The 144,179-nt window shown below is 40.6% G+C and overlaps 1 protein-coding gene across 2 annotated transcripts; it reads right to left on the bottom strand.

Moving 5' to 3' along the window:
- Window positions 82,704-143,772, bottom strand: SAMD5 (sterile alpha motif domain containing 5). Of its 2 annotated transcripts, XM_018053326.1 has the most exons (3): window positions 143,228-143,772; window positions 94,380-94,437; window positions 84,640-84,693 (listed from the first exon to the last, which is right to left on the bottom strand). In XM_018053326.1, exons 1-2 carry the CDS (start codon window positions 143,690-143,692, stop codon window positions 94,414-94,416), a joined length of 489 nt encoding a protein of 162 aa, XP_017908815.1. In that variant the 5' UTR covers window positions 143,693-143,772; the 3' UTR covers window positions 84,640-84,693; window positions 94,380-94,413. The 2 variants fall into 2 exon arrangements, with proteins under 2 accessions (XP_017908814.1, XP_017908815.1); XM_018053325.1 differs by lacking the exon at window positions 94,380-94,437 and having other exon boundaries at window positions 82,704-84,693.

The raw sequence follows: 144,179 nt of genomic DNA, 5'->3' as shown, positions 1-144,179 counted from the left end.
CTTAAGCACCAAACACCTCAATCTTTTAAGATGAAAGGTAAGAAGTAACTATGCACATGTCCATATATCAAAAAAGTATCAGAATAGACAGCATGAAACAGATATGAAAGAGCTAAGTGTTCCTCACTAAAACAATGAATAAAATTATTATATCATAAGTTTATTGACTAAATTTGTTGTATGTGGGGAAGTAATAATTATCTCCACAGAGTGAGAAAACCCTAAGTGGTTTGTGTTTTCTGTTTCTTTTCAGTGACTTTATTCTGGCGTGATAATGGTACAGATGACAACCAACTAACCAATAGGGCCAACCTCATTCACATTCGCCCTGAGCCCTGCACCCAGATAAGCAAGAGGGCAGCCAGGACAGTGGGAAGACTTAGACTGTAGGAATATGCTATAGAATTGGCTTTGAGGTTTTGCAACCTTGGTTTGGGATTATTTATAGTAAACCTAGGGTCCCATAGCTATTAGAAAATTTTTAAAAGTCAGTTTATTTGCTATTACACTGATGTTTTAATAAAACATTGTTTTGCTTACCTTATCTGTAAAATGAAAAGGTTGGCTACATGACTGCTAGCACTAAATGCTGGCAGATGTCTCTGAGGACATCTTCTGGGGAACATGCAAAAGAGGACCTTGCAGCTAGAATGTAAAGGTCACATTTCAAAAAGGCAGTGCATGAGCAGAGTAATTAAGTCACTGTAATGACTTATTAACCTTGATTGCTGCCATGATTACAGTGTCATCTGAACTGGGGCATCAACTTCTGAATACACTTTTCAAGTGCACATGGAACAGTCTCCAGGATAGAGTGCATGCTAGGAAACATAACAAGTCTCAATAAATTTAAGATAGCTGAAATCATGTTGAGAGTCTTTTCCAAAAACAACAGCATGAGACAAGAAGTCAAGTAGAAGAAAAAAACTATAAAAAATATAAACACCTGGAGGTTAACAGTACGCTACTATATAACCAGTGGGTCACTGAAGAAATCAAAAAGGAAATTAAAAAACACGTGGAGAAAAATGAAAATGGAAACATAAGGATTAAAATATTATGGGACCCAGTAAAAACAGTTCTAAGATGAAAGTCTATAGTGATACAAGCCTACCATAGGAAAAAAAATCTCGAATAACCAACCTCACCTTACACTTACATCAGCTAAAGAGGGAAGAACAAACAAAACCCAAAGTTAGTAGGAGGAAAGAATTCATAAGGATCAGAGCAGAAATAAATGAAATAGAGACTTAAAATAACAGCAGAAAAATCAATGAAACTAAGCTGGTTCATTGAAAAGATAAACAACGTTAATAAACTTTTAGTCAAACTCATCAGAAAAAAAAAAAGAGTGAGAGGGCTCAAATCAATGAAATCAGAAATAAAAGAAGTTACAGCTTCTAAAATACAAAAGATCATAAGAGATTACTGCAAATAATTATATGCCAATAAAATGGACAACCTAAATAAATGAATAAATTTCCCAGAAACATACAATCTTTCCAGACTGAAACAGGAATATAGAACATGAGCAGACCAGTAACCAATAATGAAACTGAATCAGTAATAAACAAAACTCTCAACAAAAATTCTAGGACCAGATGGCTTCATAGGTAAAGTCTACCAAACATTTAAAGAAGAGTTAACACCTATGCTTCTCAAACTATTCCAAAGAGAAAGGAATGTTTCTAAACTCATTCCATGTATCATCATCCCGACACAAAACAAAGACCACAAAAAAAAAAAGAAAAGAAAATTACAGGCCAATATCCCTAGTGAACATAGAAGAAAATCTCCTCAACAACATATTATCAAAGAAAAATCAACAGTGAAATGATCAGTCACCAAGATCAAGTGGACTTTATTCCAGGAATGCAAAATGGTTTAATATCCACAAGTCAATCAATGTGATACATCACATTAACAAACTAAATAAAACCATATAGTTATCTTGTTGAATGCATAAAAAGCTTTTAACAAAATTCAATATTCATTTATCATAAAAAATTCAACAAAGTGGGTATAGAGGCCCTATAATTCAACATAACACAGCACGTCCCCTACATGCGAACCTTCTGGTTGTGAACTTTCAAAGATCGCAGACATGTGCTTGCATGTCCAACCGTGTAAGTTACTTCATGTCTGGCATACATTGTCACATGTGTGCATCGTCTACAAGTGGTTGTGCTTTTGTGTACATCACCGTTCAGTACTGCATACAGTGCAAGACAGTATCTTTATTTCAAGCTCAGGATGTCCAGAAGCAAAAGCGGAGACAGAATCGAATCCAGCAAGGAATCAGAACCTGTGCCATCAGTGTCAGGCATGAGTGAAATCACAACTTGCCCTCCATCTCCTACTGCAGAGGACCCTTAGTTCTACTATCTCCCACCTCCTACCCCTCCTCCAGGCAGTAACTCTTCTTGCCTGTTCACTTGATCCCAGCCCCAGTATGCCAGCTGTTGTACTATACAACTGTACTTTATTCAAGGTACTGTATGGTAAGATTAAAAATATTTATTTTTTATGTTTGTTTTCTTATGTATTATTTGTGCTATGTATTATTACTGTAGTGCAATAGGTTTATAATACTTTTCACACAAGTCACTTTTTATGTACTATTTGTATGAAAAGTATTATAAACCTATTACACTACAGTACTATATAGCTGAGAAAGAAGAATACCACAATATCTCATGTCAATGGGGAATCTAAAAGACAAAACATTCAAACAAGACAAACTGAAAACAGATTCAGATACAGAGAATAAAGGGATGGCTGCGAGAAGGGAGGTGAGTAAGGAAGTAGGTAAAATAGATAAACGAGATTAAGAAATAAAAGCCTCAGTCAGTAGAATTGAGTCGCTCAGTTGTCTGACTCTGCAATCCCATGGACTGCAGCACGCCAGGCTTCCCTGTCCTTCACCAACTTCTGGAGCTTGCTCAAACTCATGCCCATCGAGCCGGTGATGCCATCCAACCATCTCATCTTCTGTATTCCCCCTCTCCTCCTGCCTTCAATCTTTCCCAGCATCAGGGTCTTATACAAGGAGTCAATTATTCACATCAGTTGATCAAAGTATTGGAGTTTCAGCATCAGCATCAGTCCTTCCAGTGAATATTCAGGACTGATCTCCTTTAGAATGGACTGGTTGGATCTCCTTGCTGTCCAAGCGACTCTCAATTTTTCTCCAACACCACAGTTCAAAGGCATCAATTCTTTGGTGCTCAGCTTTCTTTACAGTCCAAGTCTTACATCCACACATGACTACTGTAAAAACCATAGCTTTGACTAGATGGACTTCTGTCGACAAAGTAATGTCTCTGCTTTTTAATATGCTGTCTAGGTTGGTCATAGCTTTTCTTCCAAGAAGTAAGCGTCTTTTAATTTCATGGCTGCAGTCACCATCTGCAGTGATTTTGAAGCCCAAGAAAATAAAGTCTGCCACTGTTTCCATTGTTTCCCCCTCTATTTGCCATGAAATGATCGGACCAGATGCCATGATCTTAAGTTTTTTGAATGTTGAGTTTTAAATCAGCTTTTTCAAGCTGGCTGATCCATTTGTATAAGCTTCAGTTATACAATAGATAAGACATGGGGATGTACTCGATAGAAATATGGTCAATAATATTATAATAACTTTCTAAGGGGTAATACAGATATTACACTTACCATGTTGATCATTTCCTAACATATGCAAATGTCAACTTATTATGTCAATGTCAATTTACAAATAATAAAGAAATAAACTGGAGCTTCAAAAGATTTCTGGGATCATCTAGGGTACATCTTGAGAGTCCCCTGGACTGCAAGGAGATCCAACCAGTCCATTCTAAAGGAGATCAGTCCTGGATGTTCATCGGAAGGACTGATGTTGAAGCTGAAACTCCAATACTTTGGCCACCTGATGTGAAGAGCTGATTTATTTGAAAAGACCCTGATGCTGGGAAAGATTGAGGGCAGGAGGAGAAGGGGATGACAGAGGATGAGATGGCTGGATGGCATCACCGACTAGATGGACGTGAGTTTGGGTAAACTCCAGGAGTTGGTGATGGATGGGGAGGCCTGGTGTGCTGATGTTCATGAGGTTGCAAAGAGTTGGATATGACTGAGCGACTAAACTGAACTGAGGGTATACCTCCTATTTTATAGATAAGGAAGCTGAGGTCCAGAGAGCTGACATTTCTACCAATAAGGATATTATTTAGGGCTTTTTTCATAGCCTGTGATACATGAAATTAAATGCACCACCAACAACAATGAATAAAAATGAGAAAAGCTGGAAGCTGAAAACTTTTATCAAATCTTTAAAGCAAGAAAGTTTAGAAGAAAATGGATTCTTTAAACTAAGAAATAATTACAAGTGCCACATACATTTTTGCAGTAAGCTACAATCTAGCTTGTTATTTTCCTACAAAGAAAAAGAAAACACATTGTGTGATGTGTGTATAATAACCTCGTTCTTCACTTTACAGGAAACAAAAGAGAAAGTTTTAACAAAAGGTGTAATTCATTATTTCCAGACTCTAGGAATTAAAATAGAACAATCAAACAGGACAGCAAATCAAATATCTTTATGTTCTACTGTCATTGCTATAACAAAAAAAAAAAAAACAAGTATTCCAAGAATATGATTTTTCTTCTAAGCATCTTATAACTGAATTAAGAGTCATTTACTTTAGTAAATACATCATGAATCCCAACTCCAGTGAAACAAGCAAGAATTTTACTGCAAAACTCTAAAAGCTAAATTTTCTCAAGTTTATAGGTAAAATGAATAGATTCTATACTGCTTGCCTCTCATCAAACACTATAAATGTAACCACACAAGTCTTGCAGTGGCATGTAGGGCAGAATACCAAAGAAAGCTTACAGCAGAGTCTGAGGCAGCTGAATGTTAATCACGTACAAAGCTCTTAAAAATTTAGGATCTGGCTCATTTAAAAACACACATTCTTTATAGACATTTTGAAATTTTATGATGAGAGTCTCGTCATCCAATCATTAAATTTTTGAGCCAAAAATTTCAAAAAGACAGAGAGAGGAAGAGAGTCAGAGTAGCATAAGGTGATAACCAAGTTGGAGAGACCAGCCTGACCTGCAGAAGCTCTGAAAGGTACCCTTCCTTCTGCCTCTTTCCTGAACACTGCCCTTTGTACTTGGTCACTTCAGTCGCGTCCAACCCTTTGCGACCCTATGGACTGTAGCTCACCAGGCTCCTCTGTCCATGGGATTCTCCAGGCAAAATTACTAGAGTGGGTTGCCAATTTTGCCCTTTACCATGTTTAAAAGGTCCATCTTCCCAATGGGGTTGATTTGCTCCATCAAACCCACTGTGAAGAGAGCTTCACAGTGGGTAGCCAACTTTGACTTCACTGTAGCCAACGAATCGGCTCGCATCTAAGTAGAACCTCCCCCAGCAAATGGGCAGAGAACTGACTGCATCATGTGCTGCTGATGCCTGTTTTAATGGAAGGACATGGGAAAAGAAATTCTTGAAGGAAATCTTCCAATCTTGGATCTCCAACTTTGAATCAAATATCTCCAATGCAATGTGGATGGACCTAAAGATTGTGATGGTAATTGAAGTAAGGGAGACAGAGAAGAAATATCATATGACATCCCTTATATGCGGAATCTAAAAAGAAATGAGACAAATAAACTTATTTACAAAACAGAAACAGACTTAAAGAAACAACTTATGGTTGCCAGGGGGAATGTTAGGGGAAGGGATAGTTAAGGAGTTTGTGACTGACATGTACACATTGCTAGATTTAAAATAGATAACCAACAAGGAACTGGGGGCTTTTCCGGTGCCTCAGACAATAAAGAATCTGCCTGCAATGCAGGAGACCTGGGTTTGATCCCTGAGTCGGGAAGATCGCCTGGAGAAGGGAATGATAACCCACTCTGGTATTCTTGCCTGGTGAATTCCATGGACAGAGAAGCGTGGCGGGCTACAGTTCATGGGGTAGCAAAGAGTCAGACATGACTAAGTGACTAACACTTTCACTTTCAACAAAGAACTACTGCATAGCACAGGGAACTCTGCTCAATGTTATGTGGCAGCCTGGATGGGAGGGGAGTTTTGGGGGAGAATGGATACATATATATACGTATGGTTGAGTCCCTCTGCTGCCCACCTGAAACTATCCTAACATTTTTAATCAGCTATACTCCAATATAAAGTTAAAAGTTTTTAAAACAACAACAACAAATATTTCAGCTGCAAGAGCTGAGTGCTGAAGGGGTTATTATAGGTAGAAGAATTCAGCAATCAGGTTAAAAATCTGGATTTCTCAGATCCTGTATCCCGCCCCAGTCTCAAAGCAATTCCCATCTATCATTGTCTAACTATTAGTAATGTCTCTCAGATGTTAAAGCAGGTTTACAGAGGATTAAGGAGCCTAAAGTTACTATTATGCAATTTTAAAGTTTCTACAAGAGTTCAATGAATCTTCAAAGGGATATTTGAGTTGAGGAGGCAGAACAAGGGAAGCTAACATTAAATTAAAAAATGCTTAACTGCTTAGCAACGAGATAAGCATCTGAGTGATCTTGAAGAAAGTCCTCAGGTCTAACTAACTTTGGAGGTCATGGCTTTGAAGCAAAAATCTGACAAAGCCAGTGACCATTTGACTTGGCAACTTTTCTAGATGCTTTTCCATTTTGCCATTAAGGAAAAGGCCTCATAACATCCTACTTCTTTTAATAAGGAAACTTCACATGGAACCTGTTTTAAATGGGATGAACAAAGCAATCCTGGTTTACTGGGCTACTATGAAGTTTGAAAATGTAACTTTCTTCAAGTCATGAGAACATTTTAGAATTTTAACCATTTTTTAGGATTCCTCCTTGGAACTTGGCTAGATTTTGCAGAGCTCTGCTGAATTTTACATTTATCCTCTCTTACCTCTAATCCGTTTAACTGCAATGTGTACAGTCTTAGCCTCAAATAGTAATTATTCTTCTCCCCCATCTTGACCCTCATAAAAAACTCTGAAATATCCTTGCCCTTTACAATTGGCAGCAGCAACCTTTCCTAGTAAAAATAAATCCATCAATAACTTCCTTGATTAAAAGTTGTCCTTGTTTCCATATGGTTATCAGAAATTACCTATGCTGAAGTTTTTAGGGAATGGGCAGCCAATTAAAACAGAGTGGATGTTCACATTGATGAATCTGAGTAACTATTATCTCCTGATTTTCTAAGAGTGAACATATGAAAATCCTTCCAAAAAAGAAGCAAAGGAAACATGTATAAGCATGTTTTTCAATCCTTCTTAGTTAGAAAGGCAGCACCTATGAGGGAATGGAAACCTATTCTCTTCTCTCTATTCCTCCAGGCCTTCTTGCTAACAAAAGACAACTTTGTTGGCAGGGGGCTGTAGCACCCACACTTCGGTAATGGAGCCCGCTGAGATGATGAGCCATCACTCCTCAGGGGGAGCCCAGAAAAGCAGCTCCATCCTTCCTAAGCAGGCTGAGCAGAGGTCTGAGCTATGCATGAAGATTAGCAACATCTCATATTGAAAATATCATTCCTTAATTTAAAAAAAAGAAAATATTGTTCACACTCTTAAATATATACATTAGCTACACAGAATAAAACCTGAATATCCTTACCTTGAGTATACCTTGAATATACATATATTTTCACAGATCAAATACTGAATAATGTTTAGCATTTTTAATATTACAAATCTCATTAACTGTGCTTTTGTATTTTGCTACTAATTCATATAAATAGAGTGTTATACTTAGATCAGAACTGAAACCACATCAAAGTTAGAAACTCTGGCATACTGGCATGGATGCCAAGACTAAAAATTTCACAAAAGGTTAGAAACTGAATAACTTTCACTTGCCAAGTTTTTGAAATTTTCATCTTAAATAATTGACTTTATCCTCTACATTTTTAAAACCAGAATACACAGCACAATGCCTGTGCACAACATACCCAGGTCAAAGGATGTCTAGCTCTGTGCCCTAACTATTCTTTCTTACTGGGAAAAATCAGCCAGTATTTAGTCTGAAACAAATTAATCAACATATATGAAAACACAAGTCTACTAAATCATTAGCTAGTAAATGAATAGATTAATTAAATTTGAATCAAAATACATATACAGGTGACACAAATACACTTAACAGCATTGTCCCTGACTTAGAGAAGGTTACCATCTAAAACAAAATTTTGAACTTGACAGACTCATGAAGAATAAATTCTGCATTTAATTTATTCCAAATTAAGCCATAAAAGTACTGGCATCAAGGTTTGAGGAGCCCCACACTAGTTACCCACATGTGTTGGCCGTGGCACAGGCAAGGTTACTCAGGCCACAGTTCTCAAAATGATGTCATCCAATGCGGGGCAGGCCCTGCCGGACAGAGCTGCATTTCAAACCTGGCTCAGGAGACTGATGAACATCAATACATTCTAGTCAGTCGCATCTTACATTCCTAATCAGGCTTTTCAAAGGAATTCCCAAGGTAGCTGTGATTCACAGAATGGACAGAGAAAATGTAATTACGCTACTTTAAAACAAAATCAAAATGTCAAAGTATATATCTTGGCAGAAAAAAATATCTTTATGTAATTCCTCTGAAGCCTTTGGTGAGTAAAAGAAAAATTTTCAGTCGTGTAGATAAATGGACTAATATTCCTAACTGACAAATAACAAGTAGGTTACACGTGCTATAACCATCCTGTTTCTTATCAAGAGCAAAGCATTTTCAGAAATAAATGTATTTTAAAATAACATCCAAATTGGCTTTTCCTTTGCTTAATGCTATATTTTTTCTAAATATTTGGTTGAAAGACAGAGAGAGAGATTGAGAGACAGCACAGGAGCAAGCAGGAATCAATGGTAATGCTTTTCTCTGTGGTCCCACTACCATTACTAAATGTAATTGAATGTATTAGCAGGTCTCTGTAGGGATGTGATATGCTAACACACTCTAATTTTCATTAGTTTCTCAAAACTGTCAGGTGAGGAATTTAAAATATGTACATGATAGAAATTAATAATGGCTGGTACTGAACAAAAGTATTAAACTGGTTTAAATGAATTTAAAAAAGCAGAAATTGCCTACGAAAAGGACGATGGTTAAATCACACACAGGAACGCACTCAGATGACAGTCCCCTATCCATTTTCCTGAAGCAGCTGCTGTGCCAAAGAGTAAGAATGAACACATAAGTCCTCATGTCCCCATCATGGTGAACAGCCTTGGATCCCACAGTGGGGTGCTTAGAGAAGCTAAAACTGTTGACGAGATGGAGGGTTCCTTTTTCTTTTTCTAAAATGAAAAGCCATACAAGTGTCAGCTAAGACTTTTCAGTTAAACTGCACATTTTCAAGAGAACACTGCTGATTGAAAAAATAAAAAAGCCAGCTGAGATGTTCATACCTGGACATATCTGGGGAGGTATCAACAATGGCAAAAGAGCTTTCAAGGGCATGCTTTACATTCAATAGGCACATGAGGGTTTCAGTTCAGTTCAGTTCAGTTCAGTCGCTCAGTAGTGTCCAACTCTTTGTGACCCCATGAATCGCAGCATGCCAGGCCTCCCTGTCCATCACCATCTCCTGGAGTTCACTCAAATTCACGTTCATCGAGTCAGTGATGCCATCCAGCCATCTCATCCTCGGTCGTCCCCTTCTCCTCCTGCCCCCAATCCCTCCCAGCAGCAGAGTCTTTTCCAATGAGTCAACTCTTCGCATGAGGTGGCCAAAGTACTGGAGTTTCAGCTTTAGCATCATTCCTTACAAAGAATATCCAGGGCTGATCTCCTTTAAAATGGACTGGTTGGATCTCTTTGCAGTCCACGGGACTCTCAGGAGTCTTCTCCAACACCACAGTTCAAAAGCATCAATCCTTCGGTGGCTTAGCTTTCTTCACAGTCCAACTCTCACATCCATACATGACCACTGGAAAAACCATAGCCTTGACTAGACGGACCTTTTTTGTCAAAGTAATGTCTCTGCTTTTGAATATGCTCTCTAGGTTGGTCATAGCTTTTCTTCCAAGGAGTAAGCGTCTTTTAATTTCATGGCTTGCAGTCACCATCTGCAGTGATTTTGGAGCCCCCAAAAATAAAGTCTGACACTGTTTCCACTGTTTCCTGATCTATTTCCCATGAAGTGATGGGACCGGATGCCATGATCTTTGTTTTCTGAATGTTGAGCTTTAAGCCAACTTTGTCACTCTCCATTTTCACTTTCATCAAGAGACTTTTGAATTCCTCTTCACTTTCTGCCATAAGGGTGGTGTCATCTGTGTATCTGAGGTGACTGATATTTCTCCCAGCAATCTTGATTCCAGCTTGTGCTTCTTCCAGCCCAGCATTTCTCCTGATATACTCTGCATAGAAGTTAAATAAGCAGGGTAACAACATACAGCCTTGACATACTCCTTTTCCTATTTGGAACCAGTCTGTTGTTCCATGTCCAGTTCTAACTCTTGCTTCCTGACCTGCATATAGGTTTCTCAAGAGGCAGGTCAAGTGGTCTGGTATTCCCATCTCTTGAAGAATTTTCCAGTTTATTGTGATCCACACAGTCAAAGGCTTTGGCATAGTCAATAAAGCAGAAATAGATGTTCTTCTGGAACTCTCTTGCTTTTTCCATGATCCAGCGAATGTTGGCAATTTGATCTCTGGTTCCTCTGCTTTTCTAAAACCAGCTTGAACATCTGGAAGTTCATGGTTCATGTATTGCTGAAGCCTGGCTTGGAGAATTTTGAACATTACTTTAGTAGTGTGTGAGATGAGTACAATTGTGCAGTAGTTTGAGCATTCTTTGGCATTGCCTTTCTTTGGGCTTGGAATGAAAACTGACCTTTTCCAGTCCTGTGGCCACTGCTGAGTTTTCCAACTTTGCTGGCATATTGAGTGCAGCACTTTCACAGCATCATCTTTCAGGATTTGAAATAGCTCAACTGGAATTCCATCACCTCCACTAGCTTTGTTCATAGTGATGTTTTCTGAGGCCCACTTGACTTCACATTCCAGGATGTCTGGCTCTAGGTGAGTGATCACACCATCGTGATTATCTCGGTCATGAAGATCTTTTTTGTACAGTTCTTCTGTGTTTTCTTGCCACCTCTTCTTAATATCTTCTGCTTCTGTTAGGTCCATACCATTTCTGTCCTTTATTAAGCCCATCTTTGCATGAAATGTTCCCTTGGTATCTCTAATATTCTTGAAGAGATCTCTAGTCTTCCCCATTCTGTTGTTTTCCTCTATTTCTTTGCATTGATTGCTGAGGAAGGCTTTCTTATCTCTTCTTGCTATTATTTGGAACTCTGCATTCAGATGCTTATATCTTTCCTTTTCTCTTTTGCTTTTCGCTTCTCTTCTTTTCACAGCTATTTGTAAGTCCTCCCCAGACAGCCATTTTGCTTTTGTGCATTTCTTTTCCATGGGGACGGTCTTGATCCCTGTCTCCTGTACAATGTCACAAACCTCAGTCCATAGCTCATCACATGAGGGTTTCATTTCAAGTCCATGTAAATGCAGTATTTCATTCCAACCTTGAAATAACCCAAAGGACAATAGGTAGGTAATATTTTCTCCATTTTTCAGAGAGGAAGAGCTGTGGTTCAGAGAACTAAAGACATACTTGCCCATGAAGACATACATTCACCAGGGATCTGGAACTGAAATGAGTTTACTCCTTCAATGCAAGGTTGACGGAGACCCTTAGGTGCTGAGCTGACTATGGGAGGCACTCTTCATCCAACTTAGACTCCCCCTGTTGTGGTGGAATCTCCACTCTCTTAATATAATGAGGGCTTAGATGAAGTCGTGCTGCCTGGAGTATCTCAGCAGGTCCCAGAGAATGGAGGCTGGCCAGTGTCTGGGCTTGTCTGTGCCAGGTGAGTGGTCCTCCATGGGCTTTCCAACACCCAGATTTCAGCCTACTCCTGGCTCCTGCCACTTCTCTCTCTGCTGTCCTCACGTGGCTGGGGGATCACTTCCTGGGATGAGTGATTCTCACACACATTCTTCTATTCACCCAAGTCAACATCTTTTCTAAAAAAAATTTCCCTAAATCTTTTTTTTGCATCTGAATTAAATATAGATTTAAAATTTGTCTGTTGAGCATGTCAGAATATTAGGCAGCAGCAGTGGACTCATGTGTCTTGGGAGCTGTTCATCAAGGGTTTACATCATACTATGAATAATAGTATTTAACATCTGATAATTTTCTGCCACATGACTGACCCTTTATGAAGATTACTTGGTGCAGAAAGGCTGGACCTTCACCCAGGTTTATCTGGCCCCAGCGTCTAAATGCTTAACCACTGGGCAACATCATGCCAGGCAATGGCCACAGGAAAAAAAATTGGTAAGAAGTGACAGATGTAGGAATCCAATGACAGGTATCTTCTTTTTATGATCCAGGCCAAGTGACATAAAAAGAACAGAATGAGATTTCATATTTCATCCCTACGGTTTCACACAAGTACCTCAATCATATGTTGATACAAATGAACACTTGGGAGATATCTCAATTTCTCAATTTTTACTGATAGCTTTCTAATTTCTAGAATTTTGGTGAGCATGTCATCTCTGTTTACTAAAAACATGACAACCAAACCTCACGAATGTGTACTTTTCTTAGTGTTCAGCAGAGTTTAATTCTCTTAGTTCTTACATACATTACTTTGTATTCTCATAGTCCCCCAGCCTTTCTGGATTATTCCAATCAGTCATAATATCCTCTTCTTGGAAATTCTAGAGCATAGACTTAGCTACTTGCTTGGGCACTGACAGGCACTTTATCCTGTCTTCTAATAATGTTATGGACACATCATCTTTCCTGACTTTTCAAAGACAAGACAATAAAGACTTTACTGGATGCATCTTTATAAGCCCAACACATGCTACCGTGACTGACACAAGGTAGACAAACAAATCCGCCTTCGTTAAATCAATTACTAACTGATGAAACAAATAAATACTGTTATAATACTCAATACTGCCACAGTAAGTCAGTGTACCTAGCCGTCTCACCCTGGTTGTTTGCAACGCCAAGCATTTAGTCTCTCACTCTTAGATTTGCATAGTTAAGCTGATCCGGGTGGGTTTCAGGTTGAGGGTTAGCTGGAGGTGATGCCAGACAGGTCTGCTCAGGTCTGCTCCATACATATTCATTTTTGGCCCTAGTCTTGAAGGGTCAGAGGCTATTTGGGCATTCTCTTTTTGTGGTGGATGTATGGTGCATGAAAGTTCAAAGAGTGCATGCACATTTAACGCCTCTGCTTAGGTCATGTCCCTTAACGTTCCATTGGCTGAAGCCAGTCACATGAGCCCCAATTAATGGAATGAGAAGCGCATGCCACCTGCAGGGAGAGCAGGAGGGATGTGAACATTTACTGACAAGTACCCATAACTATGAAATTATTAGTTATTATACCATAACTATGAAATCATCACCAAGTCAAAAAGGGACTGAAACAGAAATTAGACTAAAAGGTTAGGAGCTGCAACTAGAAATTACTTTAAAATAGGCATGGATATCAGAGTCCCTCAAATCTAGTTAAAAATCCAACCTCACTTTTCTCATATGTATTAATAAAACTGAGGATATTAATAGGTCCTACCTCACAGAACTGTTAGGAAAACTAATAAAATGATCCATGTAAAATATTTTAGCCTAGCATCCTAAACACCAAGCAATGGTCATTTTCAATATATTTAAATATGCATTCGATAAGCATGATACTGCAGCTGAAGGTGGTGGTGGTAACAGGGGTGACATGAGGGCGATGTCAATGATGGCAGCGGTGATGACAGTGACAAGTCACAAAAAATTTCAATTATTCATGAACAACTTCATGATATCTACAAAACTAAACAAACAAAGCAAAGCAAAATTTTGGCAGTTGTCCCTGCCCGTAAGCTGTGACGAACATTCTAAAATTTTGGCTCAACTCAAACTGCTCCTATGTGTCTACATGTGTCTCTAATTGGCTACTCCCACTCTTTGAGTCCTCTTTCCAAATCCCTCTGTGCCCCTCTAAGGAGTTTTGCCCCTCTTCTTTATATTATTATAATTTTTTTTTTAATTTCTTACTCATTCAATCTACAACGTCGAATAATTTCTCTCATGGTCCCTTTTATATCATTCCTTCACAACCTTCACTTTGTCAAAACTAAAAGAACAAACTCATTTCTTCCACATCTACTTCTATAGCATCAGTTCAACACTACTGAATTTGTACTGTGTTCACAACCAAGATAATCACGATGGTGTGCTCATTCACCTAGAGCCAGACATCCTGGAATGTGAAGTCAAGTGGGCCTTAGAAAGCATCACTACAAACAAAGCTAGTGGAAAGCTAGTGGAGGTGATGGCATTCCAGTGGAGCTATTTCAAATCCTGAAAGATGATGCTGTGAAAGTGCTGCACTCAATATGCCAGCAAAGTTGGAAAACTCAGCAGTGGCCACGGGACTGGAAAAGGTCAGTTTTCATTCCAAGCCCAAAGAAAGGCAATGCCAAAGAATGCTCAAACTACTGCACAATTGTACTCATCTCACACACTACTAAAGTAATGTTCAAAATTCTCCAAGCCAGGCTTCAGCAATACATGAACCGTGAACTTCCAGATGTTCAAGCTGGTTTTAGAAAAGCAGAGGAACCAGAGATCAAATTGCCAACATTCGCTGGATCATGGAAAAAGCAAGAGAGTTCCAGAAGAACATCTATTTCTGCTTTATTGACTATGCCAAAGCCTTTGACTGTGTGGATCACAATAAACTGGAAAATTCTTCAAGAGATGGGAATACCAGACCACTTGACCTGCCTCTTGAGAAACCTATATGCAGGTCAGGAAGCAAGAGTTAGAACTGGACATGGAACAACAGACTGGTTCCAAATAGGAAAAGGAGTCCATCAAGGCTGTATACTGTCACCCTGCATATTTAACTTCTATGCAGAGTACATCATGAGAAATACTGGGCTGGAAGAAGCACAAGCTGGAATCAAGATTGCCGGGAGAAATACCAGTCACCTCAGATATGGAGATGACACCACCCTTATGGCAGAAAGTGAAGAGGAGAGTGACAAAGTTGGCTTAAAGCTCAACATTCAGAAAACAAAGATCATGGCATCCAGTCCCATTACTTCATGGGAAATAGATGGGGAAACAGTGGAAACGGTGGCAGACTTTATATTTTTGGGCTCCAAAATCACTGCAGATGGTGACTGCAAGCCATGAAATTAAAAGACGCTTACTCCTTGGAAGGAACATTATGACCAACCTAGAGAGCATATTCAAAAGCAGAGACATTACTTTGCCAACAAAGGTCCGTCTAGTCAAGGCTATGGTTTTTCCAGTGGTCACCTACAGACGTGAAAGTTGAACTGTGAAGAAAGCTGAGTGCCAAAGAATTGATGCTTTTGAACTGTGGTGTTGGGAGAAGACTCTTGAGAGTCCCTTGAACTTTAAGGAGATCCAACCAGTCCATTCTAAAGGAGATCAGTCCTGGGTGTTCTTTGGAAGGACTGATGCTAAAGCTGAAACTCCAATACTTTGGCCACCTCATGAGAAGTGCTGGTTCACTGGAAAAGACTCTGATGTTGGTAGAGATTGGGGGCAGGTGTAGAAGGGGAAGACAGAGGATGAAATGGCTGGATGGCACCACTGACTCGATGGACGTGAGTTTTGGTGAACTCCAGGAGTTGGTGATGGACAAGGAGGCCTGGCGTGCTGCGATTCATGGGGTCACAAAGAGTCGAACACGACTGAGTGACTGAACTGAACTGAACTGGCAGGTGTTCTGTTGTATGCTGGAGAACACATAAGCCTCATAGGAGAAGAATCTGTCCTCTTAAAGTACTTGTAATCTAATAAACTGACTCCGTGGATGCGAGTCTGAGTGAACTCCGGGAGTTGGTGATGGACAGGGAGGCCTGGCATGCTGCGATTCATGGGGTCGCAAAGAGTCAGACACGACTGGGCGACTGAAATGAACTGAACTGAACTGAGCTGAACTGAATCTAATACATGAGCCAAATCTTTGATGTCTCAAGAAGATGAGAGAATGGGAAAAGGGTAAGCTCTATGCAGTGGAATATCAGTCAGCCATTAAAAAGGAATGAAGCATTGACACATGCTTCAGTGTGAATGGACCTTGTAAACATTTTGAATAAAGATGCCCATTATAAAAGACCATTTATTAGACCATCTAAAAGACCAGATAAATGACTCCACTTATATTAAATTTCTAGAACAGAAAAACCTCTAGAGAGAAAAAGCAGATTAGCAGCTGCTGAGGGTTGGTGGTAGATGGGAGCCGAGAATAAATAAGGCGTGACTACCAACACATACAGGATTAATTTTTTAGGTGGTAAAAGTATTCTAAAATTGGCTAAGTTATGGTTACAAAATTCTGTGAATATACCAAAAAGCACTGAATTGTATACTTTAAATGAGTGAATGGTATGTGGATTGTATAGTATGTGGATGACATCTCAATAATACTATTTTTAAATAAAGGGGGGAAACACAGTTTGCACCAATAATTTTAAGCTTCTCAAAATGAAGCAAAGGAAAGGGAAAAGAATAAGAAGAAGGAGAAGCAGCAGTACCATAACTTTTTGGAACGCTGTCAAAAAATTATCTGGAATGTTCAAATTATATGCAAATTACCATATCAAGTTAAATGCTTTGCATAAAAGCTGTTGTGCATTGGCCTCTAGAGAAAACTATTTCCATACAAATATCAGAACTTCAGTTGGGAAAGTAGCAGTTGTCAGCTCATGGGGGTCTCCACAAAAGGCTAGACTCGTGAAAGCAGATGACGTCTCCCGTCACTCCCTACCCACTCAGCAACCGGCAAAGCTAATGCTGTCATTGGCCACTTCCCCCCGGTGACAGAAGGAATAAGAAATTGTGGCCTGAGGGTCAGGAAACCTCATAAAGAGAAGTCGGAGCAGGAGGTGCCAGCTGGAAATTTCCATATTCTCAAAGGAAAAAGAGTATAACCCTGATGAGAGTTTATCTGCAATAATTACTACAGTTTTAAAATAAAGAACTAGGCACTTTGCCCCCCAAATGCTGTATTTGGTGCATTTTGGAAGAAACTTCATTGAGCCTTAGGCATGGAGTAAGATGGTCTCTTTTAAGAAAGTAACCAAAAACTAAAACTGCCTTCTATCTGTCGTTTCATTCAACTGTCTGCTGCTTCGATGGGTTACACCTGAACACTGATTCACTGACCACGCTTTGTTCTTTTTGTTTTCTAGAACCTGTGGCATAGAAATGCTTAATATGTGTTGAAGGAAGGAAGGAGGTTAAGACAGTGGCAAGGGAAGGATGTAAAAAAGAGAAAGGAAGAATTAATATAAATGAAAGATTTTAATTAGAATAACCTGTTAAAAATTTAAGTTATGAGGCGTAAATGGTGGAACTGATCTAATGTCCTCCATAGCCTGAACTAGGAAAGAGTATTATTTTTAAGGCTTATTATGTTTAAATGAGCATTAGCCATTGACAAATGCTTTCAAATTTTATGACTCAGGGCTGGATTAGAAGTGAGCAGTCAAGAGCAGTCTGTTGTCACAGGACCCATATCAAGCCTATAGTCTGAGTCATCCCTGATCCTTTGATTTCTTCTTCTTTAGAACAGGGGAAACTATGCCAACTTTGTCTTAAGAAAATCAAAGGATCAGGACTCACTGAAAACTCTTCAGTGGACGGGAGTAGGTCTTGGATCTTTCAGGGCAACCACTGCTGGTGACTAGGATGGCACCCAGGATATCCCCTCCATACCCGCTCTGGGCTGTGAGAAGAGGGGACAGGAGATTCCCGATGCACCCACACAAGAACAATTCATAGGGTCAGAAAGCCAGGGATAACAGTTCACGTGAAGTAAAAGTAAGTCTGACACAGAGCAAGCATTTAACAACCATTATGACCACACTGAACCCCACAATTCAGATTGGTTCTGACAATCAGTATGGGATCACTGTGCTGTCCATTTTTAGACATTATTATTTTACTACTTTTGACTAGTAGTCATTTTAAAATGGACTGAAACCCCCAAACCTCTTCACACTTCACTGCTAAATTACATCCTGTGTCTTGTAGGCATGTGACTGGCGTTAATAACCTAAATGCGGGGCTTTTCCTCTATTCCACCGAATTTCATTCTATTGGACTGCCTGTCACTCTACACCTTGAGAGTTGTTTACAGTCTGATTTTGTCATCCAATATATTAATATTTTCCCTAGCATCATATTCAGGGATTTGATCATCACAAATACCTTTATCCATCCAAGAAAATTAGAAAATGGGGAGCATGAGAAACAGACGCTGAATCTCTGTGATGTTCCACTACAGGAGGTATTCCAGAATGGCCTCAGGATAGCAATGGGCACTACTTGGATATGGTCATTCAACCAATTAGAACCCAACCAGAGATGGTAGGCCAGTGGTTTCCCATCTATCCTCTGCAGAGTATTAGGAGTTCCAGGGACTGCAGGAGAGAAGGGAGCAAAGGGTGGGAACTCTCTCATCTCCCTAAGCCAACTCTTTTTCATTTATTTTCTTTCTTTTTTTTTTTCACATTGTATTTCCTCATGATGCTTTGTTAGGAAAAAAAAAATCATTTGTGTTCAAATAAATCTTTGAAAACCACTGATTTAGACCAAATTTCTCTATTTTCTATGAGTGCATTATGAGATCCTTTTGACAAATATCTTTTGAAATTCAGATAGCCTGTTCTGACCTCCCCTCACCAGCACTCCCTAATCCTACCATCAAAGCAAATCATCTTCCCAAGTTCAGTTGGTTCCTGGTGATCGGCTTCTTTTTCTCTTTTTAATTCCCCAAATATGTTTGTTTAAGGAACCCTCTTACTGGAATGAGCATTAAGTTTATTATTTTTACAATTTGGGGACACACTTGCCAAGCCATAGAATTTTAGAAATTATTAATACTATTTCAAATACTATACAATACTATTTCAATACTATACAATACTATACTATTTCAATACTATACAAATTCTTAAAAATGGTCAGTAATGGTGTAAAAATGCAATTTTCAAGTTATTTCAGTATGTTAGATTGCAAATCATTCCTACCAAAGGGTGAAACTCATTTAAAGGAGTCAGGAGCTCTCGTATAATCTCCTTGTATTTGGAGCCGCATTCCTCTACCTAAGACTTGTAATGAGATTAAAGAAACTTCATCAACATTCAGGAATCAAACAACAAGCACATCTATCAGCATTATCAAATGGCCTACGATAATAATAATTTAATTCATGAGGAATTATACATCTTCATAGACTAAAAATATTTACTAGGCTTTCCTTCAATATTCCATAACTATTCTGAACAAATCCCAGGCACTGGGCGAAGGAGGCTGACATTATCAACCTTTCTGCACATATCAAAAATGTAGAACAATAATCGAGTGATAGAGAATATCTGTACAAAAAAAAAAGGAAATGAAACATCAGTGAAATGTGAACAGTGTCTTTAAAACCCTAGTAAAATTTCATTTTTTGCCAATGAAAATGGCAAAATAGCTTACAAGAAATAGCTTGATTTCTTTTGAGCCAAATTTCATGTAAGTATAAGACTGACAATACTTTCGGCTGCCATCCAAATACAAAGAAATGTTCACTACAGATTTACTAGATAGCACTGCAAAATCTAGACTGGGCATCATAAAGAACACAGGAAAAAGGAAGGATAATTATGTAAAGCCAACATTTGAATGCATTGTGTGTGGCTGGCAGACTTCTCCTGACTCACATTAATATTCACATCGGGCACTGTTTAATGATGCCATTCAGAATGGGGATATGAGCAGGAAGAGGTATAGAGGCAATCAAAAAATAATTTATTGCAAGAGAAATATTCCTCCCTTTGAAGCATCATTTTAAAAAGAGGCACTTTTTTTACCCCCTGTACCTAATTTTACTAAATAGATTCTCTTCCCTGTCAAAACCCCAAGGGTACTTTATGAGAAATATAAATTGGTATGATAAAAAAAATCCTACACAAAATGTATATCACTCAGGTGACACACCACATGGATCCTTTAAAAAAAATCAAACTGTGTTAAACATAAGCAGGGGCCTTCAGTTAGCAATAAGGTGCTTTTGTAAATTTTTCCAGTTTACCCAGGTAACTTTCAAAACCTGAAAGAAATGCTTCCGTTGCTGTCATTATACTCCAAATCTGTCCAGTATCAAAAACCCAAATTAAAATTACATCAGGAATGAGAAACCATCAGGCTTTTTCCAACACTGAATTTAAAGGTTCAAGTTTCTCCTCCTTATGTAAGTACTTCCTAAGTAGTTCTAAAGCCATTTGTACTATTAGTGAAGTGGTACAGTTCTATATTTAACTTAAAATGTTTATTTTTTGTGGAAGACCTAGAGAAAGAAAGAGGAGGAAGAGGAAGAGAAACTGAAGAATTATAACAATAAAACAACAGCAACAATACACACATATTTGAGCAGTAAATATGTGCCAGAGTAACGTCAAGTCGCTCAGTCGTGTCCAACTCTTTGCAACCCCATGGACTGTAGCCTATCAGACTCCTCCGTCCATGGGATTTTCTAGGCAAGCGTGCTGGAGTGGCTTGCCATTTCCTTCTCCAGGAGATCTTCCTGACCCAGGAATCGAACCCAGGTCTCCCGCATTGCAGGCAGACACTTTACCATCTGAGCCACCAGGGAAGCCCTAATTATGTGCCAGACACTTTGCTAAATGTTTTATATGTATTAATTTTTAAGCCCCAAAGGACCTTATAATGTAGGTACTATTATTTTTCCCATTTTAGAAATCTGGAAACTGAAAGGATAAGTAATTTTCCAAGGTTGTGGAGTTTATTTAAAATGCATAAGTTAATACAAATTACAAAGGCTAAACCTGTATCTTGGGTTTCCCTGTGGCTCAGCAGGTATAGAATCTGTTTGCAATGAGGGAGACCTGGGTTCGATCCCTGAGTTTGGAAGATCCCCTGGAGAAGGGAAAGGCTACCCACTCCAGTATTCTGGCCTGGAGAATTACACCGACTGTATGGTCCATGGGGTCACTAAGAGTAGGACATGACTGAGCAACTTTCACTTCAGTTTTGCCAGGACGAGATGGCCGAGCGGTTAAGGCGATGGACTGCTGCTAATCCACTGTGCTCTGCACACGTGGCTTTGTATCCCATCCTTGTCGGCTTGCAGCTTCCACTTCCTGCCTTCAGCTTGGGCTTCCCACATGGTGCTGGTGGTTTTTAAGAAAAAAGAAAAAAAAAAAAAAAACAACCTTCTCTTGCCAATGCAGGAGACACAGGTTCCATCAGGAAGATCCCCTGAAGGAGGGTATGGCAACCTACTCTAGTATTCTCGCCTGGAGAATTAATTTCCCTCAGCAAAGGCAACTACTTTGGGGCTTCCCCCATAGCTCAGTTGTTAAAACATCTGTCTGCAATGCAGGAGACACTGGTTCGATTCCTGGGTCGGGAAGATCCCCTGGAGAAGGGATAGGCTACCCACTCCAGTATTCTTGGGCTTTCCTGTTGGTTCAGATAGTAAAGAATCTACCTGCTAATGCAGGAGACTTAAGAGACCCAGGTTGGATTTCTGCGTTGGGAAGATCCCCCGGAGGAGGGCATGGAAACCTATTCCAGTATTCTTGCCTGAAGAATCCCATGGACAGAGGAGGCTGGCAGGTCAGTCCATGGGGTCACAAAGAGTCAGACAGGACTGGGTGACTAAGCACACAGCAGAGAGAGGAGCCAAAGATGACCTTGCATGGGGCAGAGCTGGGACATGAACTCTGCAGTCTGGTTCTGAGTCTGTGCTCTTAACCACTAGACCATCATGTCAACAGAGGAGTTGACATGGAGAATTGCCTGGAGAAGTAATTTCCCTCAGCAAAGGCAACTACTTTTGGGCTTCCCCCGTAGCTCAGTTGTTAAAGCATCTGCCTGCAATGCAAGAGACACTGGTTCGATCCTTGGGTTGGGAAGATCTCCTGGAGAAGGGAAAGGATACCCACTCCAGTATACTGGCCTGGAGAATTCCATGGACCTTATCATCCATGGGGTCACAAAAAGTTGGACATGACTGAGTGACTTTCACTTCAACTTCAAACCTGTATCAGTGTTAAGTAATAAGGAAGTCGGGCAATCATGGATAAAAACAGAGGCTAAGAAATGTCCAATAACTCTTGATTGACCAGAAACCATTTCCTTTGGGAAAAAAAAAAACTGGAAACAATTGAAATTTTTCAGTCTGGATAGTGCCCTTATCAGTAGGAAGATACTTGATAACAGATAAAACAATTTCAGTGCCTTAAATAAACATAGATTTAATTTCCTTACACATAGCAAGATATCTTGAGATAGGTGGTTGCTGCTCTTAGTTTTATAATGTTAAGGCCAATGACCCTGCAAACCTTGTGGCCATTTCCTCACTGTAACAAGAGAGCTGCTGCAACACCAGCCATCATATCACATTCAAAGACATGAACCAGGTGTTGTCAAATTAATACACCAGAAAAGCAAAAGCTTTCCTCAAAAGACTCCCAGTCCCCCAAGCCAAAGATTTCCACTTAGAGCTCAAAAGACAGAACTAAGTTACACGTCTATTTTTAACAACAAAACAGGCTGAGAAATATGAACAGAATTATCATGACTGACTGGATGATTTGTGACAAGTTGTCTGGAGCTGCACACCCTGCTGCCTGGAATTAAACTGGGGTTTTGTTAGCAAGGCTGAGATTGGATCTGGAGTTACACAGTTGGACATCTGCCTTCAGGGTCTTTATTCATATAAAGAAACCGAGAGTAAATATTTCAGACTTTGAGGGCCACGTATGATCTTTGACATATATTCCTCTTTGTTTTTGTTTGACATATATTCCTCTTTGTTTTGTTTTTGTTTTCATGATCCCTACACAACTCAGCAACTAAACAACAACAAACAAAATATTCTTAGTTCCTGAGCTATCTAAAAATCAGGTATAAGTGGGACTGTACTTTGCCTGAGGTTTCAGATAAGGATCCAGATATAAAATACAAAATTGAAGAAATTCAATTAAGTTAAGACTGTTTAGAAGCATTAACATATCCCTATATCTAAACTTTTATTTTCTCAAAAGGAATAAGACTGTAAGTTAGGAAAACCAAATTCCTAGCCTAATAAATTTATTAATGAATTAACTAATAACTGAGAGACTTAATAGCTAAATTATTTCAGTAACTCACCTAATAATCTTAACTCTTTCAACCAGACCATATTCTGCAGAGTAAGAGACCAAAAAAGTCACAAGTCCCTGCCAGCTCCAATCCTGAGTGATTCTAACCCTACGAAAGCATAAAAGATAAAAGCAGCAGCATTTATCATGATGACTAAAAGCCCAAACTGTGGGACCATACATCCATATTAACCAGAAAATATTATCAGATTGATTCTACAATCCTTGGGAGACCCTGAGCCCTTCACGGACATGGAATATTCATACGGATATTCCCTGGTATTCACACAGACTCTCCACATATGCCCCCTCCCCCATAAAATCCACACCAATGGAATATTTGGTCTGAAATAATTAACCCATTTCTTTCAGTCTCCTAACTTGAATCTCATTCCAACTCTCCACTTCCCTACAACTCCCAGCACCACAATGTCCAACCAAGGGAGGGGTGCCCTAAACAGACAATTTTTAATTTTAAAAAAGTTTAATTAAAAAAAAAAACACAAAAATCAAGAGCTTCTTGTATTCACTCTATAATGTATCCCTGTTTTCTTTTTTTAATTTTTTAATTCAAGAAAAATGGCTTTACAGAATTTTGTTGGTTTCTACCCAACATCAACATGAATCAGCCATAGGTATACATATGTCCCCTCTCTCTTGAACCACCCTCCCCATCCCATCCTTCTAGGTTGTTACAGAGGCCCTGTTTGAGTTCCCTGAGTCATACTACAATTTCCCCTTGGCTATCTATTTTACACATAACGTATCCCTTTAACATAAAAATGTTTTTCATGACTTCATATTAAGTAAAACCAGTGCCCCAGGCAGATAAGCCCTGGTTCCCAAGGCCCCACCAAAGGACCCTGTTATTAGCATCTCCGGATCCTCAAGGACGAGGCGGAGGATGCATGCACCAAGCTAGGATCCACGTTCAGGTTCCTTGCAAGCCTAATTGGGGGTTTTTAGATTCTTCCCTCTCCTTTGATTTCAGTGCTACAAAAATTCAGAAAATAAATTTAGCCAGGAAATAAACACAATAAAAAACAAATGTACATGCCCTCTGTTAAACTTCAGTCTAATTGAAATTGGCAGCTACCATTTACTGATCCTTCATTTCTCTAATGTGAGCAATCTTACTTAAGTTTAATGGCCCTTTGAGATCATAAGTCTTCAGATACACTAGGCATAATGCGGTCAGAGTTATGACGAGCAAATGCTTATTTTTCCACAACGTACACTGTTTTTAGGAAGAATTGTTACAAGGATCAGCTGAGTTATATTGTTTTTTTTTTTTCCGATGAAAATGTTCTCACAGGAAAACAAATCATGGAAACAGCAAAGATAATATCACATTACTCCGTCTACCCTATCCCTTCCTGTATTATCTTCAGTGGGAAAGGAGCCAGTCACCGCTTACAAAGCTAATGTACTATTCTTACCGCTCAAAAGCATAGCATATATCCTAAAATATGGGCATACCATTTTTATGTCCAAGTCCTCTGGAATCAGAACAATGATTTTAACATTAAAATGGTTTGCCATAGGCGGCAAAGCTTCGCCATTAAGAATCCTATTGGGTGTGAGGGGTTATTGAAAACTAATAACCAAGTAAACAGTGAGCATATAAGAACAGTACACCTATTCTGGGAGTATGGGCAGCTCACAAGGACCCCTCCTGTTTGCCCCCGGCCCCCTCTCCCCAATATCCACACACACATACAGCTGCCCTCCTTGTAAACTGTGGTCTTACCATCCTGGGCAGTGAATTACACCAAGCCAGACCGTCTGCCCAAGAATGCAAGATTGCAGTCAAGCAACTATATTCCTTTGGGTTGGTCTCTGGAGAAGAGAGACAGGAAAAGTTTCCTGGTGCCTTTGACAATGAAGGATTCAGCTCAGTCGCTCAGCTGCATCTGACTCTTTGCTACCCCATGGACTGCAGCACACCAGGCTTCTCTGTCCATCACCAACTCCCAGAGCTTACTCAAACTCATGTCCATTGAGTCGGTGATGAGATCCAACCATCTCATCCTTTGTTGTCCCCTTCTCCTCCTGCCTTCAATCTTTCTCAGCATCAGGGTCTTTTCAAATGAATCAGTTCTTTGCATCAGGTGGCCCAAGTATTGGAGTTTCAGCTTCAGCATCAGTCCCTTCAATGAACACTCAGGACTGATCTTTAGGATGGACTGGTTGGATCTCCTTGCAGTCCAAGGGACTCTCAAGCATCTTCTCCAACACCACAGTTCAAAAGCATCAATTCTTTGGCACTCAGCTTTCTTCACAGTCCAACTCTCACATCCATATATGACTAGTGGAAAAGCCATAGCTTTGACTACATGGACCTTTGTTATCAAAGTCATGTCTCTGCTTTTAAATATGTTGTTTAGGTTGGTCATAGCTTTTCTTCCAAGGAGCAAGCATCTTTTAATTTCATGGCTGCGGCCACCATCTGCAATGACTTTGGAGCCCCCCAAAATAAAGTCTGTCACTGTTTCTATTATTTCCCCACCTGTTTGCCATGAAATGATGGGACCAGATGCCATGATCTTAGTTTTCTGAATGTTAAGTTTTAAGCCAGCTTTTTCACTCTCCTCTTTCACTTTCATCAAGAGGCTCTTTAGTTCTTCTTTGCCTTCTGCATAAGGGTAGTGTCATCTACATACCTGAGGTTATTGATAGTTCTCCCGGCAATCTTAATTCCAGCTTGTGCTTCATTCAGCCCAGCATCCTGCAGGGTGTACTCTGCATATAAGTTAAATAAGCAGGGTGACAGCAGAAAGCTTTGTTGTACTCCTTTCCCAATTTGGAACCAGTCTATTGTTCCATGTCCATTTCTAACTGTTGCTTCTTGACCTGCATATAGGTTTCTCAGGGGCAAGTCAGGTGGTCCGGTATTCCCATCTCCACGAATTTCCCATAATTTGTTGTGATCCACACTGTCAAAGGCTTTTGCGTAGTCAATAAAGCAGAAGTAGATGTTTTTCTGGAACTCTGGTTCTTTTTCGGTGATCCAGCTGACGTTGGCAATTCAACCCTACCTTATTCCTTATATACAAAACTTCAAAACCTCCCCCAAGGACTTCTCCAGCCCATCTTCCTTTCTACCCCAAGAAATACATAAGTATCTAAGAAGCTTCGCTCTGATTATCACTCTCCACAGGCATAAACTTCACCAACAACCCGGACTTCAAAGTAAAATTCAAGCTCAGGACCCTGGAGTGTCAGAAAGCCCTGCATGATGGCGCACTGATCCATCTTTTTAGCCTCATTGACTATTGCTACGCACACAAAAACCCAGCCATATCCACAAAGATAAAAACACAGACGAGTCTCTACTGCCTCCCTCCAACCTCGCCTCCCTTGGAACTCTCCCTCAGACCCACAATCCCGACGTCCAAATCTAACTCCTCTAAAAAAATAAAAATAAAAAGTTCCTACCATTTTCCCATCAGGATACACGCAGGAAAATATAACTCTGTACAGTCCACGGAGGAAAACTGGTCTACCTCCGGGCGTTCTAGTGGGCTGAGCACAAGAGATGAGCTCACCTGTATCCTATTTCCAGCAACCAGGGGAAGAATGCTCTCTGCTTTAGGAACACGGTTTCCTTCAGGAAGTTTCTCTGGGTCTTTCTGCAAGTGTTTCGCCTTCTGTAATGTACACGCACGTGGGGCATGCGATTTACATGCTCTTGCGGCCTCGAACCCGCATTAGTTATACCTGTATGTTATCTCCCCCATGGTGAACGCCCACCAGGCTCTGCCCACGATGCCTGCTCAGGTTACAGGAATGAACGTGCAAAGCAAGCACTGTGCTCTGTGGTCTTGGTTCCGAGAGCAGAGCTGAGTAGGAAGTGGGCAAAATCTGTGGTTGAGGGGTCCGCCAGGAGGAAGGCTAAGGCTGGAATCTGTGAGGAGAAGAAGAGGAGGGAGTCCTGAGAAGAAAAGGGGCAGGTTAGCCACGCAGGCTGAGCTCCAAGTTGAAGGGGAACAGACAGCAGGCTGGATAGAGGCAGGGCAGTTAGTGAAAAGGAAGGGATGAGACCCACAGGGTGGCCTGGGGCCAAGGAAGAGCACGGCGCCTTGGCTCTTTCCCGCCAGGAGTACATGTGGCTTAAAGGAGGAAACACCAACACTCAATTGATTTGATGAAATAACATTATACTTCCTACAGAATCCACAACAACTGAAACGGTGATCACGTATCACCTGTCCATTAACCAGCAAAGAACTGCATGGAAGCTTCCCTAGTCTACTAGGACTCCACCAGACCTCTCCAGGGGGCATAAGCCTGCAGGGGCTCCTGGAACCCTAACGCCGGGGTGTCAGTCTTTTGGGTAATCACCACAAGAGGGCGCCCTCCTTTGCTAGGCAGCTTAGCTGAGACGCGAGTGGCCTCTAGACTGAGGATAGCGGTGACTATGATCCAAACACGCCTGCAGCCAACCGCACTTAAACAGATGTCTCTAGTCACTGATACTGAAAACAGCTCCCCTGTCTGCTCTGTTCCTCAAGAATTTCTAAAGGAGGCTATTCTCCCTCATTCTTAGAAAACACAATGAAACACAACTGGTCCGATTTCCCCTCCAATTCATTTATTTAGAGACAAAAACCAGGCATCTCGTCTTGTATTAATTTGTGACTTTAGGAGTAACAAGGAGTATCTTTTCTTGAAAGTATCCTCAAGAGTAGCATACCCGCCATGCTTGTAGAGAAAATGCTTACAGAGAACTCGGGAAAGTTTCTCTCCAGATCAGGGGTTATGCTTCTTTTCTGTCAGGTTATAGGAACTAAAGGATCCAGAGCATTTGCCTTTATACTTTGGCTTCTAGAAAGTTCCGTGATAAATGCAATGTTCAATTAAGTATTTAATTCATTTCAAGCACATGATGACTTTCTATTATTTTTATTTTAATTTTCCAATCTCATATATTTCTCTCAAATAAGAATGGGGAAGATGTTATTTTTGAATGGTTTGAAAGCATAGCTCCCATTTAACTATGTTTTTGCAAAGAATTCCAGTTTTCTAGTTAGAGGCACAATCTTCTTAAAAGATGAAGTAACTTAAGAAACATTGTCAAGCCAGGGGAATGTACCAAAGGAATACAATACTTGAAAGAGACGAATCCTATAGGCAGACTTAATGTTGCTCAAATGGCTTAAACTGAAAAATGAGAAGCTCAGAAGAACAAGCTTGGACATCCAGGTACCCTGAGGGACACATCCCACATTGGCAAAGTAAGTCATTGGTTCCAAGCTTCCTCAGAAACCGAAGCTCTCCAGGCTCCCTAGAAAATGGGTTCCCCATTACGGTCTAGGCAGAGGGTCCTCTCTGTCTCTTCATATATGGCTTTGGGAGTGGACAGTCCCCCCGAGTTTCTGACCTTACCTTGCTCTGTCTGTTTAGTTCTTGATAAAATGTAAAGCTCACTTTATTTTGACTTCTGATAGTTTAACCACTGGCTTCAAAGTCCAGCTGCCTGGTGTATGCTCCAGGCTCCCTTTAGTCCAAGCATTCTCCCAAGCCCTTGGAACTCCCCTTCCCCATCGTTTGGTCCAAAATGCTTCCAGGTGTCCCTCCATGGAGCTCCTCGAGGACCAAGCCAGTTCTCCATCTTCAGGCCCATCAGTTTTCCTATTCTTGTTTTCCCCACAACTAGGCTTTAATGTTCTCATACTTCAGGCTGTATCTTATTGACCTGTGTGTTCCTACCACCCAGCACAGTGCAAGCACTCAAAAAACGCTGCTTTTATTTATATTTAAAGCACTTTTTAAAGTGCTTTAGATTTAAAGCACTCAGCAAATGCTGATCAAATCATTTTACCTCTGTGCCTCAGCTATATCAGTTTTCTCACTTATAAAACAGAGATTATAGGGCTATTGTGAGGATTAAGTGAGCTAAAACATAAAAAATATAATGTTTTAGCATATTCTAAGCATTCAATAAAAGTTAACCATTTTTATTTAGCACTCAATAAATAACCAAATTATTAGGCATTTGATAAAGGTTTATTGAATAAATGACTGTGAATATAATGACAAAGGAATATAATGAATATAATGTCATTATCGTCCCTGGGATTGGAAGATCCCCTGGAGATGGGAAAGGCTACCCATTCCAGTATTCTGACCTGTAGAATTCCATGAACTGTATAGTCCATGGGGTCTCAGAGAGTCAGACAACGACTGAGTGGCTTTCACTTTCACTTTATAATGACAAAATCAATATTAAGAAGCACAAGACACACATGCCCAGTAGGCTTTGCCTTTTATACAATCTGTGTCAACAAATCTGTGTGGCAATCATGGGAAGTGCATGCATGCATGCTAAGTCGCTTCAGTCATGTCTGACTCTTTGCAATCCCTTGGACTATAACCTGCCAGGTTCCTCTGTCCATGGAATTCTCCAGGCAAGAATACTGGAGTGGGGAGCCATTCTCTTCTCCAAGGGATCTTCCCGACCTAGGGATCGAACCTGGGTCTCCTGCATTGCAGGCACATTCTTTACCATCTGAGCCATCAGGGAAGCCCCATGATGAGAAGTAGGTATTATTATTGTATGAGGCACGGGGCTGGAATGCCACCAGAAGTATGCATTGTATGGAAGGCAGAAGCCAAATTCCCTTTCTCCAAGGCCTGTGTGCTTTCCTAGAATCCAGGCCAGTTTGACAAGTTTTACATGTGACAGTGGAGAAAGTGACCCCCATAAGCTAATGTATCCCAGCATTTGTTTCCAGCATCTGCCGGAGCAATTTCAATTAGCTTCCAGAATAGACACTACCATGCGGCTGACGCAGCAATTTCCACTGAAAGCACTATGGAGCAATTTCATTTCATAAAGCAGTCCCCGCAGCTTAGATTTGAGAGCATGCCGCATTTGCGAAGATGGAAATGACATAATTATGTTCTAAGTTGAGTTTATAAGTCACAAACCAATTCCAAGGGCCAATGAATCTGAAAAGTTGCTTTTCCCAGGTATCTTTTTCAGTCCTGTGGGGCCTCGTGGCATGGCAGCCAGTGCTGTGCACTCAGCCTACACAGGAGATGCTGCTTCAACTGAGGTTCCTGTGTTTCTCGCTTCCTTTTCAAGACATACTATTAATTTTTCTTAATATGTTTTTGGGTCACCATAGCCTATGCAAATCTACTCTACAGGGAACAGCATCTTTACACCAGGTAAGAGTCGCTCAGAAAAAGACTGTCCACAGTATCCCTCAGATGATGAAGAGAGAAAGCCACATGACCCCAATTATTCAAATTCACAGATGAGAAACTTGAATCCCACAGCTTCAACTTGCTAGGTCCCTCCCACTTGAATGTATTTATTAACACTGAAAACAAGGGAGAAAAACTATCTGAACCAAAGATCACTCACTCTCTTCTTACTAATATATATTCTAGAATTACCATATGGCACTTGAACAGAACTGTTAAAAGCTACTGTAGTAGTAGAGTTAGTCACTCAGTCATGTCCGACTCTTTGCGACCCTGTGGACTGTAGTCTGCCAGGCTCCTCTGTCCATGGGACTCTCTAGGCAAGAATACTGGAGTGGTAGCCAGTAGCTGTTCCCTTCTCCAGGGAATCTTCCTGACCTGGGCATCAAACCCAGGTCTCCGGGATTGCAGGCAGATTCTTTACCATCCGAGCTACAGGGAAGCCCCCAAAGCTACTGTACGTATAGCTAATAGAGGGATCACAGTGGCCGTGGAATTCCTGGAAAAGCAGGAATGGAGGAGTGGAGAGAAGCATTCACTGAGCACCTATCATATGCCAGACCCTGTGTTTATAGCTTGTCATGCATTCGCATCTCACGAGGTTACACATGGAGGAAGGTACTAGGAGCTGGGATTCCATTTCTCAGTAAGTCATTTAAGCAACACGTGTCTACCCAGGGATTCATCTCTTCAAATACGAATCCCTGTTTTTCCATGGTACATTTCCATGGCTCAACAATGAGGTTTTCTTTTTTTTTCTTTTTCAGCCACAAGGCATGTGAGATCTTAGTTCCCCAACCAGGGAGTGAACCCAGGGCCCCTGCCCTGGAAGCACAGAATCTTAACCACTGTACTGTAGGGAAGTCCCTCGCCAATGTTTTTTAAATTACTTCATCCTTCAAGGACATTGGGGCTTCCCTGATGGCACAGCAAGTAAGGAACCCACCCACCAATGCAGGAGATGTAAAGAGATGCAGGCTCGATCCCTGGATTGGGAAGATCCCCTGGAGGAGGGCATGGCAACCCATTCCAGTATTCTTGCTGGGAAAATCCCATGGACAGAGGTGTCTGGTGGGCTACAGTCTATAAGGGTCGTGAAGAGTCAGACAAGAATGAAGCAACAAGCACACAAGGGACGTTGAAACTTTTTGTAAAAACACAGTTAAATGGGAGATGTGCTTTCAAATCATTCACAAGTAACTTCTTCCTCATTCGTATTTTAAAGAAATATACAAAATTGGGAATCTAAATAAAAAAAATAAATAGAAACTCACCATATACTTGGAATGAATTATGTACTTAAGTGAACATGCATTTATATCTGAACTTCCTAATAGCCAAGGGAAAGGGGAAATGCATCGGGTTATTTAGTCCCCTGGGACCTTTACAGCATTTTCTCTTACCAACATAGAAGTCAAGATTAAAGTCATGACCTCGGTCTAGAGCCGCAGAGTTCCAGTGAAGAAACTGTTTATGTCTTTGGTATATTTCAAACTGTGCCTACTATAATTTATTTATTAAAAAAATACTTATGTATACACTTTCAGTTCACAAAAAATATGAAACTTTCCAGCCAATATTTTCACATCACTATGTTAAGGAAAGTATGTTTATACTGACACACACCCCAGGCATATTTCAAAGAACTAAACATTTATTAATATTTGGATTTTGCTAGTAGAGCATGCACAGCAAATTCCTCAACTATTTCTGCAGGGCATTTATAAAAACAAGTTCACAGTCATGAATGAAATAATGGATACTTTGCTCCTCAAATAAATAAAAATAACAATTTTTTTCAATTTTACTAGTTGTTGATATAAATAAAAATGAGTACTTTTCCCCAAGTCGTAAAAAACAGGTGCCCAAATGGCATGAGACAAACATTACCAGTGATCTATTTTTAAGTTGATAAATATTTAAAGGTACTCGTTTATTAAATCTAACCTTCAAATCAGAACTATAATGTATTTGCATGGCACTAATGCAGCTTAATTTTAAATTTCAACAAGCTTCAAAAAACCAGAAATATACATTTTAAAATCAGGGTTAGTTGTCTAATAGACTTTTTGTTGGTATTTTAAATGTACAATTCTACATGTAAACTTTCTTCTACTTAGTATTTTTTAATTGCAGTATATTTCAGTTACAATGAAAAGCAAAAACCTTACATGTGCAGAATGATGAATTTTTACATACGTATGTTCCCATTTCCTCACTATCCAAATCAACACATAGCAAATTTACAACATCACAGAAAGTTTTTTAGTACTCCTTGTCCCATGGAATATTACCCTCAATTCCAGGTAATCACTTTACAGCTTCTAAAATCAGAGATTAGTTTTGCCTGTTCTTCACCTTTATAAAGGGCTTTCCAGGTGGCCCAGTGGGTAAAAAATCCCCCTTCAATGAGTGACACACAGAAGACACCTGGGTTGGGAAGATTCCCTGGAGGAGGGCATGGCAATCCACTCTAGTATTCTTGCCTGGAGAATCCCATGGACAGAGGAGTCTGGCAGGCTACATACAGTCCATACGGTCACCAAGAGTCAGACATAACTAAAGCGACCGAGCAGGCATGCATCCGTATAAAATGGGGTCATAAGAATGCCTCTTTCGTGTCTGGCTTTGACTCAAACAGTGTTTCCGAGATTCTGAGACCACGGGGTTGTATGTAACAGTAGTTCCTGCGTTTGTATCAGCTCATCTATTTGCCCAGTAGCAAAGAATTTACCTGCCAATGCAGGAGTGCAAGAGATGGGGGTTTGATCTCTGGGTCGGGGAGATTCCTCTGGAGTCATTAATGGCAACCTACCCCAGTATTTCTTGCCTGGAACATTCCATGGTCACAAAGAGTTGGACATGACTAAGCACACACAAACACACACACACACATCTTTTTGCAGGCTGGACTCAACTCAGATGCCTCCGTTTTTGCCTAACGCAGCCTGCTGATCTTGCTGGGCTCACCCAGGGTCATCTCCTTCATCGAGCACTTCTCCATCTCCGCAGACATTAGCAGCTCCTTTTCTGATCATGTCTTTTTAAAACATATTTTAATCTGCTTCTGGGGCTGGGGCTTGATGCTCCCATTCTGTAGAGCAATTGCCCGGAGAAGTAAAGGAGGGAAGACCAGATGGATAGTCACTTAGTGGATAAATATGAACGGGCGGTACAGCTGTGGAGCGCTGATTGAGAAAAATGTGTAATTTAGGCAAAGATCTAGTCTCACAATTTTCCTTCTCTCCTGCCTCTTCCGCCACCTTCCTTTCCTCTGGCCTCTCCTCCTCTCCCTCTTTTTTACTCTTTCCCTCCCCTTCTTCCTTACCACTTCCATCTCCCCCTGTGTCTCTTAATTTTCTTTACTTTCTTTGCATTCAATTTTTTTTTCTTTTCTTGTGTTAGTTAATTCACTTGAAAAACATTTAATGGAGTATCAGGCTACTGAGCCCAGACAATAGGTCACATGACTAGTGGTCACTGAACAGGGTATCACGAGGAGAAAATGAGTTACTCAAGTATGCCCATGGAAGAGGAGAGCTGTTAGGAGTACAGAATAATCCCTGCGTGCGTAACCAGGGAAGCGCCCAAATATCTAACTGGCCAGGAAGGTGTTAGACCGTGACTGTGGGTTAGACTGGTCTCCCAGCGCATGGGGTTAAAAGAAGGCATTTAATAAGAGGCTCAGGGCACTCAACAGGGAAGAAAAGCTACAGGTTCACAGGGCTCCCCTGCACTGCACAGCAGCTAGAGGGAGTGCAGGAGTGAGGGGGCAGGTTATAGAGCAAGTGACTCTATAAAATATCATCACAATGAACTTTCAACAAAAGCTGAGATTTCAAATGCAGTGACATCAGAAAATAAAAAGAGAGATAAGACTGAGTTCAGGCACTGGTTCAGCCCTCCACGGGTTATAAGAGGAAGAAAGAAACTTAGATAACATGATGTACTTTAGTATATTTTGTAAATGAGACAATGGCCCAGAGATGACTAGTAACTTATCCAATATCACACAGCAGTTTCCTCTGTTCTCCAGTATTGTTGCTTTTTTTTTTTTTAAGAGGCCAATGCTAGCATTGTGCCTACCACATTTCTTAAAAAAAGAGGCTCAGGAGTACAATTATTAGGGAAATAAATTTTACAGCAATTCAAGATATGAGGGACGGTCAGAATAGACTAGTTATGGAAGGGGAGGTGAGGAAAGTAGTCTGAGGTCAGATTACTAAGAATTTGCACTCCAAGTAAGAAAGTGCAAACTTGATCCTTGGGAAACAGTAATGAAAATACGGATTTTTTAATGAGAGGAGATTCAAATAAAAACAATGTTTGGGGAATGCATTAGTCCAGCACTGACGCACACTGTGACTGATGGTGCTGCTTCTGTTTGGGTGGCTGGGTCACAGGATGGTACAACCTACAGCCCCTGTCACAGGCACCACACAGGTGACCACCTCATTACAGCCAGAGATGGGTCCTTGACCCAAGATCAGCCCACCTTCGTGCTGGACAGCAACTAGGTGATAGTCAAGCCAACTAAACCAACACCACCCCTGCTTTGTGGGAGTATGAACTTGAGACCTATGATGATAGATCAGTAATTGGTGGGGGCAATGGAAGCCAAGACAGATAAAGGAAAACAGAATCAGAGAGAGACTTGAACTGCATCAATGGCGCCCCATTTGTTTTTTCATTATTTTCAGTTCAGTTCAGTCACTCAGTTGTGTCCAACTCTTTGCAACCCCATGGACTGTGGCACACCAGGCTTCCCTGTCCATCACCAAATCCCAGAACCTGCTCAAACTCCTGTCCATTGACTTGGTAATGATATCCAACCATCTTATCCTCTGTCGTCCCCTTCTCCTCTCTTCAATCTTTACAGGGTCTTTTCCAGTGAGTCAATTCTTCGCATGAGGTGGCCAAAGTATTGGAGTTTCAGCTTCAGCATCAGTCCTTCCAGTGAATATTCAAGACTGATTTCCTTGAGGATTGACAGGTTGGATCTCCTTGCAGTCCAAGGGACTCTCAAGAGTCTTGTCCAGCACCACAGTTCAAAAGCATCCATTCTTCAGCACTCAGCTTTCCTTATACTCCAACTCTCACATCCCTACATGATTACTGGAAAAACCATACCTTTGACTAGATGGACCTTTGTTGGCAAAGTAATGTCTCTGCTTTTTAATATGCTTTCCATGTTGATCATAGCTTTTCTTACAAGGAGCAAGCGTCTTTTAATTTCATGGCTGTAGTCACTATCTGCAGTGATTTTAGAGCCCCCCAAAATAAAGACACTCACTGTTTCCATTGTTTTCCCATCTATTTGCAAGAAGTGATGGGACTGGATGCCATGATCTTCGTTTTCTGAATGTTGAGTCTTAAGCCAACTTTTTCACTCTCCTCTTTGACCTTCATCAAGAGGCTCTTTAGTTCTTCTTTGCCTTCTGCCATAAGGGTGGTGTCATCTGCATATCTGAGGTTATTGATATTTCTCCTGGCAATCTTGATCCCAGCTTGTGCTTCCTCCAGCCCAGTATCTCACATGATATACTCAGCATATAAGTTAAATAAGCAGGGTGACAGCAGACAGCCCTGTTGTATTCCTTTCTCGACTTGGAACCGGTCTGTTGTTCCATGTCCAGTTCTAACTGTTGCTTCCTGACCTGCATATAGATTTCTCAGGAGGCAGGTAAGGTGGTCTGGTATTCCCATCTCTTGAAGAATTTTCCACAGTTTGTGGTGATCTACACAGTCATCTGGTCCCATATTGTCATGGGAAATAGGTGGGGAAACAGTGGAAACAGTGGCAGACTTTATTTAGGGGGGCTCCAAAATCACTGCAGATGGTGACTGCAGCCATGAAATTAAAAGACGCTTACTCCTTAGAAGATAAGTTATGATGAACCTAGATAGCATATTCAAAAGCAGAGACGTTACTTTGCCGACTAAGCTCCGTCTAGTCAAGGCTATGGTTTTTCCAGTGGTCACGTATGGATGTGAGAGTTGGACTGTAAAGAAAGCTGAGCGCCAAAGAATTGATGCTTTTGAACTGTGGTGTTGGAGAAGACTCTTGAGAGTCCCTTGGACTGCAAGGAGATCCAACCAATCCATCCTAAAGGAGATCAGCCCCGGGTGTTCTTTGGAAGGAATGAGGCTAAAGCTGAAACTCCAATACTTTGGCCACCTCATGCGAAGAGCTGACTCATTGGAAAAGACTCTGATGCTGGGAGGGATTGGGGGCAGGAGGAGAAGGGGACGACCGAGGATGAGATGGCTGGATGGCATCACTGACTCGATGGACATGAGTCTGAGTGAACTCCAGGAGATGGTGATGGACAGGGAGGCCTGACGTGCTGCAATTCATGGGGTCACAAAGAGTCAGACACGACTGAGCGACTGAACTGAACTGAACTGACACAGTCAAAGGCTTTGGCATTATCAATAAAGTAGAAGTAGATATTTTTCTGGAACTCTCTTGCTTTTTCAATGATCCAGTGGATGTTGGCAATTTGATCTCTGGATCCTCTGCCTTTTCTAAACCCAGCTTGAATATCTGGAAATTCGCAGTTCATGAACTGTTGAAGCCTGGCTTGGAGAATTTTGAGCATTACTTGCTAGCATGTGAGACGAGTACAATTGTGTGGTAGTTTGAACATTCTCTAGCATTGCCTTTCTTTGGGATTGGAATGACAACTGACCTTTTCCAGTCCTGTGACACTGCTGAGGTTTCCAAATTTGCTGGCATATTGAGGGCAGCACTTACACAGCATCATCTTTTAGGATTTGAAATAACTCAACTGGAATTCCATCACCTCCACTTACTTTGTTCGTAGTGATGCTTCCTAAGGCCCACTTGACTTTGCATTCCAGGATTTATTAAATAAGAAAACTTACTTATTCAATAAGAACTTGAACAGGAGAGAAAATAGACATTTATTTAAAGTCTGGTGAGCTGGGGAGGCGGGAAAAGAATCAGAAATCCCAGCTGCCTTAGAGCCCTGATGACAACCATCCTTTTCCCAAATGACATTTGTATGACTGTTCCCAGAGCTCTAGGCAACTGAAGTGAGATTCCTGTCCCAGAGCCTTATAATGAGACTGTACTATTCCAGGTGACTTCAGGGAGTCTCTGTTCCTCCTAAATAAATAATTTAAGCAGCAGAAAAGCTGAGGACTGCCTGGCTCCATTCTAGTCTTCAGAGAAGTCCATCCCTATCGTGGAACACCTCACTGAGGTCAGGGTGATTGCCCCTCACTCTCTCTGGGTGGATTTCCCTGGTCGTTCAGTGGTGAAGAATCCCCCTGCCAAGCAGGAGGCACGGGTTTGATCCTGGGTTGGGAAGATCCCCTGGAGGCAGAAATGCCAACCCACTCCGGTATTCTTCCCTGGGAAACTCCATGGACAGAGAAGCCTGTCCAGAGGCAGGCTACAGTCCATGCGGTCACAAAGAATCAGGCATGCCCGCTGCCTGGGTACGTCTAACCAGCTTCCACTTAATCAGTCCTCAATCTCTTCTCTCACCTTCTTCACTTGCACTTTCCATCTGAGAATATCTGGTCACTCCAGAGCCAGGTCTAATTTCCTATGAAGACCTCTGACTTTTACAGACCCCCCGGTTCTTTCTTCCTTGTCTCCCCTCGGTAGAACACCCATCCCAGGTCATGCTCCTGGGCCTAGCCCCAAATCCTGATCAAATCTTTGTGGCATGGAGGAAAATGAAGGTCAGACCCTCCTCCAAATGACTGGTTCAGGGACTTAAGGCCATATCATAAGACTGCGACTCCAGGACAGTGTGCAAAGGTCTGATTTAAAGGACTAGTAGGTGATCTGAATTTCAAAGATCATCTGGTGTTACTTTGACATGTCCAGCGGGAGTCTCACTCATAGTAAAATACTGGTAATAAGACAAATTTCAGTTCCATGCTTGAATACAATTTTGTGGGCGATTCATTGCACAACAGATGGTGTCGGGGGTGGGGGGGACTGCTGGAGAATCACATCCCCCGGGCACTGCTTACACACAACATCGCCCGGCTTGACAACTGCTCCCAGGAGTGCAGTCACGGCACGAGACCCAGCCATGTCCTGAATAAAGTCTCTGCTGAAAAGGGACATTTTTCTCCTGTTTTTACTCTGATGGGGCAGATCAGCTAGGAATAATAGAAGTTGCAAAGGACTAAATGCTTCAGGTAAATTACTTCCTTCCCTCCACTGTGTGTTTATCAGCCAGCCCAAATACTGTTCACATATAAACGTAAATGGAAACCTGAACACGGACAGTGTCAGATGTGTGACAAGAGGTGTGTGCCCGGCATGGAAAGTATCTCATAAGTGCGAAAATTATGTGCCTCGTTTACAGAACACAGCACAGAGTATAATGTGGGATCTTCACGCTTTGCTGGTGGCTCTTTTCCCAACTGTTTAATGAAAGCGACAAAAGTCGCAACGAGTTGTGTTAACGTAAACGGGACTGTGAGAAAAATTAAAGCCAGGTGTATCTGAGGAAAATAAATATTTCATATGAAGCAACTGTTTTCTCTTATCTACCAAATACGTTCTCCCGTTAGGGACCTGGTAGAGATGTAAAGTAATGTCTTTTAGGGAGTGCACTACTTTGTTAGCACAAATAGCTAGCACAAGTAGCACAAACTCAATGGCTTAAACAACAGAGATTTAGTGTCTGATGATTCTGGAGGCTCGAAGTCCAAGACCAAGGTGTTCACAGGATGGATTCCTTCTGTGGCCAGTGAGGAAAGGACCCATTCCAGCTTTTTCTCCTTGGCTTGTAAATGTCCGTCTCCACGTTCACCTGGTGTCCTCCCTGTACATGTGTCTCTATCTGGATTTCTCTTTTCATTAGGACTCCAGTCATTTTGGATCAGCGCCCACCATAATGAGCTCCTGCCAGTGCCAGAGCCACGAGAGATGTGGGTTTGATCCCTGGGTTGGGGAGATCCCCTGGAAGAGGAAATAGCAACCCACTCTAGTACTCTTGCCTGGAGAATCCCATGGACAGAGGAGTCTAGCAGGCTCCTGTCCAAGGGGTTGCAAAGAGTCAGACACTGAGCACGCACTGTTGTATTGTATTTGTATCTAATGAGCTCATTTTAACTTGATTACCTCTATAAAGACCGTATCTCAAGGAAGACCACATTTAGAGGTATTAGGAGTTAAGACTTCATCAAATGAACTTTAGGGGAGACACAGTCAAGCCCATATCAGGGGATTTAAAAATAACAGCTTTTCAAGGTGGTTCTCACCTACCTAATAGAGGAAAGTAAGCAGCTTTTAAAATGTAATTGGAATTTTAAACTCCACCAGAGTTTATAAAAACAATTCTAAACACTAAAATGGAGTAGAAACATGAGCTCCTCTTGCCACACATACAATGTATAGGATAGGGGTCCCCAACATCCAGGATCTACTGCCTGATCATCTGAGGTGGAGCTGATGGAGTTATAATAGAAATAAAGTGCACAATAAATGTAACGTGCTTGAATCATTCCAAAACCATCCCCCACTGGCCCCCCTCACCCCGGCTCATGGAAAAACCATCTTCTACAAAACCAGACCCTGGCGCCGAAAATGCTGGGGACTGCTGGAGAGAAGATCCAGTGAAGGCCACCCAGGCCTGCCTCATCTCATGCATGGCTTTTTCATTTTGTTTTGTTCTGTTTCAATAAATCCAAAGGCACTGGTATAAAACCTCAACATTTGCCAAAACAGAATGAGGAAATTGAGCAGGAAGCCAAGAAAAACAAACAAACACAGAAGATCACTTTACAGCATGTCAGAATCAAAAGAAAAAAGAAAAAGCCAACAAACTCCCCTGACCCCATCTTCCGTGCACTTCTTGAATCCTCTCCATGGCAACCACAGCAAAGGGCCGTGCAGATTGTACTACTCAGCAAACTCACCCAGAGGATGCTGGTCCCTCTTTATACAGTTGGAAGTTCTCCCTTTTATTGAGTAGACAGGATCCTAACTCTATCTATGGAACAAACCTATCTAATTCCTTTCACATGACAGTCCCCAAGCATTATGAAGACAGGTTTTCACGCGTTCAACAAATATTTGCTGTGTACGTACTATATGGCAACACATTTCTACTCCAACTAGAGTCTAGTCTATGGTAAACAGTCTTGTGCCCCAAACATCCTTTATGGGAAATAGTTCTTTTCCCTTTACCATTCTAGCTTTTCTGTTTAAAAGAGGAATTTTTCTCCTTGTAAAGTATATTGCCCATAACCAGATAGAATCTTTATGGTTAATTTATCTTTCAGTCCTAACAGTTAATTTATTTATCATTTTGGTTCAGCTCATCACTCCATCTTGAATTACTGCATGGTAAACTTGCAAAATGTTGTGATCTAATTAGTGTAAATTCTGTTGAAGGAAACATAACAGAGTAAACGATTGCTTTTTATGGAATTTCAATAATTTTTTTAATGTGTCAATCTGCTTTAGAAATTTCCCTTCTATCCTTCACATTTTTTTTCACATTTTTTGTAGGTTATTTTGTTTTAAAAAAAAACTGGAAAAATATTTAAATTTATTTCAAATATCCTACATAATTCTTTGGTTTCCAGAATAAGACTAAAGCCACAGAGATTACTCAATTCTTCACCATCCATTCCTACCAACACGTTTTATAAAATTAAAAATTAAAAGCAGCAACACGAGCACATTGACCTGGCACTGAATGTGACACAGATAGCGTCAGAGAAACCCTGGATGCGAAAACGCAACCAGACCATATTTTAGTGGTCAGAGCTCTGATTGTCCGCCACAAGATACAAATCAGTGGCCACAGTTCCGAGCTTCAGAAGTTCTCACAGTAAAAATTTTTGTTCTCCACTTTTAAAAATAATGATCTTACTCTCTTCACTCCAGTTATCCAATGAGGCACAGCCTAGCGTTTTCCTAACAACAGCATGTGCGGAAAGAAGGTGTTGTAGAAGACGTACTTGGGAAGCTGTCGGTAAGGCAATCACACCCGACGGGAATTCATTTGGTAAATTTGCCAGCCTTGGTTCACAAATTCCATGATGCTGAAGCTTCATTAAGTCAATGTGTCAGAGGATCAAAAGAATTCTTCCCACCAAGCTGAGCAAAGGATGCATGGTACTTCAAGGAAAGATAAGCCAATGCTAGTTCCCTCCTCAAAACCTAGAATTGAAACTGAACTCCCATCTAACACTGCTGGCACATGCTTATGTGTTTCAAAACTCCCCAAACCTGACAACTGACCTCACCCCCCTACCTTGAAAATGACTTTGCAATTACATAGCACTTAATCTGACAAGGAATCTATCTCCTGGCTCCAATCTACCTGGTTGGAGGGAAAAGGATATAATTTCCTCACAATCTCATACCAACTGCAGAACACGTGTGCTGTCTTTTCAAACTATATCTATCAAGAACTTCCAGGTCTTTATAGTAGGAAAAATTAAGAGTAGTATTAAAAATGAGATTTTTACCTATTACTGATCCATGTTGACCTATGGTAGAAACCAACACAATATTGTAACTATCCTTAAATTTAAACTAAATAAATTTATTAAAAATGAGATTTTTTCACAATCTTGTCATAGCTCACTTTTGATGGTTTCATTAAATCTAAAATTCTCCAGCTGTTGGTCTTCATGTTAGAAATGAAACATTGCTTTCTACTAATATTAAGTCTATATCCTAAGTTAAAAAAAATATTAAATTTAAAATTGTGTATTTTTAATCTAGCCTCTGTGGAAAATTAAGGCCTGAAACTATACACACGCCCTCATAAACTAACACAAAATTTCTTTTAGAAAAATTCCTAGAGGATATTTCCAATGAAAGTTAGACGCACACAGGAACTAAGTCTGTCATGCCTAGTTTTCAATTACTGCACAAATATGGAAAAATCTAAAAAAACCCTCTATCTCCCAGAAAAGGTAGATTTTTTTGTGTATCAAATGACTTTGCTCCATTCACTGATCTGCTAAAATGTTAATGTACCTGAAATCTTTGTGTAACAACTTAATGGAAAACTAATGGTCAGGAAATTGGGAAACCACTATTCCAGACCTGACTCCACAGAGAACTAGCTCTGTAACATAGCAAGTCACCCTCCCTCAATGGACACTGAAAAAGCTAAAGAGCTGACATCAGTGAACGCGCAGGTCCTGGGGTTCTGAGAGAGGGTACCAAACGCTCATCACTCCCCTAACTCAATCTACTTATTATTGTCAGTTTCTAACTGGAGCAAATCTGAAATACTGATTCTCTAAACTTTTTCCTTTTTTCTTTGGAGTCAGAATATTTAACATGAGACCTACCCTTTCAACAATTCTTTTAAGAGCACAGTGAAGTATTAACTCTAGTTACAATGTTGTGCAGCAATCTCTAGAATTCATGCATCCTGCATAACTGAAATTTTCTATCCCTTGATCAGCAACTGCCATTTCCCCCTCCCTCCAGCTCCAGAGTCAGCATCACGGACTCAATGGACATGAGTCTGAGCAAACTCCAGGAGATGGTGGAGGACAGGGAAGCCTGTCATGCTGCAGTCCATGGGGTCACAAAGAGTTGGGCACAACTTAGTGACTGAACAACACCAGCCCCAGAACCACCATTCTACTCGCTGCTTCTATGAGCTGGACTATTTCCTGTAAGTGAAATCATGCAGTGTTTGTCTCTCTGTGGCTGGCTTATCTCATTTAGCTTCATATCCTCCAAGTTCATCTAAGTCATCACGTTTTATAGGAGGTCTTTCTTCCTTAAGGTTGAACAATATTCCGTTTTAAATATAAACCTTATTTTTGTTTATCCATTCAACTGCCAATGGACATTTAAGTTGCTTCCACATCCTGGCTGTTATAAATAATGCTGCAATGAGTAGGGGAGTGCAAATATTGCTTTGAGATCTTGATTTTGATTCCTGTAGCTTGAAAGTAAGGAGTGCCTTCAACTAGGAATCCAATAAACAGTATCTCTCCTTTTGTCAACATAAACCCACATTAATGTCTACATAGGCCTCCACACACAAAATTATTGCACAAAGCACTAAAAACATCACACTTCCCTGGGTAATATTATATCAGTTGGCCTAAAATTATGCTGACAACAGAGTCTGTTTTATTGATACTTGGGATCTTTTCCTCCCTAATATTCAATTTAATTTCTGCTGTAATCACCTATAAATAACTTCAGTTAACATACCTGATGCAATTCCTTAGGAAGAAACATAAAATCAGTTTCTTTTTAAAAGAATGTGAATCTTGAACTTAAAGTCTTATCTTTTCATCTTTATCTTCACATGGCTTTAAAATTACAGCATGTTAATCTGCTTCATACATAGACAATGAATTTCCATTACATCCATTCTAATAGGGGCTCATCAATTTCAAATAATGTAGCTGTTTTGACATGAGTTCTAGTGAACTGTGTGCTTTCAGGGTCCCCATATTTCTCATCCTACACCCTTTTGCTTCAGTATTCTTGACCCAATATTTTCCTATGCTATTTTTAATTACCTAACAATTTTCCTTATTCTGGAACTATACTTGTACTACTGGGGTGAGAAACTCTTGTGACTATGTTTCCACAATGATCCCTTCAAACAGAGTAAAGACACATTCTGAAATACAATCTAATATACTACTCCCATATGTAATTTTAAAAATAGATTAGTAAAGAAAAAAACTGCAGAATTTATGACACTGATTCAGCCCCACCATTCTTTTTAATCCAGAAGTTCTGTTCTGAATTCAAAATGTTATGCTGAAAATGATGAACTTTCACCACCCAAAAAAAAAAAAAAAAAAAGAATGTGAGGTTTTCAGCCTGTCCAACCTCAAAGGGGAATGAAAGATGATTCATAAGTGAGAGATTTTACCAATTTTCAGGCTGTTACAGAGCTCTCAATCTGTGCTAAGACATTTCAAAAGTGTAAAATACATTTGTTTCTTTTACAAACTATGACAGCACAAATGAAACGAGTTGCTGCAATTCGGTGTGAGCAAATTCAGGCAGCTGCTGCTGCGCTAAGGAGATTGGGGGTTATCTCACCAGCTCTGCTGAGCCTTCAGCCCCTTCCTTAAGGATAATTGAGTGCTAATTCAAGGGAAGGAGGCAATGGACCAAGATAGTTTTCATAAAATATGAACACTCCCCAGCACACATTCCTTCTGGCAGCTGCTTCTTCATGAAAATTCTGAAATGCATAATCGCATTCACAGTGAATGTGGTTAGCTCTATCAGTTCTATAGGTCAGCCAACATACCATGATTAACCTTTTTGTACCATATGAGATGAGAATCACAGTAATATAAGACAAAAATAATGCTTTAACTGAACTATTTTTTATATCTTCGTAAGTTTTCTGACATGACTAGGATTTGGGATTGTAAGCTAAGGTCCATTTATGTTCACACAATGCGGATATGTGTTCATTCTGTGAAGGTTTGTGAAGAAAGTGTCCTCAAGATGCACCGAGGTTTCAAGTCTCTAAAACAATATTAAGCAGACACATGTACAGTGGTATTTTTAAAAAATAATAAATCACAAGTTATAGTTAAATACAAGTCTTGAACTAAAATAAACTCTTACATGAATTAGAGAAGTTGTTCCAGATATAAAAGTAACCTGATTAAACATCTGAATGAAATAGTTGCATGCAGATCAGCAGAAAAGATCTAACTGGTGGTGTTCGGTGTGTATACAATATTATTAACTCATAATCTATAAATTTTTGTGGCAGAATCCTGATGGATTTCATGATTTGCTTATTTTTGTATGCTCGTTTCCTAATGAACCACTGCCAACTTGCCTGGTATGCTGCACTGATTCAGAGTAAGAGACAGACCTCATGCAAGAAGTCCCACTAGAGAAGCAAATAAACTCGGTGTCTCTCAGAGTCAGCTTGTGAGTTCCACATGAACTCTATGGAATATGAATCAACCTGATAGTCTTTCGTATTATGTATGTTACACAATCATCACAGTCCAGTCCCGAACACTACAAGAAAAATCTACACCTATTTTTGAAGAGTCTGTTCATGTGGTTAGGTCGTTCTAAGCTTTAGCAGTCATCCCCATTGCTTGATGAACTAGTCACACAGTCAGGAACAGAACTGCTCTCGAGCTGTTTGATTTCCTTAAGGAATTCTGATTTGGCATCTCCTCACCTCACCTCTGCCCTCATCCACAAGAATCCATAATTTGTTCTCACATTTCCCACTTTCTCCAAGTCTCCTGAAGGTGTCCTATTACCATCAGACAGAACATAGGGACCCTGTGATCGAGTCTTGACAAGCTTCATCTCATTAGTGCCTTTTTTAATCATCCAGGGTGACAACCCATGATAAATTATGTCAAAACATAGGGTTCTAAATGAGGAGAGGGAAAGTGAGGGAAAGGAACGTACTCCAAGAATAGATGTGTTTATTCATCTAATTTTGAAATTGAAGAGAAAGAAAGATAAACCCGAGAGGGCCAGGGAGCACTTTGAGCTAGACTGGGGTTGGGGGTTGGGAGGAGAAGTGAGGAAGAAGAATTGCAAATGAAACTCCCCCAAAGGGAAAAGATGGGGAAGCTAGCCATTTCTCAGTTCTGTTTAGTGACCTCTTTTACCTATCAAGGGATAAAGAATGTATCTGAATCCAAGAAGGAAGGAAACAAAGAAGGGAAGGAGGAGGGAAGGAAGCAAGAAAGGAAGGAAAGCAGGGAGGGAAGAAAAAAAAGTTTGGCATCTCAAACTGAGACACTTGGTTAGTTCCTTTGCAGGAATACATTGACTCCTCTGTGAATTCCCTGAAGCAGCGCAGGAGTGAAAGCAGACTTAGCCAGAAGAGGCAGGACCAGGGAGAATCAATCCAAGAATCATTACCATCCCCTGCTACACAGAGCATCTAAAAGGGGTCCTTCCCCTACGCTCTCCTGCCCTAAAGGAGCTTCTCAAGGACCCAGAGGCTGAATAAGCAGCAGTTCTGACCACACTGCAGAGAGAGTCCTTGTCACTTTGCTTCCTCTCTCTGTTAATAGTGTGACTCTCCCTCCTAAAAATAAGAATCCAGGGGAAGACAAAAAGTGGAGGGAAAATGGGGAGAACCCTGAGCCCAGCAAAACTTTTGAGTTTAGCAGCTATTGCTCACAGGTCAGCTGCTAAACTGACCTGGGCTTTTTTGCTGGTCTCAGGGTGACCTGACCTCACAAGTCAGGCTCATCCAATAAAAATCTATGTAATGATTGAAAGAAAGGGCCCAGGATCAGTTTGATACAGCAGGATCTTTAGTTTAACCAAGCAGTCAGGCAAAGATGTTCTCTTTTCTACAAATCTCCTATGACAAGGAACTGATTGAAATATGACCTGACAAGGGGTCTGGTTCTCATTGCTTCTAATTCCAACTCAGGAAGGAAACATCTGAGCTGAACACTGACGCGTCAAAGATGTTCATGGGAAACTGTTTAGATTGGGTCTTTTTCCCCCAAAGTATTTCACGAGTCAAAATATCAGGTTTAATCTGGAAAAACTGAACAAAAAATTTAAAGTAAATGGATTTCCCCTCCAACTCTGACAAATGCAATAAATGTGTTAGGTTAGAATTTATACCTTACTTCAATCATTAAAATGGAGGTGACAGATTAATTTCCATTTTCATAATTATAGAAACCTTAGTTCATTGCAAATTTTACACTTTTTTGGCAAGAAAAACTGTCTGGAACATATCACAACATGCTCAGTCTCCTTCATTGAAAAAACAAACCTGTCTTAACTCTCCTTGACTCTTTTATTGCCTTCTTTCCTACAAAGCCATGCTTCTTTCAAGAAATTTATATTTCCACCTTCGTATCCACCTCCAAACTATGACAGTTTGGCATCCGTTGCCATGACTCCATCAAGGCCACCAACGTCTTGGTCTTGCCTAATCCAAGAGACACTGAGAATTCAAAACGTGTCCCACTGCCCACTGGCTCCTTGGAACTCTCTCCTTGTCCTCTGTGACACCACCCGCTGAAGCTTTCATCCCCCTTCCTGGCTCTCCTCCCAGGCCACTGATCATACCTCCTCAGTTTTCATTACCGACCCTTCTTCTGCTCTCCTTGTAAATGTCTCCATTCCCCAAAGGTCAATCAACAGTCTTTTTTTTTTTTAATTTCCACACATTCCTGCTGGTGAGTTCAAATGTCCACAACCTCAACTACTTCCCATGGCATATTCTTCCCTCTGGTCCTCTTCCACACCCTTATGCACCTGGGACACATCTTCAAGACATAACTCAACACAGTGTTGGACGCAGTGGGTGCACACTAAGTACCCACTGAAGACTGAATGAATGAATGCATGCGCTTGATTTACAGAACATTCTTAACTCTGCCAGGGAAACCAACAGCTGAATTTCCAAAGAGGAGCCTGGATTACATTCAATCTCGCAATAGCTCAAAGCTACCCTTGTAAAGTCACCATCATCATCACTACCCTCTGTTTAATGTATGTAGACAATGGATATTCATTGGAAGGATTGATGCTGAAGCTGAAGCTTTAATGCTCTGGCCACCTGATGTAAAGAGCTGACTCATTATTGGAAAAGACCCTGATGCTGGGAAAGATTGAAGGCAGGAGGAGAAGGGGGAGAGAGAGGATGAGATGGTTGGATGGCATCACCGACTCAATGGATATGAGTTTGAGCAGGCTCCAGGGGCTAATGAAGGACAGGAAAGCCTGGCGTGCTGCAGTCCATGGGGTCTCAGAGTCGGACACGCCTGAGTGACTAAACTAGACAACAGATGGATGAATGCCCAAATCCAAGTCTTTCTGGTTCTAAAACTCATGTTATGTTTTGCTAGTTTAGATGTTCCCACAAAAAGAGGGGAGAACCATCCTTTCCCGCCTTAAAAAGAATACTCGGAAGCTTTGTCACCTCGCGGACTCCACTGCACCAGTGGCTTGGGAAGGCTGCACTACAGAGACTGGCGTCACCCAGCCAAAGTAATATAACTCCAGGAAGGAGACAGCTACGCAGCAGGACTGGCCAAGCAGAACTGAGGTGCTGGGAGGCCTGCAGGGGAGAGAGGTGGCCCTATTTTAGCAGCAGACAAGTAAACAGAGGGCACAGTAATTCAGCCATGCCCAGAGGAGGAAGTCATTCCTTTACGTACTAGACAGTGACTCTCTGGGGAGTCCCAGGTATTGCCCCAGAAAGGCTATTCTAGGAACCTGGAGTCAGTCATGGGTTTGGAGTTAAGACTCAGGGAAACACAGTTTGCCATGAAAAGTTTTACCTTGGAAAACAGTAGCTCTCAAAGAAGTCATGAAATTTATATGACTAGAAATATCGGTATAATTTTCTTGCTTTATTGAAATAAATAAATCATGTTTTAGAATGTGATGACTCTCCTCTTTTCAGCAGGAATGTTTAATTTTGTAAGTACACTTTCCCGTGAGGTGAGAGGAAATATATCTGAAAAGCTATTAAGATTTTATCAAATGTTATCAATTCATGACACCAAAGTATGTCTCATATGAGAGTGAGAAGGATATCCTAAAATAATTACAAATAGATTTTTGCTCACAGCAAACCCACAACAAGCTCTGTTATAAATAGTCGCCTTTTACCATAAAGTTGAGTAAGTGAAAGGGATTAATTCATGGTCTGAACACACATCCCAGCAGTGCTCAGGGGACAGTATCTCAACAGACATCTGGACAAGCCACTGATTAATTAATAGATTAATTAATCAGACAGCCGTACTCTTAGGAGAGAATTTAATTGTTTGGATTAATAACCCCACTAATTAATCCTAACAATCAACAACCTTACAGTTGAGAAACTGCTGATTGTCTAAAGTCCCATCTGTATGATAAATATCCTTCTCAAGCACTTACTGGCTAACTGGACAATAGCTACCAGGATGCTCAGTGCCATGAAGGCTATTTTTCAGCTGGGTCAACATCCTTCCTCCCTCACCCCCACCATCATAACCCCACAAGTCTTTATGGCATGAAGGGGAAGTTCTCAGATGGTGTTTATTTGAAACTTGAAGCACGTGACACCAAAATAAGGCATGCGTTTCCTAGAAAGAAGGCTCTGAATAAATTTAAAGAAAGATTGCCACGAGCTAGTATGATTGGTCCATATGACATTTTTCAAGATGAAATAGAAACATCCAGAACCTTATTCCATATCACCTATCTAACAGATAAAGCAGGCATGTACAAATGTTAATAAATGGGCATATTTGTCAAGTTAGGAGGAAAAATGGTTTTGGATAGCAGTTTATTAATAACTGGGGACAGAGAAACACTTGAGCATTTGATAACTCATTATTCAAATAGAATTTTTTTCAAGTGACATTCTTAGAGCAAAAGATAACTTCATTTTGCTGGAAAATGTATGTTTAGAGAATTGACGTTAGTCTCCAATTTTCAAGTACACATACACAGAATCAAAAATTTTGCCAAAGTAGCATTTATGGCCACAATGAAACACCAGTAGTTTAATAAACAGGCAGTCAGAAATATACTTTTAATCAATTTTTGCAAATCACATTAAGTTTCACAACTTGAGAATACTGTATAAGAAAGTTCATGGTAATGACTGTGCTGAGATAAAGACAGTCATGGACCAGTAAGTCCATCTACATCATGACATATTCTTTGACAAAAGTAGAGGAGGTATTAAAAAAAAAAAAAACCAACAGAGAAAAAAAAGACAAGTACATATCCTGGCAAAGAAGAAAATATTAATGAAGATAAAAGAAATAGTGAAATAATGTGATTTTCTAGAGAAATTTTAGTTACTTTTACATGGCCTTAAGTACCTTACCTAACTGGGAACCTGGCAAACACAGCGGGGGTTCCAGCTAAATACATCATGTAAACAGGATGTATTCCAAATATATCTTCCTTAGATACCCATGCCAGCAAAATCTATGCTGCATAAGTCTATATCACATTCATCTGTGTCATAAAGATAAAATAATAATACTGAGTTGTATAAAGGACTCCTGTTATCATTTCGGAGAAGGCAATGGCACCCCACTCCAGTACTCTTGCCTGGAAAATCCCATGGATGGAGGAGCCTGGTAGGCTGCAGTCCATGGGGTCGCTAAGAGTCGGGCACAACTGAGAGACTTCACTTTCACTTTTCACTTTCATGCATTGGAGAAGGAAATGGCAACCCGCTCCAGTGTTCTTGCCTGGAGAATCTCAGGGATGGAGAACCTGGTGGGCTACTGTCTATGGGGCTACACAGAGTTGGACACGACTGAAGCGACTTTGCAGTAGCAGTAGCAGTTATCATTATTTTCCAGATAAGAACTCAGAGGCATGAAGGGTATGGATGAAATGCCTACAAATTAAAATTTAGATAAATGTTGAAAAGGGTGTGGAGAAAAAGGTTCCTTCTTACGCTGTTGGTGGGAATGTAAACTGGTGCAGCCACTTTGGAGAAGAGTATGGAGATTTCTCCAAAAACTAAAAATAGAGTTACCATATGATCCAGTGATCCCACTCCTGGGCATACATCAAGAGAAACACATATAACTTGAAAAGATACACGCAGTCCAATACTCATTGGCTATTTACAATAGACAAGACATGGAAGCAACCTAAATGTCCATCAATAGATGAATGAATAAAGAAGATTAGTATATATACAGAATGGAATATTACTCAGCCATAAAAAAGAATGAAATAATGCCATTTTCAGCAACAAGGGTGGACCTAGAGATTATCACACTAAGTGAAGTAAGTCAGACAAAGTAAAATATCATATGATATCACTTACATGTGAAATCTAAAAAAGGATACGAATAAACTTATTCAAAACACAAACAGATTTACAGACTGAGAAAATAAACTTATGGCTACCAAAGGGAAAAGAAAGGAAAGGGATTAATTACACAGGAGTTTGGGATTAAAATATATACATTATATAAAATACATAACCAAAAAGGACCCACTGTACAATACAGGGAACTACTACACACATATATATATTCTTTCTTAGATTCTTCTACATATAGATTATTACAAGATACTCAGTATGGTTCCCTGTGATCCATCTACGTGACCACTTACCTAGAGCCAGACATCCTGGAATGTGAAGTCAAGTGGGCCTTAGAAAGCATCACTATGAACAAAGTTAGTGGAGGTGATGGAATTCCAGTTGAGCTATTTCAAATCCTAAAAGATGATGCTGTGAAAGTGCTGCCCTCAATATGCCAGCAAATTGGGAAAACTCAGCAGTGGCCACAGGACTGGAAAAGGTCAGTTTTCATTCTAATCCCAAAGAAAGTCAATGCCAAAGAATGTCCAAACTACCACACAATTGCACTCATCTCACACGCTAGCAAAGTAATGTTCAAAATTCTGCAATTCAGGCTTCAACAGTATGTGAATCATGAACTTCCAGATGTTCAAGCTGGATTTAGAAAAGGCAGAGGAACCAGAGATCAAATTGCCAACATCTGAGGTGTCATTGAAAAAGCAAGAGAGTCCAGAAAAACATCTACTTCGGCTTTATTGACTACACTAAAGCCTTTGACTGTGTGGATCACCACAAACGGTGGAAAATTCTTCAAGAGATGGGAATACCAGACTACCTTTCCTGCCTCCTGAGAAATCTGTATTCAGGTCAAGAAGCAACAGTTAGAACTGGGCATGGAACAATAGACTAGTTCCAAACTGGGAAAGGAGTACGTCAAGGCTATATATTGTCACCCTGCTTATTTAACTTATATGCAGAGTACATCATGAGAGATGCCGGGTTGGGTGAGGCACAAGCGGGAATCAAGATTGCCAGGATGAATACCAGATGACACCACTCTTATGGCAGAAAGTGAAGAAGGAGGGTAAAAAAAGCTGGCATAAAGCTCAACATTCAGAAAACGAAGATCATGGCATTTGGTCCCATCACTTCATGGCAAATAGATGGGGAAACAATGAAAACAGTGGCAGACTTTATTTTCTTGGGCTCCAAAATCACTGCAGATGCTGACTGCAGCCATGAAATTAAAAGATACTTGCTCCTTGAAAGAAAAGCTATTGTCAACCTAGACAGCATACTAAAAAGCAGAGACATTACTTTGCCAACAAAAGTCCACCTAGTCAAAGCTATGGTTTTTCCAGTGGTCATGTATGGATGTGAGAGTTGGACTATAAGGAAAGTTGAGTGCCAAAGAATTGATGCTTTTTAACTGTGTTGTTGGAGAAGACGCTTGAGAGTCCCTTGGACTGCAAGGAGATCCAACCAGCCCATCCTAAAGGAAATCAGTCCTGAATATTCATTGGAAGGACTGATGTTGAAGCTGAAACTTCAATACTTTGGCCACCTGATGTGAAGAACTGACTCATTTGAAAAGACCCTGATGCTGGGAAAGATTGAAGGCAGGAGGAGAAGGGGACGCCAGAGGATGAGATGGTTGGATGGCATCACCAACTTCATGGACATGAGTTTGAGTAAGCTCCGGTGTTTGGTGATGGACAGGAAAGCCTGGCGTGCTGCAGTCCATAGGGTCGCATAGAGTTGGACACAACTGAGCGACTGAACTGAACTGAAAATTAATGCAACATTGTAAATCAGTACTTAAAAAACCAATAACTTTTTTTTAAAAAGCAATAAAAAGCAAGAATTTTCTTTGAAAAAATTCAATATTGCAATCACTGTGAGATGCGGTGGGAAGTCGGGGGGCAAGTAGCCCAGAACATCTTCACGACCAGGGAGGACAAAACACAAGCACATAAGGGCTGCGCTAGAGACCTGAGTTAGAATCTGAACTCTACCGACTAGCTCTTGGGAAAGTTATTCTAAGCTGCAGTACTAATTGGGAAAAATAATAGCCTCAATCTCAGAAGGCTGATGTGAGCATTAAGTTATTGAATGTGTATAAAGCTTTTTGCACCATGTTAAAACAGTAATACTTATTGTCTTCAGTATGAAAAAAAAAAAAGATTTCACGGTCTGTGTAAGCATTCCACACATAATGGGGAGTTTTGAGGGGGCTGCTCAAGGTGCAGCGGGTCTCAGAGCAGGGTCAGTTTTCAGAGTGGCATACTATGTGGTGGTAACATGTTGAGGAAGTTCTAAGGCAGCTGATGAAAAGTTTTCTACCATATAAAATGAAATTAATAGCTTTACCAAGGTTTTCTTTGTAGCTTTAGAGAAGCTACATTCTGTCCTCCATTTGCGCCTGAAGGAGGGACGTTCAACTGAGTAAATATAAGAGAACTGTCACATTTTAAGGTACACACATCGACTTCTAAGGAAAGCGCGGAAGTGTCAGTCCCTCAGTCATGACCCACTCTTTGTGACACCGTGGACTGTAGCCCACCAGGCTCCTCTGTTCACGGAATTCTCCTGGCAAGAATACTGGAGTGGGGTGGGTTGTCATTTCTTCTTCAGAGGAAAACATACACACATATTACACACACATTTTAAAATCACATCAAAGTTACTTCAGTTTTTCTGTAAGTCTTTGAAGATGCTTCAAGCTCTTGAATTACCCAAGGACCAATCATGTTGAACCTCAATTTTCCTCTAATGGCCAGAATTCACAGACATGCAAGTTGGTGACAATTTCTGATTAACCGACTATTAGTAAAGACCGATCAGTTTCCTTTCCAGTAATATGTCTCAAGTGTGGATGAGCTCTGAACGCCCACCTCCTTGCTCCATACTCCTGCCTAGTATCTTTCTCCTTTCACTACTGAAGAGGATCAGCCATCATAATAACTCTCTGAAATCCGTTTAATTATATACCTTAAAGTGGAAACAGCTATTTACCAATACCCATCTTTGTCACATAATGGATTAGATGAAAACTTGTAAAAATCCACTCAGTTTCAATTACCTCTGCTGCTCAGAACTTGGTATAATTAAAGTCAGTGGCATTATCTGTAAACTTCATTATAATCTCATTTTACCTTCAATCTTCCCTGCCACCAAAACCTTTTACAAGAGCTGTTAATAAAAAGGAGAAGAGACAATTACATTCTCCTCTTTCTGCTCTTACCTAACCTCTGATCAAGTCTTAACAAGCAAAGAAATGAGAGAAAGAAGAACAAGGGAGGGGCGCAAAGAAGATCAAAGTGCTCAGATAATACCAAAGGACTAATTAAGGCTGTGAAATGGAAGTGCTCGTGCTTGTACTTTTCTCTTTGGCTTCTGGTGCTTTGTATTTTACCTTCACAGGAAAGAGTTTGCAGAAAGGCTAAGTCGACCTCCTACAATGGATGTGTCTGCTAAGCCTCAGGACATAGAGGCGGAAAGTAAGTACAAGAGATGATCTGGGAGAAGAAAGCACAATGGAGTCTGACGTCAATGAATGAATTACTGAATCAATGCAGTTTTAATTCTTCTGAAGTTCATGCTCAAGTCATGCCAGTATCTAGGACAACCTTTCAGATACAGACAGCCTGAAAAGTACTGCATTCAGCCAACTGCGGAGAAGGAAATGGCAACCCACTACAGTATTCTTGCCTGGAGAATCCCAGGGACAGAGGAGCCTGGGGGGCAGCTGTCTGTGGGGTCACACAGAGTCCGACACAACTGAAGCAACTTAGCATGCATGCATGCATGCATTGGAGAAGGAAATGGCAACCCTCTCCAGTATTCTTGCCCGGAGAATCCCAGGGACAGAGGAGGCTGGTGGGCTGCCATCTATGGGATCGCACAGAGTCGGACACGACTGACGCGACTTAGCAGCAGCAGCAGCCAACTCCAAATGCCTGGTACCCAACGCCACTATACAAAGCTTGGGCATTAGCTACAATTCCAAACACATTAACTATAAGGAATCCACCAGAAGTACTAACCAATCATTCTGTAGTACTAATAACAGGTCTATTAAATTGGCAACTTTTTGTACGGAAGGCCTTTCTTGTTTCCTCAGTCTAAAGGAGGTCACCTACCCCTCCTCCTAGTCTCCTGTACTTTGGTTTTAGTACACTGATCATATATTTATTTGAATATTTATTCATATCAGTATGTTGTCTGCCTCTCCCCTAGATGGTAAGCTCTGTTAGGACAGGGAAGCAAGTCTATTTTGTTTGCCATTATAAATTCATATATTTTCCAGGGTGACAGAGGAGGCTGTCAATATTCAATAAAATGAATGAAAGAATGAATGAGTAGGCAAATACATAGGTGCTAGAATTCAGCCCTGGCCACGAACTTCTGATGTGACCTCGTGAAGTCACTCCCCTTCACCACAATTTCTCTTCCCTCTGTTGTTGTCACTAAGTTGTGTCTGACTCTTTTGTGACCTCATGGACTAGCCCACCAGGCTCCTCTGTCTGTGGGATTTCCCAGGCAAGAATACTGGAGTAGGTTGCCATCTCCTTTTCCAGGCATCAAACCCACGTCTCCTGCACTGGCAGGCAGATTCATTACCGCTGAGCCACCTGGGAAGCCCTCTTCCCTCTACACAGAATGTGTACGTTAATTACCTCTGCAATATCCCAGGACATGACTTCATAATTTAAAAAAAAAAAATCATCATAAGCTGATCACAAAGAAAAGTTCAAAACTTTTCATTTAAATGTCACTCAGTGAGGTCAAGCCAACTTCTAACTACTGAAGTTTGTTCCTGGTAAACAGGAAATGGGAAGGGAAAAAAAAAAAAGACCATGAAATCAAGTAGTGGCTGCCCCCCTCATGTGGGGTGTGACCCCCTTGCCTTCAGCAAATGCTCACTAGTTTCTGATATGTACAGGACCCGTGCCAGGCACGTGAGGGATACGGAATACTTCATTCACTGTAGGAACTTGTATTCCGTAGGAGTTATACCTTCTTTGAGGAATTCTAAAGAAAAATAATTTCTCCCGGTTCCTATGTGAAAATAGCTATGGGCCATTTAAGAGATAAATACAATCTTTCTCTCCTGGAAAAACCAAAAGAAATATTTGGGAGCATTAAACCATCACAATTCTGGCTCTGACTTCAAATAAACAGGACCAATAAACCCTCCCTTCTCTGCATTTCTAATTTAGCAAGGCCTTTATATACCCTCTAAGAGCAAGTGAATTTCATATTTGCATCTTATTCAAAATTTGTTGGCATTTTGCTAGATTTTTTAACTGTAGTTGGCAGCACTGAACCATCTACTTGGGAATATAGAGCAATATCTGCTCAGAACTCTTATTCTGGGCCCATATACACACATACACGTGAATGTACATATTTAGAATATCTATGATGCATGTTTTTTTGATGGAATTAGGGAGGGAGAAAAACCAGAGACACATCAGGTTAGTGTCCAGTAATATCACTAGATCTCATTTACTGAGTGCTGACTATGTGTTAGGTACATGCATTTATATCATATTTAATTCTCTCAGAGCACTATAAACAATTATTATCACATACCTAGTACTGGTGCTCAGGCAGTAAAGACACCACTTGCAATGCAGGAGACCGGGGTTCAATCCCTGGGTCAGGAAGATCCCCTGGAGAAGGAAATGGTAACTATTCCAGTATTCTTGCCTGGAGAATTCCATGGACAGAGGAGCCTCACAGGCTACATTTCATGGAGTCGCAAAGAGTCAGACACGACTGAGCAATTAACACGTTTCCTGTTCCATGAGCCAGGTTCTATTTTAAGAGCCTGTAAATATGTCATCTTATTTAAGGCTCTCGTAGTCTGATGTTATGGCAGAGTGCTCAGGCAGTTGGGCCTGTAACTACCTCTCCATGAAATGCTGCTGTAATCCCACGTGCAAATGAAGGCTGTGGCTTGGCAGGCTGGCTGGCTGGCCCAAGGTCACATACCCTGCAAATGGCCAAGCTGGGCTCTCAAACTAAGTCATCTGTCTCCAGCTCCCAGTCCTTTATGTCCTAGTGGTATGATGGCCACGCTAGATTTGTCTCTGTGGCATATATGAGGAAGAAAAGCTTGATGTTTGAGAAGCAGATTTAGAGAAAAGAGGGACATGTTTAGAGTATGAAGAAATTGTTCTAAAAGGCCTTATAGACTGACTAACCACAAAAGTTACTGTCCAAACTTTTGAAAGTGAAATGGGTACTGTTAATAATAATCCCTGGACAACAGGCATAAACTAAGAGGTGTGATTTCCCAAAAGAACTCTGATGCAATTCACCTTATTAGTTGAAGTGAGTAAAAAGATGCATAGTAAAAATAACCCACATACCACTTTTTCTAGGCTAGGTGATACTTACAAGCAACAAAAGTATAAATCATGTTGACAAACAGATGATTTTTTTTTTTAGTAGTCCTCTAAAATGTATTTCAAAATCATATCACAGGGTAAGAAAATGAATTTTATTCAGGGAACTGAAATAATTGCCTGAAACCGGGTAATATCATTCACATGATATATTTGTCTAAAATACTTGAAAACAAATTAGATGTTTCAGACTCCTAGGAAAACTTGTTAATTAGCATAAAAATGATTCTCAAGAATAAATGAGATAAATTGAAAGCAACTTTACCCTGGTCTTTGCTTCTCATCTTCCTATTGACTCACTTTATTGCTTGTTTCACCTTAATTTCTTGGCTTCCATTTTTAAAATCCTATAGTAGCAATATCTACCACTGTAAGAAATCAATAGAATTTTAAAAGTGGAAACAGGTCTTCATTCATTTTGAAAAATGCAAAGCTTCAAACATTGAAAGTTTCCAGGTTGTAGACTATTTTTCCGGCAAATGAGTCCTCACAGTCCAACTTTATTTGTTATTATAAACTCAGAAATGGAACAGAGGAGAGGAGCTAAGGTCTAGGAGACTAAACAACAAAAATAAGTCATTGCTCTGGCATGCTGAGAGGGGCAAAGCATGTTAGACAGTGGAAGGGAAAACATAGAAGAGGAGAAGTCCCATCAAGTCTGGAAAAAGCTGCAATAGAAAAAATAATCACACAGTCAATTCCAGGGCCTACAGGTGCATCCCTGCTGGTGTATTAGTAAATTCACTATGACATGAGTGGAGAATATCTCTTAACCATCTATATTCATTTATTTTACAAGATTTTAGATTTATTATACTTGATGATACTTTTACAGAACAGCATGTCTTCAAGAGTCATTAAAAAATATACCTTTAGCAAGAATTATAGTTGTTGAAGGAATGATGCTGAGGCTGAATCTCCAGTACTTTGGCCACCTGATGAGAAGAGCTGACTCATTAGAAAGGACCCTGATGCTGGGAAAGATTGAAAGCAAAAGGAAGAGAGGGTGGCAGAGGATGAGATGGTTAAATGGCACCTCCAACTCAATGGACATGAACTTAAGCAAACTTCGGGAGATAGTGAGGGACAGGGAGACCTGGCGTGCTCCAGTCCAGGGGGTCACAAAGAGTTGGGCATGACTTTGAGACTGAACAATAACAACATAGTTGTTGCAGGTGACGGGACTAGAATGGTGAAAAAGTTACAGGCCTTATCTCTAAAAGCTTATAATCTAGCAGAGAAGACAAGAATTAAACAAGTGCACACACAAATACTGTCAAACTCCCTAACTAAATCTAACAGGAAAATAACATTCATCTTATTGGCATTCATGTTACAATCAACGTCACAGGAAAACAGCTATTTTCTTCAAAGCTTAAAATAACATATAAATCCATAGACGAGGTGCAGTGGAATACATTATTTTTGTGCTAATAACTGTTTATTATTTCTCACAATTTTTTTTCTTTCAACCTATTAGAGAAAGACAGGTGAGGAGCAAAAAAAAAAAAAAAAAGGAAGAATGCTAATTTTTTTTTCATTTTGACTTTTATTAATTGGCCTTTATTTTATTTTTGCTGTCAAGGCCCTTTTCCATTCTTTCTGTATCTTTATATTTATCTTTATATCACTTACATCTTTATATTATTGCAATATGAATTATAATGGCTAATACTTTAACCCCTGATATTTTCACAGAGTATGGAGGAAATGATAAAAAGAAAAATCTAGGCAGTGTGGACTTATTTAGAGAAAGACCATGGTATTACTGATTAGTTTAAATGTGGGGGGATATTCAGGCAGAAATATTCTAGACTCTCCACTCAGCAATCTCTCTGTAAATACCCAAAGAGCTATTAATATTAACATTAATACAGATATCCCTCCTTTAGTTTGTTTCCCTTGTGAAAGGCAGAAGCATTTTTATTAAATATTTATATGAGTGAAATTTCAGAAGATTGGGTGTTTTCAAATATATGTACACAAGGATTTTTCCCCACCCTTTAAAAAATAAGTCAAATACTTCTGTTTCCAAAGCTTTCTAAATACACTCAGCCTAACAAATTGGTGTGTGATGATATGAAACTAGGCAGTTTGCCCATAATTGAAGACATTTTGCCAACAAGTCCCAGGCTGCCAAGAGAAGCAGTGACAACACTCTGAATATGAGCGTATGATCCCTATGTAAATATCTAGGCATCCTGCCCTTATGAAGCCATGATACAGGCCCATATGACTGGCAGATTCCTTAATTAATCATGGCGCCCTGTGATGGCCATCCTTAAGGATGACTGCTACCTCAGCTCCAAGCTAATATTCACTTCCCACCCCATTCTCTGATCTGACCCATTTCTTTTTGTCATGACCACATTGTTCAGAAATGAGGCACCAAGAAACTTTCACTTAAACTACAACTCTTATCTTTGTGTGGTCCTTACCACTAAAAGAACTTTGATTTTCTTAACACGTAATTTTCACTTTTCACTAGCTGTTTTCTGCAATCATGGTGTGAATATATGTATATATTTCCTCCCTCAAACTGAGATGGTATTAGGACTTTTGAAAATCAGTTCTTTACAAATCCATAATTTAAGACCAAAAATAAGAATCCTTTAAATGACACCAAAAAATGGCAGGTTCTTCATACTGTATATAGGGCTTGTTCCTCCTGAAAAGAAGGAAGTAAATTGCTACTCCATTGGAACACTTTTTCAAGCTATGAAGGAGTAATTTCTTATGCTAGAGTAGTAATTTATTAAATGAATTCCTAGTGACCTGAAGACTTCATGCACCTACTAACAGAAGCACGTTGCTGCCTTCTCATTAACAGTTCTTGCCCATTACATAAAGTTCATAAGAGGCAGGAGCAAGCCCATCGCTGCTCTTAAGAGCAACATCTTACTCTCTTTGGTGAGATTAATTATTGACTTTGGGGGCATGTTTTCTTACTTAACAATCACTGAGGGAAGGGTTCATGCTATAACTCCATCCAGCCTCATCTTTTCCCTCTGATAATATTTACAGCAGCATTTGGAGTTATCTCTGTAGCTTTTTATTTGAAACTGTCAATGTTTAAAAATCCTCCACAGGCCTCCTGTGCTTAGTCACTCAGTCGTGTCTGACTCTTTTCAACCCCATGGACTGTAGCCCACCAGGCTTCTCTGTCCATGGGGATTCTCCAGGCAAGAATACTAGAGTAGGTTGCCATGCCCTCCTCCAGGGGATTTTCCCAACCCAGGGATCGAACCCAGGTCTCCCATATTGCAGGCGGATTCTTTACCATCTGAGCCACCAGGGAACCACTGGTCTCCATCCCTCTCCATAATAGATCCTCATCTAGTTGCCACGACATTCTCCAGATTCTTGTATCACTATCAGTGGTTCTCAACCTTTTGTCTGCACCATATACACCTCCTATAAATAAGAGACACTCATTCAAGGGCTGGGGCATTGGTGGTTGGGAATAAAACTTAAAGAGTCAGTGTGTTGGTAATGCAGGTTGCTCAGTCGTATCTGACTCCTTGAGACCCCATGGACTATAGCCCATCAGGCTCCTCTGTCCATGGGATTCTCCAGGCAACAATACTGGAGTGGGTAGCCATTCCCTTCCCCAGGAGATCTTCCTGACCCAGGGATTGAACCTGGGTCTCCTGTACTGCAGGCAGATTCTTTACCATCTGAGCCACCAGGAGTCAATGTGGATGGGTGCAATTTTTAGAACCCCGCCCCCAAATACGGTTAACATAGCTATACATTGATATATCCTTGATAATATTAAGAACCATTTGTTTATTATAGCTATTTCTACCAGCAAGCTACCTTTGAAAACTCAACGATTTTCTCTCATGCTCTTTTCTTCCTGTCACATTTCCTATTAAGGGTTTTATAGTTGATAGCACATTTGCCAAAGATAACACACAAGTTACATTCTGCCAGGCACTCACAGAGCTAATCTAATTAGTGGCTTGAAACCCTTTAACGATAAGTATGTGTCCTCATTTACTTATTCTAAGAAGGTATATTACACTAACAAAATAAGTATATAATTGGAATTTATATAATAATTCATCAGTGGTAAGACATTGTGTAGAATCAGGGAAGCAAATGTCACCCAAAGCCATGTTCCCACGCTGCCTGGCATAGTCACTGGGCTTCATTATCCAGTAATAAGCAGAGGGGTGTGGGCCAGGAATTGGCCAGCGCAGCAGCTGTGAGTACAGAGCTACACTGGCTGGGCTAGAAAAGCAAGTGGAAGGCGTAGGCTCTGGGCAGCTTCAGGCTAAGTAAGCCCTGCCCAGAACGAGCACTGGGTCTCTGGTATCTTAGGATAAGGAATATGAGTGGCAAAGAGTTAAAGAAGCAGTGGATCACACTATAGAGATTAAAGAATTCCTTTATAAATATGATATAATGAAAAGACAAATGACAGTTCTTTGAAAAACAAAAGAAAGTCCTTAGTCAAGAGCATCTGTATGGTCTCCATGAACTGTCCACAAAAATGTATGAAATGGGTTGGTTTGTTTGTTTTTGATGGGCTGTCTTTTAGTAATCGTGGAAGCAGTACATGCTCAGAGCTAATATTCATTAATAAAGGAAAAATCATAACAATGCCTATAAATCCAACCAATCAAAGATAAAAATTGTTACATACTGCCTGGTATTTTTCCTACATGGCTAGGCTGTATAAATTTTTACTGAAATCCTATATGCTCTGAAGTAGGTTAAAGTATTTTAAACTTGGTAATATAACTGAACATTTTATGTATATACATCTTAGAATAATATTCCAGAGATGTAGCTTTATTTGAAAAAAAAAAAATGAACTAGTGTTTTTTTTCTAACAAGTTTCTTCCAGGTAAATTGCCAATTTTTGCAGACTTTTTTTAATTCCACATAATTATCAGGTAACTCATTCCAGAGCAACGGAATCCTTCCATAAATTTCCCTTGCTCTTCATTTTACCACTCTTTGAGCAGAATGGCAAGAGGTTATGGACTACTTTATGAGCAGTTTTTCATTTCAGTATAAGGCTGATGGTTCCTGCATAAAAATTACCTGTAACCTTCTGGATCTTTCAAGTAGTTATGCATATGATTTAATATGCTGGCCCAGGCAGACTAGAGTCAGCTAAATATATGGATTGTATGTGTCAGCTCTTTCTCATAAATAATAATGTTGTACTTTCTCTCTCAAAACAATTGGCTGCCACAATAACTGATTGTAGGAAAAACAAAGAGGGTTTCTTGTGATGGATCCTTAATAGGTTTTAAATAATAAAAATTAGAACATGATAAGCTGAACAGCATAGCGATTACATTTCCCTTGTTTAGAATGTAATCCAAATTCTTGCATTAATTCCGTTTTGTGTGTTTATACTTCGGTTCACTGAGGCTTACTGATTAGACCAGATACATCTTGTAGCATTTCTTTCAATATCCAGCTCACTGTGGTATTGGATTGAGCAACTATTCCCTCCAGAGCGCTGATCTGGCATCTGGAGAAACAGCTGCTCTGTTTCATATTGGAAAAATATTCACATAATGAAATGTTTATGCTTAAGACTGGATATGGATTTTATACATCCTGTTTTTATGTAATGAAAGGGGTATGTTATTTTAAGAAATCATTAAGTATTCTAATGTTTAGTCAGATTTTCATTTCGTGTAACAAGATTTTCCCAGAAGCTGATGCCACACAGACCCCAACCCACCCCATCCGCCTAAAGCAACTGTGTTTTCTAGCACCTGCAAAACAATGAAGGTTTCAGCTGTGCACCAGGGCAGGCAGGCAGGCAGGCACCACAGAACCCCAGCTCACACAAGCAGGTGCAGCTAACACCAGGCCTCTGGATGCAGTACTGGTACAATCCAAAGTCTTGCTCACAGCTTTCGGGGCTCTGCACCTGAGAGACTCAAACTTGGGTTTCCCGGTGGCTCAGTGGTAAAGAATCCACCTGAAACTGCAGGAGACTCAGGAGACCTGGGTTTGATCCTTGGGTAAGGAAGATCCCCTGGAGGAGGAAATGGCAACCCACTCCAGTATTCTTGCCTGAAAAATTCCATGGAGAAAGGAGCCTGGTGGGATATAGTCCACAGGGTCACAAAAAGTCAGGCATGACTGAGCACACGTGCATACTATGGTATGGTACAACTTAGAAACTCAGGGGTGTATTTTCACAGAGTTTTTAAAATTAGAACCACACATTTGCAATACAAAGTGCAGAGAGGAGAAGCCAAAACAGTTACTATGCTCATTTTCTGCTTTTAACATACTCAAGGGGGATACCTAGAGCTCCCCTTGATTTTAGAGGCTGCATACTGCCTGCTGCCAAGAAGTCCTTCTGCAGAGGACAGCAGGCCAGGCCCTTTCCTAAAGCCCTGGACCAACTTTGGGAGCACAGCTTATTCCGATGGGGACTCTTTTGATGAGCATATTACTATTTCTATTAGGTCAAATATAAAGGTCACTTTAGGGATACAGAGAATCTCAGACATAAAATGAGCTTTGGCAAAACCAGCACTCAGGATTTTCTCACTATGTACTAGCCTATTAACTTACCACACTGGTCCTTTCTATCTTAGATGGAAAGACACCCTCCTCTCCCTGCCTAAGGTTGCTGTCTCCCCCTCTACCTGTTTCTGCACCCTTCTTAGGAGCCCCTCTCTGGATGATCTGCTCACTCTATTCCCATATCTCACCTTTAACCCCTCTCTACAGACCCCTCAACCATCGCTAACCTACCTGTAGAACTAAACAAAACCAAATCCAAACACCTCTCCAGCCATCTCCCTTCCCCCAGCTCCTGCCCCTTCACAGCCACACTTATTCTCAGTGGACCCCTCTTGCCGTCCTTGTTGTCTCACCTTCCATCCATCTGTCAAAGCTATGTCACCCTTTTTCATTGGAGTCTCTACCTTCCATGTCATGGGGCTTCATCTACTGGCTACTTTTCTGTCCTTCCTCACCTAGACCTTTCACAACACATGATATTGTCAAAAGTTCTTTCTCTTGGAATTGTCTCTCTTTTTGTCTTTGGTGACTGTCTTCTCTTGGGTGTTTCCTCCTACCTTGGTCAAAGCTCCTATGCTTCACGGGTTCATGTGAATACTGATATTTAGGGCTATGTGCTGTCTCTGGGCCTTTCCTTCTCTCACTCTCCACACTATGCCTGAGCCACCCTATCTTCCCTGTGGTTTTAATTAGCATATGCCAATGACCCCCCAGACATTTATCTCCAGCACAGATCACTCTCCAGAGATGCAGACATACATTCTCCATCCAACTGCAATCTCACCCCAAAGACCTCAAACTCAACGCATCCAAAACGGAGTTCACCATATCCCTAGCCCTGCTAACAGATTCCTTATCTTGCGCATCCTTCACAAATGAATGACATCATTCATGGAGATACCTGTCAGGTCATATATGACCCCTCCCTCTCCTTCACCTCCCATCCCCCAACCACCAGGAGCCAGTAAAGAGGAATCATATCACTTTTCAGAGTACCTTTTTGTCTCAACAGTACTATCTCTTCTCTTTTGCGACTCTTACCTTGAGGAAGCCTGTTTAAAAAGAGAGGAAGAAAAAAATACTGTTCTTTTCCTTGGTGAGAGACTGGCAAGAGGTAGATTAAAATAAAAAGCCACAACAAAGCTGTACCCCCCACATGGCATTTTTTCCTGCCTGCTGCTGTGGCTGGAAGGCCATGTGTAGACAAACAGTAAGAGGTAATGTCACTTTCCTGCTCCTAGATCTAGGTGAGAATTTTCATTAAAAAAAAAAATATCAGAGATTGGCTGCAAAAAAGGAATTCCAGATACGTGAAAACTAGAAAAATCAAATGTAAGAATTTGCCAGAAATATGACTGTCAACCAAACAGAATGTGGACTTGGATAGTTTTTATGAACATCTACTTCTATACTGTCTAACATGTTACTGCTAGCCACCTAAGACTATTTAAATGTGAGTTAGTTAAATTTAAAAAATTAAATTAAATATTAAAATGTTTCAGCCTCAGCAGCATGAGCCATACTCCAAACACTCAGGAGTCATGTATGGCTAGTGGCTATTGTATTGAATGAGGCAGAATAAAATATGCCCATCATTGCACAGAGTGCTACCTGACAGGGCTGGTCCAGACAATATAATTACTGAGAATGGGAAATAAAATAGAGAGAGCTAAGACTGAATGAGAGGAAAAGGCCAGTGGTAGATTGGCACTGACAAGAGCTGTGCCTTTGGCCTTCATGGTATAAAGGTGGTGAAGACCAAATAAGAAGGAGGAAGTCTCAGGGGAAAACCAGGGAAAGGCTGTCATGAATTCTCAGAATAATGGTGCTCACGGGAAGACTAGCATTTTTTTTTTTTTTTCTTGGCCACACAGCACAGCATGCAAGATCTTAGTTCCTGGACCAGGAATCAAATCTGTGTGCCCTGCAGTGGAGGCACAGAGGCTTAACCCCTGGGCCACCAGGGAAATCAAGACTAGCCTTAATATTAGCATCCTCTGGTTTCTTCTCAGATGACATCACTTCCCTCCTCAAAGACCTGAGAAGCAGTTGTCAGTGCTGGGAGCCAGACACTCGGAAGAGCTGGTGTGGATTTTCAGTGTACCAGTAATCTGCTGACAAGAATATTTAAAGCGGCAGTTTGTGCATAATTGGTGATTTTATGCACTAGGCTCTTCCTATCATAACCAGATTATCATGGATTTGCATTCTAATACAGCACTAAATGACCCACACCTATATTTCTTCAGAAGATCACTCTGCATGATGGCAGGATTATGTCTCATTTTCCCTAGCACTTAAAACAGTGCCTGGCATGAGTAAGGAATCAATACACATTTGTCATACGTGAAAACATGTTGGGCATGTGAATGCCGACAGCCATACACCTTGAGAAACAAGAGTTTGAAAATAACCAGCCTACAAAATAAAGTAGGTCCTCTCAGTATATTAATAATATATAGGAATCAAAGACCACTTTCCAAGCCAACACACATATCTTCCCTTTATTCACCTATTCGTCCTATATGCCTAGGCTCCAGAGCCACTGGCCAACATCCCTTCTTCCACAAACACCACACACTTTCATCGCTTTAGGGCTCTGCTCAAGCAGCTCCGCTATTGGAGAATCCCTTCCCCCTCACTCCTCTTTCACCCTCCCAAAAATCAAAATCCTACCCAGCTTTTAAGACTGTTCATCTAAATCAGACACATCCTGCAACAGGAATTTACTTGGCACAGCAAGATCAAGCCAGTCCATCCTAAAGGAAATCAGTCCCGAATATTCATTGGAAGGACTGATGCTGAAGCTGAAACTCCAGTACTTTGGCCACCTGATGCGAAGAACTGACTCATTAGAAAAGACCCTGATGCTGGGAAAGATTGAGGGCAGGTGGAGAAGGGGACGACAGAGGATGAGATGGTTGGATGGCATCATCAACTCAATGGACATGAGTCTGAGGAAATTCCGGGAGATAGTAATAGACAGGAAAGCCTGGTGTGCTGAAGTCTATGGGGTTGCAAAGAGTCAGACAGGACTCAGCGACTGAACAACAAGCAGTGCCATTTTGTTTTGATGGAATTTGAATCCTCTGTATCCCCACCTCCTTCCTATACACAGTAAATACTTTATTCATTTTTCCTTGTGGTCCCTCCAGAGCCCACTGTGGTACCTGCAGGAATACTGCTCAATAAACTCTCCTTAAATAGCAACATTTAGAAATTGGGCCTTCGTTCATCACACAATCTTAACAGCAAAGTTGTCCAATGTGAAAATGAATTCTGATGGCAACTGCTAACATTTATTGGGCACTTACTATATGCCCCAGTTCAGTTCAGTCGCTCAGTCGTGTCTGACTCTTTGCGACCCCATGAATCGCAGCACGTCAGGCCTCCCTGTACATCACCAACTCCCAGAGTTCACCCAAACTGATGTCGATTGAGTCAGTGACGCCATCCAGCCATCTCATCCTCTGTCGTCCCCTTCTTCTCCTGCCCCCAATCCCTCCCAGCATCAGAGTCTTTTCCAATGAGTCAACTCTTCACATGAGGTGGCCAAAGTACTGGAGTTTCAGCTTTAACATCAGTCCTTCCAAAGAAAACACCCAGGACTGATCTCCTTTAGGATGGACTGGTTGGATCTCCTTGCAGTTCAAGGGACTCTCAAGAGTCTTCTCCAACACCACAGTTCAAAAGCATCAATTCTTTGGCGCTCAGCTTTCTTCACAGTCCAATTCTCACATCCATACATGACCACTGGAAAAACCATAGCCTTGACTAGACGGACCTTTGTTGGCAAAGTTGAATATGCTATCTAGGTTGGTCACAACTTTCCTTCCAAGAAGTAAGTGTCTTTTAATTTCATGGCTGCAATCATCATCTGCAGTGATTTTGGAGCCCCCAAAAATAAAGTCTGACACTGTTTCCACTGTTTCCCCATCTATTTCCCAGGACATGATAGGCCCAGATGCCATGATCTTCGTTTTCTGAATGTTGAGCTTTAAGCCAACTTTTTCACTCTCTTCTTTCACTTTCATCAAGAGGCTTTTTAGTTCTTTCTTCACTTTCTGCCATAAGGGTGGTATCATCTGCATATCTGAGCACAGAACTACATAAACAGTTCATATAATCCTGACATAGGTGAGATAACTCACCCAAGGCCACACGGATTTAGGTGGCAGAAAGGAAGTCAAATCCACGTGTAACTCTTTTCTTTCCACTGACATTTGAGTTTTCTTTTCTTTGCACTGTGTTTTAAGATCTGTAATAAGTGTGGATCAGCTTAATTTTTTCACTTTGAATATATGACTCTATAAAATACGAATGATTGTTACCCACAGACAACTCTCAACCTCTGCTGTATGTTTTTCCTGTGGATGTTAATTCCAAAATGTTTGAAAGCATTTTTTACTACAGGATATGGATTATAACCTATTAATATTTATCATGCTCTATGTCTACTGTAACCAAGTTTACCATCAAGGGGGAAATTTTGCTTAATTTTTTTCTATAACTAGATAATGCCTTAGAATTGTTTTTGAATCATGCAAAAAATAAACTCATCCTTTATTGTGAAGACATACTTATACTCATGCAATTTTTTCAATAATTAGAAGCTCCCTTGGGATCCCCAAAGTGAGCAGAGAAGTGTACTGGGTAGTGCAAATTACTCTCCTAATTGGAAGTCACTCTTCTTTTGGGAGGTGGGAATGAAAATGGGCATACCATTTTATTTGCTCAAGATTATTTGCTATTTGTGAAACAAGGTTAATTTATACATAAGTAGACCCCAAACATGGGGCTTCCCAGGTGGCGCTAGAGGTAAAGAACACACCTGCCAATGCAGGAGGCATAAGAGACTGGAGTTCAATCCCTAGGTCACGAAGATCCTCTGGAGGAGGGCGTGGCAATCCACTCCAGTATTCCTGCCTGGAGAATTCCATGGATAGAGGAGCCTTGTGGGCTACAGTCCATAGGGCTGCAAAGAGTTGAACATAACTGAAGCGACTTAGCAGGCACACAGACCCCAAACATCCTACTAACACCACAGCTAAGCAGTACAGCATCAAAATGACTAAACCTTAAGCAACTATTAATTGAGTAAAAAAAATCTAAAGGCAAGATTCAAAAAACTTATAAAGCAGAAGGGCAATAAACTTCTGATGGCAGTAAGCTTAATTTACAGCACTTTCTTGTCCTTATTCTGTCAGCTGTATGTAACTCCATGAAGTAGGCTCTGTAAATGTGTTCCAACTTCTCCCCATTGAATGATACAGTCAGAGGCCTTGCCTTATTCCTATTATTGCATTTAGCAGACCTATTATTTTGATATATCAGACTTTTTAAATAGTATACTCGATGTTAGAATATCACCTTCATCAGTTTATTCTTTTCAATTATTGGTTGAGATTTATACTATGGTTTGTGTTTTTAAAACACTAAACACTAGATTTATGTAAAGCGTTTGTCTACAATGCAGGAGACCAGGGTTTGATCCCTGGGTTGGGAAGATCTCCTGGAGAAGGAAATGGCAGCCCACTCCAGTATTCTTGCCTGGAAAATCCCATGGATGGCGGAGCCTGGTAGGCTACCATCCATGGGGTCGCAAAGAGTCGGACACGACTGAGCGACTTCACTTCACTTAGTTGCTACATGCTTTTTAAAAAACTAATTTCTCTAAATCACATACAACTGGCTGTTTTCCATACTACAAACACTATTTTGGTTTATATCAATGATGTCTGGAGATTTTAAATCTAAGTAGAGATTTAATTTTTCATTCAAAAGTCACTTCTTTGCCAACCCTTTCCTCACACCTCTAAAATCTAGGAAATGTGCCAAGATTTTCATAAAACATATTTACTTATTCTTTGAATGTTCTTGGAGGGAGATTAAAGCATAGGAAAATAAAAGCAGATGAATAGGACTTGTGGGCTAAAAGAGATATATTTGATTCATTTTGTTGTCAGTTACAAGAAGGAAAGAGAGAAAAAGAAAGAAGGAAAGAAGACAGGCTCAAAAATTTGAGGCAATGAGCGCACTGTTTCCTAAAACTATGCTTTAGTCAATTATATCTAACTAACTCTTCAATGAACTCTTTGTCTTAACATGTACATAAATATTACCCTGTTTTGTATTTCATGGGGGGGGCAATAAAGTAATTTTCTAAAAATAATATTTCTAATGCTAATATTGGGATGTTATCAAGATGAGATCTATTGGAAGTTATAGTTTGTTATACGTCTAACTGAATGATCATTGGTTCATTCAAAGTACAGAAGGTACTACGTTTTCTCCCCAAAGGCCCAATTAAAAAAAATATTTGGTCACCAAATTTCTTCAGTTCAGGCATCATGGAGAATATTCACAGACATTTGGAAATGTTTGGATCTTGGTACAAAGCTGCCCACTGGGTTATATAAGTAAAAAAAAAATTTTTTTTGACATGTACACACTGCTATACTGAAAATGTATAACCAACAAGGGCCTACTATATAGCACAGGGAACTCTGCCAAATATTATGAAAAACCTAAATGCAAAGAGAGTTTGAAAAAAGAATATATACATGTATATGTAGAACTGAATCACTCTGCTATACAATTGAAACTAACACAATGTTGTTAATCAATTATAATCCAATATAAAAAATGATTTAAAGAGGTTATCAATTAATTAAGACAAAATGAGAAGAATCAATATGTGTAAGAGAAAATGATTTGGGGGAGGGTCAAAAATTCCAAAATGTTTATTTTCTTCTCAGAATGTATAAAGTGATTTCAAATGGCAAATTATTATACCTTAGGGGGCACACATGGAGGAGGAAAAAGTAATTAAAAACCAGTGTAATAAAATTAGTTTCCATTTCAAGCACCTGATATATACAGTGTGTTTTCAGGATATGGCTAGTACTCACAAGCATACCTTTTATAAATCTAAGGACACCTAAAATGAAAGAGGTGAAATGAATTTTCTAAGATACTTCAAAAGTCTCTGTGTCTTAGTTTCCTTACCTATAAAATGGAGCAGCTACAGCAACTACTTTATTGGGTTATTATAGAATTAAATGGAATTTGTATACCTTGCTCTGACCAGTGAAAGCACTGGGTATTTCTTCACCAAGGCCAATCAGTAGGGAGCTGGGGTTCCTTTCTCCCAATGCCCCAGCCTCTTTCTGCTACACTACCCATCCTCTGAGCATAAGGAATGGAAGCCCAATAGCTCCTGAGGACATTTAGAAACTTCAAATATTTTAACAGGGTCCTAATATTTAAAGGTCAAGTAGTAAATTATGAGCTGCCACTTGGAATTCTAATTATAATATAGAGTATTTCTTGCCCTGAAGCATTAGTGAGAACAAACTCCTGCTTTCAGCAGTGGCTGGGGACACTGGTTCTATGATGGTTTACTCTATAATAAAGCATCATCATTAAAGGACTCAGGCTTCCCTGATAGCCCAGTTGGTAAAGAATCCATCTGCAATGCAGGAGACCCTGGTTCGATTCCTGGGTTGGGACGATCCCCTGGAGAAGGGATAGACTACCCACTAGTATTCTTGGGCTTCCTTGGTGGCTCAGCTGGTAAAGAATCTGCCTGCAATGAGGGAGACCTGGGTTTGATCCCTGGGTTGGGAAGATACCCTGGTGAAGGAAAAGGCTACCCACTCCAGTAATCTGGCCTGGAGAATTCCATGGACTGTATGGTCCATATGGTTGCAAAGAGTTGGACACGACTGAATGACTTTCATACACCATTAAAGGACTCAAGTGAAAAATTACCATTCCATAGCAGAAGGTGCTAAATTTTATAAAATATAATATTTAAATCATCATTTAAAGACACTCCATGAACCAGAGAGCCCCATGAAATACAGAATACAGTAAACCAAATTTACCAGTATGTATTGTGTGTGTATGTATGTGTGTGTTAGTTGCTCAGTCCTATCTGACTCTTTGCAATGCTATGGACTATAGCCAACCAAGCTTCTCTGTCCATGGGATTCTCCAGGCAAGAACACTGGAGTGGGTAGCCATTCTCTTCTCCAGGTTATCTTCCAAACCCAGGGATCAAACCTGGGTGTGTCTCCTGCATTACAGGCAGATTCCTTACCACCTGAGCCAACAGGGAAGCTCATGTATGCCATGACTGTAGGGTAAATCAGATCAGAAGCCCACAGAATAATATTAACACAGACTCAACTACAAATAAGGTCAAAAGAAATTCTTACGGAGTCTAAGGTAGTTACAGACAAAATTACTAATATAGAATTATCAAAACTTACTAATATATAATATATAGAGGAACAGAAAGTAAAATGAGATGGGTGGTCTAGTTTTCCTCATAATTTTACAGACAAGTGTATTTTGTGGATTTGAAAGCACACTTTGTCCCGTTTCGATGACATCAGGACAGAGAACAATGGAAGGGAAGCTACAGCTGAGGACACAGGGCTAGTGACACAATTGCTATGAGGTGTGCATATGCAAACTCGGATGCCATTCCTGGTAGGACAATTGCAGAGACTCTAGCCTACATTTCCGCTAACAAACCATTTAATCACCATTTGAAGAAAGAATGAGACACTGTCTGGAAACCTTCTGCAGACAAGTAAGATCAAGATAGTACAACCATCTAAACTCACATTAATAGAAGGGCTTGGATGAAATCCAGAGATGACAGAGGCTCTCAGACAGGCTCCGTCAGCCATCCTCCTGCTGACCAGGACAGTGTGAAGACAGACCTGAGTCCAAACGTGACTCAGAAGAGTCCGCCTAGAAAAACACTGAAGGATGACCTCATCCTTTGCTTTACTTTTACAGCTGTGTGTGTCTGAGTGATAAAGCATAAATATCTATGTATTAAGAAGTCTAAGATAGCTCTGCCAATAAGCTAAACAGAAAAATCTTAATGAAAAAGCTGTATGGTATACTAGTTGAACATTTCTTCTCTTTCAGTGGCACTTACTAGCGGCCTTACCCTCTACAGCACCTTAGACTTGCAGTATATTTCACCCCTTCTTCACCTTGTCTCCTGACCCCTCTAACACGCCGTCTTTTAAGATAAACTTTCTCTCATCCATCTGCCCTCTCCTGCTTCTTAATGTAAGGCCCTTATAACAGAGGAGCCTGGCAGGCTACAGTCTATGGGGTCACAAGAATCAGACACAACTGAACGGCTAAGCACACGTTTGGTCTCATAATAATTTAAGCCTATACAACGTAAATAAAGGTTAAGGAGCTCAGTCATGCCTGACTCTCTGCGGCCCCATGGACCACAGCCTGCTGGGCTCCTGTGTCCATGGAATTGTTCAGGCCAGAATACTGGAGTGAGTATTACTCTCTCCGTTTCCTCTTCCAGGGGATCGTCTCAACCCAGGGATGGAACCTGTGCCTCTTGCATCTCCTGCACTGGCAGCCAGGTTCTTAACCACTGTGCCACCCGGGAAGCCCCACTGTTTGTGTAGGACAGGTTATCAAAGCATCTTTGCATCTTCTCTAGTAACACAGCATACACTAGCATTCACGCGACAAGTACATTCATCAGAGTTTGATTAACTTTAATGGCAAGAATAGATTTATATTTTATTAACTTTAATTGCAGGAATAGGTGATATCCTTCTCACAATTGATGTTAGGAAAATATAACCAAAGGAAAATCATAATTCCAACAGTGTGGCAATTTGGTACTTTCAGATGCCTTCACAAATTATATTTGATATATTTCCACAGAAGAAAACTTAAATGAGCATGTAAATTTTTATTTTATAAAATATTTGCATTTATAGTTTTATACAAAAGGAAACAGGAAACTCAGAGGACTTGAACAATAAACCCCCAGCTCAAGGTGAACTTCTGATAAGGAGAAATTTGGTTTCTTGGGTCCTGGAGTGAAAGGCATGTATGCGTGCAACTGCTCATTCGTGTCTGACTCTCTGTGACCCCATGGACTATAGCTCTCAAGACTCCTCTGCCCATGGGATTCTCCAAGCAAGAATACTGGAGTGGGTAGCCATTTCCTTCTCCAGGGGATCTTTCTGACTCAGGGACTGAAACTGGGTCTCCTGATACAATCTGTGCTACTAGGGAAGCCCCAGTGAAAGGCATGCTCTCCTTCAAACACAACGGCCATCAAGTTCCTGCAAGTTCCCTGAGACCAGAAATGGCCTGGTAGAACCAACTGACACAACTTGAGTTCAGTTTCCTTATGCCTGTGAGCAAGTTCACTTGGCTCTTCATTCATTCAACAATATTACTGAACACCTACAATGTACTAGAAATGCACCAGAACTACATAAGGATCAGTCATAAGCAGGGAACAACTCTAGTGGGGGTGAACCAGATGTGCTCACAGCCTTGGGAAGGTCACAGTCAAAAAACAGACCACGCTGCTCGGTGACTTTCTTCTAAAAGACATGATGTTATGCACAGATACCATCTGTTTCCCAGACCTTTCACAGGGTGTGTTTAGGCAACGCTGTCCAGTGGACAAGTTTGGAGACCTGAGAGCAGCAAAGGGGTGAAAGGAAATGGTTAGACAGCTACTCACCAGAAAAACCAAGACTAGACTGCAATCAGGGCTTCTGATTTACAGGTCAGGATTTAGAAAAAAGACTAAATGTATATTCTTCACTCAAAAAGGCTATTTTTACAAATGCTAGTATGTAGATTCATTAATTTCCAAAATGAAGTTGAAGTTGAATTGATGGAGCTCGGCAGATATACAAGAATGCACACTGAATATATACAATCCATGATTGGTGTTCATTACTCAACCAAAAGACAGATGAGATTCCACAGATATCCTGTTAATGGTACGTGGATGTAATAAAGTGGAGAAAGTGGGCCAAAAAAGTGTCCATAATTATATGAAGGCACTCTGTCAGAGTAACTCTAGGGTCAGGGAGGGAGGGAAGTAAGCTTTTCACTAAAATTGTTCAAGATTCCTCTTTTAAATTAGGAAATCCTCAATGGGACAGCATATGACCTGCAATGAAACTAAAAGGTATTCATTTTCCGGATTCAGTTGACAGACTTTAAAGGCTGCCTTAGGCGAAGTGATTTTACTAATAACATAAACCATCTTATTTTCTATTAAATCCTCCTTACTTGGGATCACTACTGCATGCTCGTAGGGGAAACATTTTTTTAAAAATACATTTTGCAGCTGCTCACCAACATTATTGACTTTTCTAAATAATGCTCAACAGATCAAGGAAGATTTGAAGCATGAGATTTTAAAGCTGAAAGATTAGGTTTTCATACCATAATGCTGGCCCCCACAGAACCCAGGGGCTGGTTGGAGCTTTAGTTTATGAACAAAAGCATGTCTTGAAAACCTTTGAAACTAAGTTGAAATTAAAGCCAGTCTACAAAGATAGATCTTTTTTTTTTAAGATGCCACAGATCCCTGTAGGTATCTTTCTAGGACCTGACATCAGACAAAAAGCCAGGATTAGAGGATCTGGGAAAACCTCAACTGTCTATCGCCAGTCCAGTGTCATGGTGGGCTTTTCACACACTCCAGGCTCCAGTGTGTCTTAACTACACAATTTCTGAATCTGTTTAGGTCTTCCTCAGGTCCTTTTTCATTTTTAAAAATCAGAAATCTGCATATTTATTCCACATCTTCCCGGTTTTAAATTTACTTTCCTCTCATCTTGTGTTCAGTGTGAATAAAAACAGCTATTCATTATCATCAAAACATACCACATGATACCATATATAGAGAACCCAAAACACTATTTCAAAACTTCTTTGAATTAATGTTGGGGGATGCTTATCATGTGCTAATTAGTGTGCTAAGCATTTACAATAATTATTCCATTTGTTCAAAGGTCCTGAAGGCAGAAAGTGGTAAGGCTGGAATTTAAATGTTTAGGTCTCGTGACCCCCAAGATGCTGATTATTTATAGTTGAATCACATCAACCTGTGCGTGATGGAGTTTCAGGGACTCTGGGAGCCACAGCAGGATCCATGGGAGGAACTCCACAAATGACACCCCACTGACCCCCTAATATATCCCAGCACTCTCCCTCCCACTCTGGGGGCCACAATAACTGGAAAAGAATTGCATGCTATTTATCATCCTCAAAAGTACTTTTTTAATCAGAAGAGAGGTAGGGAGAGAAGGGAGAAGCCACAACACACATATACATAACCATCACACAAAAGCCTCCAAGCAAACATCATTAAGGATTTATTTGAATTTTGCATGCAGTGTGGGGAGCCAGGCTTTCTCCTTTCTTCTGTGTTAGCACTCTGATTTCCCATGCTAACCATAATGCTCCAGTATCGTAAACATTTATATATCATCCATTTAAATAACGCACATACAAGGTCCCATTCATTGAAATGTAAATGATCACAAAAGAGCCAAGGCGGGAATCGCAGTGAAAGCTGTAACATTTATTGAACAGAGGACATATGTTTGCAGATCACAGCGTTGCATGAGCATACATTCCAGGATTCATAGCATGGTTCCAGTTCAGCTTTCTCACACAGTCCCTTTTTCAAACGGTAACTGAAAGGAAAAAGGTGTCAACTGCAATTACATACACAAAACCACAGGGCAACTTTCATTTAGACTGCATCTCTGCTCTACTACCTAGATGGACACAAGGTGCTTTTTCAGGCCCGTGCACACATTTTTGTATGATTAGAACTTTTCAAAGAACAATGCTTTCATAACCCACAGGGTATCCGAGAATACTGTCCACCCTATCAAGCTGAGCAACAACTTCAATGAACAGCAGAATTTCTAACATTCGTCTTAATCAATATCCCACTTTGCCTTCAAGATACTCAATACAGCATCTCAATTTTTGGAATAACAAAGGAAAATTCATCTGACAAAGGGCATGGTACAGAATATATCTATAAAAGGTATTTCTCATCAACATTAAATAGCCAACTTCTTTCCTTTTGTTCTAGTGGAAGAAATTCTGGCCAAATTGTAAAAAAAAAAAAAAAAACACCCACCAAGCTCTTGAAGTAGTCTTTAACCTGCATAACCTGCAATTTCCCTCTAAACATTATCTTTAAATAATAACAATAAAAAATAAAGTTTAATTTCTAGGAATTTAAACAATTTAAAAGAAAATCTCTATTTTGATCAGTTAAAAAAAGATTGTTCATTTTTCTAAACTACTGTTCTTTTTTCTTTCCTTTTATGGAAATATCTAAAATAGTGATCATGAAATAGAAAATGATTATATTTTATCTCCTTAAGAGATTAATAACAGAAAGCTGAAGAGGATTTTTGAATCAAAGAATCTGATAGTGTAAAACATCTGATATAGGAATGCTTCATTGATTACCACTCGGACTATTAATAAGAATAAAATTAGGAAATCTAAAAGAGAAAGCCTAGCTGATTCACTTTGCTCTGAACAACTAATTTTGTTTAATTTAATACAGCATCTATGATCTATGATGGCTTTCTTCTAAGCACAAGTTGTCAGCTGATCTAAGAATTCCCTATTACTCCATCTTTGGTCTGAATGGAGATCTGGCCATTTTTAAGGTGAAGCTCTTGCTTATGTCTTGCATATGTCTCTGGATATAATCTTCTTCTTTATTTTGAAATTCAGAAATCCTCTGCCTGTATGAATGTGATATTTTAACACATAATTAAATATTACATGTAAATATTAATCATTTTGTCCAAGAACTAAATTTTCTTTGACCTTCTTTTTGTTACTGCTCAGTGCTCATGCAAAGACCTTTTTATAACACCCAGACTCTGCACTGAGAACAAATCAGACAGGGTCATCTGTTTGCTGGCAGGTGCATCCCAGGCATACCACATCTGGTTTCTCTTCATCTAGAAAAGAGTTTGCTGATCCACCATCATCTGCTTCATGTCTTGGCTGGATTCATCTCAGAAAAGGCCATGGGGGAATGCCCACGTGCACTCCTAATTTGTAAATCACAGTGATAAAATGAGAGGAAAATGCACATTTGCCCTCACTAATTTACAGAGCAAATTTATAAATCTAGAGCTGTTTTAAAAAGAGGTAAATTAAAGAGTTCCTTTATATGTGACTATTTCCCCAGACTTGAAAAACGCTGACCTTAGTCATTGGTTCATTGTTTTTGAAAATCACAGTCTTTTCATTCTATTAATAAATGCTTCTTCAACCCTACTATGAGCAGGTACTGAAACCCTGTTTTATCCTTCCTAAAAGAAAGAAAGGATTTCCTAGGTGCCACAGTGGTAAAAAAAAAATCTGCCTGCAATGCAAGAGATGCAAGAGATGTGGGTTAAATCCCTGGGTGGGGAAGACCATCTGGAGAAAGAAATGCCAACCCACTCCAGTATTCTTGGCAGAGAAATCCCATGGACAGAGGAGCCTGGTGGGCTACCAGCCATGGGGCTGCAAAGAGTCAGACAAGACTGAGCAACTAAGCACACACACAAACACACACACAAAAGAAAGCAAAGGGCCTTATTCAGTGGGTTGACAGCCACAAGGACATGTCAATATATGCTTGAGTGGTCTAGCTAGTTTTAAGGTAATCTCTTCTATATAAGAGGAAAAAAAAGAAGGCAAGAGAGTGAGGCACTGTGCACCTACTATATGTCAAACACCGTGAACTGTGTGGGTTTGTTTCAGAACTCTTAAGCCTCCTAAGAACTAAGAAAGGGTATTTATTCTTCCTATTTTATGGACAAGGATAAAAAGTCTCTGATGAGTTCAGTAATTGTTCAAGATCATTTCCCATGCTACAGTCTCAGCTTGTCTTCTTTTTAAAAAAATTTTTATTGCACTGTTTGCAGATGACATGATCCTCTACATACAAAACCCTAAAGACTCCACCAGAAAATTACTAGAGCTAATCAATGAATATAGTAAAGTTACAGGATATAAAATCAACACAGAGAAATCCCTTGCATTCCTATACACTAATAATGAGAAAATAGAAAGAGAAATTAAGGAAACAATTCCATTCACCATTGCAATGAAAAGAATAAAATACTTAGGAATATATCTGCTTAAGGAAACTAAAGACCTATATATAGAAAACTATAAAGCACTGGTGAAAGAAATCAAAGAGGACACTAACAGACAGAGAAATATACCGTATTCATGGATTGGAAGAATCAGTATAGTGAAAATGAGTATACTACCCAAAGCAATCTACAGATTCAATACAATCCCTATCAAGCTACCAGCGGTATTTTTCACACAGCTAGAACAAATAATTTCACAATTTGTATGGAAATACAAAAAACCTCGAATAAGGCAATCTTGAGAAAGAAGAATGGATGTGGAGGAATCAACTTGCATGACTTCAGGCTCTACTACAAAGCCACAGGCATCAAGACAGTATGGTACTGGCACAAAGACAGAAATATAGATCAATGGAACAAAATAGAAAGCCCAGAGATAAATCCACACACCTATGGACACCTTATCTTTGACAAAGGAGGCAAGAATATACAATGGAGAAAAGACAATCTCTTTAACAAGTGGTGCTGGGAAAACTGGTCAACCACTTGTAAAAGAATGAAACTAGAACACTTTCTAACACCATTCACAAAAATAAACTCAAAACAAATTAAAGATCTAAATGTAAGACCAGAAACTATAAAACTCCTAGAGGAGAACATAGGCAAAACACTCTCTGACATAAATCACAGCAGGATCCTCTATGACCCACCGCCCAGAATTCTGGAAATAAAAGCAAAAATAAACAAATGGGATTTAATTAAAATTAAAAGCTTCTGCACAACAAAGGAAACTCTAAGCAAGGTGAAAAGACAGCCTTCAGAATGGGAGAAAATAATAGCAAATGAAGCAACTGACAAAGAATTAATCTCAAAAATATACAAGCAACTTCTGCAGCTCAATTCCAGAAAAATAAACGACCCAATCAAAAAATGGGCCAAAGAACTAAATAGACATTTCTCCAAAGAAGACATACAGATGGCTAACAAACACATGAAAAGATGCTCAACATCACTCATTATCAGAGAAATGCAAATCAAAACCACAATGAGGTACCATTTCACGCCAGTCAGAACAGCTGCTATCCAAAAGTCTACAAGCAATAAATGCTGGAGAGGATGTGGAGAAAAGGGAACCCTCTTATACTGTTGGTGGGAATGAAAACTAGTACAGCCACTATGGAGAACAGTAGGGAGATTCCTTAAAAAACTGGAAATAGAACTGCCTTATGACTCAGCAATCCCACTGCTGGGCATCCACACTGAGGAAACCAGAAGTGAAAGGGACATGTGTACTCAATGTTCATTGCAGCACTGTTTATAATAGCCAGGACATGGAAGCAACCTAGATGTCCATCAGCAGATGAATGGATAAGAAAGCTGTGGTACATATACACAATGGAGTATTACTCAGCCATTATAAAGAATACATTTGAATCAGTTCTAATGAGGTGGGTGAAACTGGAGCCTATTATACAGAGTGTAGTAAGCCAGAAAGAAAAACATCAATAAAGTATACTAACGCACATATATGGAATTTAGAAAGATGGTAATGATAACCTTATATGCAAAACAGCAAAAAAGACACAGATGTTTAGAACAGTCTTTTGGACTCTGTGGGAGAGGGAGAAGGTGGGATGATTTGGGAGAATGGCACTGAAACATGTATGATATCATATATGATATGAATCGCCAGTCCAGGTTTGATGCATGATACAGGATGCTTGGGGCTGGTGCACTGGGATGACCCAGAGGGATGGTATGGGGAGGGAGGTGGGAAGGCGGTGCAGGATGGGGAACACGTGCACACCCATGGCAGATTCATGTTGATGTATGGCAAAACCAATACAATACGGTAAAGTAATTAGCCTCCAATTAAAATAAATAAATTTATATTAAGAAAATAAAATAAAGTAAGATAAAATTCTTATTGAAGTATCATTGATTTACAATGTTGGGTCAGTTTCATGTGTACAGTACAGTGAATCAGTTATACACTTGCATATATCCAGTCTTTTTTCTAGATTCTTTGCCCATATAGGTCATTACAGAGTATTCAATAGAGTTCCCTGTGCTATATAATAAGTAGGTCCTTATTAATTATCTATTTTTATATATAATAGTTAGCTTATGTTCATAACACAATCACTACAGGAAAAAGCTATCAACATGATTCTAGAATTTAAACTCAGATCTGAGGAACTCCAAAACGAAAACTCAATGCTTATTGTTTCTGTTATTAATTTCACAACATCAAGATGGTATAAATTTCTCTAGACAGAAAAAAAATGCCTGAATAACAGCTATTCTAAATTGATATAAATTCCTTTGTGAGGAAAGAACTCTTAAAATTATGCATTCACTCTGCCACGAATATGTGAGTTAAATCTCTATCTCAAAAATTTTAGATCAAATAAAGAAAATTTTGCTATAATCCTCCCAATTCCTCAATATTATGAAGTCTGTAATTAACCTCTCTCTATGGTCTAGGAAATACAAATAAAGATAATCCTCTAGTTTTGTTAAGATATTTATTTATCCCTCCATTATTTCCTTCTCCTTAAAAAATTAAGGGTACCATGAATGTTAGTTAAAAGAGAAAAACACTGTGAAAAATTACTCTTCTTAAGCATTATTATCTTCAGATACAGTTCATGGTAAGATTATTTCCTTTCTCATATCTATAGTCTAGCTCTTAACTCATCTTCATTTAATGCAAAGGAATTAATGGGCTTCCTTCAATACTTTTCTGCTTATTTTAAAGCTTTCTTCCTCTACTTTCAGGTAAGAAATCTTTAAACTCCACAGGCTATTTCACTGTTCTAGATTGTGCCTTTTAATTTAGATTGCTGTTGTTGTTCAGTTGCTAAGTCATGTAATTCTGCCATTTTGTTGACTGCAGAACACCACAGCTCCTCTGTCCTCCATTCTCTCCCAGTTTGCTCAGATTCACATCTATTGAGTAGATGTTGTTATCTAACCATCTTACCCTCTGCTGTCCCCTTCTTCTCTCGCCTTCAGTCTTTCCCAGCATCAGGATCTTTTCCTATGAGTAGGGTCTTTTCCAGTGAGTCAGCTCTTTGCACAGCTGGCCAAAGTATTGGAGCTTCAGCTTCAGCATCAGTCCTTTCAATGAATTGTCAGGACTGATTTCCTTTAGGATTGACTGGTTTGATCTCCTTACAGTCCAAGGGACTCTCAAGAGTCTTCTCCAACACCACAGTTCAAAAGCATCAATTAGGCACTCAGTCCTCTTTATGGTCCAACTCTCACATCCATACATGACTACTGGAAAAAAACCATAGCTTTGACTATATGGACCTTTGTCGGTAAAGTGATGCCTCTGCTTTTTAATAGGCTGTCTAGGTTTAGCATAGTTTTTCTTCCAAGAAGCAAGCGTCTTTTAATTTCATGGCTGCACTCACCATCTGCAGTCATTTTGGAGTCCAAGAAAATAGTCTGTCACTGTTTCCATTGTTTCCCCATCTATTTGCCATGAAGTTATGGGACTGAAGGCCATGATCTTCGTTTTTCGAATGTTGAGTTTCAATCCAGCTTTTCACTCTCCTCTTTCACCCTCATCAAGAGTCTCTTTAGTTCCTCTTCACATTCTGCCATTTTGCCAGAGTGGTATCATCTGCATACCTGAGGTTGTTGATATTTCTCTTGGCAATGTAGGTAGAGGATTATCATTTTCAAATTTCAAGAGCAAACCCCAACAGAAGATTTAAACTTCGCAAAATAATTGAAGTTACACATTATACAAATAGAAAATCAAACTTGAAATGACTGAAGAATTTTCTAGTTCCTGTAGATTACATCATAATGCCCAGGATGAAAATAATAGATTTTTCAGAAATCAGGTCCTCTCCAGCAACAATTCAACAAATGCATGAAAATGCACATCTGTGAAATAAATCTGCCACAGATGCTGCACCTGGAAATGAGGTCTAGAACAGGAAGCCATTTATTATCACAATAAATCATATCTATAATCTATAGAGATCCCTACTCCATGAACAAAAAAAAAAAAACCTAATTTGGAAATTTTAAAGACTCTAGTTCACTTAAAAAAAATAATGATGAAAGATTGATTGGAATATAACTCTTACAGAGCTGCAAGCTACAGCATGTTGTTTAAAAGACATGGTATACATACTTTCGGAGCTTAATTTCCTTGCATTTGTACTCAAGAATGAGACTGAATTTACCTAGTCTAAATTAATCTTTCGAAGTGACCAAACTATGTAAACCTGATATTTTTTAAGTGATTAAAATGGCCCTTGGAGACCTTAACTGCCTACCCATTCAAGTATGCACCAGGAAAAAATGAAGGTAGATTTCTTTTTTTTTCTGAGAGTTTCCTACTCTTGAGTATTGTGTGATGTAAACTTTTATCTCTTACATACATCTAAGCAGTGCAGAGAAGATTTTGGAATACAGTACTGCCTAGCTGCTCTTAGAAGCTGTTTGACAATGGGGCTGGCTGTGTTTCTAGATCTTTCTGATGGTCTCCTTTCAACTAAGTTTTTCGTCTTCTCAACATGGTTGCATTTTCTAAGCAGAAAAGAAAACTGCCAACCTCCAAAGGCAAGAACATCAGGAAGCAGAAAAATTCAAAATTCATCTTCATTTCCTCCTCCCACCTCCTTCTACTCTCCTTTTAGGCTCTGGTTATAAAGGGCTCTTAATATCTACTCCCACTGCTCACCCCCACCGCCAAAGGCCTGAAATCAGAGTCTGGGGAGGCAATCTGGGGCATAGCAGCGTCCAGAGCTGAGGAAAACCAGCCATCAAGCCACATAGCTGGACCTTGCTCAGCATATGTCAGAGTAAGACACTCTTACAGTTCCCAACACTCAAGTTCAGTCAGGTGAAATTTAAAAACAGAAGTTAGAAAAAAGTTTCTTTCTTTGCTTTTCTTTCCTTACAAGTAGATCTTGTAAGGAACATAAATCTGTCACTTTTATCATTCTACCTATATCTGAAATAACCATATAAAGCACCTTAAGAAAAGAGCTCCTTCACCAAACTATTCTATATAGAATTATGTAAAATATCTCAAACTATGAAAACACAATCTTATATGAAGTGGAAAAAAAATGTTTAAATACAAAATTAAAATGACTATTCTCAAGTTAAAGGCTAATTTAGAAATGATATAATGTCTAGCTATTGCCAGAAACTTTTTTGTCTTGTATTACACACTTAAAGTTAGTCAGATTAACCAAAAGTTTTAGCCAGTCTCATTTGTTTTCATCAAGAATGTATAGTATGGAGGGCAGAACCCCCAAACACGCAGAAGACCGTTTCTAACAATGGTATGTTTTTTAAAAAATGAAGTCAGTACTTCCTTATGTGTGATATTTCACTGCCTTTTGTCTAGCTATTATGAATGTGTTACCCAGTATACTAAGTTGATAATTCCAGAATTTTTCCAAGCAAAAAGTTAGGCTGATGAGTATTTCCAGGGTCATCATCCATTTCCCTTTTTGAAAGAAGGTTCTAAATATGCCCTTTTCCAGTCTTCAGGCACCTTATCAGTCCTCCGCGAGTTTTCAAAAATGATATCTAGCGGTTCTGTGATGACTTCGGCCAATTCATTAAGAACTCTAGGATGCCAGCCATTGGGACCTGTGGATTTGAACATATCGGGGTTATTGAAGTTCTCCTTTACCCGTTCTTCCCCTAGTCCATCACGGATTTCTGCTCCATTTTTTAAGTCATACTTGTCCCTTTCTGGTTACCATATGGACTTTTGAAAACTAACTTTAAGACTCTGTCATTTATCAATTTTCTCTTTAAAGCTAATAATAAGAAAACGTACTTTATTCTTCTCAAGTCTATATTTGTTTTTTTAAAAAGGTCTACTTCTCTTTCCTTTAATGTTTCTTATGAGAACAGGAAAGTAAAAAAAAAATTAAATAAAAATATATCTTGTAATAAGTTTGCCTTCCTAAATCATATCGCTCAATTCTACACTTTGGTAGCCTTAGTCATAGAATATCAGTCAACATACTGCAAAATATTTCAAATGCTACCTAGCTCATGCTCAAGAGGTATGTATCTATCCAGCTTGTCTGTGTAAAGGCTAATTCAAAATGCACCTTCCTAAATAAAAGATTCACAATCATCTTTAATCATAATCATTTGTGTGCACAAATAGTAACTTTTCCACACAGGCATTTAAAAGCGTATTTGTGCATAAGCTGGAAAGAGATGAATCAGGATTTCTTACAAAGAAGTAACCTAGCAGAATTCATCTGCTATTGTGTGGTCATCTGCACCAGTGTTCTGGGATTGATATTACACTAATTATCTCCAAGCTCTGATTGGTGGTGACAGTTTTAACCCCTTCGTGGTCACCATGATTCCTCCACAAATGAAAGGCAGCAACAGATTACAGTTTCCTGCCCATCTGTCACCGTTGTGCCCTGGGCCAAGAGTCCCTTGACAGATCAGAATGGACAAAGGAGAAGGAAAAAAAAAAAAAAGAGTGCAAAGGAAGAATGAGGATGCCTGGGTCTCTCCCATGATTTTTGATACGACAGGCAGACGGTGCTGCTTGGATTCAACCATTTACGTGTTTTTTGGTGTGTTTGCTTTTATTGTTGTTTAACTGAAAAAGCTTTTTGAAAAGGTTGAATCACTTTTGCTCTCTTTCATTTTTGTTTTTCTAGTCTACAACTTTTCAGTGTTACCCCTAGTTTTATCTCTTACAAAAAAAAATTGTACCGCAGGCATTATTGAAAGACTTTAAAAAATTATTCTGCACATTTCTCTAGGGTACAATAATTTGTTTTAGCACATGCTATGTTCACCCCTGCTCAAACAGCCACCTGCTGATAGCAATATGTTAACTAATATGTCACTATTAATTACTTTGGGTAAAATCATCCAACAATTGCATCTAAATGGATAGAAAGTATTACTAGCCATGCTCAGAAAGTTTCTTTCCCCAGAGAATCAGGCTGTTTTGAGATCTTTTTGTCCCTGTAATACCAAGTAATAATATCTTAGTACTCACTAATATATTCAAATAGTCACTCAGATAAACCCATCTCCAAGCCAATCCATTTTTCTACAAAAATCAAGCTCCTATTATAAATTATGTAAAAGTAATGTCTGATCTAACTTGACAAACCAAGTTATTTGGTTTTTTTGTTTTCTTTTTTTGAGGGGAGGAGTGAGGGAAATTTAGCTTAACATGAAGGCAAAACTGTTTCATTTTTAATGCTCTAATAAATGAATAAATGAAAAAGTGCTGCAACAAAAACGTATTTGCTTTAGAGTGTAAGTTAACTTGCTATTTCTACCTGAAAAACCAGAAGGAACCTCTGGTTACAACATTAGGGCAACCAAGAGCCGACTCATTAGAAAAGACTTTCATGTTGGGAAAGACTGAAGGCAGGAGAAGGGGATGACAGAGGATGAGATGGTTGGATGGCATCACCAACTCAAAGGACATGAGTCTGAGCAAGCTCCGGGAGATAGTGAAGCCTGGAGTGCTGCAGTCCTTGGGGTCGCAAAGAGTCGGACACAACTGAGCAACTGAACAACTGAACAACAAAAGACCTCAGGAAGACTACAGCTGAATTTTGACAAAGTCACCAAGGAAGGAGATACCATCCTGAGAAGACTCTTGTTAAAACAAAAGATTCTCAGATGTTGCACCATGCCTGATACAGCTCTGCCTGAAGTCAGCAAGATACCCCCGCCAACCATTAAAGGTCACTGTGTTAAAGATCATTGTCTTCCAGGAACCTATGGAAATAAAGAAAATGCCCTGGACAGGCTATCATCTAGTAAATGCAGGTACCCTCCACATTAAACTCAGCTAAAGATGTGCACCACGAAGTCATTCACAAATATAGTATCAAGCTAACAGCCCCAACTGAAACCTCTTGCGTCTTAGGTTCAGCAAAAACCAATTGCATTGATTAAACAAGCCCAGCCTTGCCATTTGCTAGTTTTCATTCTTTGGGGGAAAGGGTGGGAGGCAGACAAACAGGATTTCCGCAGTTAGGTCATGGAGAGTTTCAAGATGTGAAAGCAGTCTCAGAGAACAGTAATTAGCGGAGCACATGTTGCTTCATGATCAGAGGAGACATTAGTAATTTCCCTGCTAGGAAGGCTCCTTGGCGCTCTGGCACCTGGCATGCACTGTGACATCCTGGATCCTGCTCCTTATAGATCCCACTCTTCAAGCAGAAGAGAAATGAACAGATGTTTACAACTCTGATCAGCATTAAGGAGATAACTGCTAAAAAGATGTCTTATGGGCAAACAGGCGATGTCAGTCCAGTCTCACTTCACAGAGCTGCTCCTATCAGCTCACATTTTTTCCATTTTATTTTCTCCCTAAATTGTCCAGCATATTCCTACAGAGAGAGAGAAAAAAAAAAAAAAGCCCTTTCTTCATTCCTTCAAGGAAAATAAAAATCTGTTTTATATAAGTTTGGGCTTTCCAGGTGACACTAATGGTAAAGAATCCGCCTGCCAATGCAGGAGACACAAGAGACGTGTATTCAGTCCCTAGGTCAGGAAGATCCCCTGGAAGAGGAAATGGCAACCCTCTCTAATATTCTTGCCTGGGAAATCCCATGGACAGAGAAGCCTGCCAGGTTATAGTCCAGGGGGTCACAAACGGTCATACATGACTGAGAACACACACATACACACACCTTATAAGCATTTACAGCCTTCTTCGAATATAGGACTAGGTTGACTTAAAAAAAAAAAATCATGAAAAAAATTGCCTCAAATCTGGTCCTTTCTCAAAACTCGCAAAAATCCATCTCTGGACCAATAAATGAGTGAGTGAGTGAGTGAGTGAAAATAGCTCAGTCGTGTCCAACTCTTTTCAACCCCATTGATTATACAGTCCATGGAATTCTCCAGGCCAGAATACTGAAGTGGGTAGCCTTTCCCTTCTCCAGGGGATCTTCCCGACCCAGGAATCGAACCTTGTCTCCTGCATTGCAGGCGGATTCTTTACTAACTGAGCTATGAGGGAAATCACAGGACCAATAAATGGTAAATTATATTTTTGGTTTTACTAATGTTCTTGAAGCTTTACTGTTTTAAAAGACAGAGTTTATAAAATTGAATGCCAGCAGTCTGTAATGTGCCAAATTATTATCTATTTCTAAGGAGATATTACTAAAACGTTTATAATCCTAGCTGGCCTAATTATTCCCCGACCTGCTTTGAGACACTCAGAGTTCTTACCTCAGGGCCATACAAACCTAATTCCTGGGCTGAACTGTGGCTTTCTCAGTCTTACTTGTTCTAGGCTATTAAGAAGGGTGAGAGAAGAAGAGAGGAAGTCTTTCATTTGCCACATATCTGGCAATTCTAATCTGTTAGAGTTCCAATCAGAGAAATGAAGGGGGTGTACAGAGGCACAGAAAAAGTTATTGAAAGAATTAAAAAAACTATTATCCTGTGGCTAAATATTAAGTTTTATGAGATAATGTGTGTTTTTTTCTTAGCTGATTATTCTGATTTTTAATTGACTTCAGGTCTGCTACTCTTTTTAGCTTCTAATTTCCCCTTAATTAAAAGGCAATCAGTGTCAGGTTCAGGATAAGCCATTTAGTAGTTATTTTGCTATTGTGATATTATTTAAAAGGATGTAGCCCCACTGCAGATGTAGAACCAATAAATTCTCCACTTATGGTAGCTGAGATTTAAAAAAAAAAAAAACAAAAAACAAAAAACTGGTGACTGTACAATAATAGTCCATGCAATTTCCTTACAATTGGGGGTGGGTCAACTGCCTCTCGGAGAAGGGAATGGCACCCCACTCCAGTACTCTTGCCTGGAAAATCCCATGGACCGAGGAGCCTGGTGGGCTGCAGTCCATGGCGTCGCTAAGAGTCAGACTGAGTGACTTCACTTTCTCTTTTCACTTTCATGCATTGGAGAAGGAAATGGCAACCCACTCCAGTGTTCTTGCTTGGAGAATCCCAGGGACAGGGCTGCCTGGTGGGCTGCCATCTATGAGTCACACAGGGTCGCACACGACTGAAGCAACTTAGCAGCAGTAGCAGCAGCAACTGTCTCTTAGGAAAAAATTAATAAAAAATAATGGTACAAATGTTGCCTGGATGGCACACATGCACTAATCTGGTGATATACAAGATTTTTTTTATCACATGACTTTCTCAACATTTAGCCACGTCACACTACCTATCACTATGGACCCAAGGAAGATTGGTAATACTCTAACAGACTGGGGAGGAGGCAGGTGTGTATAAATACAGCCTCATTTTAGCTTCAAATTTCTCCAAAGGCATAACCACATTTTAGACTTCTTTATATCCACTGCAGCCATGAAATTAGAAGACGACTGCTTCTAGGAAGGAGAGCTATGACAAACCTAGAGAGTGTATTAAAAAGCAAAGGCATCACTTTGCAGAGGTCCATATAGTCAAGGCTATGGTCTTTCCAGTGGTCATGTATGGATGTGAGAGTTGGACCGTAAAGAAGGCAGAGTGCCAAAAAATTGATGTTTTTGAACTGTGCTGCTGGAGAAGACTCTTGAGAGTCACTTGTCCAGCAAGAGATGAAACCAGTCAATCCTAAAGGAAATCAACCCTGAATATTCATTGGAAGGACTGATGTTGCAGATGAAGCTCCAGTCTTTGGCCACCTGATGCTAAGAGCCAACCCACTGGAAAAGACCCTGATGCAGGGAAAGACTGAAGGTAGACGGAGAAGAGGGCAACAGAGGATGAGATGGTTGGATGGTATCGCCGATTCAATGAACATGAACTTGGGCAAACTCTGGGAGATGGTGAGGGACAAGGAGGCCTGCCTTGCTGCAGAACATAGGGTCGCAAAGAGTCGGACAGCACTTGGCCTCCAAAGAACAACAGCAATATCCACCCTGGGAATATTATACAGCATGTCATGTACTACTACTGCTGGCTGATTCAACTGTCCACAGTAAAATTTTTCCATCCAATTTCTCAGTAAACTAAGTTGCTATCAAGAAAATTTAAGTCTAGCAAGTCAGACAGGAGTATAGATACCTTTGCCTACATGGCAGAGAAAAAATATCAATATCAATATGTTGACTAATCCCATCGGAATCTTCATGGTCACCTTTCAGTTCCTCCAAATGCCTCTAAGGGGCGCCTCTGAGCTGCTGGGAAGGTTGAGGCTGCCTCCCAGAACAACAATCTGAAGGAGCCGATGTCATGTTACACAATGAGCTGGCATGGATATCCTTCCTGCTACAGGTGTTCCACAGGGTAGGTTTCTTAGGGATTCTATAGGCTAGAAAAACATTTGCCCGTTCCAGAATGACCTGTGTATACTTTCTTTTTTTGACTGTAAACACAAATACCCAAATGCATTATAAACCGTTCTTTATAACTATCCTGTCTTCATGTATGGTGTGTCCTTGCTAAGTATTGATTTACTAGCTAGTTTCTGGACTAAACTAAATAGGTTATAACAAACTGCACTGCTACTCACCACTTTCTCTGGACTCACAAGAGTTCTAGGCTTCACTCAGGATTAAATTTGCAGGTTTTCAGCAAATTGAAAGTATACTGGAGAGGACGGAAATTTTCTTACCCCTTCTTATTCAGCAAACCCTCAGGAAAAGACTCCAAGGTTAAAAGACAAAAGCGTCTTGGTTTATTCTCTCCTCCAGGCATTAACTGGCTTTATAATTTTTCCAACTGAATAGCTATGTAAATTCCTGATTTCTTAAAAGCACTTTGTTGTAGTCATCGCATATTCCAAATATGCTAAAATTCCCCCACATGGAGAGCAGCCCACGGGGCTGTGCCCTGCAAGCTGCAGAAAACTCCAGGAGAGAGAGGCCTAGGACCTCCCTCACTCCCCAGAGTTGGTCCTGTCTTATCTCTCCCAGGAAGAAATTATCAGGAATTGAACTGTTAGGAATTCTGAATTGTTCTTTCAGCAATTTTATAATAATTAACAGCTGGTCACAACATGAAGCTGGGGCTAGGTCACCACACTTTCAAGAAGTATAATAGCACAGTTAAGGAGACAAAATAGTAGCTGGAGGGGACAGTGGTTTTAAGAACAAGGAAGGATCTGGGCACGTTTACAGAAGGAGTGGAAGGGTTCCATGGAGAGAGACCAAATGCAAGAAAACAAAGGGATAATTATGGGCCATAATTATGACTAGGGCCAAGAGTAGATACCCAGAGGACGGATTAGTCTTAGAGGGGAGAGGGTAATTTTTCACCAGAAACAGAGGGAACAAAGAACAGATGGGCAAAGATGCCAACACACTTTGAGATGAAGGAGGGGCGAGGGAGCTCTTGTGCAACAGACTCGACGTTCTAGGTAATGACGTAGCCAAGGCCATCTGCAGAAGGGGAGGTGAGGGACCAAGGGTAGTTTTAAAGCACCTGAAGGTGGCATGGGGGGTCTGAAACAGTCACCAAGAGAATTGTGACATGAAATCAGTTTGACAGTTCCAAGAGGGCAGATTAGGCTGGGCTGGGCAGGACTGTCACGGAATGACAATGAAAGGGCTTTTAGAGGCTTTCTATACTATGCTTCAAAGTCTCCAAATGCTACCCAAAATAGTGATCAAGACACAGGCCTAGAAACGCTCAATAGAAGTCCAGAACAGAAACAGTGATAAATGCTACAGGATGCTGAATACTAGGGCTTCCCAGGTGGCTCAGTGGTAAAAATGCTCCTGCAATGCAGGAGATGCAGGAGACGTGAGTTCTCACGTCCATTGAGTCAGTGATGCCATCCAACCCTCTCATCCTCTGTCGTCCCCTTCTCCTTCCTCCTCCAATCTTTTCCAGCATCAGGGTCTTTTCCAATGAGTCAGTTCTTCCCATCAGGTGGCCAAAGTATTGGAGTTTCAGCCTCAGTATCAGTGCTTCCAACGAACACTTAGGACTGATTTCCTTTAGGATGGACTGGTTGGATCTCCTTGCAGTCCAAGGGACTCTCAAGAGTCTTCTCCAACACCATAGTTCAAAAGCATCAATTCTTCAGCACTCAGCTTTCTTTATAGTCCAACTCTCACATCCATACATGACTACTGGAAAAACCATAGCTTTGTTGGCAAAGAGATGTCTTTGCTTTTTAATACCCTATCTAGGTTTGTCCTTACAAGGAGCAAGTGTCTTTTAATACTGTGGCTGCAGTCTCCGTCCACAGTGATTTTGGAGCCCAAGAAAATAAAATCTGTCACTGTTTCTACTTTTTCCCCATCTAATTGCCATGAAGTGATGGGACCAGAAGCCATGATCTTGGGTTTTTAAATGTTGAGTTTTAAGCCAGCTTTTTCACTCTCCTCTTTCATCCTCATCAAGAGGCTCTTTAGTTTCTTTAGTTCTTTATGTTTATAGTACATACTATGATTATAACCAGTCTACCTCAGTAACAGTCAACAGCTACTAACAGTAACTGAATAAACTTCTTCTGTGCCAGGCACTGTGCTGAGGACACAGCACACTTAAACATAATCTCCTTTACTTCTTACCATAAGCCCACATGATGGCTCTCCTGGACTCAGTTTTACAAAGAATCTGAGGCTTTCAAGTGTAGATATCCTGAGAGTGTCAAGTTAGTGGCAGAGCAGTTCTATCCAACAGTGAAGCCCACCCTTGTAAAAGTATGCCTGCACTCCCCATCATTTTTGTTTTATTTTTATATGTATTTACTTATTTATTTTGGTTGCACAGCATGCAGGACTCACTCAATCAGGGACTGAAACCATGCTCCCTGAAAAGGAAGTAAGGAGTCTTAACTACTGGGCCGCCAGGGAATTCCCCCCACGATTTTTGATTGGGAATGTACAATAGTTGAATAACATCCCTCAGACTCACAGCCACCTGAAATTCCAGAATGTGAACTTGGAAATACAACCTTTGCAGATGATGTAAGCTCTGCAGATGCCATCACTGGTGTCCTTTCAAGAGGAGAGAAGACACAGACAAAGAAGGCCATATGAAGACAGCCACGCAGAATGCAGTGATGCAGCTATTCATACAAGCCCAGTAATGGCAGGAGCCACCTGACGCTGGGAGAGAGGCAAGGAAGAATTCTCCCTTCAAGGCTTTGGAAGGGAGCACGGCCTCACCAAAACCGTGTTTTCATACTTCTGGACTCCCAAACTGCTAGAGAGTAAATGCATGTTGCACGTTGCTTTAAGCCACTCAGTTTGTGGTACAGCCCTCAGAAACTAATATGCAACCCTTTCATAGAAATATATAATTTCTCAAATGAGCTTAGGAGTATTTTTAATCACTTCATTTTCAGCAGTACATGCAAATGTGATTTTAAGCAAAAAGTATTTCATTTTTATTCAGGGTAAGAAATGTGCATAATACTTACTTAGATATTATATTTAATGTCATTCATAATATATAAGAAAATTTTAACTTCATCCTATTAAATAAATGATGCCAACTATTTAATTATGTAGGAAAAATATGATTTATAAAAAATACATTAAAAACTAAATATTGTGTTTCTGCATGGCCTCCATGTATATTAAGATGCAGACTGAGATTTAACTATTTCCTACAAAATCAAAAATATAAAATAGTCAGCAGTTGGGGTGAATGTTTTTATTTTGCTTGATGTCCACTAGTTTATGTACCTGAATATTTATGATTTGCTTTAAATTGCAAGATAAGAAAAAAGGTTTCAGTGACTACTTGTAAGTATTTCTCTACAAATCACATACTACATACATGGACATTTTTATTTCCAATAAGTTAAAAATGAATGTAAATGCCAGTATTTTTCTATTCTGCTATCAGTTATTGAAGAATTGAAGAATGAGAGTTTAATGTGCAATGTAAGCATATTTGAGATCTAAGAGGTTTTCATTTCACAGAGGAAAACATTTAAATAATTTCCACTGTATGCTTAAAGATATATAATGAAAGAGTTACTATTCCCAACCTGGAGAACTTTTTTGACTCCTTTAACAGTTCAGAAACCTCCAGCTAGTCAACATGGCGATTTCTATATTAGCAGTTCTCAAACATCTGGTTCCAGGAACAATTTGTAGTTTTAAAAACCACGGAGGATTTCAAAGAGCTTTTGTTCATGAATTGTAACTCATATATATATGCATATAAATAAAATAACTTGATATTTACCATATTTGAAACTGCAAATGAGAAGTATTTAAAATATTTAATTCACTTAAAAATTAAAATAGTACATTCATCAGGTTAACATAAATAACATTTTTATGAAAGATATTTACCCCAAAATTAATAATAAACATTGCATTGTTTTTCATTTTTGTATATCTCTTTAATGGCTAGTTTAATAGGCTACCGAGTACTTACATATTCCACACTTGAACTGTGATAATATGCTGTTTTAGTTGAAATGTATGAAGAAAATCTGTCATTAGAAAGAGGAAAATATTTTAATAGCTTTTCTAGGTAGACAATTGTAGACATTCTTTTGATACCATGCCAAAATTGACAACGTATAGTTTCTTAAGTCAGTTCCAATGTGAAATCTGAAACCATAGCAATAAACTTTTTGTACTCCATTAACGATATGAAAATCTGTCTATCTTCTACTATTAACAGATCCTTTCTCATATATGACTTGGTAATATCATGCATTAATCATTTGGAAAGTACTGGGTTCCTGAGTTATGCAAATCTTCTAAATGTTAACACTTCATCATCATTCAATGTCAAAAAAGAAACATATGCTACTATCACCACCTACCTCATCAAAAAAGGCTTCAAGTCTTGGGAAACTGTCAGTTTTACTGTGGCATACACATTTTTAATGTAAGTTTTACTTAAATATTCAAATTTTGTTATTAACAAATATTGTCCATTGTTTTTCTTAAAATATTACCAGTCGCTCAGTAGCCTATGATTCTTTGTGACCCCATGGACTGTAGTCCACCAGGCTCCCAGGATTTTCCAGGCAAGAATATTGGATTGGGTTGCCATTTCCTTCTCCAGGGGATCTTCCTAACCCAGGAATCAAATCTGAGTCTCCCACATTGCACGCAGACTCTTTACTATCGGAGCCACCAGGGAAAGGTTCACTCTATTCACTTTCAAGAAATTTAGCTGCCAAATATCCAGTAGGTAACCATAGTTTGTTCCACAGTGTTCTTCTAAGTGAAAATGATATTCCATGACTAAAGCAGCTAGTTGACCTAGTAACTTAGACAACAATAGAAGGGGTTGGTAAGAGACAAGGTTCACATTCACTTCCATTTGCAACAGAAATCTTTGTGAGTGGTTATCAAAAAACATGTCCTCAAAAGTTGAGACTTAATAAGCTTACTAATTTCTACTGCTTCATCAAGGCCATTTTAAGGAAAATGGTCATTTTTTTTGGCATGTGTACAAGAATGCCACAAGCACTAACGTAGTTTAGTGTCTCTGTCTTAATTGGCATTAATGTGATAGCATTTTTACACCTAGTGGCTTTTGTGCTACTAATGCAAATATCCACAAAGTAAAAAAGGCAAATAATGTCAAAGAGTATTGTTATGAAATAATTACCTTGCAAACTGAGTCTTGGGGACCCCCAGGGAATCTTTGGACCACACATTGAGAACCACAGTCTAAACCACTTCTAGACACCAGAGTCAAGATACAGGCCACACACACACACGCAAATCACCAGTGGATCACAGACCAATGCATCACTCTGGAATATAATTCTGCCCTTTGCAATAACTCCTTCCTTCCAATCACTCTGCGTTTATCTTCCTGGCTCCCTACCTGCCTCAACCTCATGAAACTAGGAAGTCTGAATATAGTCTTTCTGCCTTGAAGGTGAGTTGACTTTCCTCCTCTGGGGAGAGGGTTTGCAAAGATAGCTAGGCTGGCTTGGGCAGAAGGGGTGGGCAGGGGAAACACTTCCTAAAGGGACTGTGCTTGCCAGCCTTTACAAAAGCAAGAGCTTTTGAAGTGACTTAGGCAATTCTGATCAAAAATAACCCTTTGTCTCTTGGCGTCCAGTCCCAGCTCCCAGAACACTGAAGCGTGGCCTCCACTGGGCTTTAACCTCACCTGCCAAATTGGAATGGGCAGGGAAGCAAGACAACTGTCATAATCCTCTTTAGCAATTCCTTGGAAAGCACATTTGCATGTTCAGTGGCAGCCACAGTGAAGCACTACTCAGGGGATCTCTGCTGTTTTCCATCACTCCACTTCTCTGATTTTTGCAGGGGAAAGAAGGACACTTTCAAATGTCTCAAGAAAGCCACAAGCTCTGATGGCCTCATTCTGGGTCTTAAGAACCATCAATTAACTGTTTTAAAAAACAACAACAACAGTACTTATGAAGTCTTCTGAATAATCCTCAAAATGCTGGCCTTGTCCAAATGAACTCAGGACATGTAAATGGGTTACCCGAAGCAGCAAAACACGTAAACAGGACTGAGTTCCATCACACACTGAAGGTCTTCTGCACACATACACTTGCTGTTATGAAGTGATACTCCGAGAAGGTTTGGGTGCAAAACACAAATCAGAGGGCTTCAAACAGTTACAATTCAAGGTAGCCTAATGTCACGTGTCCAGAGTAAGCCCAGGGTGGCTCTGTGTGTGTGTATGAGAGATGTCGAGGCAGGGAGGGTAGGGGAGAATGGAGGAAGCATGGGTCTACTTCCCCAAACCAAACCAGCCTGTCCTCCAGGTTTTCCTCGGCAGTCATCACATCCCTTCCTGCCAGGACAGAAGTGAAATCCTGGGGGAAGCAGTGCAGGGTTAGAAATCCGTGCTCAGACTCTGGAAGGAAACTCCAGGCTGATGACTTCCTGGATGGGTAGCCATGGACACATAGCTGCTCTGTGCTTCTTTCCCATCTGAAATGGGAACCACAGTGCTGCCTACATTTCAGAGAGTTATTTTTAGAATTAAAAGAGAAAATATTTGCAAGACGGTTTAGAACAGTATCTGGCACAGTGTAAGCGGATATAAGTGTCTGAATGTTTTTTCTAATACATGCCCCATAACAGGCATGGAATTCTATTTCTTCATTCAATCACAGAGTGATATAAAAACCCACCCCTAAGGAGGCATAGATACTTAGACACATCTTCAGAACAAAATCATAATGGATGTGCGGCAACATTATTAAGTTAGTCATCCACAAATGTTATTAAAATAAATCATGAATAATGTGTGTGCTTTAAGCACTGTCTAGCCATTAACTTTTAAAAATTTCATTTAGCTTTGTGAAGCATGCCCTATAGAACATAACTCCCATAGCAGTTGTTCTCAGCTTATTCAAGCATAAAAGCCTCTTTTTAATTGTTTTAAACCATAAGACCCCCTACTTTTGCCATAGGGCATGTGTATGTACACCGTCCCCCCACCCTCACTATACACTCAGAAAAGGGAGTAACTTCATATTATACTCTTCTTACTTTCTTCCCACTCTTTGAGAAAAATTGTTGCTTTAAAAATGACCAAGAGGGAATTCCCCGGTGGTCCAATGGTTAGGACTCTGAGCTTTAGCTGCTGAGGATGTGGGTCAATCCCTGATCAGGTAACTAAGACCCCACAAGCCCCATGATGCAGTCAAAACTAAAGAAAAAGAAAATAAAATGTACATTGTTGTATAAAAAAGTGACCAACAGTTCAAGAACTCCTTCAAATAAATTTATATGAAACATAGTATTTATGTACAAATCCACTGAGAATAGTTGGTATCCAAGTAGGTTCCAAGACCCTTGGATTAATTCCTCAAGAGTCTGGGTTTCTCATGTTAGAAGATGCTTTCACCGAAGAAAGGGAATCATCAGAAACTAAGATCATGTTCTTGAAGAAATTCAAATACATTAAAATAAAAGATTAACCAAGTGAAAGTCAAATGCCAGAATCGCAACTTCTTTAATACTGTGTGGTCGCTCCAGTCATGCATGGGTGAGTATGCCAGTCAAGAAGTATTTCAGTACATCTGAATACAGCAGTATTTCAATAAGCTAAAGGCCAACATTTTTTATGACTTAAATCAGAATAGTTTGCTTTTATCTTCACACAATCTTCCACAGTTGAGCCTGACAATTTTTCATTGTTTACTCCTTTAGGAATCTGACCCACTGTAACAAAGATGTCAAAAAACAGAGAAATAGATAATCCCATGTAGTTTCTGCAAGAATCATGTCTGGTTCCAGAGATAATAGAAAGGACCGAAATTTCCTGGAACTAATACAGATCCATGGAAACATCCCCAAGCAAAAACAGAGAAGTTCAGTGGACTGCACATCTTTCAGACAATTCAAAACTAGGATAACAAGAGATTTCAGAAACCCCCTATTGTTGATAGGAGTTTCCCTTGTATGACATGGAACACAATCCCAAGAGCTGACTTTTTGTCCCTCAGATAAAACTGTATTTAAAATATGTATAAACATATGCTGAAATCACATTTAGGAACCAGTTCTTCAGCTATTTTCTTCTGTGTTTCTCATTTCCTTTGGGACCTAATGTAAAATCACCTCTCACATAACTGCATTCTGCCATCACTTTGAAGGCAGAGTTGTTTTTATTTTAGGATATCATGTGCAAAATCATGCTATTTGACACTACATTATATTCACAGATGATGCAAGTTAAATAAAGACACCTTGCTGATTTCTTAATATAGACTCAGCTAAGATTAGTTATGCATCTGCCACCTTAACATTCAGATTGGGGGGAAAAAAAGCCTTAGTTAAAAATCACACTTGCATCGGAAGCACTTAGAATTTCATGGTTCATTTAAGAGCATCACAATCAAGAATTTAATTATGTCAGAAAATAATGGTAGCTTCCTAACAACCAAAATGGCACCCCCTCCATTTCTCTCGCTTCCACCACCAAAGCGGGTCATTTTCCTTAACCTTTACAGGCCTGTCCTCTGATCTATGGAACACGGAGTTTGATGAGATGATTTTCAGATATCCTCTGGTCTTACCATGCTGTGATTTTAAGACTTCTGGAGAACAGACTGACAAGGAGGTGAAGGGGAAACAGAGCCAAGACACTATGGGAACTTGGCCAATTCAGTTCCTAAACAAGGCAGCATTTCCCATGATGCAGACACACATTCCACTTGCCTCTATCAGTAGACCGGCCACTCGGAGCTCCCGAAAACAAGAGTTTCACCAAAACCACAATTCTGTATTAACATTTAAACATCGGCCTACTTTATTCAATCCATCCTATTGTTCATGCAAGGAACTCTGTGATACCTGTTATAAAACAAAATTCAACCGAGGAAAGGTGAAGATCTAATTGGCTTTTAAAATAAATAAATAAATAAAACTTAAATAAATAAACATTTGCCTAGTAGCAGTAGTGTAGTGCTAGTCGCTCAGTCGTGTCTGGCTCTTTGCAACCACATGGACTGTAGCCCACCAGGCTCCTCTGTCCATGGGATTTTCCAGGCAAGAATACTAGAGTGGGTAGCCATGCCCTCCTGCAGGGGATCTTCCCATCCCAGTGACAGGACTTGGGTCTTCTGCATTGCAGGCAAATTCTTTACCATCTGAGCCACCAGGGAACCCCAACAGTATGTTAGTCAATAAATCACTGAACCTCAAAAAAACATGATGCTTCCCAAATAAAGTCTTTGTTACAGCATCAGAATGGACTGAGGACTAAGGACAGGAAATTAATCTCTGTGAGGTGGAGGAGAAAGTCGTATTTTGGAATCAGCAAATCTAACAATAACTTCCAGGCTGAGTAACAAAGTGCTTATGCTTGCTTCACAAGCTTCTACAAATGTAGTAAAATCCTTTACAGTGTGAAGTTAAAGTTTACACCACTGAATTACTTAAAGAATTCACTCTGGTGGTAGATAATGTTCTAATCGGAAGAATTGATGCTTTTGAACTGTGGTGTTGGAGAAGACTCTGGAGAGTCCCGTGCACTGCAAGGAGATCCAACCAGTCCATTCTAAAGGAGATCAGCCCTGGGATTTCTTTGGAAGGAATGATGCTAATGCTGAAACTCCAGTACTTTGGCCACCTCATGTGAAGAGTTAACTCATTGGAAAAGACCCTGATGCTGGGAGGGATTGGGGGCAGGAGGAGAAGGGGACGACCGAGGATGAGATGGCTGGATGGCATCACGGACTCGATGGACATGAGTCTGAGTGAACTCCGGGAGGTGATGGACAGGGAGGCCTGGCGTGCTGTGATTTATGGGGTTGCAAAGAGTCGGACACGACTGAGCGACTAAACTGAACTGAAGAAAATGTCTGACTGGTTCCTCCACCAAACAGAAACTGAGACACAAGCTTTAGGTACAGGTCATTTATTTGAGAATGTGATCCCAGAGAGCAGAAACAGTGGGCAGGGAGAGTGAAATAAACACCAGGATGCAACTGGCCACTCTGTGATGTGCTGTTCGATTCTCTAAAATGGTCAGAGGAACCTCAGGAAATGCATTTCAAAACCGTGCATGCAAGAGAAGAAAGAAACATTTAGCCCTCCTCTTCTATTACCCACTTGTCAAGGTTTGCTTCGTGGGTGGCCACTTTTCTGCACTTCATGCTTACACACGTTGAATGCCCAGTCAGCTCTCATAGGAGCCAGTGACAGAGTCAAAGGAGCTCCTGGCTAGAAAACAAGAAGCACAGGCTTGAGCCAATGAGCAGTCAGGCTACATCTCAGAGCTACCTGTTGAAGCTTGTGCAGAACTGTTCACCCAGCAGTGGGTGGAATAAGAAGTAAGGCCAAGATGATTTGAACTGATGCATGCAAGCATCAGGCATGTGTATGAGTGAAGATGGGCCACTTATGTTGCAGTAACAAATGACCCCATGATTTCAATGAATTACAACTACAAAGGTTTCTTTTTACTCATGATGCAATTCCAAGGTGGGTATGCTAGGATCCTGGGACATTTTCTTCACTCTAGGACCAAAGCTGACAAATCAGTCTCCATCAAAAACATAGCCAATCATTGCTGTTTGAGGGAAAATATTAAATTTGTGAACTCTGCAGTTTTATAAAGCTTTTGCCTGGAAGAGGTCCATATCACTTCTACTCACCTTCCATTGACTAAAACATGCCATCTGCCTAAATTTAATTCAAGGGCTGGAATATATAATCCTCCGGCAGAAAGGGGTATAATGTAGCAAGGTGATTGAGAGTAGAGTAACACGGTCTATTACTGTGTACTTTCATTTTCACAGGAGAAAAGCCAAGGGTAAGAGGAGCAGTTCACTTTAAGGAACCCTGTGAAAATTCTTTCATGGTACCATCTTTTCTTTGAGCACATGGCAATCAATATTTAAGAATATTAAGTCTCAATCAAAGAAACTAAATCTTTTTCCAATGAGGAAGAAAAAGGCATGAGGGATACCTCATGGGGAAGGATAAAAAACCATCACACGTCCTATGTTGTGAATTTCTTCATCTTATGGATGTTGAAATGATTCTCAGAAATCACAAATAACGTTGACTTCCAAGGACGTTAATGACGGACCTGGGCCGAGGCTTCAATTCTCTGTATTCCCATTCCAGGACAAAGTTAGGGAACATTCATCAACATTTTATATTCAAGTTACCTGAAAAGTATAAACACTTTACAGAAAAATCTCTTTTTTTTTAAATTTAACAACTTAATGTAACAATGAAACAATTTAAATAGCAAGGCAAGCATTCCCTGACAAGACAAAATTCAATTTAATAATAAATACCACTGCAAGTAAGCATGTTGCAGTTAGAACATTTGATTTATCAGCCTGCTGAGCAGAAACATCGAGGTCTTTGTATTAATACAAACTTAAGTATCATCAGAATTCTATTAGATGAAACAACCAAGTGGGAAGAGGGAAGAGGTTAGAAGAGCCTCATTGAAATAAAGGGAGTCCCTATTTGGAAGAGAAAACTGTACCTCCAAGCCTTTATTTAATTTGATCTGCCTCAGGGGCCAATGATGAAAGGGTGGTAGACCATTTCAGTCGTTTACTCGTTCCATCTGTATTTATTGAGTGCTCATCCTGTGCACAGCACAGTTCTAGGCACTGGGCTCAATGCCTAGAAGAGCAAGGCAGCTACGCCCCTCCCTTCATGGAGTGCACACTTTAGGGAGCGGGAGGGGATACAGAGAATAAACAATGAGAGGTACAAATAACCGAGATAACTTCAAATTAGGGCAGGTCTTTAAAGACAGTACTACCTGGTGGCTCAGAGGTTAAAGCGGCTGCCTCCAATGCGGGAGACCCAGGTTTGATCCCTGGATCGGGAAGATCCCCTGGAGAAGGAAATGGTAACCCACTCCAGTATTCTTGCCTGGAGAATCAATCCCATGGACGGAGAAGCCTGGTGGGCTACAGTCCACAGGGTCACAAAGAGTCGGACATGACTGAGCGACTTCACTCACTTCACTAGCAGTTTGAAGGGGAGAGGTGGGATGCCAGTCTAAGTGGTGATCTCTCTGAACTGGCAACAGGTAAGAAAATTTTGACACTATGTATGTAAAGTGCAACCTGGCTATTAGAAACAGCAACACTATCCTTTAAGGGCTGCTGCTGCTGCTGCTAAGTCACTTCAGTCGTGTCCGACTCTGTGCGACCCCATAGAGGGCAGCCACCAGGCTCCCCCGTCCCTGGGATTCTCCAGGCAAGAACACTGGAGTGGGTTGCCATTTCCTTCTCCAATTCATGAAAGTGAAAAGTGAAAGTGAAGTTGCTCAGTCATGCCCGACTCTTAGCGACCCCAAGGACTGCAGCCCACCAGGCTCCTCCGTCCATGAGATTTTCCAGGCAAGAGTACTAGAGTGGGGTGCCATTGCCTTAAGGGCTATTGTTACTCTAGTAAGATCTCTGAATGTTTTAGTCTCTGTTCTCTCCCCCCACTTCCCATTCTCCACTAAATCTCTCTTTTAATTGCCTAGTATTATATTTTTTCCTTGCTTTATTAAATGTATTTTTATGATTATAGTCTTAATTTTTTTAATAAGCTATTTTATATCCCCATTATCCAAATTAAGTTGCTTTTTAAGTATTTTGTATACATTATGAATACTTTGCAAGAAAATTCATCCTCCCACCTCACTAACCTCAGTTTCCCCCTCTTCCCCTACCTGCATTTAATTCCTGTTGTAGAAAGATTTCTTCCCTTTTAAAGCTGTGTTTGGGGGAAAGAAAAAAAAAGGTTCTGCACAACAAAAACTTCATTTCTAACCTATCCTGGGCAGAAGCACTAAAGGGAGACAGAATTTGAAGAATGTCGTCACTGACTCTCGCCTTTGTCCAAAGCCCCTACCCTTTGAGTAAGGCTGACGCCCATGAGTACATGATGTCACCCCCATGATTAAATTAGACTGTATGACAAAACGCAGATTCCTTGGGTTGGCTTAATCTAATTCTAGTCATTTTAACACAGTGTTCCTCTGGCTAGAAGACAGAAAGAGAAACTGGTAACAGGAGAAGGACTTGGCTCACCACTTCCAGAGTGAAGAGGGAAGGGCGTACATGAGAAGGCATACAGTCAGCCCCTGGTTGCCCAGCACTAACAGCCAGCAAAAATGTGGAATCTCGAATCTACAGCTGAACAAATTGGATTCTCCCAACAACTTACGATCTTAAGGGCAGATTCTCCCCCAAATCCTCCAGATAAGAGCCCAAGTTGACTGATACCTTGGCTTTGGCCTTCTAAGACCCTAAGCAGAGAATCCAGCCAACTTGCCCAGAGTGTGGACCTACAGAACTGTGAGATAACCAATGAGGGTTATTTTTAACCATTAAGTTGGTGGAAACTTGTCATGCAGCAAGAGAAAACTAATACAACATGTAACCAGATTTATCAACCTAGTCTTCTATCGTTCAGTTCAGTTTCAGTCGCTCAGTCATGTTCGACTCTTTGCAACTCCATAAACTGCAGCATGCCAGGCTTCCCTATCCATCACCAACTTCCGGAGTTTACCCAAATTCATGTCCATTGAGTCAGTGATGCCATCCAATCATCTAATCCTCTGTCGTCCCCTTCTCCTCCTGCCCTCAATATTTCCCAGCATCAGGGTCTTTTCCAATGAGTCATTGGGTACTACCAACCTGGGGAGTTCATCCTTCAGTATCCTATCATTTTGCCTTTTCATACCGTTCATGGGGTTCTCAAGGCAAGAATACTGAAGTGGCTTGCCATTCCCTTCTCCAGTGGACTGCATTCTGTCAGACCTCTCCACCATGACCCGTCCGTCTTGGGTGGCCCCACACAGCATGGCTTGGTTTCATTGAGTTAGACGAGGCTGTGGTCCATGTAATCAGATTGGCTAGTTGTCTGTGACTGTGGTTTCCGTCTATCTGTCCTCTGATGGCCTCTCTCAGTGCCTACCATCTCACTTGGGTTTCTCTTACCTTGGACGTGGGGTATCTCTTCACGGCTGCTCCAGCAAAGCGCAGCCGCCACCCCTTACCTTAAATGGCTAAACAATGACTCCTTCCCACCTTCAGAATGTGTATCACTAATTCTAATGAAAAGAGGGGAATTTTCTGGGAACAAAAAGGGAGGAGGATCAGTGATGAAAAAGTGGGAGCCAATGTGGGACAGATTCAGGTCAAACATACTGTATGATTTACCCTGCCCAGGCGCAGTGTCACGGTTGTGCTGGGCCACCAACTTCTCTAAAGGAAGGAAAGAGAAAAGCTAGGAAAAACCAAAACGTGCCACAGCACAAGTGACAGGACACTAGGTACAACCAGCTGATTTTCTTATCAATTCTTGGCACATGGAGTAGGGGGATGGGGGGGGGTGATAAAACTGCTTAAATGATGTCATGCCTTCCTGGCATTTTTCCAATGATAAATTCACATGATTATATGCAGAGTTCAGAAGCATTTGCATATCGCAGCAGAGGAAACACTGTATGTTCCCCTGACGCCCCTTCCTTTTCCTTGGCACAAAGGAAGACTACTGTTTCAGGCTCCCCTACAAATATGTTAGGGATACGGTGGGGTTCTGGCAAACAGGACTTAAGTAGAAATAACAGAAGTCATCTCCAGGTCACACTCTTTAAAAATAGCAAGATCCAATCTCAAGCTCTCTTGTCCCTGAAGAGGCCTTGTGCTGAGATGGAAGGCTGCTAGATAGAGGGAGTCTGGATCTCTGAGTCACTGTGTGGAAGAGAGCCTCCACCAAGATATACTAGACTTTCTTGGGGCCATACATAAGTATCTGTTAAGGTTTTGAAATTGAGTGGGGGGTCATTTTCTTATTATGGCACAGCTTAATAATATTAATTTATCCTAAATAATACATGTGTATTTGCTCATTTGATTTAATTTAACAAGTTTGGACAGAATCTCTTTATCTCAGACTTTTTCTTTAATGCAATATCTAAGCATTACACGGTAACACAGGAACTTGAATATCAGATTTAATTACTGTTATGAGAAACTCACATTCTGACACATCTGATATTTACACTGGATAATTTCTGTCTTACATAAAACTACAATGAAGAGCACATATACACATGCAAATTTATACACATACATGTAATCATCAACAGTAGGAATAATGACAAACTCCTTCCTGCAGTGCCAATTTTTAAAAGTGTATTGGCCTTAACCACATCTTTGCTCCACATTGACCGCTCACATCAGAAAATGGGGCTAACCCTATGATCTTCTCAGCCTAATTTAAGCAATGTCAACCTGCAACAAGGACAAGTTGAAAGTAAAAACTAGCAATTGTTTAGCAGGGAGAAGGACTTACAATGAGAAGTCAAATTATTTCCCTGAACATTCAGAAAAGGTGTTTAACCATTTAGAAACCAGGAGAAGAAGTGAATATACCAGGATTTCTAACCTAATCACCCATCTGCCATTTACTTGAAATGAATTTCAAAAGACCTAAGAAAAGACAAAGGGCTAATACATATTCTTAATGTACAAGATTATAATTAACCTAACGTCTGTTTCAAATTTACTATTATCTATTAAAGAATAAATAATTTCACAGCCCTCTAATACAGCTCTTAAGCTTTAAATCAGTGACCATAACTAATAAGCAGCTTAATAGCAAGAATACCCTAAATAGAGCCACAGACCGCAATTTCACTGAGTGTAAATCATCATCATTTTTAATGCAAAGGCAACAGCAAATCTCTGTAATTACTGGGTGCATTTTGAATCACTTTTATTATTACTGCACTGGCCCCATTAAAAATCCAAAACACTGAACTGCATGGAATATAAAACTGGAATTATGATACCCTACAAACTCTAATTGAAATCCATAAATTTTCTGCCAGTATTCAGAATTATTTTGTTGCCAAAGAATTTCAGCTATTCAGAATTAACTTTGAAAGCATTTGCTTTGTCTCAAGCAATAAGTAAGAGCATTTTACATGGCCAAATTAGGGGAAGTCAATTTTGGAGCAAAACTATGTGGATGGTTTCTTAATCACCAGGATTTTACATTTCTAAGGAAAATCGTAATATGAAAAAAGAAAAATAGAACAGAAAAATCAAATAGAATATACCATCCACAAAAGCATATTAAACAGTGCATCCCTCCCCAAACCACATCAAGATCAGGGCATCCCATCACTTCACGGGAAATAGAAGAGGAAAAAGTGGAAGCAGGGACAGATACTCTTTTCTTGGGCTCCAAAATCACTGTGGATGGTGACTGCAGTCACTAAATTAAAAGACGCTTGCTCCTTGGAAGAAAAGCTACAACAGCATATTAAAAAGCAGAGACATCACTTTGATGACAAAGGTCCGTATAGTCAAAGCTATGGTTTTTCCAGTAGTCATGTATGGATGTGAGAGTTGGACTATAAAGAAGGCTGAGAGTCAAAGAACTGATGCTTTCGAATTGTGGTGTTGGAGAAGACTCCTGAGAATCCCTTAGACAGAGAGCAAGGAGATCAAACCAGTCAATCCTAAAGGAAATCAACCCTGAGGTCTGTTGCTGAAGCTGAAGTTCCAGTACTTTGGCTACCTGATGTGAGGAGCTGACTCATTGGAAAAGACCCTGATGCTAGGAAAGATTGAGGGCAAGAGGAGAAGGGGGCAGCAGAGGATGAGATGGTTAGATAATATCAGTGACTCTTTACATGAATTTGAGCAGACTCCAGGAGATAGTGGAGGACAGGGGAGCCTGGCATGCTGTAGTCCATGGGGTCGCAAAGAGTCAGACAGGGCTTAGAGACTGACCAACAAGCAAATCACTGCCATAGCCACCCTCACCAATCAGATGCGATGGGGACTGCAACAGTCCCCACAACAGCAGCATCAATCTCCTTATTAAAAATGACCAAAGGATGTCACTCCATTTACAAAAAGTTTATAATGCCAACATTCTTGTTGGTGCACGTTTGAGCAATGAACACAGGATGGGCCACCAAGCCACTGGAAGGGATGGTGATATTATGAACATAACTTTATGTGTAAGTTTAATAGCTAATGATGTAATAACTGCCTCTTAAATGTATTCCATAAATACTGGCATTCACATGAATGCACGTATCTGTGTGGTTATAGTATTTACTATTTACATCACAAGGTTGAGCATGCAGTGTAACCATCCTATTAAAATTAAATTTCCTATATACTAACTCCTACTAATTTGCCTAATGTCCGCTATAGAGGTTACAGCCCTGCAAAACTAAGAATTTTCTTTTAATGAGGTTGTGCCACCATAGGGAGCCTTTTTATAAACTGCATGCATTATAATTTTCCAATCACAATGCACTGGCATCTGAAGGGCCTTAATCTCCTTTGAGTATCTTATTTTTGAATATACTTTGAATAAAAAAAGGATTTTGCTCTCCCTTGAACATTCCTTTCCCACTGCTTATATGTGTTTGCTTATATTTCACGTTCTCCTGGAATGCCTCCATTCCTCCTCTCAATTCGTATCTAAACTTGACTCAAATTTCATCCTTTATGTTAGAAATTCCCAGATTACCCCACCCTGAAGGATTCATTCTCCTTATTCTAAACTCAGTTCAACTAGCAGCCCCCCTGCTTTCCCCATCTTTGCTGCCTTAAGCTATCACTTAAGTTACACATGTAATATTTCATAAATTTTTCTTATAACTCTAAGTTCATCAACAGAAATCATGCCCTCATCGTACTGAAGTATTTTTAAAAACTGCCCATAATTCCCAGTACTCAAGAGTTCCATAATTTTAGGTTTAGATGCTCTTCCTCAAGTTATTTAGACCTAAATGTTGTCATAATATCCAGTTCGGCTCCAAGCAAATCAAACCTATAGATATGGCAAAGCAAAGACTCTGATGGTAAATTTTTTTTTAATTAAAATTTTCTCACTTTTATATAAGTTCAAGTAAGTTCTATAATTCTGACTTTGCTATCCAGTAATGACATATATAGGAAAATAATAAAGAGTGGTTATATGCAGATGTATAATTAATTCAATTCACTTTGCACATACTAGAAACTAACACAACATCTTAAATCCACTATACACAAATAAACTTTTTTTCTAAATTTCTGACTTGCTTTCACTAGAACTTTCTCCAGAGGACTGAGCAGAGGAAATTCTCATTTAAAATCACAAAAAAATGTTTCTAGATGTCAAAATGTACACTTGTGTTTAAGCAAATCAGCGCAACCCAGGGCAAATGACACAACTTTCAACAGAGAATTTTCTAGCCAATTTTGCAGCCAGGAGAAATGCGATGTCAAATCTTGATTTTGTCAAAGCCAGGATGGGAAAGAGGGTTAGAATGACACGAATCGGTGATTCTCAAACCAATGAGTTACCCAACCTGTTGTGCATGTGTTATCTGACTCTTACTCCTTGCCCTAACTGTTCTTTCAGACAAGCTCCTATTAACTCTGCTTGGGAACTCCTTATCAGATTTTTGCTTCATAAAAGGTACTACAAAAAAGTTGAAAACCCAGCCCTTTCACTTCTGACATAGCATGTCTCTACAAATACTGTCATTTTATATGGAAGGAAACTCAGGCTGAAAAGGCTAAAGGATTCACCTCACTCAGGACCCCAAACTAAAGCAGCCAATGGCAAAGCAGAGATGAATTCCCCCAAAATCCACCTGTGTCGTTCTACTGCATGCTAGGTATGGCAGACCGTCACACCGTGGTGGGAGGTGACCTGCCCCCTCCCACCCTTTGTTGTGTCCAAGTTCACACTGGGCTTTGTGATGGTTCATTTTCTGTATCAATGTGGCTTGGCTATGGGGCCCCAAGACAGTCTGGACGTTGCTATGAAGATATTTTTTTTTTAATGTGGTTAAAATTTAAATCAACCTACAACAGACTAAAGCAGTTTTGCCTGAACAACATAGGTAGGTCTCGTCCAGTTAGTTTAAAGTCTTAAGAGAAAAAGCGGAAGTCTCCCAAGAATGAAGAAGTTCTGTCTTCAGGCTGACTTTGGACTCAAGACCATAACATCAGCTCTTTCCTGAGTCTCCAGCCTGGCCCAAAGGTTTAGAAACGCCAGCCCCCACAATCATGTGGGCCAATGCCTTAAAATAAATCAGACTCTCACTCCCTCCTTCTTTTTCTCTCCACACATACATGCACAAACACACACACCACGCACACACCCTACTGATTTACTCTGATCCTCTAATATAGACTCCTCACCTTTTTTCAGTAAGTCTCTTCCTGTCTTTTGCCACCACTAAGCTTCCTGGGTATCATGTCTTACAATCCCTGAGAGCTTTGCCTGATCCCTAAAATGCTCCCTTTACTTGATCAAAGTCAGGTCTGCCATGAAGGCTTCATTGGTGGCTGAGATAGTAAGGAATCTGCCTTCAATGCAGGAGACCTGGGTTCTGTTCCTGGGTTCGATCCCTGGATCAGGAAGATCCCCTAGAGAAGGAAATGGCAACCCATTACAGTATTTTTGACTGGAAAGTCTCATGGACAAAGGAGCCTGGCAGGCTATAACCCATGAGGTCAGAAAGAGTCGGACGTGACTGAGTGACTAACACATACACACAGAAGCCTCCGGGCTTCGTACTTGGGCTTTTCCCAGGCCTTTGACCTAATTGTGCATTTTGTTCCTTAAAAGTGGCCCACCCACTCAATTTGACAAACCTTCATCTCCAAAAGACCTGGCTCCATCCCTGGGTTCCACAGATGGGGGGGCTGGTCCCTCAGTTGGAGTCTGAGCTCCTAACCTGCCCACCCCACCTCCGGCAGTGCCACCAGACTCCTCTCCTGCCCAAGGTCTGACCATTCCTGGGACCAGGCTGCATGGCAGGTGTGTAAAATCTCAGCTCAGAAGAACGTAAGTTAACCTTGACTACTTAAAATCCTAAAAGTAACTCACACAATAAGGCCTCCTCAGTGGAGTGCAGTTAATAGTTAATAACTGGCTCCCCAGCAGGCAGGACAAACAAAGGCAGTGCGCAGGTGCCAGCAGGGAAGTGGTAGCCGGGAAGTGGTAGCCGCAGTTGGAGCGGCGGGGACCCGGGGCGGCGACCATGAGCCAGCAGGGCACGGCGCTGCTGAACCACGACAAGCTGGAAGGGCTTCCGTAGTAGCTTAGCTGGTAAAGAATCCACCTGCCATGCAGGAGACCCTGGTTCAGCCTCTGGGTTGGAAAGATGCCCTGGAGAAAGAAATGGCTACCTACTCCAGTATTCTGGTCAGGAGAATTCCATGGGCTGTAAAATCCATGGGGTCGCAAAAAGTCAGACACGACTGAGCGACTTTCACTTTCATAGTGGGGAAATGAATGCACACAGATAGAGTCATAAACATATTACACATGTAACTAATATAAATGATGCATAGCACATCACTTACAAAAAGATATCCAGTATCCTTGCCTGGAAAATCTCACGGACACAGGAGCCTGGTAGGCTGCAGTCCGTGGAGTAGCAAAGAGTCGGGCATGACTGAGCGACTAACACTTACATCCCTTATGGTAAATTCCACAATACCCAAGTGATTCTCACAGTATGCTTTTGTTGCTTTGGGCTGAACACTTGTGTTGGAAACCAACCCATAATAATAAAGAGCATGGTTCTGACCTGAATGTTGGTTACTCGCTTGTTGAAATTAATGAGCAAGATGAAAATGGAGGCAAGTGTCCTCTTGGCGCACATTCTATTGAATGGGTGCCTGCCAGGCACCAGGCATGGTGTCCTGCCTTGGGGCTGAAGAGGTAAATAAGACAAGGGGCTGCCTTCACATCTTACAGACTGAAAAGACTTAAAAGAGCAACTATCCCGACAGTCATCTAAGATTACAATTAAGTACTGCAATTTCAGGCAGAATATTTCAAGTGTTGTGCCAAATTCACTTCTACAATTTACATAATCATAACTATTGTGACTTGAGTGTAGATTTTATATGTGGACTGGACTTCATTCACAAAAACAAGTTTAAATTTTTTTCAGAAACATTAGAACGAAAATCAATAGAGCGTTTTAAATCCTAAAGAATCTCTTTGGTCTCCAAAACGGAAAAGAAAAATATATACATTATTTTTAAATCCTTGAAAGTTCAACTGCCCTGGGATAATTGAAATGTATATTCTGGCTTTGTTATAGAGACTTCTCAAGCCAGAAGGGATCTACAGTGGGGAGGAAAAGGCATGTTTCATAAACAGAACACTGTTTAACGTGCCACAGTCAAGACAGTAGTTTACAATTTTAAATAAGGCTAATTCTAAATGAAAGTAGGTCAAGTTCAGAGGTTAACTTGGATTAACTTGGATCTGTGTAATGTGATTTGGTAGTTCTTAGAATAACAGATTAAGACGTCAAATGGCAGAAATTGCAAAGAAGGCTGGTTATGCAAAATGCCCAGATCTCAGAACCAAGGACTTTTCTCCCAGTGTTCAGGAGGCACAGCCTGGCCATGCATCTCGCCAATTCCTCAACTCCACCCCAAGCCACTCTACACCCCTGCTTTCTGCCTTTTAGTTGGTGATCCTTAGCATTTACAGAAAAGCCTTTGTAAGGTTTGCTTCTCACTGTTCGTTCTGCTTAATTAATTAATTTCAATAGTCAATTAATTAATTTCAACCCTCAATAGTCACCACAAAGATTTAAAAAGCAAAACTACCAGCCAGTTGTGGTTGAGAAGGCAGGGGTGGGGGCTGGATGGCACGTCTCTAGGATGCCAGCAAAAGGAAGGAGTGGGCAGGCCCCAGAGGGTACCGTGGGCTGTTTCACTTTGCACTTCTCTGCAGAAAGGAAATGAGAACTGACATGCCCTATCACTTATAAAAAGCTCTCTGCACCTGCCTCCTGCACACTGCCCACCGGCCCTGCTCCAAGGTAAATGCCAACAAGAAAAATGTGCATGTGTGTATGTGACACACGTGTACAAGACTGTTTTGGTAAGTAATTATTACTAAAAAAATTCCTACACTAATATTAACCTGATTCCTTTCCTAGTCACCTCTACTTATATTTAAAAGGTTAATTTTTTTTCATTTTTTTATTGGATGGCTCAGCAGCTAAAGAATCTGCCTCGCAAAGCAGGAGACATTGGTTCGATCCCTGGGTAGGGAAGATACCCCAGAAAAGGAAATGGAAACCCACTCCAGTATTCTTGCCTGAAAAATCCCATGGACAGAAGAGCCTGGTGGGCTACAGCTCATGAGGTTGCAAAGAGTCGGACATGACTAGGCACACACACAGCACATAGCTGAATTTCGATGTTGTGTTGCTTTCTGCTGTACAGCAAGGTGAATCAGTTATACACATATCCACTCTTTTTTAGATTCTTTTCCTATATAGGTCATTACAGAATACTAAGTAGAGTTCTCTGTGCTATACAGTAGGTCCTTATTAGTTATCTATTTCGTATGTAACAGTGTGTATAGGTCATTCCCAAGCTATTCCTAACCTGTTTCCCCCAGTAGCTATTAGATTGTGTTCTATACCTATAACTCTGTTTCTATTCTGTAAATAAGCTCATTTGTACCATTTTTTTAGATTCCACATTATAAGCAGGATCATATGATATTTGTCCTTTTGGTAATTATTGCTAAAGAAAAATCCCAATCACAAAGAACAAATATTTCCTTTCCTGTGGCAGAACCTCTGAATGTGTTTGCTGGATAGCTCTGTTTGTAGGATTTTTTAAAGGAGACTATAAGAAAGTACTTTTCCGTATGTGGTAAAGACTAATCTATCTTAAGGGAAAAAAAAAAGATGCTTAAGAGTCCCAACTATTTATGACATTTTTAAATGTCCTTTCAATCTGTTTCTAAAACTAACAAACTTTTTCTGCTAAATTTATTCTTTTAAACATGCAATACAAATTGTAAGTATCTCAGTTACCATTTGCATTGTATAAACTGGGCAACTTCTGAAAGAATTATTTTATGATATTATTCAAAATAGCCATATAGCTCTTCCCTTCTGTGGCCATCGCTGAAGCACCAGTGGCCAAAATGAAGTTCAATCCCTTTGTTAAAAAGAAAAAAAAAATAGCCATATATTACAAAGTATTTATAAGTGCCCAACTCATTTTTATTGGATGTTTCAAAATATGCTAAAGTGAGTATAGGACTAGCAAAGTGGTATGAAAAGCATTAATAATAAATTGCTTTGCTCAAAATGGGAAGAAGTAGGTGGAAAGTACAAAAGGTTCAAGAAAATCATTACCAGTGAGTTTATTCAGCATTTTCTGCGAATGCCATCATTTCTTTATGCAAAGCTTCCTATAACATTATCTGTAACGAAACGGTAATGGTGTCCAATTGTTCTGGGTATCTTAACAATACAAAGAAATAATTTATTTGCATCTACACCACATAAGAAAAACAATTAAATTTATACTGTTAACAGGATCAAATGTTCAATTCTAGAAGATAAATCTACCTAAGTCAATCCTAAAGGAAATCAGTCCTGAATATTCACTGGAAGGACAGCTGTTTAAGCTGAAACTCCAATACTTTGGCCACCCGATATGAAGAAGTGACTCATTGGAAAAGACTCTGATGCTGGGAAAGATTGAAGGCAGGAGGAGAAGGGGACAACAGAGGATGAGATGGTTGGATGGCATCACCAACTCAGTGGATGTGAGTTGAATAAACTCCGGGAGTTGGTGAGGGACAGGGAGGCCTAGCGTGCTGCAGTCCATGGGGTCGCAAAGAGTGGGACACGACTGAGTGACTGGACTGAAACGGAAGTTACATCTAAATTGATATTTCTCAAATTGCTGGATTAAGGCCAAGGAGAGTTATTTTTCAAAAATATTACAGTGTACACAAGAATAAAAAGTACACATTATTTGATAAGGTTACCAGAACCATATTTATAATATTTTTAAAATATATAAGAAAAAGTTTATTTATACAAATATGGCTAGAAAGACAAATATTTGGCTAATAGTTCTACTGTTAACATGCCTGTGAAAATATTCACCATTTTCATCTCTAACAGCAGCTAAACATTGAACACATATTAGTTAACTTCCTGAGTGCTTACTATGTACCAAGCACTGTGATAAATGCTTGGTATACATTTTTTCCTTTAATCTTCAGAGCAATCTTATAAGGTAGGGAACATTATCTTCCATTTATAGATAATAAAAGAGTGGCAGAGAAAGATTAAGCCATCTGTTGGAGGTCACACAGATTAAAAAATGATGGAGCCCAGGGTGTCTGACTTGAGAGCCTGGGATGTCATCAACTATACATGCTACTGAGCACTTGCTTAGTTGGTTGTTCTCTAGTAAATATCACACAATTATGCTATGGACTTACCTTCTTCCTTTTCAACCTTACTTAAAACTATTGTAATAAGGACTGCTTCTGGATTTGGGAGAGACTGAGCTCTTCAGAAGGGATCACCTTCACTAAGCAACCACCTAGATCCATCAGCTTCTGAGCAACTAGCTACCTTCAACCTTAAAGCCACGCTCAGATCCCAACATATGACCTGGATTGACTTAAACCCCAACAGCATGACTGCCTGTCAGGTGGTAGAATATAAATGCAACCCCCTTACGTCAGTGTTATGGGTTGAATTGTATCCTGCCCAAAATTCACATGTTGAAGTCCTAAGATCCAGGATTCCAGAATATGACTGTATTGAAGATAGGGCCTTTAGGAGGTAATTACAGGATAATAAGGTCATATGGATGGGCTCTCATCCAATAGGCCTGGTGCCCTTATAAGAGGCGATCAGAAGATTAGGATACAGACAACGCACAGAGAGGAGACCCATCTGCAAGCCAAGAAGAGTCCTCAGAATGGAATGAACCCTGCCCACACCTTGACCTTGGACTTCCAGCCTCCAGAACTGTGAGGAAATAAATTCCTGTTGTTTAAATCACCCACTCTGTGGTATTTTGTTATGGCAGCCCCAGTCAACTAATACAGTTTAGCAATTAAATCCATGTTCAACCCTTGCAGGAATATCCTGAATTATATGCTTCTGATCAACAAAAAGGAAAAGTAGTTGATTACTATTAGAGAAATATAGGAGACAGTTTTTTAAATCAAAGCCCCAAAGTTGGAGGGTAGGGTGGAACCCAATAAACTGGTGCTTGTGGAGAAAGAGAATCAGAATTCCTGAGGAGATAACAGGGAAGGAAACAAAGAAAGGTGAAAGCATGAAGAAGCTTTGTAAAATAAATAGGTTTAGGTAACTGTCCTGGTCAAACATATCTGCCAGGTCCCACGCAACTGAATAAATTCTACACTCCCTAGCACTGTCCCACACAATGGAATAAATTCTACACTCCCTGGAACTAAAGCAAAGCACCTCAAAAACCCAGCCCAGCTGCATCCTATACTGAATAAGCCCCTGGAAGAGGAAATGTCAACCCACTCTAGTGTTCTTGCCTATATAATCCCATGGACAGAGGAACCTGGCGGGCTACAGTCCACGTGGTCACAAAGAGTCAGACACGTCTGGGCAACTGAACTGAAATGAACATCATAAACCATCTAGCTTTCCAGATGGCATACTGGCTGTCTCGGTTGTACTTTTCTACCTGTAGGTAAGCATATCAACAGACTGATCCTTCAAAAGCAGCAGAATTTGTCAAGCACATTCAGGGACACTGACAATAACCAGCACTTCTCTAACACAGGTTGACAGATGCTTCCCTCTTCATGAGACTCTGTAACACAGGTTTCAGCTGATTTTGCCCACACAAAAACCAACCACCATGGTTCACACCTCAACTTACCATCTTAACTGCTCTCTTTAGGAATTTGAGGGCTGTGGTTTAAGTCTGACCTTTCCATTATGACTAACAGTGATGCCAAGCCACAAATGGGAAAAGGTTTGAATCAGATCCTTTGTAAGCTCTAGCTATGTACATTCTGGATAACAACTGATTTTACTTAAAGACTGAATCCTATTTATACAGATTGAGTTCTGTTTTTTAAGGTTCTATTCTCTCTGTATGGGTGTTCCATGAACTTTTAAAAATGTATTTCCACTCCCAAACAGGCCAACTGATGACTAGCTCGCATCAGGGGCCAACCACATCATCACCTCCTCCATAAGATCTTCCTGCTTTCCAGATCAGATACCCACTCCACTGACTCTCATAACAGGCTCCCACACCTACTCACAGCATCTATCACAGTCAGGGCATTGTAATTCCCTACTGAGTGGTCTGTTCTCATAAGTTCTTGAGAGCACAGACTAAGTCTTATTCCTCAAGATAAATTCCACCACCTAACAAACAAAGACTATCAAGAGAGAAGGCCCAGTCAAAAAATTTCAAATGAATGCAGAAATGAATTTATGCACAGCAGAAGCAAACATCGATTTTGTAGTAAACCAGCATGGACAAAGAATGGCGCCTGCCTTTCAGTAAACAAAGGATGCTGCAGCCATCAAGTCATCAACCTCTTCAGCCACCCTTGATGGTGTACCTAAGGGGAACACAGGCTGGAGAAAAACAGGACACTGGCCCAGATAGTTCAACTGTATATCAAAGGAGTAATTTGAATAAGCCCAGACTTGCATTTTCCCATACAGAGAAAAGTGCTAAACTCATTAACTTGAGGTGTCCGTTTTTTCTTTAATTAGCAGTCATCTTTTGATATTTCGACTACCTGGATTTTTGTTTGGTTTGGTTTTGATTTTTTTTTTTTTTTTTGAAAACTCTCCTATATACCCTGGGCTCCTCACTTACCTCTTCGGACCCTTACCTCCCTTACCTCCTCTCCAAGTTATCTGAGAGGCTATAGCCAGTAAGTCCACTAAATAAAACATAATCCTCAGCTTTTAGGTTGCAGTTTTTCAGTGAGCAATAGTAATATTTATCTAGATTCTTACTTCCGGTCATCAAGAACACATGGAGAGCTAAGTCTTCTGTCCCCTATTACATTCAATTGCTAAAGCAACACAGAGATAACAATATTTGAGTCCTTACTGTGTTCTGGGAATTTTCCTAAGTCCTTTGTGTGTATATTTAAATGCTCACAAAAAATTCATATAAGGTATCAAGGATTGCTATCCCATTTTACAGATAAGGAAAATAAAGCCCCAAGAAGAGCAGTAACTTATCCAACCCTCCTCACATAGCACAGCATTACTGTAAACAGAAAGTATCACATGATCTTAAAATTATATTTTAAATTTTTTCTAAGACCTTACTATGTGTCCTTCTAGAGTATACTAGCATTTGGGGATCGGTCTGTTTAAATACAATTTGCATACAATAGTGTATCCTTTTAATCTATTTGGCTCAATGAGTTTTGACAGTCATATACAGTCATGAAACCACAACCACAATAAAATATATAACATTTTCATCATCTCAAAAATTTTCTACGTGCCCTCTGGCAGTCATTCCCATCCCTCCACCCCAGCCCAAGGCAATCACTGATCTTTTTTTCTGTCACTATACTTTTGTCTTTTCTAGAATATCATACAAATGGAAGAATACACTACGTAGTCTTCTGAATCTGGCTCCCTTCATCTTGCATAAGGCTTCCGAGGTTATTGCCAAGGGGCAGTTATTTGTTCCTTTTTCTTGTTTGGTAGTATCTCACAGTATGGATATATGACAATCTGTTTATACACTCACAAGCAGATGAAGATTTGGGCTGGTTCCAGTTTGGGACTATTTTCAGTAAAGCTTCTATGTATACCCATGCACAAAGCTTCTATGTATTTTTGTATGGACATACGTTTAACATCTCTTGGGTACAGCTATGAATGAGGCTGGTTAGTTGTGTGGTAAGCTTATGAGTACCTTCACAAGAATCTGCCAAACTGTTTTCCAAAGAGGTTGGGCCATTCTGCGTTCTTATCAGAAATGTGCATTCTACTTGCTTTATATTCTTAACAGTGCTTGGTTTTGACAGGCTTTTTCATTTTAGCCATTCTAACAGTATCTCACAGTGGTTTTAATCTGCATTTCTCTAATGACTAATGATGTTGAGCATCTTTTCATGTGCATAATTGCAATCCATAAATCTTTAGTGAAGGTCAAAATGTTTGTCTATTTTCCTGCTGAAATGATTTTCTTCCTATTGGTGAATTGTTAGAGTTCTTTCTATATTCTAGTTGGCTAGTTCATCAGTTCAGTCGCTCAGTTGTTTCCAACTCTGCAATCCCATGGACTACAGCATGCCAGGCCTCCCTATCCATCACCAACCCCCACAGCTTACTCAAACTAATTTCCATCCAGTCAGTGATGCCATCCAACCATCCAACCATCTCATCCTCTGTTGTCCCCTTCTCCTCCTGTCTTCAATCTTTCCCAGCATCAAGGTCTTTTCCAATGAGTCAGTTCTTTGCATCAAGTGGCCAAAGTATTGGAGCTTCGGCTTCAGCATCAGTCGTTTAATCCGACAAGCACTTTGCAAATTCTTTCAGTCTCTGGCTTAAACTTTTATTTCCTTAATAATATATTTTAAATACATTCTTTAACAATATAATTTTTAATAAAGTTTATCTTAGAAAAGTTTCAGATTAATAGAAAAATCGAAAAGGTAGTATAAAGAGTTCCCATATAATCCCATATTCATTTTCCCGTATTTTTTTTTTTATAATTAATAGCCATTTTTTAACTTTCAATCTGATAGTTACAACATCCTGGTCATTCCTAGGTCTGGTTCTGTTGACTGCTTTTTCTCTGCTAAGTCAATTTACTTTTCCATTCCTTTTGCATATCTATGAGTTTTGATTAAATGCAAAACACTATTATGTAAAAAAGCAGCTGAGACTAAGGTAAATGAATTTACTTCCGGGAGGGGCACCTGTCTTCTGTTATCAGGCTATTATTGTGAGTGGCTGTGTTAATCTGAAGTGGATGAGTGTTTTGTTGTTGCTATAGTAACAAGGTACAGCAAATACTATGAATTTCTCTAGCAGTGGATTCCAGCTACCTTATGTTTAGTGAGAGATCTGGAGTAACAGCAGTGGTTTTTCTTAGTGTTCCAGTCCACACCAATACATGGTAGGGTCAAAAGGAGTTTCCTTTATTCTCCTGTTGCACATGTCTTTGACAGACCTTGTCACCTAAGCTTCAGAGGTGAGGCTTTCTCAGCATCCCTTCCTTCTCTACCCATGAATGACAGCCAGTCTCTACCCTGCATCACTGGAGGATCATAGGTCCCTGCCTGCTCCTCCCCAGCTATGGCAGACCCCTGGTTAATATCAGTTCAGATCCTGGGCATAAATGGAATCCCCACTCCTCCCTTGGTTGTTGTTGTTCAGTCGATCCGTTGTGTCCAGCTCTTTGCAACCCAGCGGACTGTAGCACACCAGGCTTCACTGTCCTTCACTATCTCTCAGAGTTTGCTCAAACTCATGTCCTTTGAGTCAGTGATGCCATTCAACCATCTCGTCCTCTGTTGTCCCCTCCTCCTCCTGCCTTCAATCCTGTACCTCCCTTGGTACAGATGGGCTTTATCCACCGTCAGTGCAGGGCTAGGACGGTTATTTTCTATACCTATCCAACTAATGCGAAAACCACTAGACCATTCAGGTATGACCTAAATCAAATCCCTTATGATTATACGGTGGAATTGAGAAATAGATTTAAGGGCCTAGATCTGATAGATAGAGTGCCTGATGAACTATGGATGGAGGTTCGTGACATTGTACAGGAGACAGGGAGCAAGACCATCCCCATGGAAAAGAAATGCAAAAAAAGCAAAATGGCTGTCTGGGGAGGCCTTACAAATAGCTGTGAAAAGAAGAGAGGCAAAAAGCAAAGGAGAAAAGGAAAGATATAAGCATCTGAATGCAGAGTTTCAAAGAATAGCAAGGAGAGATAAGAAAGCCTTCTTCAGCGATCAACGCAAAGAAATAGAGGAGAAGAACAGAATGGGAAAGCCTAGAGATCTCTTCAAGAAAATTAGAGCTACCAAGGGAACATTTCATGCAAAGGTGGGCTCGATAAAGGACAGAAATTGTATGGACCTAACAGAAGCAGAAGATATTAAGAAGAGGTGGCAAGAATACACAGAAGAACTGTACAAAAAAGATCTTCATGACCAAGATAATCACAATGGTGTCATCACTCACCTAGAGCCAGACATCCTGGAATGTGAAGTCAAGTGGGCCTTAGGAAGCACCACTACGAACAAAGCTAGTGGAGGTGATGGAATTCCACTGGAGCTATTTCAAATCCTGAAAGATGATGCTGTGAAAGTGCTGCACTCAATATGCCAGCAAGTTTGGAAAACTCAGCAGTGGCCACAGGACTGGAAAAGGTCAGTTTTCATTCTAAGCCCAAAGAAAGGTAATGCCAAAGAATGCTCAAGCTACCACACAATTGCACTCATCTCACATGCTAGTAAAGTAATGCTCAAAATTCTCCAAGCCAGGCTTCAGCAATACGTAAACCATGAAATTCCAGATGTTCAAGCTGGTTTTAGAAAAGGTAGAGGAACCAGAGATCAAATTGCCAACATCTGCTGGATCATGAAAAAGGCAAGAGAGTTCCAGAAGAACATCTATTTCTGCTTTAGTGACTATGCCAAAGCCTTTGACTGTGTGGATCACAAGAAACTGTGGAAAATTCTTCAAGAGATGGGAATACCAGACCACCTGATCTGCCTCTTGAGAAACCTGTATACAGGTCAGGAAGCAAGAGTTAGAACTGGACATGGAACAACAGACTGGTTCAAAATAGGAAAAGGAGTACATCAAGGCTGTATATTGTCACCCTGCTTATTTAACTTACGTGCAGATACATCATGAGAAAAGCTGGGTTGGTAGAAGCACAAGCTGGAATCAAGATTGCCAGGAGAAATATCAATAACCTCAGATATGCAGATGACACCACCCTTATGGCAGAAAGTGAAGAGGAACTACAAAGCCTCTGGATGAAAGTGGAAGAGGAGAGTGAAAAGGCTGACTTAAAGCTCAAGATTCAGAAAACTAAGATCATAGCATCTAGTCCCATCACTTCATGGGAAGCAGATGCAGAAACAGTGGAAACAGTGTCAAACTTTATTTTTTGGGCCTCCAAAATCACTGCAGATGGTGACTGTAGCCATGAAATTAAAAGATGCTTACTCCTTGGAAGGAAAGTTATGACCAACCTAGATAGCATATTCAAAAGCAGAGACATTACTTTGCCAACAAAGGTCCATCTAGTCAAGGCTATGGTTTTTCCTGTGGTCATGTATGGATGTGAAAGTTGGACTGTGAAGAAAGCTGAGCGCCAAAGAATTGATGCTTTTGAAAGTGGTGTTGGAGAAGACTCTTGAGAGTCCCTTGGACTGCAAGGAGATCCAACCAGTCCATTCTAAAGGAGATCAGTCCTGGTGTTCTTTGGAAGGAATGATGCTAAAGCTGAAATTCCAATACTTTGGCCACCTCATGTGAAGAGTTGACTCATTGTAAAAGACTTTGATGCTGGGAGGGATTAGGGGCAGGAGTAGAAGGGGACAACAGAGGATGAGATGGCTGGATAGCATCACCTACTTGCTGGATATGAGTTTGGGTGAACTCCGGGAGTTGGTGATGGACCAGGGAGGCCTGGCGTGTTGCAATTCTTGGGGTCGCAAAGAGTCGGACACGACTGAGCGACTGAACAGAACTTATCCAACTAATCTGTCAAAAAGAACCTGGATCCAGGTGGTTGGGCAGCTTTCTTGCCCAATCCCTGCCTATGACACCTTTTGTATCCCACGACAAAAGTTCTGGGACACTGGGGGATTTTGTGCCTGTCTCCCATCACGTGCATGCCTATATCACTGACAGGCTGTCTCTGGTTTTCTGCCCCACTCCTAATCTTTCTCATGAGTACTGAATGAAGGCCTATGGAAAAGAGTGGCAAGCATATACAGATCCTTTTTGTGTCTAGGGTGTGTTTGTATTTGTAACCATTTAAAATTGTTGTGCTAGCCCACACTAGCTTTTTTTTTTTTCACACTAGCTTTTTAAAATTTTCAAAAAATTTTGCTCATTGTCTTAACATCTGCCCTGATGACTGGTAAAAGCAGAGACATTTCTTTGCCAACAAAGGTGCGTCTAGTCAAAGCTATGGTTTTTCCAGTAGTCGCGTATGGATGTGAGAGTTGGACCATAAAGAAAGCTGAGCACCGAAGAATTGATGCTTTTGAACTGCAGTGTTGGAGAAGACTCTTGAGAGTCCCTTGGACTGCAAGGAGATCAAACCAGTCTATCCTAAAGGAAATCAGTCCTAAATATTCAATAGAAGGACCGATGCTAAAGCTGAAACTCCAATACTTTGGCCACCTGATGCAAAGAATTGACTTACTGGAGAAGATTCTGATGCTGGGAAAGATTGAAGGGAGGAGGAGAAGGATGAGGATGAGGTGGCTGGTTGGCATCACTGACTCAATGGACATGAGTTTGAGTAAATTCCTGGAGTTGGTGATGGACAGGGAAGCCTGGCGTGCTGCAGTCCATGGGGTCACAAAGGCTCGGACATGACTGAGCGACTGAACTGAACTAAACTGACCATGATGTGTCTCTTCTCTCCTTGGTATTTAGATCACCAGGCTGCCTTTAGAACTCAGATCTCTAATGGGACAAAAAAGAGGCATGATATTGTACATCAGGCATCTTTTTCTCATGGTTAAAGTAGGAGCAGTATCTTCTTGTGGCCTTCTATACCTTAAATGAAAGCAGAACTATAGAGCTTAATATTATTTAAAACAAGTTATTAATCCTATAGGACATTACAGTATAACCAAAGGCTTTCTCATTATTTTGAAACTTTCCTTCTTTCCAACAAAATTAAGCCTCATATTCAGTATGTGAGTCTTTTTTTCAGACTGAAATGATCTGAGGGTTTCCTGGGCATATTCCAATGAAGACACACATGGTGCTCACAGATGTAATGTGGGCTGAGCTTTACTGGAAAAAATAATATGTCAACTAGCTCTTCAGAACAAGACAGCCTATTTCCCCAAGTTTGCAACTGCTACTCAATTTCAAATATCCTTAATTTTATTTCAAAATAAGACCATTAAAATGGATGAACCTAAGCAAAGGGGGTACTTATTATAAATTAATAAATATATTTTTTAAACAAACAAATCAAGACACTTGTGACTGAAGAAAAGTATCCTTAAAAGTAATTTTTGTAAATAGTGCTGCAACGAACACTGGTGTGCACATATACTTAGGGGCTATTTACAATAACGAAGACATGGAAGCAATATAAATGTCCGTTGACAAAAGAATGGATAAAGATGTGGTATACACACACACACACACACACACACACACACTGGATTATTACTCAGCTATAAAGAAGAATAAAACAATGCCATCTGCAGCAACATGGATGAGATTATCACTTCAACAACCTAGAGATTATCATATTAGAAGAAGTAAGTTAGAGAAATCTGTATGCAGGCCAGGAAGCAACAGTTAGAACTGGACATGGAACAACAGACTGGTTCCAAATAGGAAAAGGAGTATGTCAAGGCTGTATATTGTCACCCTGCTTATTTAACTTCTATGCAGAGTACATCATGAGAAACGCTGGACTGGAAGAAACACAAGCTGGAATCAAGATTGCTGGGAGAAATATCAATAACCTCAGATATGCAGATGACACCACCCTTATGGCAGAAAGTGAAGAGGAACTACAAAGCCTCTGGATGAAAGTGGAAGAGGAAAGTGAAAAGGTTGACTTAAAGCTCAACATTCAGAACACGAAGATCATGGCATCTGGTCCCATCACTCCATGGGAAATAGATGGAGAAACAGTGGAAACAATGTCAGACTTTATTTTTTGGGGCTCCAAAATCACTGCATATGGTGACTGAAGCCATGAAATTAAAAGATGATTCTCCTTGGAAGAAAAGTTATGACCAACCTAGATAGCATATTCAAAAGCAGAGACATTACTTTGCCGACTAAGGTCCATCTAGTCAAGGCTATGGTTTTTCCAGTGGTCATGTATGGATGTGAGAGTTGGACTGTGAAGAAGGCTAAGCACTGAAGAATTGATGCTTTTGAACTGTGGTGTTGGAGAAGACTCTTGAGAGTCCCTTGGACTGCAAGGAGATCCAACCAGTCCATTCTGAAGGAGATCAACCCTGGGATTTCTTTGGAAGGAATGAAGCTGAATCTGAAACTCCAGTACTTTGGCCACCTCATGCGAAGAGTTTACTCATTAGAAAAGACTCTGATGCTGGGAGGGATTGGGGGCAGGAGGAGAAGGGGATGACAGAGGATGAGTTGGCTGGATGGCACCACTGACTGAGTGAACTCCGGGAGTTGGTGATGGACAGGGAGGCCTGGCGTGCGGCGATTCATGGCGTTGCAAAGAGTCGGACACGACTGAGCGACTGAACTGAACTGAAGTTAGAGAAAGACAAATATTGTATGACATCACTGATATGTGAAATCTAATTTTTTTAATGATATAAATTTTATTTGTATCATTTAAAAAAATAGATTGCATGACAGAAATATTTACAAAACAGAAACAGACTCACAGATATCAAAAACAAACACATGGGCTTCCCTGGTGGCTCAGATGGTAATGAATACAGGAGACCTGCCTTTGATCCATGTGTCGGGAAGATCCCCTGGAGGAGGAAATGGCAACCACTCCAGTGTTCTTGACTGGAGAATCCCATGGACAGAGAAACCTGGTGGGTTACAGTCCATGGGGTTACAGAGTCAGACATAACTGAGCAAATGAACAGCAGGAGAACTGTTCTCAGTATCAGTGACTGCTGCTGCTGCTGCTGCTAAGTCACTTCAGTCATCTCTGACTCTGTGCGACTCCATAGAGGGCAGCCCACCAGGCTCCCCAGTCCCTGCAATTCTCCAGGCAAGAACACTGGAGTGGGTTGCCATTTCCTTCTCCAATGCATGAAAGGGAAAAGTGAAAGTGCAGTCGCTCAGTTGTGTCTGACTCTTAGCGACCCCATGGATTGCAGCCTACCAGGCTCCTCTGTCCATGGGATTTCCCAGGCAAGAGCACTGGACTGGGGTGAAATTGCCTTCTCCAATGTCTGAAACCAACACATTGTAAATCAAACATACTCCAATAAATTAAATTTTTTAATTTAAAAATAAAAATCTTTTAAAAAGTAACTTGGTGGGAGACAATGCTTATTACAACAGTAGTGCTATGTACATGATCAAAATATTAATAAGTCATTTCTCCCTAGAATGCACATTTCTAAGAAAATCAGCTTTGTCTCGTTATAGTCACATTTTTTGTTTGTTTGTTTTACTTTTTGACTGTTTGGGATTTGGAACTAAAATAGGACTACCCACTAACTAAATGGCAACCCACTCCAGTGTTCTTGCCTGGAAAACTCCATAGACAGAGGAGACTGGTGTACGGTTGCAAAGAGTCTGACACGACTGTGTGACTGAGCACACACTAACTAACCAGTTTACTAAAATGACTTGCAAGTGTTTCAGAACCCCACCTCAAACACCAAAAATGCCATTACAGATGTTCAAAGCCTGTGTTGGAAGCTACAAAAGCAACTCAGAGGAGGTATTCCAAGAAAGAAGAGAATCACTTGATTAAACATCTGCTTCCCAAACTATTCTACACTTTTTGTAAATGAAGAAAAGCCCTGGATCTTAAGAGCTTATCTTAAACTAAAACTGGGCTTCCCTGGTGGCTCAGTGGTTAAAGAATCTGCCTGTCAAAGCAGGAGACATGGGTTGGGTCCCTGATCAGAGAAAATGCCACATACCACCGAACAACTTAAGCCTGTTGGGCCAAAACTACAGAGTCACGTGCCCTACAGCTCTACAAGACGGGGAGCATGCTCAGTCGTGCCCAACTCTTTGCGATTCCAAGGACAGGCTCTTTTGTCCATGGGATTATCCAGACAAGAATACTGGAGTGGCTTCCTATTTCCTTCTCCAGGGCATCTTCCCAACCCAGAGACTGAACCCAAGTCTCTTGCATCTCCTGCACTGGCAGGCGGATTCTTTACCTCTGCGCCACTTAGGACGTCCCACAACAGAAGCCACCGCGACGAGATGCCCCGGCACCACAAAGAAGAGTAGCCCCCGCTCACCGCAACTAGAGAAAGCTGGTGAAGCAACGAAGGCCCAGCACAGCCAAACATAATTTTAAAAAAAAAGAAACTAAATCACAAGTTTTATATATAGCAAGACAGTAATACAGTAAAAACTGGGACTTCCCTAGTTGAGACTCTGTGCTTCCAATGCAGGGGGCCCGGGTTTGATCCCTGATTAGGGAACTAAATCCCACATGGCACAACTAAAGATCCCATGTGCCACAACCACGATTAAAGAGCTCAGTTGCATGCAACAACTAAGATCTGGCACAGCCAAATAAACAATTTTATTAAAACTACAGTAAAAACCCTTGAAAATCAGGACCAAAAAGAACTAGTATTTGCTGTGCAGAATATGTTCAACAGTAACATACACAGTTAATGATGACTAATTGCTTCATCAGTGGATTAACACTGATGAAGATTAACACTCAAGATTGACAGGGACTTTTGTCACCAAACTGATGTGATTTAATTTCTGTATGACTCTCTTTCCAGTCTCCTTTTGCCAATCAGTATCTGTAATGCATGTTGAAAGAATGAAGGCATTCTCTTTGTCTTATCAAACATAAAATATGGATTCATTCTATCATGAGCCTGTGGAATTTACACTAATTAGCATGCTATTAAATTTTTAAAATAAAGTGAAAATCTCTAGGACATATCCACTCCCTACTTCACAATCAGTCCTCCTTTTCCTCACCTATAAAACAGATAGCACAAATAACGTTGCTCTCAGAGACCTGTGATGAGGACAAAATGAAATACTGTGATAAAGCACTCAAATAATATAGACTGTTACCATGATTATTATCCTGCATGAAGGAGGTAGTTCAGTCAGGAAGTCCCCTCCTGATATGAAGAGGAAAATCAGACATATCCATAATTAGTTCATATAAGGTTAAATCAAGAATGTATATATGGTCAGTCTTTAGTCGTATCCGACTCCTTTTTGCAGCCCTATGGACTGTAGCCCGCAGGCTTCTCTGTCTATGGGATTTTCCAGGCAAGAATATTGGAGTGGGTTGCAATTTCCTCCTCCAGGGGATCTTCCCGACCCAGGGAGCAAATCCACCTCTCTTGCCTGTGTCCTCTGCCTTGGAAGGTGGATTCTTTACACTTGAGCCACCTGGAAAGCCCTTGAATCAAGAATACGTCTAAATTTCACAATGAGTGAATCGAAGCACAGTGAAAGTGGTCATATTACAGGGTGAGCTCGCTGCTCTAGGCAGCCCCTGCTTTTTCAGTTTGCCTGCCTTCAAAAGCACACCTCTCCTACTTTCCCTACAAATCACTTGTAACATAATTCAGCATGTGCATCCCAAAACAGCAATCTTGGGGCTGATGAAGAAGATCATGCTTCCTGTCAGAGAGCAGGACTAATATGACTCAGCAGGTCAAGCGTGTCACTGTCACAATGTTTTAATAAACGATTAGAAGATTCAATCCACCACCATTTTCAAGGTGAGTATATCAATATAAGGAACCACATTAACAGAGATAAACACATGGCCCAAACTGTTCGGCCAAGAAGTGGCAGTAAAAACTCTGATTTAAAATGACATGGCAATAAAACTCAAAGTTAATGTCACCAACCTAACTCCAACTCTCCACCACCTCTCTATAACGAAGTTGGTCTCAAAACAATAAGTTATTTTGCATACCCTCTGGCTCCACTCTAATCTATAATGGATGCAATATGCATATCCTGAATTATTCGTCTACTGTGCAAGCCTAAGCAAGCCAGAGATACAGGGGATTTGTGGGACCCCAGACAGGAACTAATTCCATCTTTTCTTCAGATGCTTTACAAATGACGGTGACTAGAGCACTGACTTTGGATGCAATTAACAACTCATCTAATTTTTTTTTTTTCTTTCACATTTAGGTAGAACCACTTTTCATCTTAACTGGATCCTGTAGTTAGCAAGTCCTAAGAATTACTCAGGGACTTCGCAGGTGGCTCAGCAGTAAAGAATCCATCTGCCAATGCATGAGACACAGGAAACATGGGTTCGACCCCTGGGTTGGGCAGATTCCCTGGAGGAGGGCATGGCAAACCACTCCCGTATTCTTGCCTGGGAAATCACAAGGACAGTGGAGCCTGGTGGGCTACAGTCCATAGGGTTGCAAAGAGTCAGATACAACTGAGCAGGTAAACACACACACAAATTACTCAACTTTTTTAATGTAAAATATTTCCCTTTCATAAAGACCATCTACCACTTTATTACTTCTGGCCATGAAAATATGGCTAATACTTTTGTCAATCACGAGTTTCCCAAGGAGAGCATCCTAATCCAGCAGTGTTTCATCTTGCATTGATACATGGCTACTTTAAAGTGCCTATATCTTTACTACATGATTGACAGCCAGCTTGGGAAGCGTTGGGTGCATCCATCTCTACAAACTAAGCTGAATACAGCAACTGAGGTAGCTGTTTCATCTAGAAACATACCATTCTTTAATATTTGCTTCAATGGCCTTTTAAAATGAAAGTCATTCTATTTGACCTTTCAACAAATGTTTAACTGTCAATCAAGGATTTGCTCCACTAATCTTTCTTACAGAGTTCTCCAATTTTATCTTTCTTACAAGTGGACTGTTGTTTCTATGCAAAGCCAAACATTCAAATTAAAATGAATGCCACTTTAATTTCCTTTATAAGGGTTTTCTATTTAACATGGCATCTGGCAAGCAGCCCCATCTGTATTTCCCACTAAAAGGTGTGGGGTGGGGTGGGGGCAGAAAGGGCGAAGACTAATTGATCAGGGAATACAAGGTATGTGGGGGAAGTGGAAGAGTAGGAGGATGGAGGAGAAGAATATAATTCTAGAATCTGGGAGCAATTTCCTGAACTCCACATGGTGGTGGGGGTGGGGAGCCCATTTTGGCTGTGAAAACAGTAAAATCAATAAAGATTCACGTTAACCCCTCACCCCCCTCAGAGTCTCTGCCCTCTGGTTCAAAGACAAAATGTCTCCACAAACCAGAAAGCTAAATCATTACTCACAACTCCGTGTCAATTGCCTTTTGAGTAAGAAGAGTGTGGCGCTGGTCCCCCCATCTCCCTGCTGTCACTGCCTCTCCTGCTTGTCTCGAGAGAGACGACAACTTCCAAAAGCTACTGGCAGAAGTCAGCTGTAATAATATCATGACAACAACTGTCTCAGTGGTTACCAAACTGAAGGTAAATGTCAAACATCATCTGAAAGGAAAGATACATAGCATAAAAGAATGTGACAATAATCTGGGCGTGAGATCACAAAATTCCTCCTCTCACACTCAGGTTGCTTCAAAAGACATCACTTAAGGATGGTTCATGTCAGGAAATCTGTTCATGCAATAGATCATAGCGGTAGGCCCAAGAAGAAAAAGACTCTCAACTATTTTTAAGTTGCAAAAAATGACACTTACTAGAATCAAATGTCTATTCCTAATAAAAAATGCCTACAAAATTACTAAAACCAAGACACTCTTCAACATCGCGAAGGATACCTTAAGCTGAGAGCCAATGGCAGAATACTAACAAAATCCTTGTAGCATGTCCATTAAAATTTGGAATAAGACAAAAACATCTACTTATCATTATTATTTAGCACTGCCATATAAACTCTAGCCAATGTGACAAGACCAGAACAGACAAATAAAAGCTATAATTCCTGTGAAGTAGGTGATAGAATTTTGTCTATATCAGATTCCATATAACATTAGAACTTTATCTTATATCATGTCCCTAAATAAATTTCAGATGAATTAGAGAGCTTGATGTAAACCTGAAACCAAAAAAATTAATTGGAGATATAGGTAAATATTAACTGATTTTTAATAGAGAAGGAATTTAAGGATAAAATAATCATAAATATTATAAGGGTATTATCATAAAATATTAGAAGGATAAAAGTAATCAGGAAAATAGAGATTGATTATATTTCTTCATGTAAAAAAAGAGGAAACCATAAAAAGCAAATGGTAAATTGGGCAAAATATCTTCAACTGTTATACCAGACAAATAAAGTATATATGTTATTGATAGTATAAAAGCTTTTTGAAATTATGAAAAGAACAACAAGCCTTAACAGAATCACAAGGACATAAACTAATAATTAAAGATAAGTCTTCATATTAAGAATAACCTCATAATCATACGGTTTTGTATTATACCACAAACATTACTCAGATGTTTTGAGGAATTACTATCCGTCAGTTACTCTCTGAGGTGTTCTCATATACTATCTCTGTATTTAACACTCTTTAACAAGTGGGTGATAGTTTACCCATTTTATAGATGGAGCAACTCAGTTTAGAAAGATTAAATAATTTGTCCAGGTAAATAGTAAAAAAAAAAAAAAAAAAGATTTTAAGTTCAATTCTAAGTCTGTATCCGCTATATTCCTTCAGTCTGAAAGAAACGACTAAAATTATTGATAAAGTAAAATACATGAGAGTTCAAAAATTTTGGACATCCAAAAATAAATCATAAAATTCTAAGCTAAACCAACATTCTGAAAAACCTCTGCAACCTTTATACAACAATGATTATTTTCCTTAATATAGAAAGAATTCTTGCAAAGCAATGGTGTAAGACCAAAAAAAAAAAAAAAATAGGCAAACACCATTAAAAGCACTATGTAATTATAAATATAAAAGCTACAAATACAAAACTATGTTGATTGGTAATCTAAGAAATATCATTCAAAGAATGATGAAATACTACTTCTCAAACATGACATTTTCAAATAATAAAGAAATTAAATAATCAATAATAACATGGGTAAGGCTTCAACCCAGTAAGAAAATGACTGAATTAATTATGGTGTCAAACTAAGATGGAATATGTCTTAGTATTAAAATCATCAAATGATACCTGCTAACAGAAGAATAGCCTTACCCTTCTTTTTATCCAATACCAGATTTGTGCATGTGTACAAGACAGAAATTCTAATTCATGGGTAATTTTTAAAGAAATACACTATGAGGGTTAGAAATTGTACAGATCATTTTAAATTTATTCTCAATCTGCTTCAGTGTTTTCCAAATTTCCTCAATTCAGTGTATTCACTTTTCAATCAGAAATACTTTGAAAATTGTATTAGAAACATGATTTATACACTAGCAATAAGAATACTTTAAATATGTACAGTTCTTTTAGAATTTACAAAGTAACTTTATAAATATTATTCCATTTAATTCATACTACAGTCTTTTGAGATATATACTGGCACCATTTAACAAAATAAATAACTTTTCTTAAACTAAAAAGATTAAATTTCTTTATGTCTTCCAAGGACAGGGCAGAGAGAGGGGCAGGCAAAGAAGGGCCCTTAAAAGAAAATGAAACTCTGAATTATGAGCATGCCCTAAAGAAACGCTAAATAATGTCAGTGATACAACATTTCTCCCTGAAAAAATCTTTTGTTGGCCTAACTTCTAGGCCACAGTTATTGTGGCCTAACTTCTTGTCACAGTTATTGTCAAGTGATAATGGTATTACATTCACTTCAAACTAGCATCTTTTATTACCTTTTGTTTTATAAGCATCGTGTTCTACATGAGAGTTAATTCAGAGAACTCCTGGTTATATAACTGGCACCAACCCACAAACTTGGTTATAAGAATCCTTTTCTAAAACAAGTTGGTAAAAGTGGTCATGTCTCCCCCATGGTACTACATGAATAAGTCAAACAGACTGAAAATAAACAATGATAGCACCATGATTTGTTAAAAAAAAAACAAACTTGAATTAGTTCAATTCTATTCTTCTTATGTGACCACTTAAAGAGTTTTCATTTGTGTTGGAAAGTCAAAACAGGGAAACATAGCACAAACTGGTACAGACTGCAAGGGGGTCGTATGTTAGTTGGTTAAGTGCAAATTCTATTTCATAGATGAAATGGTTTTACTAAATTTGAGTTCTTTAAAACTGAAATGCATTCCTTATATTAACTGTTTAAAACAAAAAAAAATCAAGAAAATGAATACTGTGTATTATTCTGATTATACTTAAAATAATCTTGTCACAGAGGTAGAGTGCTAAAAAAAATACAGGTGTCAAATCAATAGGTTCATCTCTAGTCTCATAAAGTTATGCTCTAAGAAAAACACCTTAAAACTGGAATATCTGTTCATTAGGATTTTGGTAAAGAATACACACGAACTGTTTTCCTTGTCTTTTGAGCATGTTCCAAATGTGGTAGATCTTATTTTGTTAGTATTTATAACTTTATGGAAACATAATAGGCAGGTTTTAAGAGCTCATCAGACCATTTATTTCAATTAGAAGCGGTAATGAAATCTATTTAAACTATTAGATATCACTTAGTCTCTATGTAAGACAGATTGTATACTTATTGCCTTTTGGCATGATCCACAATTTCTTGTACTTAATACTTTTCATATTGACTGAAAACAAGGATTCTCTTCCTACTCCACCCAAACCTCCTCAAGCCCAAATCAGCAGTTTGATCTGAAAGAGCATTTTTCATAAACCTTGGGAAATAACTGTTATAAACCTTTAGCTCACGTGCTGGCAGTAGCAATAAGAAGCCTTAGCTATAAGCCAAGGATTCGATGCTGTTTCTAGCTGTACACAGACTACGACCTTGAAAAGTGATAACTATCACGGTCCTGGATGTACCTGCCCTCACCATGGGCAATGTTCTTCCAAATGCCTTTCCTTTCCAAAAAATGACACACTGGGCCACTATACTCATGACATCATGCTGCTTGGACCTTGTGGGCAAGATGTAGCAACTACTCTAGATGTACTGGTAAGACTTCTGCATGTCAGAAAGTGGGAAATCCATCAAAAATTCAGGGGCTTTCTATCTCAATGCAACTCTCAGAGTCCAGTGGTGTGGGTTATACCGAGACATCCTATCTAAAGTAAGGATGAGCTGTTGTGTCTGGCCGCTCTGACAATCAAAGAAGGGGCACAGTGCCCCTTTGGATTCTGGAGAAAACTTATGCCCCTTCTGGATGTGCTGCTTCAGCCCTTTTACCAAAAGACCCCCCAAATCCATTCGTTTGAGTGGGGCCCAGACCAAGGGATTCCCTGGTAGCTCAAACGGTAAAGAATCTGCCTGCAGTGCAGAAGACCTGGGTTCGATACTTGGTCAGGAAGATCCCCTGGAGAAGGGAATGGCTACTCACTCCAGTATTCTTGCCTGAGAAATTCCATGGACAGAAGAGCCTGGTGGGCTACAGTCCACGAGGTCGTAAAGAGTCAGATACAACTGAGCAACTGACACTTGTACTTTCAGAGCAAGGGAAGGCTGGGCACCAGGTCCAGGCTGCCATGCAGACAGCTTGGACAGTGGGCATATGCTCCAGCAGGTCGGCAGTGCCTGTCCTCCCAGTGGCAGGGAGAGATGCGCTGTTTGGAGGTACTTTGGGAAACCTGTAGGTAAATCAGTGCAGACATTTAGGATCTTGGAACAAGACTCTATTGAACCTTAGTTTTGAACATCTAGCCTCCAGAACCGGCAGAGAATAAATTCCTGTTGTTTCACACATCCAGTTTGTGGGACTTTATGATCACAGTCCTAAGAAACGGATAGAAATTTTGTTCTAATGAGTTCAAGGGTATTAGCTCATCTAATTGCTTTAAGGACTGCAGCCCACCAGGCTCCTCTGACCATGCGATTATCCCAGCAAGAATACTGGAGTGGGTTGCCATTTCCTCCTCCAGTGGATCATCCTGACCCAGGTTCGAATCCACAACTCTTAAATTTCCTGCATTGACAGGAAATTTGCCATTAGTGCCACCTGTACAAGGACCAATCACCTTAAAAGTCATGAGTATTGCTACTTTTTAGAGGGGCTTCCCAGTTAGCTCAGCTGGTAAAGAATCCACCTGGAATGCAGGAGACACTGGTCCGATTCCTGGGTCTGGAAGATCCCCTGGAGAAGGAACAGGCTACCCACTCCAGTATTCTTGGCCTTTCCTGGTGGCTCAGACATTAAAGAATCTATCTGCTAGTGCAGGAGACATAAGAGACCCAGGTTGGATTCCTGCATTGGGAAGATCCCCTGGAGGAGGGCATGGAAACCTACTCCCGTATTCTTGCCTGGAGAATCCCATGGACAGAGGAGCCTGGCAGGTCAGTCCATGGGGTCACAAAGAGTCAGACAGGACTGGGTGACTAAGCACACAGCAGAGAGAGGAGCCAAAGATGACCTTGCATGGGGCAGAGCTGGGACATGAACTCTGCAGTCTGGTTCTGAGCCTGTGCTTTTAACCACTAGACCATCATGTCAACAGAGGAGTAACAGGAACCCACAAGCCTCTCTCACCTAGATGATCTAAGTGGGCTGCCGTCACCATAGAAACCATGTCCTCTTAGTTTGGGAGCTCAGCTCTCTAACTAGGCTCTCAGCACCCTGCTGTTGAAGGCAGGTTCTGAGTATCTGAAGGGTAGGTGACTACCCAGGGTTCGACTTGAAGGCTCCCTGCAATACCCACAAATATCCGCTATTTCCTGGTAAGGGATTGATTTTGTTAATGGCAGACTGCCCAGGCTGGCACAACCCCGAGGGTGATCCCTTTCTTAAATTTTGTACCTTGGCACCCCCTACCTTACCCTGGTCCTGGCCTTGCTGCCAGTATCTTCTTTTCAAATGACCTGCAAGAATAGCACCTTAAGTCCTAGTTCTTTGATACTACTTAACGAAGAAACACATTTTGATTTTAAACTTCATCACCTGACCGGAGTCTCAACCACAGTTGATCTTTTTTTAACATTTGAAATAAACACAAGCATAAAATTCTCCAATCCTCGCTAACTTTTGGAAGTAATATTCAACTTTTACATGGTGTATCCATTCCATGTCAGGCAATGGGCTGGACCCTCAACATCAAGGTCCATTAAAGAGTAAGCAGGAGGATATCTGTCTAGTTCTCTATTATAAAGCCAAGGGCTTGGCACATGGCATTTGCTTAATGTTTATCAAATAGGGTGGGTGGATGGATTGATGGATGCATGGATGGATGGATGGCCGAGGGTCCACGGATGCTGAAAGTCCATTGAAACTAAACTATGAGGAGCATGATGAAACGGGCAGCCCTGCCAGCACCCAAGCTCAACTCCTCTCTGTCTCTTTTATCCAGAGTATTCTTTTCAGGGAATATAACCAACCAAACAAAAAAACCTAGAAAGATCATTTCTTGCCCAGATTGAGGATACTTGATGATATTGATTTGATTTGAAAAAATTGAAATTTGCCAACCTCCAGTCTGTCCAAAGTAACTTCATAAAGGCAGAAATTCTTGGGAGAAGGAATATTTATTGTTATCTCAGCTTCTGCCAGGACCCAAGGCACAACTCCAAAGGACACAAGCCTATCTGTGCCAACCTCTCTCTTTCTAAATATTTCTTCTATATCCTTCACCCTGGTGCCAGACACAGGAGCCCTCAAGCTACCTCCAAACACCTTCATCCCAAGCCATCTCTCCAAGACACCTATGAATAACCCTATTACCATGAAACTGAGGCATGAATGAAGTTTAACACTCCTATAGTATTATTAAGTAAGGTTATACTAACTGAAACAGCTCTAGTTGGTAGCGTGTGCCTAGAAGGTATTTTCCAGTGAAACCTATATACCTGCTCCATCCACGAACTACCCTAGAGCTCCCTTCCGCTTTCTTAAGTCTGCTAGAAAACAGGATACTTTTACAGTTCCCTACCATCCACATCTTCATGGCAAGTAGATGGGGAGACAATGGAAACAGTGAGAGACTATTTTCTTGGGCTCCAAAATCACTGCAGATGGTGACTGCAGCCATGAAATTAAAAGATGCTTAAGCTATGACCAACCTAGACAGCATATTAAAAAGCAGAGACATTACTTTGTCGACAGAAGTCCATCTAGTCAAAGCTGTGGTTTCTTGAGTAGTCATGTATGGATGTGAGAGTTAAGCTGAACGCCAAAGAATTGATGCTTTTAAACTGTGTTGTTGGAGAAGACTCTTGAGAGTCTCTTGGAGATCCAACCAGTCCATCCTAAAGGAAATCAGTCCTGAATATTCACTGGAAGTACTGATGCTGAAGCTGAAGCTCCAATACTTTGGCCATGTAGTATGAAGAACTGACTCATTGGAAAAGACTCTGATGCTGGGTAAGATTGAAGGCAGGAGAAGAAGGGGACGACAGAGGATGAGATGGTTGGATGGCATCACCGATTTGATGGACATGAGTTTGAGCAAGCTCCAGGAGTTGTTGATTGAAAGAGAAGCCTGCCATGTTGCAGTCCATGGGGTGGCAAAAAGTCAGACATGACTGAGCAATTGAACTGAACTGAACCATCCACATCTACCATAACCCCCATGCACAAACATGGCCAAACTTACATAACACAACATCATACGTAGCTTATAACCAGCAGCACAAATATATGAATAGTGAGTGCGGTTTCTATTCATGTTTACTTATATAAATCCTTTTAGCATTGTTCTATAATATTTCTATTTAGGCAAAGGTGCTTCCCTCATGCCTCAGTAGTAAAGAATCTGCCAGCAATGCAGGAGACCCAGGTTCGATCCCTGGGTCGGGAAGATCCCCTAGAGGAGGGCATGGCAACCCACTCCAGTTTTCAGAGGAGGCTGGCAGGCTATATATAGTCCATGGGGTCACAAAGAGTTGGACACAACAGAAGCAGCAGCATAAACACCAGATTCAAAATACCTACTATTTATCTATTAACACAATGTTTGCCAAAAATCTCTAATCTCTCCATCTATCCCCTCACTGGAATCATGTGGGCAGAGAGAGAAAGCAAGACTCTTCAATGTCACCCCAACAAAGTTCCCAGTCTGTTCATCCATCCTTCCTCTCCACCCCTCTGTCACAGAGAAAGTACCTCCACCCCCTTTCCTTCCAGTTCTCTGGACACAATTCCCTCCACTTCCTTGATCTCTTGGGTCATCTCCTTTCTCCCATTATATTCACAGGCTCCCTCTCCCTGAGATTCTCCCACCAACACTTAGACATACTATAGCTTCTCTCATTCTCAAAAAAATACAAATTCACAAAACTCCTCGCTTGACCCAAATTCCCCCTTCTTCCAGATGTAGCTTCAGTTCTATCTTCTCAGTCTGACTTCGTTAAAAAGTTGTCTGCAGTACATCCAGACAATGGAATATGACTCAGCACTAAAAAGAAATGAGCTATCAAGCCATGAAAAGACCCAGAGGAATCATAACTGCCTATCGCTAATAAGAGAAAGAAACCAATCTGAAATGGCTACAGAACTCTTAACTATGTGATGTTCTGGAAAAGGCAAAATGATGGAGATAGCAAAAAAAAAAAAAAAAAAAATCATTTGTTCCCAGGGCTTGGGAAAGAGAGGGATGAATGGGCAGAACACAAAGGATTTTTAGGGCAGTGAATATACTCTGCTTGATACCATAACAATGGCTATATGTCATTCAGTATACATTTGTCCAAAGTCACAGAATGTATACCATCAACAGTGAGCCCTAATGTAAAATCTGAACTTTAGATGATTACAATGTACTGATCTAAGTTTATCAACTGTAACAAATGTACCACTTCTGGTGGGGGATGCAGATAAGAGAGGCAACCATGCTTGTGTAGGGGCAGGGGTATATAGGAAATCTCTGTACCATTCTCTCAGTTTTGCTATGAACTTAAAACTATGCTTTTAGAGACTTCCAGGATGGTCCAGTGGTTAAGACTTCGCCTTCTAATTCAGGGCATATGAGTTTTATCCCTGATTGGAGAGTTAAGATCCCACATGCCTCATGGCCAAAAAAACCAAAGCATAAAACAGAATCAATATTGCAACCAGTTCAATAAAGACTTTAAAAATGGTCCACATAAAAGAATCTTATTTTAAAATCTTAAAAAAAACAAAACTGCTCTTTTAAAAAATTAAGTCTTTAAAAAGAAAAAGTTTGTGCTCCCCGTTTTTACTTCCTCTTGGCCCATCACTTCAACCTGCTATTTCAAAGGTCCCCGCTGGCATGGCTGCTCCTTCCCATGGATACACTTAGTTCTTATCCTGCTTGGTCACACTCTGACCTCCTGACCAGTCCCTCCTCCTTGAAGCAACACTGCTTCCAATGACTCACCCTTTCTCTTCCCTCCACGGTTCTTCATCCTCTGCCCGTCTCCCAAATCCTGGTTTTCCCCAGGGTTCTGTCTGGGTCCCTTCTCTCTTCTCCCTCTACAGCTCAGTCATATTTGTGGGTTCAACATGGGGACAACTCCCAAATCTGTATCTTTTGCAACAGCATCTTTTCTCTGCTCCATCGCCATATTTCTAACTATTAACTAGATAAATTGATGCTTTTGAACTGTGATGTTGGAGAAGACTCTTGAGAGTCCCTTGGACTGCAAGGAGATCCAACCGGTCCATTCTAAAGGAGATCAGCCCTGGGTGTTCTTTGGAAGGAATGATGCTGAAGCTGAAACTCCAGTACTTTGGCTACCTCATACGAAGAGTTGACTCACTGGAAAAGACTCTGATGCTGGGAGGGATTGGGGGCAGGAGGAAAAGGGGACGACACAGGATGAGATGGCTGGACGGCATCACTGACTCGATGGATGTGGGTCTGAGTGAACTCCGGGAGTTGGTGATGGACAGGGAGGCCTGGCATGCTGCGATTCATGGGGTCACAAAGAGTCGGACACAACTGAGTGACCGAACTGAACTGAACTAGATAAATATGTACAAATATGCCTCCAGCATTGGACACTCAGTGTGTTTAAACCCGAAGGCAACATCTTTGTTTCTAAACTTGCTTTTCTCCTGGGTTCCCTACTCAAGAGAGGGCATCACAACCCTAGACTGGAACTCTCTGCTTGTCATCTCAGCCTCCCTCCTCTCTCACCCTTGTCATTCAAATAGTCATCCAATTCTGGCTCACTTACTTCCATGGCACCTCCCACTGTCGCCAAGCAGTCCAGGCTGCAGCACGTGGCTCCTGACACTGCAACCTCATCCTAATCATTTACTCCATCTCTGGTCAGGATCCATCAATAGCTCCCCTCTTGGGGTACAGTCCAAGTGCATTCAGGACCAGCCCCAGCCTGTCTCCACCTCCTGCCACTTCCTCCAAGCACTCCAGCCAGACCGAATCCCTCTATATCCCCTCTGCCCTGCTGGATGGTGCCATCCCTCACTTTCTGGCCCTGGCACACACTATTCTCTCTGCCTAGAACACTTGTTCACTTCAGGTCCCTCCTCTCCTTTAGGCTAACCCCTGCATCCTTCAGTTCTCGGGCTAAAGACCGGTTCTAGAAAGCCTGTCATGATCCCGCCTCCCCAGACTAGATTGGAGGCACCTGTCCATGGCTCATGTGCCTCCCGTGAAAGCAATCAGCATTACCTTCTCATTGTTGTTCATTCTATTCTGTCTTCCCCACCAGATCACAAGTTCCTTGAGGGCAGGGCTGGTGCATTCTGCCTACCTCAGTAACCTGGAGCCTGGCAGAGAATCCACAGAGAGAAGCTTGGTAAAGTATTGAGAAGGGGCTACCCTGGTGGCTCAGATGGTAAAGTGTCTGCCCGCAATGAGGGAGACCTGGGTTCAGTCCCTGGGTTGGGAAGACCCCCTGAAGAAGGAAATGGCAACCCACTCCAGTATTCTTGCCTGGAGAATCCCCTGGTCAGAGGACCCTGGTAGGCTACAGTCCATGCGGTCACAAAGAGTAGGACATGACTGAGCAACTTCACTTCCTTTCTTTCTTATACAAAGCTTTACCTAATCCCTACTTTGTGAAAACATGTCCTCATTTCATGAAGGTAGAAAATCACCACAGTCAGAGAAGCTAAGAACAGGGCAAAGGAGGGAGTCATTCCACGTTTTTAGATTTTAAGCAGTGCTCTTTCCAAAGCTATACTGCCTTTGGAAAACAAAGAGAAACTTATTTTTCTTACACTTTAACTGACCTAAAAGAGGAAATTAACAACTGTTAATAAGATGTAATGAACACAGCACTATGGCAGAGTTCCTGGCAATATTAACTGTTACTGAGGCAAATACCACAATCCTACAGTTCTTTCAAGTAATTTTCGGGGAAATTCTGCAACTTACTTTCTTCTGTAAGGGCTCACTCTTCCTGCCTTGATCATCCTTGGTAAAATCTGCTTTCAAACCGTCTAATAATCTCACCACAGTACAAAAAAATTATAAGGATCAGCCATGCAGAGACTATAAAGGAGAGGCGAGGCCTAATAAGCAGAATTCCAAATGCACATAATAAACATTATATTTTCTGATCATAACAGAGCCAAGGAATCTCAAGAAATTAAAAATTGGATCACATTTTAAAGAGGAGTCCTAAACGGGTCTGTAAAGAAACAAGCTGTATCCAAAAACATCTTAAATAAACTAAAATCCAAAACTGACAGAGATAATGGACACATAAGCAACAAATTCAGAATGACCAACATAATCTGGCACTATACATGTGCATGCTGAGTTTGAAGTATACTAATTATATTCTGGTTTCTAAGTATAATTATTTATAATTTAGTGTGTTTTTCTTTCAAAAAATATATAAAGTAACAGAATTTTTTCACAATTAAATTTGTCAGTCACATTTTTCTGGTGCCCAGTTGGGAGCATCAATGGAAGAGGTACAAAAATATTCTGGCCCCATTTTATTCTTCAGTTTGAGAAAGAGAATTACATATGCACAGAAAGTGAAAGAGGGTACATTTTTATTATCAAATGTTATTGTTATGGGATTTATATATAGAAGTTGACCAAAATTATTATTTACATGGAAAGTAAATCATACTACAATGTAAGCTGAAATTTTCTTCAATAAATTGCGCTTACTCAAATATATACCATATCATACACTGATTTAGGCAGGAATGCACAGTCCAAAGTTGATGGCCGGACACTCATGGGCTTAGAATCCTCCTCCACTGATTGTTTTTAGATTCTAAGTCTGATATCTAGTCTGTCTTTTTAAGCATCAGAATCAAAATGTGATACTTCCTGCACATCAGCCTCGCCTACAGCCCATCCTCTCCCCTGTCCTCCCAGCCCAGCACCCAGCTCTCCTCCTGAAGCATAAGCAATACCAAGTGATATGAACTTGTTCTTGGCATCCCTTTCTGGCCAGGACTTGACCTGTGCGCTCACCATGCACCCAGGTGCTCACACTCTCTCAGCCCAAGCCCACCTCACTTCCTGGGCTGTTATCACAGAAGTCTGAGTGGCCTGAACTCCTCTGACCTCCTGTCTCCAAGAATGACTTTGACTGAGAGTCAAAGTCCCTATATATACACATGTCCCTATATATACACATATATATATGTGTGTGGATCTCTAACTCTGTATGCCTGAGAAAACTACATTCTCCTCTTCATTGTACTATTTGGGGCACACATCAGAAACACAGAGTGGGTAACAGGAATACATGTTTAATTTGAGGCAAACTGTCCTCCAGACTTGCCCTCTTTATCCTCTTTACAGACTTCTTATAAAACAAAAGTGTACTCTTAAGCAGATTATCTGAACTGCCTATCTGTCTTACAAGACAACATACGGATAATATTAAACCTTCTATTCCCCTCTACCCTACATACTGTTGTCTACATTTTACAGTTTTCTTTGGAACTTCCTTGAATCCAGACATTATGGTCTTCAGACGTGTGGATTATCCGCCTGGCCCTGTTCGCACGCGGTGTTCACTCCTCGCCAGCAAGAGTAGCACCACCCAAAACAAACAAACAAAAGAGCAGCCCCACCGTCCTTTCCCCCTGGGCCTCTCTCGGTCCTGACTTTCCCGTTGAGGCGCTCCTTTGCCTGCAGTAACCCCAGGCAGGCTTGAGGATTCCCTGTACTGTCTACTGCCTCCTTTCAAATTAGGACCCCTCTACCGGATGGCTGCAGAAGCCTAAACTCAACAGTCTCAGCTGGAGGCCGAGCTCTCGAAAGAAATGACTTTCTGCGGTTAATCATTAAACGCCCCAATCCACAGTTCAGCCTTCCTCACACAGCGGCTGCCACAACCTCCCTGCTTCTTTCCAGGCTCCTTCCCTAGGGAATTCTTCACTGGTGACGGAAAACCTCACTTCCTTGGGTTGTGCCCTCCTTTCCCACATTCGAACCCACTGAGAAGTCCGTTGCACCTGCTTCATCTCATCTGAATTAATAATCAACCAAACTGATGACCCAGCACAGAACGGAGCAGCGCACCTTCCGTGGCCCCAGGACCTCCAGCGTCCTGAGCACCCACTACCTCCCTCTACCTAAGTCGAAGGAACTTATCCCAAGTGGACCGACTTGGCTTTCTGTTAACTTTTCCCCTACACTGTTCAGGTCAGTCATTCGCGTTCCAAATGTGCAGCAGTGCTGGGATTCGACGGAATGGAATTGAGAGCAACAGGGCATCAATTCTCACTCTTTGATGAAAAGAGTTGGCCAGTTTCCCTTAGCAGCTTCTCAAAAAGGCAAGGAAAAGAAGGGGGAAAAAGAAAGGTCGAGAACCATGTGGGGTTTAACCCTTCTTCTGGTACCCCTAGACCCAAAACTACATGGAGGCTATCAAGAACTGCCCGGGGCCCCCCTGCGGGAGCACCGAGCGTCCAGTTGCTGACTGAGACCACGCGGGGGACTTGGTCCTAGTGGAGAATTATTAACACCTGGGTGAGAGGTCCTGTCTTAACACCAGGGAGGAGGGAATAAAAGAGCGAAGACAGAAAGAACACAGAAAAGGGTCCCAAACACCCGAAGCATCCTCGTCTCGCGTCGTCTCCCGGAATGGGCTGCCCCACGCTGGAGCCGACGGGCTGGGCGGGTCCCTAAGCCGCGCGCCCCGCGCCGTCCGGGCGGCGCCTCCTTACCTTGCGGGAGTACGGGGGCTTGCTCAGGTGGATGCCGTCGCGGACGAGCTTATCCCGGATCATGATCTTCAGCTTCAGTTTCGGGTAGCTCACCAGCTCCCTGCCGCGAGGGGCGGTCGTCTGGCCGCGGGGATCCCCACGGGGGCCCTGGCTCGGACCGCCGCACGACTCCCCCAGGCGGCGGGTGGGGACGGCGAGCGGGGACGGCCCGGGCGGCGCGGGCGGCGGCTGCGGCTCCAGCGTGAAATAGAGGCCAGCGGCGGCGGCGTCCTGCTCACGCAGCCGGCGCACGGCCTCCAGGATGCGGCGGCGGTGCGCGGGCGCCCGCACCCCGATGGCGTCCAGGTCCGGGTCCCCGATCTGCTTGCACACCTCCAGGTCATCGTAGCCGTTATCCACGAAGGACTCGGCGTACTGCGGGAGCTGCAGCGCTTTCAGCCACTCGTAAACTATGTTGGTGCACATGGTGGCCCCGGAACCCCGCAGGCAAACAGCGTCCCGGCGCCCGAGCGGCACCAGTTCTGAGAACTTTTAATCCTCTTCCTCCAAAGGGGAAAATGAAATCTCGGTAAAGTTTTCCTTTTAAAGAGGACAGTGCCGGAGACAGAAAGCCATCAGAAGCCTGAGGAGGGAGTAGCGGCAAAGCAGCCAAGTGAATTCCCCAAGCAACCCGGAGCTTGCAGGCACTGGCGGCTAGGCGAGCTGCTCCGCGCAGCCCCTGGATTCGCCGCCGCCGCCGCCGCGGGGAGGAGCGCACGGCGGGCTCGCGAGGGGGCGGAGGCGGGCGGGGCCCGGGCACACCCCTCGGACCCGCGCGAGGTCAGCGGTGCCCGGCTCCGCCCCGGACCTTCCTCAGCCGGGACAGTCCCCCGGCTGCGTGCCGCATCTCAGTCCCTGGCCGCCGCCGTGGGCGTCTGAATGCGCGCCGCGCGTAGGAGAGGCACCTCCTCCG

The sequence above is a fragment of the Capra hircus genome, chromosome 9 (genome assembly GCF_001704415.2).
Source record: "Capra hircus breed San Clemente chromosome 9, ASM170441v1, whole genome shotgun sequence".
NCBI classification, from domain to species: Eukaryota; Metazoa; Chordata; class Mammalia; order Artiodactyla; family Bovidae; genus Capra; species Capra hircus.
Note: the sequence above shows the minus strand (reverse complement) of the source record. Positions and strands in the feature narration are given on the sequence as shown.

Bases quoted from the DNA above. Each gene is read 5' to 3' on its own strand.
- SAMD5 (XM_018053325.1), bottom strand. From the start codon at position 143,692: ATGTGCACCAACATAGTTTACGAGTGGCTGAAAGCGCTGCAGCTCCCG. The intron at 84,694-143,227 runs GTAAGGAGGCGC...TCAAATCCACAG, and splicing joins AGCCCCCGTACTCCCGCAAG to GTCCCAATGGCTGGCATCCT.